The 144,179-nt window shown below is 41.3% G+C and overlaps 4 protein-coding genes across 12 annotated transcripts; 3 read left to right on the top strand and 1 right to left on the bottom strand.

The window, feature by feature from the left end:
- The first annotated feature begins 26,075 nt into the window (after nucleotides 1-26,075).
- Nucleotides 26,076-56,962, top strand: SNX16 (sorting nexin 16). 4 transcript variants are annotated; one of them, XM_061606948.1, is made up of 8 exons: nucleotides 26,076-26,176; nucleotides 34,056-34,508; nucleotides 35,530-35,616; nucleotides 37,931-38,079; nucleotides 47,272-47,341; nucleotides 53,341-53,477; nucleotides 54,762-54,881; nucleotides 55,450-56,962. In XM_061606948.1, exons 2-8 carry the CDS (start codon nucleotides 34,137-34,139, stop codon nucleotides 55,556-55,558), a joined length of 1,044 nt encoding a protein of 347 aa, XP_061462932.1. In that variant the 5' UTR covers nucleotides 26,076-26,176; nucleotides 34,056-34,136; the 3' UTR covers nucleotides 55,559-56,962. The 4 variants fall into 4 exon arrangements, with proteins under 4 accessions (XP_061462932.1, XP_061462815.1, XP_061462901.1 ...); XM_061606831.1 differs by having other exon boundaries at nucleotides 26,076-26,311; XM_061606917.1 differs by having other exon boundaries at nucleotides 26,076-26,369.
- Nucleotides 56,963-77,291: 20,329 nt separating this feature from the next.
- On the bottom strand, nucleotides 77,292-100,642 carry CHMP4C (charged multivesicular body protein 4C). Its single transcript, XM_061602294.1, has 5 exons — nucleotides 100,158-100,642; nucleotides 86,094-86,271; nucleotides 84,483-84,591; nucleotides 83,021-83,129; nucleotides 77,292-80,972 (listed from the first exon to the last, which is right to left on the bottom strand). The coding sequence occupies exons 1-5, from the start codon at nucleotides 100,360-100,362 to the stop codon at nucleotides 80,908-80,910; spliced, it is 666 nt and encodes a 221-aa protein (XP_061458278.1). The 5' UTR covers nucleotides 100,363-100,642; the 3' UTR covers nucleotides 77,292-80,907.
- Nucleotides 100,643-105,444: 4,802 nt separating this feature from the next.
- On the top strand, nucleotides 105,445-120,392 carry ZFAND1 (zinc finger AN1-type containing 1). 2 transcript variants are annotated; one of them, XM_061602272.1, is made up of 8 exons: nucleotides 105,445-105,630; nucleotides 109,099-109,141; nucleotides 110,523-110,562; nucleotides 115,720-115,844; nucleotides 115,931-116,022; nucleotides 117,737-117,858; nucleotides 118,908-119,063; nucleotides 119,166-120,392. In XM_061602272.1, the coding sequence occupies exons 1-8, from the start codon at nucleotides 105,465-105,467 to the stop codon at nucleotides 119,334-119,336; spliced, it is 915 nt and encodes a 304-aa protein (XP_061458256.1). In that variant the 5' UTR covers nucleotides 105,445-105,464; the 3' UTR covers nucleotides 119,337-120,392. The 2 variants fall into 2 exon arrangements, with proteins under 2 accessions (XP_061458256.1, XP_061458265.1); XM_061602281.1 differs by lacking the exon at nucleotides 105,445-105,630 and adding an exon at nucleotides 112,383-112,629 and having other exon boundaries at nucleotides 109,098-109,141.
- A 2,625-nt stretch (nucleotides 120,393-123,017) lies between these two features.
- Nucleotides 123,018-141,858, top strand: IMPA1 (inositol monophosphatase 1). 5 transcript variants are annotated; one of them, XM_061602266.1, is made up of 10 exons: nucleotides 123,018-123,118; nucleotides 127,274-127,307; nucleotides 129,595-129,663; nucleotides 130,355-130,488; nucleotides 132,089-132,193; nucleotides 133,348-133,393; nucleotides 133,527-133,635; nucleotides 138,839-138,947; nucleotides 140,809-140,960; nucleotides 141,726-141,858. In XM_061602266.1, exons 1-10 carry the CDS (start codon nucleotides 123,060-123,062, stop codon nucleotides 141,842-141,844), a joined length of 936 nt encoding a protein of 311 aa, XP_061458250.1. In that variant the 5' UTR covers nucleotides 123,018-123,059; the 3' UTR covers nucleotides 141,845-141,858. The 5 variants fall into 5 exon arrangements, with proteins under 5 accessions (XP_061458250.1, XP_061458253.1, XP_061458252.1 ...); XM_061602268.1 differs by lacking the exon at nucleotides 123,018-123,118 and adding an exon at nucleotides 123,541-123,764; XM_061602269.1 differs by lacking the exon at nucleotides 127,274-127,307 and having other exon boundaries at nucleotides 123,028-123,118.
- Nucleotides 141,859-144,179: the final 2,321 nt, after the last annotated feature.

The following is a 144,179-nucleotide window of genomic DNA, read 5'->3' as shown; positions in this document are numbered from 1 at the left end:
AGAAGGTCTAAAACAGACCAGAGGTGTAAAGGACAACGCGTGTGTTTGGCCCCAGCTTCAGTGCCTAACTTCTGCCCTGTACGGGCTTTGCAAGCATTTTTGAGAGATAGGGGGCCCAGTGCAGGATATTTATTCACCCATGCAAACCAGGAACCCCTTTCCATTTACCAGTTTTGGGTTTTAACGAAAAGGGCTTTACAGGGGATTGGCCACAACCCTGCACAGTTTGGTACACATTCCTTTAGAATTGGAGCTGCTTCTACAGCAGCAGGTTTTGGTTTTCCCCAAGCACAGATACAGGCTGTTGGGCGTTGGTCTTCTGGCGCTTTTAAGGGCTATATTCGCCCTTTCTAGAAGGATGGGGACTGCGGAAGCTTAACAATTGCATTTATGTTGACAGGTTGCTGGTCAGGAACGGGGCAGACACGCATCTTAATTTGTGGCCACAGCATGGTGTTCTGGGCAGCTCGAAGGGCAGTGAACTCGAGCACCCGCTCACAGTTGGGCCTGAGCAGATGGGCGGCGATACAGTGGCTTGGCCGGCAAGGAATGCGTTGGGAGGGGCTCCTACCTGCACTATTCCAGCAACATGCAACGCAGATTACTCCGCAGGTACTGGTCATCCACCTCGGTGGGAATGACCTTGTCTTGATGAAGGGTAAGGCCCTCATCTTTCAAGCATGTGCTGACATACAGCTTATTAGGCAATGGTGGCCTGGCGTACGTCTGATATGGTCAGACATGCTCCCTCGGAGGGAGTGGCATGGGGTATGGGATCCACGGGCTATAGATCGGGCGCGGAAGACGGTCCACCGACGGATTCGCTTGGCCCTTCTTCCACGTGGTGGGTTAACCATCCCACATCCACGCATTCGGCACTGGCAGGGTAAACTTTACAGGGCAGACAGCGTTCACCTGTCTGACACAGGTAACGATATATTTCTTGGGGACCTGCAGGGGTGTCTGCGAGAGGTGCTCCTTGGCAGTGGGGCAAAGGGGGACTAAATAGAGATTTGTCCCCCTTTTGTGACGGGAAGGTGTGGGAAGGGGAGTAGTTAAGGACAGCTGGGTGGCTCCCTTAGGCACTTTTGGAGGTGATTGGCGGTTCCGGAGGCCTATCCAGCAAGGCTTTGCAGCTCGAGGACAGGATATGGGCTGCCTCTGGGGCTAACTTATCTCATCTACCCAAGGGTTATACAACCCCGGGTGGGGATGACGTGGGAAGGCCCCCCTACTCACCTACAAGGTGTGGCAGGGGTAAGGGGTAAGCAGATGGGCTTGCCCTTGCCTCAGCAGGGACTGGTCGCCCAAGAGCTGTATGGCAAGCTACTTGCTTAGAGATAGTCCCGCACCTAGATTTTCCCTCGGCAGGTCACTTTAAATTGGGTTTGTATGTTGTAATTTAATAAAGTGGCCCTTGTTCAACCCAAGCTGAAGTGTCAGTGTCTTATTTCACCCTTCAACTGCAAATGCTGGCGCAGCTGCACTACATTCAAAGCTAAAACCTGAGTTTCAGTAACAGTGCCTCAACAGAGAAGGCTGAGTCCATTAACTTTAAATCTTTCCATTTTTACCCTCTGTTCCATCTCTTCCAGCTAGAGGCTGACTGCCTGGCTATAAAAGACATGGCTTCAACAATGCCTTGATTTGTACTACTTTGTGAAAAATAAAAATGCTGCTACAGTGCATGGTTGGTTTTTCACATCCAGGAAAGATTTACCTAAAACGGTGTCTCCCCCCATGCAACTGATTGCCATGCAGATGTGCATCCCTCATTTTATTGCGAGTCAATAAACACTAGCCATAAAAAGGTAAATTTGTAATTGATAGCAGACACTGCAAGTGATGGTGCATAATTTGTATTGATGGATGTGGGACATAATTTATATGGTACTGGAAAAATCTTCTACAAAAAGCAGCAGTAGTTTGATTAATGATTCAATGCTGACTTTGCAAGCATCAGGTTGTTAAATGTATTTCTGTATTTTTAAAAATAATTTTTTAAAAGGTGGAATACACTAAAGCCCTGCTGGTTTGACAGGCACAACGGGATGGAAACTACCTCCATTAAAACAAACCCTAGAGAACAAAGAAATATAAGATGAGTCAAATGTATTTGAATACTCTTTTTATATATATTAACTATAACAATGCTCCATCTGCAACATCTGGCACAGTAGTCAAAACACAGCAGATTTCCTGTCTGGCATGCATGGAATGGATCCAGTCGCTGTCTCCATTCCTGAATCGCCAGCTGTCCTCAAGCATTCAGAAGAAAGTGTGAGTGCTCAGACTGGGTAGTGATACAGCTAGGTAAATTTAGATCCTGGATTTCATGGTCTTATGGGGTAACCTTCAGATGACCTTGTGTATTACTTCAATTGTGAGACACACAATTAACAGTTTTCCCCGTGCTGCCATTTCACGCTTTACCTTAGATGAACAAAAAAAAAAGTTTGTCAACCCTGATCTTTTTAAAAAAATACTCTGAATATTTAAAAACTAATTTACATTTTAGCGCCATCATGACTACAGGAATGAAATGGAGGTTGCTTCTGCTGCTCTGATGCTAAACACCTTTACTTCAGAATGAGAACTATTTTTGCTGTAGAAAACCATAATATATTTTAAAAGAAAAAATAATAAAATGAGCATCTGCAACCATGTACATACTGCCAGCTGCCCTGACTATTAATTTTTTTTAAATAAAATAATAAAGAAATGAAGATGATGATGATGAGTTAGCCCTGGTGAGTCCCAGAATGCCCACCCCAGCCTAGGTGCTGATGCTGAGACTGTTTGCTGTTTCCTCCATCATCTGCCTGGTCATTTGGGCCCCTCTCTGGGGTGCGAGGCCCTAGACCTTAGCCCTGAAGTTCAGCCCTAATTGCACTACTACTAACCTCACCTGCTCCTCTCCCAGTGTTGCATTTTAGACTGAAGGGGGACTCTATGCAGGTTTAGTTGAAAGCAGTTAGAATCCTTCCTATGAACCTGCATAATCAGAGTTCCCAATCAAAGGGAGGATTCTGATCATATTCAGCTGAACGTGGTTGGAAATCTCCCTGCAGACCTTTGCGCTAAGCATGTGAGGATTGGAAGAGGAGGGGGGATGCAGTGTACCTGCATTCTCTACCAGCATTGATTCCTCAGGCATGTCTTTGAACATCTGAGAACATAACATAAAAAGAGCATAAAAATAACATAACATAAAAATGGCCCATCTCATCCAGCATCCTGTTCACAGTGGCCAACCAGTTGCCCATGAGAAGCCTGCAAGCAGGAGCTGAGTGCAAACAGCACTCTCCCGGCCTGCAGTTTCCAGAAACTGGTATTCGCAAGCAACTAGGGAAGCAGAGCATAGCCATCATGGCTGGTAGCCAATGATAGCCTTATCCTCCATGAATTTGTCTAATCCTCTTTTAAAACCATCCAAGTTTGTGGCCATCACTGCCTCTTGGGGGAGCAAATTCCATAGCTTCACTATGAAGTAAAAAAGGGGTGAATATGATAAAAGAAACACTGACTGTTACTGTTTTTCCCTGAAAGAATGCCCTCCTTGCCAGTGAAAGCATCAGGTAAGCCTACAGTAACGTCCAAAATTAAGAGGGGGGGAAAGGTTATGACAAACTGCTTTGAAATGGCAAGGAGAGATTTCAAGTAAACAACTTGGAGCCAGGGCCCCTGAACCCCTCCTCTGCAAGTCTCTGGCAATCTGTCTCCCAGGCCATTTTCTCTTCATCAAGCTTATTTCTGGCCTCAGGACCCACAAGGAGAAAAGTGGCTGAGGGGAATGGGCTGTGGAAGAAATGCAACAAGCAGAAAAAGGTTTCCAGCATCCCCTGCTTTTTTGCTTGGAATCATTCATCCACCCTTCCATGTTACACCTGTTTGGCACAAACCATTCTCTAATTCAGTGGTTCCCAACCTTTATGAGTACAGGACCCCCTTTATATGCTCAAAAATGTCATGACCCACCCACGCACCCCACACACACACTAACTGTAAGTTTAGCCTCTGTTAAGTGAAAAAATGGTGGGTGGCCAAATAACATCTGCAAATACCCCTTTCCACGAAAAGCTCCCTGCAGACAGGGAGGTGTTGCCTTCTTTTCTTAATGCAAAGGATCATCAAATTGATATCCCTCTCCCCCCTCCATCTGAAGATGTACAGTCCTGTCTCCCAGCACCAGTGTATTACAGTGTTGTACTAAGATCCAGGTTCAAATCCCCATCTAGCCATTAAGCCGACTGGGTGACCTTAGGCCAGACACAGTCTCTCAGCCTGACCTCACAGGGTTGGTGTAAGGATAAAATGGAAGGGGGGGACTATGTTTACCACCTTGAGCAGCTTGGAGGGAAAGTGGGATATAAATGCAGTAATAATTAAATAAATTCATTTCAGCTAAAGTATGTGGACCCTAACCTCAGCCAACCTGCTGAGCTTTTAGAACAACAACAACAATAGCAGCAATGTGGTAGTGGTGGGGATGCTAGATTATGAAGACAAAAGGGTGGATAGATTGAGTAGGGGACTTTTTGGCCTTGGAATGATCATCACAACTGATGACTTGGTTAGCGTACACTTGGGGAATGAGAGTGGAGCAGAAGACAGATCAGTGTGCACTCACACACCTGCCCCTCCTGCAAGCATCTGCAGGCATGCATGCATTTGGGCATGTGAGAGGCGGAAGCCCTCAACTGCCACAGCATTTTGGAGAGATTGGGTGGGCAGAATGTAGGTAGAAGAAAGGGGGGATGTTGGCACACACACTTAGCCTCAGAGATGGGGGGCAAGCAAGTCCTGAGCTTCCTCACTGCTCCTTGGCTCCATCTGGGCCGAAGTCAAGATCTAGGCCACCTCACAAATAAGAACAATTTTTAAAAGGAGATGGCAATAAATCAGGAGCCAAGAAAGGCAGGCAGGCAGGCTGGCTGGCTGCCAGGAAGGAAGAGGGAAAGTAGCCTTTCTTCTTTTTGCTTCATGAAAAGTCTTCTCCTCTCATTCTGAGTAAAGGTGTCATCAGTAGTGGCAGTCCAAGGAGATGGGAGTCAGTGATAGTAATCCCCTCTTCTTCCTGGTAGCACCTCCCTCAACCTCCTTTGGCATCTGCCACATGTTGTATAGGCAGATACCTGCCTTCAGCACACCTGAAAGATGCTCTGGGGCGGCTTCCCAGGAGGATTGCTCCGCCTGTGACTGCCTCTGAGACGAGCTCCCGTCTCAGAGGAAGCTTTTTCAGTTTTAAAACCAGTCAGAAGAGTTTTTTGACTGGAAAAAATTTTCTCCCAGGCAAGGGAGAAACGTAGAGATCATCCACAGAAGCTTCGTTGTTTTTGTTGGGGACTGGAATTCATTAGGATCGCCTATGAAAAAAGGTGTAGCCAGCAGCGTCGGACGGAGCCAGGGATTACAAGCAAGCTCAAACTGACTAAGCAAGATCTTTTTTTTTCTTCAAAGAAAAATGGATTTTAACAGGCAAGCATTCTTCTGTCTACTCTTATCATTTTGTTATCGTTACAGCAAAAGAGATTTGTTAAAGAATCAGCAACAAAGAAACCCTGGGTGAGTTATAACTTTCTCTTTTATACACGGAATTAAGGAGGAAGAAAATCGAAATAGCCTATCTTTGTTTTTATTGCAAAAAGCTGGCATGGAATTGAGCATTATAAAGATACAAACGGATGAGGGGCATCTAATCTGAAGAGGAAAATCTGATTTATATGACATTTGAATATTATATGTCTGGGACTATTTTTTCTGGTCTTTTGACGAATCTGCTTATTCTTTATGCCACTAATTATTTGGATGCTGTGAACTAAATTTGTTTTGCACTTTTGGACACATAAGAGATAAGGCAGTTTGTGCTGTCTAGAGGGTGATGTCAACAGGCTTGGAAGATTAACTCCTTTGTCACTGGAAAAAGAAATAAACTGTTCTTTGCTTGGGAATAGTGGCTATATTGGAAATTGAAGGGGTTTTGTTCTTTTGGTTTTAAGAATGACAATCAAGAAGGTGGCTGAGACCCTGGATGTACAGGAAGGGGTTCTCTCTCTAGATATGTTTCAGAAAATAATGAATGAGATTAAGCTAACGAAACAAGAACTGAGACAGAGCAGACAAGAGATGAAAATTGAATTTGGCAAAATGAGACAGGAGCTGAAAGAAATTCAGGATTCTATGAGAAAGGAGGTAGATGAGACCAAAGATATAACTGGACAAACAAAAGAAGATGAAAGAAAAATTAAAGGGAAGGTTCAAGCCCTGGAGATTGGAATAGATTTATCAAATATGGACTTGGAAAAAGATTTGGATTTTATGGCTGTGATGGATCCTAGAGACAAATATTACTGTTTGGAATTCAGCGCTGTCCCTGGAGGAATTGGTGAAGAGATTAGAGATAAAGATATCAACGGTTCGAAAAAATTCCTGGATTGGAAGGATTTGATGGAACTTGAAATAGAGAAAGTTTACAGAATTAATTCCAGATATGTGACAATGGAAAAACTCTCAAGAGATGTGCTAGTGCATTCTGTAAAAAAGAGGAACAGAGATACAACTTTACAACAACATTTCAGTAATACATTCAGAATTGATGGCAAGGAAATATTTGTGATGAAGGAAATTCCTATCAGACTCTTATTATATGACTATGACAGCAAGATTATTGGGTGTGCAAAGATGGAAGATGGAATCAACACTGATAATGGAAGAAGAGCTATTGAAATTACTGGACTTAGCAGACTTGAAGAGATGGATCAATTGACATGTCTATTTGGAGAAAAATTGATGGATATATATCTCAAGGATTGGAAACTTCTCTTTGACTTTTTGTGGAAAGAATAAAATGATATGATGTTAATGAGATTTGATACTAATTAAGATAACCACTGGAGGAAGGTGATTTTATAATCTATTAAGAGACAGGTTTGTTATATATTATAGACCTATAGCTGATCTATGATAAATCGGAAGTCAATAGTTTTTATTGTATTAGTTATTAATTTGTTCTTTTTCTTTTTGTTTTGTTTTGTTTTTGAAAATTTGAATAAAAATTAATGTTAAAAAAAACCATTTCTGGTCACACTATAACCACCAGTTGTACTGTTTATGGCAGACTGTATGCCGCTGCTATCCATCAAAAGAAGCTTGTTATGTGCTCAAAATAAAATACACAAATTCTACAGTGGCAGAAGAGGGAAAAAAAAGATGCTCTGGTGCTTCAGCAAAAGTCCTCCCCTCTTGTTTGGAACAAGGGGGAGGTGTCATCTGCAGCGGCAGTGGGGAACAGACAGCGTCCAGGGAATGAAGATTTTTTTAAAAAAAAATCATTTATTTACTGTTTGTGGCCCCTCTGGATTACTTCACAGCCCCCCCGGGGGTCACGGCCCCCAGGTTGGGAACTACTGCTCTTATTGCCTCAAGTTTCCCAAAGCAGGGGTGGAGAACCTCCAGCCCGCAGGCCAAATTTGGCCTAATATGGCCCCGAAGGCCATTTTCTCCAAATCATACACGCTTGCCCCATGCCTGATGTCATATGTGACATCACGTGTGGGGCAGGTATAGACATGGCTGGATCAGCAGCACAGCCAAATTCTCCATGTGGAACTTGATCACGGAGCTAATCACTGCAGAAAGCAGGGTTGAAGTCACCACTCATCAGCCTTGTGACCGCAACTGATCAACAGGCCCTAATGGAAGGACTGGCCCTGACCCTCTTACAATTCAAGACAAATGCCTTGCCATCCACCTTCTGACGTGATGGCTGAAGGATTCTATTAATATTGCCCAATCACACCATTTCCCTGGGCTTCACTGGCTGACCAGAGATTGGTGCCTCTCTATTCCCATCCAGGCACCCCATGACATTTTGCCGCTTCAGACATTCTTCACGAGTAGCTTCAGATCGGGGATCATTTTGTTCAATGCTTTTTGCCATGTCCTTCTCAATGCACCACTATAGCTGGAAATTAACTGAATATTCTATTGGGCATTTCAACAAATGACTGAATACTCCTAAAAAGAAAGAAAAAAGAAAAGAAAATGCATGAATTCACAATTGTTCAGAGATCAGACACAAGGGACTGTCAATTCTTGTGTTATCTCTAATTTGATATGTGATTATAATTTGGATTTCAGCTTGCTAGGCAAATTCAGAGAGAAAAGGAGACAGCTGTTAACCTAAAGATTCATACACAGAAGTATTGAAAGAACGTGTCTTTTCTCATACATCCCCTGCAGCCGTGGGAAGAACTTTGCGACAACTTGGGAGTCAAGAGGCTTCCACACATTTTGCTCTTGTTGCTTATGGCCAAACAGGGCAAGGGAAAGTATTGATCAGGAGTGTGTCTGTGTGTCTGTGTCTACATAACAACAACTGGCAACTGTGGGAAGGAGCAAAAATTGGATCAGGACTATAAAACTAGGGGAGGAATTTTAACCCTTCTCCACTCCACTATTTCTTTCTGAAGAATGTTATTTGCACCACAGAGGGTAATATACATGTACCAACTAAGCACTGAAGGAAGTGTTCATTAACTTGCTATTATTTTACTTTACTGATTCTCAAGAAGCAGCAAGGTGAGATATAAATTCTCCTAATAATAAATAACATCTTCAGCCCCACTTAAAAATATATTATAGAAAACCTGGATACTGCTCATGTGCTTACACCTAAGTAATGATGAGCTACCATAGAAGATGAAGGCAAGGCTATCTACGCCTTATTTCTCACTCCCACTCCTCCAATGGATGAGGTCCTCGTTGCTCATCTGCTGTGCCCACTGGCCTGGGTGTGCTGTTGTTTAATGCCAGATCAGTACACAGTAAGGCCATACTCATCCATGATTTGATCATGGATGAAGGTTCTGATTTGGTGTGTATTACCGAGACCTGGGTGAGTGAGCTGGGAGGAGTGGATCTGACCCAGCTTTGCCCACCTGGTACCAGTACAAGCTTCAGAGACAGTGCAGTACCAGTACAGGCTTCAGAGACAGGGGAAGGGGTTGCTGTGGTCTACAGAACTTCCACCTCTGTCACCAGGAAACCACTGTCTGACCTGGTGTCAGGCCAAGGAAACAGTAAAATAGAGTTGTTGCTGGTGTACTATTCACCCTGCTGCCCAGCAACTTCTCTGACTGAGCTGGTGGAGGCCATCTTGGCTGTGGTATTGGAGAAGGCCATTCAATACTCATGCTGAGGCTGCCTCTAGTGTTCTGGCTTGGGACTTCATGGCCTCCATTATGGCCATGGGGCTGTCTCAAGTTGTCACCAGTTTGACAAATAGGACAGGGCACACCCTCAACTTGTTTTTTGCTCCAGATGGAGGAAGGGGTATTCTGGAGACGGGGGTGGACATCACCCCATTGTCATGCGCAGACCACTGCTTGCTCTAATCTTCTCCTGCAGGAGTGGTGAATAGATTAAGATTGTCCACCCCCGGACTCTAATGGAATCCACTGGATTCCTTAATGTCCTGGGGAAGTTCCCAGTAGATAGAGCAGGTGACCCTGTTGAAGCCCTTGTCATGCTGTGGAACCATGAGACGTGTTGGGCTCTTAACATGGTTGCCCCTGAATGTCCTCTCAGGCATTGTGGAGCCCAGTTTGCACCTTGGCACACCAGTGAACTAAGGCCAATGAAACAGGCTGGACGACAGTTGGAGCACAAGTGGTGAAAGACACGCTGTGAGGCTGACTAGGCACAAGTAGAACATCATAACCATGCCTACTGTGTGACGGTGAGAGTGGCAAAGAAGGCCCACTTATCTGCCACCATTGCATCCTCAAGTAACTGTCCAGTTGAGCTTTTCCATATTGTCAGGGTCTGCTGACATCAACTCCAGGAAATGGAGTTTTAGACCCTTTGGAGGCTTTTCGGCCTCCTGGCAGTTGTGCTGTGTAATACCATCTTGTCCCTCATGCTGTTTAACATCTATATGCTAGGAATGGTCATCAAGAGATTTGGGGTGAGGTGTCAGCAGTATGCCAGCTCTATTTCTTTGTAACATCTGAATCAGGAGAGCCCGTGAAAGCCCTGGATCAGTGCCTGGACTCGGTGGTGGGCTGGAAGGGGGGCAATAAACTGAGTCTGAATCCTAGCAAAATGAAAGTGCTGTGGGTTGGTTGTTCCCAAATTCAGGTCACTGGTCAGTTGCCTGCTTTGAATGGGGTTGTACTCCCTTTGAAAGAACAGGTTTATGGTCTGAAGGGTTCTCCTGAATATTTGTCTCTAGAGGCCCACATGACCTCAGTGGCCAGGAGTACCTTTTACCAGCTTCAGCTGGTAAGACAGCTGCAGCTGTTTCTGGACTGGGATAGCCTGGCCACTCTTACCCATGCACTGGTAACCTCCAGGCTGGATTACTGTAATGCATTCTATATGGGCTGCCCTTGAGGTTGGTCTGGAAACTGCAGCTGGTGCAAAATGCAGTAGCGCAACTGCTCACTGGGACAGGATATCACTAACATGTCATCTCGCTGCTGAAAGAATTGCACTGGCGGCTCATTAGCTATGGGCCAAGTTCAAGGTTATGGTTTTGGTGTACAAAGCCCTATACAGCTTGGGACCAGGATATCTGAAAGATTGTCTTACCCCTTACATACCCAGTTGATTACTGTTATCTGCAGGTGAGGGCCTCCTACAAGATGAGGTCTGTTCCACACAACATAGGAAGTGGACCTTTAGTGAAGTGGCACCTACCCTTTGGAATTCCCTCTCCTTAAATATTAGACAGGCACCATCTCTGTTATCTTTTCAGCACCTACTGAATACCTTCCACTTTCAACAAGCCTTTAAGTAGAGACCTTATCCCAGTCTGCGTCTGTGCTGGTATTGCTTTTAAAGATGTTTTAAACCCCTTTTTAAAATATGTTTTTAAAAGATGTTTTCTTTTGATATATTTTAAAGTCTGTTTTTAAGATGTTTTAGAGTATTTTCAGTGTTTTGTTTATTGCCCTGGACCCCGACTGGGAGAAACGGCAGGATATTAATTAATTAATAATACAAAACAACTTTGCATGACTTCTCAACCACAAACTCCCTGTTTATGGGTCTGCTGCCCCTGGTACTTGTTATTTCTACATCCGAGAGCTAGTAAACCAATTAAACATCAATTACTTCCATTATGCTACCCTATAATCATCCAGTTAGTGAAACACACCTCAGAACTGTGGGCTCATTTATACTTCTCAAAGCTATGCTCAGTATAAGGAGAGGGTGCAGCAAGAAAACAGTAGAAAACAACAGCAGCATAGCCAATTTAAATAAAACGTGGAACAAGGAGCAGAGCAGAATTAACGTCTATGAGGAAATTTGCCTATATTTAAGCATGCTTAGACATATTATTTCCATACGAATTTAAGGTTTTGTTTTTCTTAAGACATAGATAGGATCCCTCTCTATGCCTCTCAATATATTTGCATGAATCGTTTGCAAAATCAAGCCCTTGTTAACAGCTTTTTTTTTTTTTATAGGAGTCTTTTTAAAAAACACCTCATGGAGAGTTCTAAAATAGACCCCAGACTAAGTACGTGAAATCCATCATTATCCTGCGAGTGGTATATATTAATGTATGGAAGCCCCTTCTGCCAAATCAGATAGTTGATCCTTCGAGCCCAATACTGTATGATTGGCCCAATATCTATCTAAGGACACAGGCCGAAGGCCCCAGCCCTGTCGCCCAAGGTCATTTTACTGAACATGGGACCTTCTGCATGCTACATAAGTGTTCTTCTATGTGCCATTACCTTGATTCTTTGATGCATGGTGAAGTATAATTAATCAATGTGCGTAGGGTGTTTTTTTTTATGGAACCTGGATGCAACAGACTTAGGAATGAACACATAACTAAAGTGGCACAGATTGGAAATAGCCTGATTTCTCCACCTCTCCCTGTACTGCTTGCTTCTGCTTGCAGCTGGAGGCTTATACTTTTGAACACTCTTCACTGCAAAAAATTTTTTAAAATCTATCCACATAGGAAACTAGATTTCTGGGAGAAGTATTCAAGCCTAGCCTCTACACCAACATGCTAATTTTCTCTATAGTTTGAGAGTGTTGAAGAAGCTGAGAGCAATGCCAAGAGCCTGGACCAAGAGGCTAGACTCCTAGCAGGGGCACCCACGGTGGAGTGGTCAAAGCTGAGACGCCAGACTAAGATGCATCCAAACTCAGAGGAAGGCAATGGTAAACAACCTCTGAATACCTCTTACCATGAAAACTCTATGAACAGAGTATCCAAAATGCAACACGAGAGAGTGCTGGAAGATGAGACCCCCAGGTCAGAAGGCACTCAACAAGCTACTGGGAAAGAACAAAGGACAAGTACGAGCAGTGCTGTGACTAATGACGCAGCTGGGTCAAAGCCAAAAGGAAGCCCAGAGGCTGATGCGCACAAATACGAAAGGAGAGTCCGGAGTTGTACGACGCACACAATAGGAACATGGAATGTGAGAAGCATGAACCAGGGAAAGTTAGAAATTGTCAAGCAAGAAATGGAACACATCAACATTACAATACTTGGTGTGAGCGAACTAAAATGGACGGGAATGGGACATTTTCAGTCAGGCAACTACACAATATTTTATCCAGGAAATGAGAAATTAAGAAGAAATGGGTTTGCTTTAATAGAAGTGTTGTAGCAAAAGCAATTATGAGCTACAACGCGAGTGATATCAATGAGATTAAACGGGAAACCTATTAACATAACCATCATCCAAGTCTAAGCTCCAACGGCAAATGCAGAAGAAGAGGAACTGGAGAGATTTTATGCAGAAGTACAGGAAGAAATTGATCACACATCAAAACAAGATGTGCTGATAATCATGGGGGACTGGAATGGAAAAGTAGGGAACAGAGAAGAACTAGGAACTGTGGGAAAATGGGGCTTAGGAGAAAGAAATGAAGCAAGAGAAAGACTTATTGAATTCTGTGAAGCCAATAATCTGTTTCTTGCGAACATATTTTTTGAGCAACCAAAACAACAACTGTACACATTGACATCACCAAATGGTCAATATAGGAATCGAATTGATTATATAATTGGTAGCAGAAGATAAAGAAGTTCCATACTTACTGCAAAAACAAGACCAGGTGCAGACTATGATACAGATCACATACTGGTCGTATCGAAAATCAGAGTAAAGCTAAAGAAGAACAAAGCAATCATAATGCCAACATACAATTTAAATAACATCCCAGAATAATATAAAGATCAAATAAGGAACAGGTTTGAGGCTTTAAACTTAGTTGACAGAGAACCAGCAGAACTATGGACTGAAGTCAGAGACATTATCAGGGAAGAATGCAAAAAGGCAATACCTCTAGTTAAAAAGAGAGAAAGACCTCAATGGATGACTGAAGAAACTCTTAAAATGGTTAAAGAGAGAAGGAAAGCAAAAGCAAGAGGAGATAGAAACACGGTCAGAACCCTAAATGCAACAATACAGCGACTAGTACGTAGCGACAAAGAGAACTATTACAATAGTTATTGCATTGAAACAGAAGAGGACAACAAAAAGGGAAGAACAAGAGCTCTATTCCAAAAGATCAGAAAAAGGAAAGGGAAATTTAAACCAAGGGTAGGGATGTTGAATAATCAACAGGGAAACACACTGACTGACTGAGATGAAATAAAAGGAAGATGGAAGCAATACACTGAAGAACTCTATAAAAAAAAGATGCCAGGATGACAGATTCATTCATGGAGGAACCATATGATGAAGAATCAGAAATTTTAGAATGTGAAATGAAAGCTGCTCTTAAATACTTGGAAGAAACAAATCACCAGGAACAGATGTCATACCAACATAGTTGCTACAAGCTACTGAGACTGAATCTGTCCAAATTTTGACAAAAATTTGTTAAGAAATATGGAAAACTAAACAATGGCCTACAGACTGGAAGAGTTCAATATACATCCCGATTCCAAAGAAAGGGGATCCCAGGGAATGCAGTCATTATCAAACTATTGCCTTAATATCCCATGCAAGTAAAGTAATGCTCAAGATTCTACAACAAAGGCTCCTACCATATATGGAGTGAGAAATGCCAGAAGTCCAAGCTGGATTTAGAAAGGGAAGAGGCACCAGAGATCATAACGCAAACAGACCTTGGATAATGGAACGGAGCAAGGGATCTCAGAAGAAAATCGCTCTGTGCTTTATAGATTACTCCAAAGCCTTTGACTGTGTAGATCATGAAAAACTGTAGAATGCTTTAAAAGAAATGCAAGTGCCACAGCATCTGATTGCCTGATGCGCAACCCATAGCCTGAACAAAAGGCTACTTTAAGGACAGAATATGGAGAAACCGATTGGTTCCCCATCGGAAAGGGTGTGAGACGGGTGTATTTTATCACCCTATTTGTTTAATCTATATGCAGAACATATCATATGGAAAGCAGGATTGAACCAAGATGAAGGTGTGAAAATTGGAGGGAGAAATATCAACAATTTAAGATATGCAGACCATACCATACTACTAGCAGAAACTAGTAATGATCTGAAACGAATTCCGATGAAAGTTAAAGAGGAAAACACAAAAGCAGGACTACAGCTGAACGACAAAAAGACTAAAATAATGACAAGAGAAGATTTATGTAACTTTAAAGTTGACAATGACATTGAACTTGTCAAGGATTATCAATACCTCGGCACAGTCATTAACCAAAATAGAGACAATAGTCTTGAAATCAGAATAAGGCTAGGACTGGGGAGGGCAGCTATGTGAGAACTAGAAAAGATCCTCAAATGCAAAGATGTATCACTGAACACTAAAGTCAGGATCATTCAGACCATAGTATTCCCAATCTCTGTGTATGGAAGTGAGAGTTGGACAGTGAAAAAAGCAGATAAGAGAAAAATCAACTCATTTGAAATGTGGTGTTGGAGGAGAGCTTTGCGGATACCATGGACTGAGAAAAAGACAAATAATTGGGTGTTAGAACAAATTAAACCAGAACTCTCACTAGAAGCTAAAATGATGAAACTAAGGTTGTCATACTTTGGACACATAATGAAAAGACATGATTCACTAGAAAAGACCATAATGCTGGGAAAAGCAAAAGGACACATCTGAAACTATTACAACAGTCATTCTTGGTAAATGGTCATATGTCACAAATTTTAGAGCAGCACTACCCAATCTGGTGTCCTCCAGATGTTGTATGACTCCAACTCCCATTGGCTCCAGCCTGCATGGCCAATGGTCAGGGATGATAGGAGTTGCACCAGGATGGCAAAGACTGTTTAGATAACAGCTACTTCAACTCATCTGGGATGGCTCAGAATGGCTGATGACAATAGCATTCATTCATCTCGAAATAAGGAGTAGAATATATCTTTTTATAAGAAGACAAGCCATAGGTAAGCAAATGAGAATGGGAGGAGGTCCATGAGAAATGATTAAGAACTTGAAGATGTAGAAAACAGTAATTATATTAAGGAAAGACAAAATGGAAATGGACTGCCTTCCAGTCGATTCTGACTTATGGCAGCCCTATGAATAGGGTTTTCATGGTAAGTGGTATTCAGAGGTGGTTTACCATTGCCTTCCTCTGAGACTGAGAGGCAGTGACTGGCCCAAGGTCACACAGTGAGCTTCATGGCTATGTGGGGATTCAAACCCTGGTCTCCTAGGTCGTAGTCCATCACACTAACCACTACGCCACACTGGCTCTCTAAGGAAAGACAAAAAAAGACACAAAGCAAGCTCATAATGAATTCTGGGTAACTTATACCAACTTCATTCACAAAATAACTTGGATAATTTCTATAAATATAGAAAGCATGTTGAGTTAAAACCCTATCACTTGGGTCAAAGGGTTATTTAAGGAATAAGGAGATATGTATCATTTCAATGTCCAAGGTCAGAACCCTCTCTGAAGACTGTTGGATAATTCAAGGTCAAAACAGTATTTAAAGGTTTGTTTCTTAGTTCATGCTGAGTAAATAACAACTGGTTACATTTTGTGCTAAGAAATGCACAATAATCTGAATATTTCCATGTCATGATAGGGATAGTCCTAAAAATTGATGCATCGGTGTTATGATTAAATGATAGTGAAAGCTAAATAGAATTTGTTAAATGAGAATTCATAAATGTATCTTATCTTAAAGAAGTGTGTGTCTCCTTGCTTATGTCGCTTAGGAAACGTTAGGGTCAATAATTTAGTAAGTTGATGTAAGTCTCCATTGTCTGTCTGAATCTCATGAACCAATGAAATAATTCAGATGGCGAGCCTAATTTATGGGACAACTGAGTTATTATCTTCATGTGATAGGATTCTACAAAACAATATAAAAACAATCTGAAGTTTGAACGTATCAGCTTCTTGAAGTTCTCTTGTTTGTACCCACTGTCTGGTAGTATGTTATACAAGTACTATTAAGACCTAGACTTAGAAAATGCTCTCCTATAAGAACTATTGAACTTTATAACAAGAAATGTTTAATAACTACTACTAGGTTATGGGTGGTATTCAACTAACATCTTGTGATAGAGTTAGCACTGTTGAATGAGATTCCCCCCTCCGCACACACACCCTGTGCCAACCTCAGTTGTGCTCTGGAACCCACAGAATGGATTTAGGGGATGTGCAGAAGGAGGAGAGGGGGAAATAATTCTGTTGCACAAGAAGAAATCCTTGCGCTGATGGAATGATTGCCTTAGCACTACATATATATATAAACATATACAACCCTGTATGTTTGATATTTTGATACTTATGTGTTATTATAAGGATATGTTTATTAATAAAAAAAGAAAATGAACTTAAAGATTCTCCTCTTCCTTATTCAAAACCAAAATTGAGCCCACGACTAAAACAATTTTAGGCATATCCTTTGTTATCAGCTGTAGGTGGTAAATTCCTAAAGACTCAAAGGCTTCCTAAAAACTGGCACTATAAACTGATAACACTGGCAAGGTCTACATTCGTAAGATGTCTCTAACCACTGGCTCTCCTGCTAGCTGACGAGTGGCTGGTTTCTGATGAATTCTGCTAATCAGTTCATTCCAGAGGAACTAATCTAAACTGGTTCCCTTGAAAAAAGGGGGGAAATACTCTGATCTTATGCATTTGATAGTGCTAGGTTTTCTCTTCCTCGTGTAATTAGATGCCATCTCAATATAGCCAACAGTAGGCAATCTTGACCTGAAGACGATGGTGAAATTGGAATTTTACGGATAAGCTCAGAAAAAAGTTTTCTTCTAGACTTTGATAATGTAAAACAATATGGAATGCTTGCAATGATGCCTATTTTCATGCCCACACAGAAACATCCCATTTCCCATGTTGTCCAAATCTTACTTGGATATTGTAAAAGAACAGGTATCTGTTGTACAGTGGCCAGCTCCCACCACTCTTCAGTTTTCTTCGCTTCATATGGCCTAAACATAATGGAATATTGCCAGTCAAATAAATGCAGAATTACAGTTTAAATGGCAACAGTCTGACTTCATGCATGATAGATGTTTGAGAGAGGCAGCATAAATAATTCCTTTTCCTTTCCTTCTGACACGGAGCTCATCAAATCCAGTCCATGCTGCATGCTGAATAATGAAGGTTTTCTTGTCTTTGGATGCTCTCATCGTGCATCAAATTATTATGTATCAAAGGAACGACTTCTGCCTCAAAAATGATGCTAAAGGTTATGAGTTAGGGGGGACAGAACGAAAACATCTGCAGAAATGAGTCAACAGGGATTTTTCATCAGCTCCTTTCAAACGACTGAAATAGTCCAGTGAGAAATAAAGAACTGATATATGCGTAGCAGAGTATAATGGCTAGGACACAAGTTTTGTAAAAAAATATCTGGTGGGAAATTAACTAGAAGTCAACCACAAAAAAGGGTAGATCACTAGCAGGCAAAAGAAGGAACTTTGGGTGCTACAAAATAGAGTTTATTGTGAGTCCAGCACATTTCAGAAAAATCCCTTTATCATGAGCACATTTTGGCACCATCTCTCACACACCAGGGATCCTTAGGAGTTGATCCTTTTTTTTTTGCCAGGAAATTGAACAGTCTATGCTTTTACTTTACACTCCTCACCTGTTGAAATTAGCTAGGTTTCGATATATGGGTTGCAGAGTCTTAGCAGCAATCAACTGAAAGATGGAAAGATATGTCAATTTCAGTTCTCTCCATTTCTCATTTTTCCAGTCTTAAATTTAGTTCTCCACATTTCTGCTGCAATTTGCAGATTTTTAAAAAATCTCCTGAAAATTCTCCAGCCTTTTAGTGTGAATTTCTTCTAATGTACACATTTTTGCAAGCAATTTCTTATCATATAATGCCTTCGTGTATGTTATTTTCACTCATATATTCATTTTATGTACTTTTCCCTAACAGATGCATTTTTGTAAACATTGTTTGGTTGGTGAACTATGTTGCAAGATTCAAATAAGTGTAAATTTCAAAGGATGGTTGTGTTTTGGTTCTCATATTGTTTCAGAAAGTGCGACTTTGATAGATTCTTCTTGAAGTGTGAACTAAATTGAATTTCTCACCCATCCCCAGAGCTGGAAAGATTGTAAAAAGATTTTAAAAACAATAAATTACAGTTAAAATTACATGGCCCAAAAAAGTAGTAATTACCGTTACAATTACTTTGTGTGATTACAATTACTTTGTATGAGCTTTGCGCATACCATGGACTGTGAAAAAGACAAATAATTGGGTGTTAGAACAAATTAAACCAGAACTGTCACTAGAAGCGAAAATGATGAAACTGAGTTTATCATACTTTGGACACATCATGAGAAGACATGATTCACTAGAAAAGACAATAATGCTGGGAAAAACAGAAGGGAGTAGAAAAAGAGGAAGGCCAAACAAGAGATGGATTGATTCCATCAAGGAAGCCACAGACCTGAACTTACAAGATCTGAACAGGGTGGTTCATGGCAGATGCTTTTGGAGGTCACTGATTCATAGGGTCGCCATAAGTTGTAATTGACTTGAAGGCATATAACAACAACAACAACAACCCATTACAATTACAATTGCTCTGAAAGTAACTGATTACTTTACTTTTTCTCAAAAGTAATCACTACATTTCAGTTACTTTTAAAAAAATGCCTACAAGGTGCTGGCCTTGGCTGCTGTACATCTAAGTAGCCTAAAACAACATTAAAAATAAACACACACATACAGAGGTAGTAGAATAATTATTTTTATCCATAAGATAGCAATGATGGTCTCTCCACTGGTAAGGGAGGTGGGGAGGGAGGCAAAGGCCACTACTCAGATTTTTGCACATAAAACCAAGTGCAACCCCCTCCCCCAGCCAACAAGCATAATCTCTCTTACTTAACCACCTCCCGGACCCTGCCCTGCCACATTTTCCCCTGAGATGCAAAAAAGTTAAAATACTGCAAATGCAGCACAGTAGCCAGACAGGGTGGTGGAGACCACTTTGTGTGCCAAGTGCAGAGTATTCTCTCTCTCTCTCTCTCTCTCTCTCTCACACACACACACACACGCACACACACACACACACACACACACGAGTCATCTTTCACCTCCACAGTTCTTTATCTCCATTCTGCTGCTGCCTCCTTCTCCTTCTGTATCCATGTTCTTGCCCTCCGGCTCCTTTTCCCCTCCACTCCATTCTTCACCACCACCATCCATTTTTTAAAACAATTGTTTTCTCCACTCCACCCCGTCTCACTCTCCACCTCCTCCCTCGTCGCCTCCTACCCACCCACAGAGCATGAGGGAAGAGCCACACTGCACAGAAGCCCAGTTTGAGGCACATGATTTTCATCCACAGATCAGAGCAGAAGACTTCCCCTGCTTCCCCCACCCCCAAGTAATGCCCAAAAGTAATGCTGGAAACATTAACATTACTCCACAAAAGAATAAAATTACTCCTAGTTCTATTACAATCAAAATGTAAAGGAATTACCCACTCGTTCCTCAAAAAAAGTAATGAATTACAAGTAATCCACTACTTGTGATGGATTACTTCCAAGGTCTGCCCATCCCTACAATCAGCTGCCTCTTGTTTTACTTCCTATCATCTTTTCCACTACTGTTAGCCACTCAAGAAATATTAAGAGGCAGCAGTAAATTGTTATATGAAAGTCCTTGTGTGGTATGCATCATACTCTTAAATGCTAATATGTTCATTGATTTCAATGAGTCTAATCGGAGTATAATTTAGTTGGATACCGCCCCTTATGTGTTTGCCCTACTTTTACTTGCTATACCTTTGAACAAGCAATCCACATCCTCTTAGGTTTTTGACAAGCACTTCTCCGTTAGTGATTCATAAAATCCTGGTTCTTCTCTGGTGCATCCTGTCTAATCTTATTTGCCTCTTCTGTCTGAATTCATTCCAGGATCTCCGCAGTCATATACAGGCCACCTTCTTATGTTTCCCCAGGCTTTGTGCAAAGCAATAATCTTTGCTATGCTTTTATTACAGTTGACAGACAACAGTATTTTTTTAAAAAAGCTGCCATTCAGATTAAAAAATGAAAGAATTCAGTGCATCTGTCGACTAACAAAAAAGACACTTATGACAAGCAGCAGGGAATTTAAACATTTCTAACATTAAAGCTGGTGACACAACTCTGTGTGGTAGAATGATGTAAGGAAAGACTGAGGTTGGAGAAGAATGAATATGAATTTATAAATTAAGGGGAAATGTAACAAATTATAAAAAACGGGGGAATTCAGCCAATGATTCACTGCCAAGAGAAGTAAAAGCTTGCAGCTGTAATATCGTTACATTTCCCCTTAATTCATAAATACATATTCATTCCTTTCCAACATCATTCTTATCTTTTCTTTCATCGTTTTACCACACAGAATTGTTGTAATGATAAAATGGGTGGGTGGGGTTAAATCAGCCAATGACTGTTGATGTGATACCACTGTTGCTGCCCTGGGCATTTCCTCTTAATTCATAAAATATTCATTCCTCTCCAATCTCAGTCTTATCTTTCCTTTTATCATTTTACCAGAGTTGTTGTAACCATAAAATGGGGGGAGAGATTACTCTGTCTTGCTTCCCCTGCATGTTGAGAGTTAGTCAGCCTACCCTACAGGGTTGTGGTATACTGTGCATAAAATGGAACATTGTGAAGATAAAATGAAGGAGGGTTGGCAGCTAGCTGCAGCGATTTGCTCTCTTCCTCTCTCCTACTGTTCAAAAATCAGTCAATAAGCATCCAGCCATCTGTCCCCACCCAGACACACACACATACAGCCCCAAAAAGACACATGAACATCAAACATGTTTTTCTCTGACTCTCTGAGGAAAAAACAATCAAAAAGCCAAAGCATACGTACAGAAAAGGACCCAGGCATACAGAATCAATAGCAAGATACCAGCTGGTGACAGATTTACTGTGGGGAAAATAAATATTCAGGTTTTTTAATGCATGTGAATTAATGTAATAAGAACTTATATGCATATTTTGGATGAAAATGAAATAAACAATTTATTGAAATACACACTTTTTAGTACTAAAATTGTAGCCATTGGCAGAAATAATATGAAAATGAAATTAACAGATTAGTTTTCAAAATAAGGCTTTCTCGTGGCCAAAAATTGAGCTATATGCTCACATTCAGGATATATACACATAACAAATGGCTTTTTTGCTTACACTTTTTGGGTTTATAATGTTGAGGGATGAAGTTAACACAGAAAACCATATTTTTCAGCTGTGTTAAGGGCTGCAGTCCCAACCAAACCATATCTAATCAGAAGCAAGTCCTATTGAATGGGGCCGGTTTACTCCAAGGTTAAGTGCATGTCATATTGCAGACTTACTGACAGAAGTCTTCTAGGTTACTTTTTCAATTCAGGATGTCTCTTCACTGTATCCACCACATTAAAAAATACGCCACCACCCCGCTTCGCATTCCAATATCATTTGTTTGGGAACTAGATTTTGTTATGCATTTTCATATTACTTTTATCTAAGGGATTATTTAAACAGCATATGAATTTGGCAATTTAAAGAGACAGAGACAAGGGAACATTCTTGAAGCATTTTTTTTAAGCAGACATATCTGACAGACACTTCCGCTGACTGTAGAAATTACTGCTGTGTGAGTTTAAAAGGGTGGGGAGCCACATGAAGAAATGAATGTTAATGGCTACCACTGCTGTGAGTTAATAGAACAAAAAAAGGGGAAGGCAGGTTAAGAATGAAACAATGGATGTTAATGGCTACTGTGACCACCTCATTGACACATTTCAGCAGTTTAGAGCAAAGCTATTTACGTTAACAACAACATCAATTTCGCCACAGATTTTTTTTTTTTAAATCCAGCACCAATGACAACCGCAAATATTTATAATGAGGCAAAACCGGTCTGAAAAGATAGCGGACATGCGGATTACATCTTAATTTGGTACCAGGTCCAAATTTAGCAGAATTCTCCCACATTCCTAATCCCAGCAATTGGTATCCAGTGACATCCGACTTGTATCCAATGAGTTCTATTTAGCCATCATGCCTAGTAGCTATTGATAAACCTATCCTCTGAGATTCCATCTAATCTAAGGATGGGGTAACCTGTGGTTTTGCAGATATTGGGGGACTACAGTTCTCATCAGCCCCAGACAGCATGGTCAATGGTCTGGGAAGATGAGAGTTGTAGTCCAACCACAGCAGGAGAGCCACAGATTCCCTAACCCTGGCTTAATCTTATTTAATTAATGCCACAATTTCTGTCAGTGAATTCCACATAAATTAGTTATCATTTTGTGCAGAAGTACTTTTTCTTATCAATCCTGATGTTGCAGTTTGCCTTTGACAGATAAGTTCTCACACACTAGCTAAGCAAACTGTAAGTGACGTATGTTGACCAGGATGTGTGAGAATCACTCACAAAGACATTCATCAGTTTGTTTTTTCTTTCTGAGTTGCAGAGGTATTGTACAGATATTAAACTGAATCAACATGAAAGAGATTTCCTGAAGTATTATTTTACATAATGCAACAAGTAAAACAAATACACAGCACAAGAGCAAAGTAGGATTTTAGCTAGCCAAGATGATTTTAAGAAGCAAGTCTTAAATCTAGTACCTTGCCTATAGCTATGATGTAAAACAGCTGTACCAGAGAAGAGTCATGTCAGGCACAGCAGATTTTTCTTCTGCATTCTCTGAAGTGAAAGCTCTCTTTTTATACTCTTTTTCTCATGATCAAACAAAAATGATTAAGGAATTTACCTGGACAGGATTCCAGCAGTGGATTATATAATTTTCAGGTTATAGTCCAATAAAAATATTTATTTCCTTTACTTTGAAATTCAGTGTCTCTGTTTTAATTTTATGATGAATCTCTTTGAAATGCTGAAGTTTTTCTTTCCACTGTTAAACCAGTATCTTTGCTGACTTCCTTCTTATCTATGCCATTGTTCTTTTTGCCTCACACCCCCTTAAGCGGGGTTGAGGAAGGACAGAAAGAGGTAGATTGACTGCCACTTCCAACGTCTTGCTGGCCCATGCCTGCCGGGGCAGGAGACAGGGAGAACTTATTTTTGCATTACTCTTTTTTAAATAGTCACATTGGTTCCAGTGAGGTGGGGTAGGAGAATGAGTTACTCCTACTCCAGGCTGGCATACAGCAGGGCTCCGATCCTGTGACCTCTCTGAAGAACAAAGGGGTCTTGGATCCAGAGGAGAGATGTCTACCATGGCATTAGGTGTTGCCTCTTTTTTCCTTCCGATTAAAAGAAAAAAGCAAAGTAGCACAGGAATGCCAGCCTTTATTTTATTTATATATATTTTTGTGGGCAAAAGAAGTGAAGAGCTGGAGGTGGAGGAATCAGATTTTGGTAAGTAAGTTCACTTGATGAACGCCGCTGAGATGGGACCTTGCAAACTCAGTTGATAACTCAAGTATTACTCATAATAATTGCAAAATGAATTTTGTCACCACAAGGTGGCTCCATTTTGCCTTCCAGTGAAGCAAGCTCTATTTTAATTTTCCAGTCCTTCCATGTTTACATTTACAGCTCTAGCAAAATATTTTCTCAGTGTAGCTCAGTTATAAACGAAACTGCTTTCACAGAAACTCTGCCATAAATAAAATTAGTGAGGAATAAAACCAAAGCAGGCAAAGATATACCATTATGTGCTAGGCCAACTTGATTGCAGTGAATGAGTGCCAGGAACCTGACAGAAGAATATTAAGGTCTAGGGTTCTTACGGTGCAACCCTTTTATGTCTGGATGAAAGTGTTACATCTTATTTTAGTGGTTGCCAACTTTGGGGGGCCTGTGGGCACATTTGCAAACCAGAGAAACTGTCATGGGCATAACAAAAAAACTGCAACCTATTCTACAGGCTACAACAAAATGCTTATTTCAAGCCTCATTTCACCTTATGGGTGAATGTGCGACCCCAGGCTGATATGGTTTATTTATTTATTTAATAAATTTTAGACCACTTTTTAAGGCAAGAATGCCTCTCAGAGCCATTCACAACCATATACAATACAAAACCATAACACCCAATGATAAAATAAACATCTAAAATAAACAAACTGAATCTTAAGATTATACAGAGGTACTGCCAATTAGGAATCCTAGAGGACTGGGAGAGGTAATAAAGTCTGATCTAGATGATTCCCAGGTAAGAGTGTATATAGGACTGTAGACACAAAAGTATGGGCAGTTCCCTGAAAAGGCAATTCATTTCAAGGGTGGATTCTGAAACCACATCTCGTGGTGGGAGAAGTGGCAGGAGGTAGGAAAGAAAACAGTTTGGCAGTCTTAATTTTGGAGACGCCAGAGATTGAGAGAGTGCTGTGAATTGTCTGAAGGTTAAGTATCCTGAGGTAGTGCATCTCCCTCTGTGGGAACCTGAGGCATGTATATTGCTTAATAAAGAAAATATTACAAAGGCATGGGAAACCTTCAGAACTCTACTCTCTCATCCAAAGGAAGTTCAAGATGCAACCCTATACGCATTTACCTGGGAGAATTCAGCTGGGCTTACTATCAGGTCCAATCAGTGTATAGGATTGCAGTGATAGGCTGCAACCCTAAGCACACTCACTTCAAAGTAAACATGTTTAGGATCAGGCTGCAAACCCCAGTATCTTTGCCACTGAAAGTGGTGAGCGTGCACTAGTATTAAATAAATCAGTTTCTTTTCTAGCCCTACACACCATATATTTAAAGTTTTGTTGTTATGTGCCTTCAAGTCAATTACAACTTATGGCGACTGAGCCAGTGTGGTGTAGTGATTAAGTAAGGTGTTGGACTACAACCTGGGAGACCAGGGTTTGAATCCCCAGATAGCCATGAAGCTCACTGGGTGACCTTGGGTCAGTCACTGCCTCTCAGTCTCATGAAAACCCTATTCACAGGGTCACCATAAGTCGGAATTGACTTGAAGGCAGTACATTTACATTACATTTTATGAATCAGCAACCTCCAATAGCATCTGTCATGAACCACCCTGTTCAAATCCTGTAAGTTGAGGTCTGTGGCTTCCTTTATGGAGTCAGTCCATCTCTTACATTTAAAGTACACACCCAAAAATCTTGAGAACTGTAGTTTACCCCTCACAAAGCTACAATTCAGAGCTACAATTATCAGCACCTTAACAAACTACAGTTCCCAGGATTTTTTGGAGGGGTGCTTTTAATTTTTTTAAAGTTTTTTTTCTTTTGAGTTTAAAAACAAGCATGATGGTGGAATCCTATATATGCCTACTCAGAAATAAGCACCGTTGGGTTCAATGGAATTCACGCCCAGGTAAAGGTGTTTAGGACTGAGGTCAGGAAATATTAAGTAACTATAATGGGGGTTGATGGCGAGAAGGAAAAGATGGACACGCGACGACGGCATGGACTGGAGCACAGCAGCCATGCAGCATGGCACACGAGCTGTAAAGCCGGTTCTGCTTCCCCTGATAACATCACCGCATTATGCTAACCAAGGCTGCACAGAGAGTGCTTCTGCCACCTTTCGTGAAGCAGCAGTTTGCAGGCGCGTGCAGTGACCTAACGCGCGCGGACAAGCCAAGCAGTTGCTGGCAAAACCCACAGAACTACAAATCCCAGCAGGCAATGCAGCCCGAGTGGCGGAAGGAAGAGGAATGGTTTCAGTTGCTAAATCCTAGTCAGAATACGCCTAGTCAGGGGCTACGTTTAGCTGCTCTGCTGGTTCGGACTTGTATTGTCAGAGAGACGGTGAGTTTGCGAGGAAGCAGGTCTGGCCGTAATGCATCTCGGGAGCTGTAGTCGAGACGGGCTGGCAAACCGTGGCGGCGGAGGCGGCTCATACTTGGGACTTGCAGGGACGAGGCTACCTTTCTCAGACAACAGGTAGGCGCTGCCGCCGTACGCTTTCTCTCCCTCTCGCCGCGAGTGCCTCCCCTGACAGGTACTGGCTTCGCCTCCTGGTTTGCCTTCCGTCGGTTTGTAGAAACAGAAGTAGGTGGTCAGACAAACAGGCGCGGGGTGAGGAAATGCCCAGACCAAGAAGCGAGAAGGGCGGTGGTGAGCAGAGGTGGGCTCCTGGTGGTCGCTGGCCCCGAGTCCTTGGTCTCGGATGAGTGGGGGGCGCGTGTTAGGGCCGTACGTCGGGAATGAGGGCAGGCTTCGGAGAGGACTGGGAGACGGTCTTGTGTGGGAATGTGGTCCCATCCTCTTTGCTTCTCTTTGCTAATCGCTTCACAATCTCTCCTCCTTCACCTACTGCAAGTTTCCAGACTAATCCTCCCTGCCAACGCAGAATCGGCTTCTGCACCCCAGGAATAAAATAATCGCTGCATCCAAAACAAACAACAGCAAAAAGAGTTTGGTGACACCTTACAAGACTAATACATTTATTGGGGCATACGCTTTTGTGGTCTCTAGCACAATGGGGAGGAGAGCTTGTCTGGGAGTCCAGAGTCTGTGAGTTCAAATCCCCGCTTGTGTCTCCTGGGTGTCAAGGGCCGGCTCAAGATCACCCCCACTGGGAGTGGCTCAGGGGTTACATGCCGTGCCACCTGTGCAGCCGTGGGCAAGCTGCATAGTCCCAAAGAGCCCAGTTGCCCCCCAGCTGGTAGTTGCCGACAAGGAAGGGGCTGGCTTGTGCAGCTGTAGCAAGCTGAGCAGGCCCTAGCCAGCTGGGGAGGACTAGCTTCAGAGGGAGGCAATAGTAAACCCTCTGAATACCGCTTACCATGAAAACTCTATTGATAGGGTTGACATAAGTCGGGATCAACTTGAAGGCAGTCCATTTCCATTTTCCAGAGCCTCATCAAATGCATGAAATGTTATCTGAGACTGGTAGGTGTATATACATATGTACACGGGAAGATGGTACAAAATTGTATAAGCAGTGAAAGTATTGTTTTTACTTATTGTTTATATCCTGCCCTTCACGAGGTTCAGAAAGATAACAAGTAAAAAGCCATGACATGCAGGAGGTTCAGTTGTGACAAGACTGTTATTGCTTGAATTTCATTGCCCTTTAACCCTACTGAGAGCCAGTGTGGTGTAGTGGTTAAGGTGTTGGATTACAAACTGGGAGACCAGGGTTTGAATCCCCACACAGCCATGAAGCTCACTGGGTGACCTTGGGCCAGTCACTGCCTGTCAGCCTCATGAAAACTCTATTCATAGGGTCGCCATAAGTCAGAATTGACTTGAAGGCAGTACATTTACATTTTCAACCCTACTATTTATATGGGTTTTTTCTGTATGATTGTGTGTATATTTATCTTTGCTAGTCTAGGTTAACATGTCATGCATCTGATGAAATGGGTTTTAGCACATGAAAGCTAATGCCATTGTTTATAATAATAATAATAATAAAATTTAATTTATGTGTCGCCTATCTGGCCGATGGCCACTCTAGGCGACGTACATGTAAACAGTTAAAACACAATGGGATAAAATACATTAATACAATATATAAACAATACAGCAGCAACAACACTAGTGCAGGGTAAGAGGCATTTCAGTCATAGAAGTTAACCCTCCCCGGAAATCCCAAAGGCCTGTTGAAAGAGCCAGGTCTTTAAGGCTTTACGAAATACATTTAGGGAAGAGGCGTGCCATAGATCTTGTGGGAGGGAGTTCCAGAGGGTGGGGGCCACTACTGAGAATGCCCTCTCTCTAGTTCCCGCCAATCTAGCTGTTTTTGTCGGCGGGATTGAGAGAAGGCCCTGTGTGGCCGATCTTGTCGGGCGGCATAATTGGTGACGTTGAAGGCGCTCCTTTAGATAAACTGGGCCGAGACCATATAGGGATTTAAAGGTTAATACCAACACCTTGAATTGGGCCCGGAAGACAACTGGAAGCCAGTGTAGATCGAACAACACTGGTGTGATGTGATCCCGGCGGCGACTATTCGTAAGTAGTCGAGCCGCCGTGTTTTGTATAAGTTGTAGTTTCCGGACCGTTATTTATTTATCTATTAGTTTTATTTGTTTTCCATCATTAGTTTCATTGATAACCAGGTGGGATTACATCATAACATACCATGAAACAGTGCAGTTGATTAAAATGCCAACTAAAATGCAACGGATAATACTATAAAATCTTACAATGGGCCATTGCTAAATGGCTAATGAAGAATTCACTAAACTCTTCACAAAAACCTGAGTAAAACTACATTTTAAACCCGTACACTACGTTCAAGATCAAAGGCCCTCCTCCGGGTGCCTACTCCCAAGGGAAACTCGGAGAATGGCAACAAGGGAGAGGGCCTTCTCAGTGGTGGCCCACAAATTATGGAATGATCTTCTTGACGAGGTGCGTCTGGCGCCAACACTTATCTTTTCGGCGCCAGGTCAAGACTTTCCTCTTTTCCCTGGCATTTTAGCAAGTGTTTTATATTGTTTTAAATTTTTAAATTGTGTTTTAAATTGTTTTTTAAAAGATGTATTTAATATTGTATTTGTTTTTAGTTACTGTAAACCGCCCAGAGAGCTTTGGCTATGGGGCGGTATACAAGTATAATAAATAAATAAATAAATAAATAGTTTTTAAGGAGTGCCAAAATGAAAACAATGATAGCACCTGCCTTTTCCCAAGGGGGAGAGAATTCCACAACTGAGGTGCCACCATGGAGAAGGCACACAGTCATGTCATGCCACAGGGCTTGCCTAGTGGCAGAACCGCAAGGGGGGGCTTCTCCTGTAGATGTCAGTGCACAGACAGTCTAATGTTGAGAGAGGCACTCCTTCAAATAATTGCTTCTCAAGTCATTAGCACTTAAGTTGAGGTTAACACTTTGTATTGGGCTTAGTAGTAAGGTAGTAAAGTAGTAACGATAAGGAGATTGCAGAGAAGCTAAATGAATTCTTTGCATCTGTCTTCACAGTGGAAGATATAGGGCAGATCCCTGAACCTGAACTAACATTTGCAGGAAGGGATTCTGAGGAACTAAGACAAATAGTGGTAACGAGAGAGGGAGTTCTAGGTTTAATGGACAATATAAAAACTGACAAATCACCAGGCCCGGATGGCATCCACCCGAGAGTTCTCAAAGAACTCAAATATGAAATTGCTGATCTGCTAACTAAAATATGTAACTTGTCCCTCGTGTCATCCTCCGTGCCTGAGGACTGGAAAGTGGCAAATGTAACGCCAATATTCAAAAAGGGATCCAGAGGAGATCCCGGAAATTACAGGCTGTGATGTTCCTCTATTAGTGTATATATGGTAAGTGCTGTTTGTATAGGAGATGCATGGTAAGTGGAGTGAAAGAGGAGGGGGAGTGAATGGGCAGTAGAATGCTAGATGATTGGCTGAATGTTTAAAATGGCTGACAGTATAAATGGAAGGATGACAGTGGAATCTGGGAGAGGTGATGAAAGTGAGTGGGTTGTTTTGGTGGGTTTTAGAGAGTTGTTTGTCAGGAGAGCGTGGAGAAGGAGGGGGGTGGAGTTCGGATTAGTATTAGATAAAACCATATGCTTATGTGCCTTATGAAGTAATCTTGTTAATCTTGTTATTCTTGTGATAGAAGTGTATAAAATTATGCATGGCATTGAGAAAGTGGATAGAGAAAAGTTCTTCTCCCTCTCTCATAATACTAGAACTCGTGGACATTCAAAGAAGCTGAATGTTGGAAGATTCAGGACAGACAAAAGGAAGTACTTCTTTACTCAGCGCATAGTTAAACTATGGAATTTGCTCCCACAGGATGCAGTAATGGCCACTAGCTTGGATGGCTTTAAAAGAAGATTAGACAAATTCATGGAGGACAGGGCTATCAATGGCTACTAACCGTGATGGCTGTGCTCTGCCACCCTAGTCAGAGGCAGCATGCTTCTGAAAACCAGTTGCCAGAAGCCTCAGGAGGGGAGAGTGTTCTTGCACTCGGGTCCTACTTGCGGGCTTCCCCCAGGCACCTGTTGGCCACTGTGAGAACAGGATGCTGGAGTAGATGGGCCACTGGCCTGATCCAGCAGGCTCTTCTTATGTTCTTATGTTCTTAGTAGCATATAAGTAGCCAATGCAAAGTCTTCAAAAGTGCTGTAATATGCTGTTGCCTGGCTGAACCTCTTAAGGTCCTAGCAGTGGAATTTTGCACTAGCTGCATCTTCTGAACCATCTTTAACGGAAATCCCATGTACAGCACATTACAGTAAACTAACCAGGAGATCACCAGAAAGTGGATTAGTGTGGCTAGACTGTCGCAGACCACGAATGGCTGTAGGTTTCAAACCAGCCAGAGTTGGAAATAATCACTCCAAACCACTGAGGTGACCTGGGCCTCCATCAACAAGCAGTACTCCTAAACTGTGTACCCACTTCTTCAAGGGAAGTGCAACCCCATCTGGAGGACACCATCTGCCAGTTCTGGGAAACGAAAACTACCAATTCACAGCATCTCCTTTTGTCAGGATTCAGCTTCAGATTTTTTTGGGCCCACATGCAGCCCATTGCTGCCTCCAAACAGTGCAAATCTGTCTGGAGTGTAAATTTGTATATTACTGTGCAGAAATAAGTCCCACTGTGTTCATTGTGGCTTAACCACGGGCAAATCGATGTGGGATTGTAGCCTTAGTCTTTTATGGTACCACTGGACGTGTATCGTGCTCTCTCTCTCTCTCTCTCTCTCTCTCTCTCTCTCTCTCTCTCTCTCTCTCCTCTCTCTCTCTCTCCATCTCTCTCCCTCCCTCCCTCCCCCCCCCTCTCTCTGACGTGTAAAGAAATAATACGTCTCCTCTGGATCTGATAGTTAGCCGTTCTTCAACTTTTCCAAGTTTCTCCTCTTTCCGAACCTCCTCCTTTCTTTCTTTTTCTCCTTCTCTTTCTTTTTTCATATTGTGATACTATGGTATGATATCATGAATCATGTGAAGACTTGTCAATCTTTTTCTAGAACAATTGTGAACACTTACATATTTTTATTTGTAAGCATGTTGGCAAACATTGGTGAAATCTTATTTTATTGATTTCTTTTTATTTATCAAATGTCTTCCCGCCTTTCATTGTAAAACAATTCTAGGGTGGGTTACAACATGTCCACTGCATAAAATGCATCAACAGCAAGTTTTCCAAAAGAAATTAAAAATCCAATCCCAATGCACAGATCTCTCTCTGTCTCTCTCTCTCTCCCCCCCCAGCTCCTCTTATTTTAGCACACTTCAAAAGGCATGAAGGAAAAGAAATATTTTCAGCTAGTGCCAAAAACTGCCTGTCTGTCTGTGCCAGCCTAAGCTCTTTCATCTCTACTTTCTGTTTTCTAGTGTGTGTGTTTTTTAAGCTGTGAGTGTTTTAAGATGCCCTTAAATTATGAGAATTCCAGTTTTCACTTTTTGTTCATTCTACAATGGGCAATTTGTTATAATTAAGATTGCCTTTCTAAGGCTATATAGATTGGCTGGGTTACAGTGTCATTTAGCTAACAACCTGGGGGGTCCTTCTGTCCTGCTCTTGAAAAATGTGCTCAAGATCCATGCAGCAGTTTCCTTGACAATATGGGATAGCCTCTACATGCTTTTCTACTTTTCTGCAGAAATTAATATGAGAGTAAATGTCTGTTACAAATATAGGTGGAACTTGGTGGTGGTTAATAGGAAAGGGTGGCGTTGTACTTCTCTGCAGCGGAGTCTCTGCAGTTTACTGAGAAGGAGAGGGTGAGGGGATGGGGACATGAGCCCTGTGGAGATGCACAGGCAGAGCCACTGTGATGCTCTCACCAATGCACCCACATGGTGCCAATGTCCTCACTCCCCCCCAGTAAGCAGCAGTGACTCTGCTGCAGGGAGGTCCAGGTGTGTGGTACCACCCTTTCCTGCTGGCCACTACTGAGTTCCATCTAGCAGCCATTTATTGTCATATTAATTTCTGCACTAAAGTGACAGTGGAAAGAGAAAAGGGTAGTTGACAGATGATGGTTAAAAGAGAACTGGGTTAAAATAGTGAAGAAAATTACTTCCTGCAGTTATGTCAATGCAGTCCTTGAACTGGGAAAAATATAAAAGTGACCTCCAAGTGGTTTGTGAACCCCTGCTACAGTTGGATTACAAGTGTTTCCAGTTTTAAGAGGGAAGTTTTTGGTGATAGCAAATGTGTGCTGTTTAATAGCATTTGATGATTCAGAGATGCTGGAATCCAGTCTCTGCGGTATCGTTGTTATTATTTTATTTATTATTATTATTATTTATTAAATTTATATACCGCCCGACTAGCGATAGCTCTCTGGGCGGTGAACATAAAATAGTATAAAAATACAATGAATAACAAAATAATATTAAAATACAATCAACAATACAATAAACATTATTAAAATTAGATCAATGTAACTTAAAATGCTTCAGAGAATAGGAAGGTTTTGACCTGGCGCCGGAAGGAAAGCAGAGTTGTCATCAGGTAATCACTTTGGAGAACAACATCAATGTGGTTGCTTATTTTCTTTGTATATCCTAACAATGCTGTTTGGCTGTACAACTTTTGGTTTTTCAAGAAAGGATTAAGTATAAGATGTGGATAAAATTAAACTGATACTGATATTCTTTTAAAAACTCAGGTGAAGTTATTTTCTCTTTGTGCTGGATGGAATGACTCTTGCAGTGAAATATGTGGTAGAACTATATTAAACTTTAATACATCAAAGAGCCAACTCATTGAAAATGAACACACTTCCTCCTTACTTAACATCTTATCAAAATGACTATTCTGGCTGCTGTTGCTTTCTGTATATGCTAGTTCAAAAGATGCTAGAGTCTTCCAAGTAGTAATGTTTCATTCACAGTAGGGTTACTTTGATACCTAGGTTTTACAACACTGTAAAATATGCATATAAAGAACTATTTTACTTTTTCTTAAATTCTGTTATCTTTTGTCAATTCTGTCTCTAACATCAAAACTGCTGCTATGCTTATGAGTAGTGAGGACAATGTTCACATCTTTCCTTTTGTCTTTCTAATATATAAATTACAGTAGGGCCTCACTCATACCGCAGGTTACATTCTGAACCCCCACTGTAAAGCGGAACTCATTGAATAGAATGGCGCTATGCCCAAAAACCGCCGTAAAAGCAGAACAAGCGCCGCATGAGTGGGGCCTTAGTCTAATTGCGTCCAATTGAGACTGTTGCATTAGCGAAGCGCCTTAAAGCGAAGCGCCGTAAAGTGGCGCCCTACTGTACAACTAAAATCTATTCATTCGTGTTTATATTTCTCTATTTTAGTGATGATTTTTACCATGTTGGAATACTGCTTTATGTTGCACTATTTAATGTTCCCCTTACTATTATTAACCTAGGGTTTGTACATCAGAACAAATGATAGGAGATGAGAGATAATGGCAACATGAGGACAGCAATGGGGATTGAAATAATTTGACAGGGATGAAGCAGAAGATGCTGTCATGGTTAAGGATGATTTTGACCCAGTCCTGTCTGCTACATGTGATGTGAGAACATACTGAAGCATTTTATAAGGCTTTATGATATATAGCAATGCTGAATTATATTCTGGTTTTGTAGAAATCTTATCCGGCTTGCATTTATATGTGAAATCATTCCATGCTTTATTGTTGCCTACTAGGAATCTCTGTTTTAACATTATGGGAATGTCTAAATGGGTTTGTTTAAAAGTCTACTTTCTCCTATTTCCAGATAACTGAAGAGAAAGTGAATGAGAGCTTCTTAAATTCTACAGTTAAGAAGTATAAACTCTCTTAAGGTTGTTAATGAAGGATGGCTACTCCATATGTTCCTGTTCCAATACCTATAGGAAGTTCTACTAGTTTTACCACAAATAGAAACCAAAGAAGATCATCTCTTGGGAGCATTTCAACATGTTCAAATTCTTCAAAAGTGCAACTAGAGGACTCTTCTAACGGCAGTTTTAAAAAGATGAGTGTCCCTGATGCAATTGGTGCCACTTCATCTCCTTGTAATAGCCCACTTGTTAGGACTAAATTTATAGGTACAAGCACATCTATGGAATACTGCACACAACCTTCAGAAGATACTGAACAAAATATGGACTCCGGGAGCTGGGAAGATCGGCCTGCTACACCAACAATACTAGGTTATGAGGTGATGGAAGAGAGGGCCAAATTCACTGTAAGTTGTGCTTTTTTTCCTTCATGAATTTTGACTAGTACCCCATTGTTTAAAGAGTCACAGAATCCTTACAAATACTAATCTAGCTTTGCAGTAAGTACTATAAACCAGTATGGGATTCATTGACTTCTTTTAATGGCTTTTGATTTCCTGCTATACAAAGCTGTCCACACTTGTAGAAAAATTGCTGATTTCAGTACTGTTGAGCTTCTAAAAATTATAAATGCTTTCAGTTCTGCAAATGATAGTCTTGCTCAGCTTTATACACATGGGTAACTTCACCTTGGCTGGAATTACATAAAGTAGCGTTAATTACTTTTGACAGTCAGGAGCTGGATTCCAACAATTGAGGACATGTAAGACTGTGTGTTTGAAGTGGTTGTTCTGGATAAGTAACACTTTTTTAAGTGCAGGCAAGGAATTCTGGTAATCTAAGCTGCAATTTTATACTCGCTTATCTGGAAGTAAGACCCATTGAACTCAATGGGATACTTCCAGATAGACATGTATCAGGTTACACTGTTAGTCACAAGGGAAGTAGAAAAGACACATATTCTGTAGCTTAGATACTAAATCGATATTGCCCAATGAATTCTCCTTTTCATTTGAATAATCATAAATTAATATTGCAAATTATTGCCATGCACCATAATGTTTCAATGGAAATTGCTTGCATATTCACATTACGATAAATAAATTAAATTTTTAATCCTAACTATATTTACTGGGAAGCATGAACATTCAAATCAGCGGGATGATTCTGATTAAGTATGCTATGTTTGTGACAATAGTTTTAAAATAGAAAATCTGAGTTCCATGAATTGTTTTTTTCCTGAGAGTAGTAAAATAATACCAGTCCTAGATCTGTAAGAAGTGTTGGTTCATTTTTCAAACTTTGATAACTATTCTTTCAGAAAGGGAACAAGTGTTATTTCCACTTTCCAATAATTACAGTGTAGTATGAGTAGACTGAACTGCTCACACGACTTTTTGAAACTGCTTTAATAATTTTTTGTTACAGGTTTACAAAATCCTTGTAAAGAAAAATCCAGAGGAAAACTGGGTAGTTTTCAGAAGGTATACGGACTTCTCAAGGCTTAATGATAAGGTATACACTTTGACAGGCCAAGATCTCCAGCTATTAAAGTATCAGATTAGCTTTTTTGTTTCCATCCTTCATAAATTACACTGGAAAGTTAGAATGAGAAAAGCACTAAAAATTATGTTACCGTAGAATTGGTATAACAGATGCTGTTGGAGGTCATTGATTCATAGGGTCACCATAAGTCATAATCAACTTGAAGGCATATAACAACAAGAACTGGTAAGTCACTGGGTGACTGTGGACCAGTCAGTGTTTCTGTACCTAACCTACCTCATAGGGCTGTTGTGAGGATTACATTGGGAGTGGAAGAATACCTTCCTTACTTGCCAGAAATACTACATGTAAGCGATTTTCTAAAAATGTGTCCTCTATAGTATGGTTGGAAGAACTTCCTCATTTTTCTGTTAATCAGTTTTAACCAGATTAATACTAGAGAAGGCTGTAAAATGTATGGTAAACTGGAACCAAAGCATTGCTCAAACTGCTGAACAAACTGTAACTGTGTTTTAGAATGTTTCTAAAATACTTTTCTTTTTGTTGCTGTTAAATTGTTTTGTAATATGTGCTGCCCGGGGCTCCTTCGGGAGGAAGGATGGTATATAAATTTAATAATAAATAAAATAAAAATAATATTGAATTACTAGTCGCACGATAGCTGCTTAAAAGCTTACCAAGTTGCAGCTATACCCTTCTGTAGAGGTAGTCACATGGCAAAACCAACACTATTGTGCCTTCTGCTTCTATAAATTTCTGAACAATTGCAGAAGTAATGCTAGGTTCATAACATGAGGTTACAGGTAACTTTTTATTTATTATTGATTTATTTAGAAAAAATATGAATTGCTTAAAAATGTACATAAAACAATGTAAAATATAAAACAGACAAAATCAGCAGTTTAGAAAACAAACTAAATTTTGTCTGGATAGATTTGTTGCAATAAGAAAGGTTTCAGCAGGCATCTTAATGAGGCTTTTAAGAGTTTATTATGTAGCAAGTAGCTGTTTGTTTTTTTAAATCTGAGTATATTCTGTTTAGGAGCAAAAGTTATTCAGACTTTTATACACATTGTGCAGGTGTGACATTAACACAAATCTTTTTCAGTTTCCTAAATAGCATAGCTCGGTAGTCTAGTCAGCATTGCCTCTAGATGTCTTTATGGCCAAAACAGCATTGTTACTAGATGTCTTTATGGCCAAAGTCTACTATTGGTATCCTTCTACAGTAGGGCCCTGCTTTGTTGGGCTATGTTGCTTCCGAAAGAATAAAACGGAATGAAAGGGTTAACCATTGCATCAGCCACACAGCTGGACATAATGAGCCCTAATCAGCCCAAGGGCAATAAAGCATGGAAACAGGAAACAGTAAGTAGTGGGGGGGGGGGTTGTTGGAGTCGGAGAGGTGTCGAAGTAAGTGTATGGCATATGTGTGTACCATTATGTCACCGAGAACGTTGTGCAACTAAATAAAGCTCTTCCCAAAAACCTGCGCCTGTGTATCTGTGGATTCTCGCTGGAATAAGGCGGAAAAAGAACAGACCGGGACTCTGTATGGGAAACATCCGGGAACTCTAGCACACTACAAAGCCAACATGGTTATACAGCGGGTTAAGGACCAGGCCCCCGCTGTAAAGCGGAAATCACCGTAAAGCAGAACCCATTGACTTTAATAGGTTGCATCGCGCCAAAATGCCACAAAACGGCAAAATCGGCTTTAAAACGGGGAATTTCCCCTGATTGAAAGTCGCCATATCAGCAGAACGCCGGAAAGCAGGGCCCTACTGTATGTAAAGGGTGGAGGGAGTGTGTACTTGATAGAACAAGAAGTAAGATGCAGCCATTGCGCAATTCCTGTGCTTGCTAATGCAAATATGTAGGAATATGTATATACATAGAATACTCTTAAAATGAAGCAGTGGGTGTGGCAAAGCAAAGGGATTGTGTTCTGGGAAATTATTTGCAGATATGTTGTTTAAGTGCCCAGGTCTCCTCCTTAAGAACTGGGCTGCTGCAGAGCCTCCTGTTGAAGTGGCATGTAATCTGTCCAATTGAACTGTGAGAAGCAGTACTTTTAAATAGTATCTGGAAAGCCATTCAGAAACCACACCAAGTGCATCTTGGTTTTACATATTGTGTAGGAGTTCAGGACTTAACATCTGCAATGCTACACTTCAAACCAGCTTGACATGGAACCCATTGGACATGAATCTGAGGCAAAGGGAGAGCAACCCGAAAACAAGCTTAGTGCTGTATTATCTCTATCTGTACAGAAAATGTCGTTCCTTCCTTATTATCATGACTTCCTTGGTTACTTTTTCAGCTCAAAGATATGTTTCCTGGTTTTCGATTGGCACTTCCACCCAAGCGCTGGTTCAAGGATAATTACAATCCTGATTTTCTGGAAGATAGACAGCTGGGGCTCCAAGCATTCTTACAGAACTTAGTAGCTCACAAAGACATTGCCAACTGGTAAGTTGTTCTCTCCCTCATCTATCTTTTGCATTATCGTAACATTGTAACAAAAGAGTAAGTCCCTGTTTAGGTATTGCAGTATTTTGTTAATACAGTAGTTGGTTTGAGCTCTCCTGTCCATCATTCTGAGTTGCATTCCTACTTTTCCAGAATCTGACTATGAATAACTGAATTTGTTTCTGTGAGTAAAGAATGCTGTAGCTAGACTGTTGGTGGGGACAGACTACCACCAGCATATAAGTCCAATGCTTAAAAGCTTGCATGGGTTGCTCATGTGCTACTGGGCCAGGTTCAAGGTTCTTGTATTAATTTACAAGGTACTGTACTTAACAACTTGGGTCCAGGATACCTTAAGGACCACCTAATTCCTTATATCCCTGCCTGATCATTGAAGTCTTTGGAGTCGCTGTTAATGGTCCCCTATGGCTCAAGTGCGCGGCTTGTATCCAGGAGCCATATGTTCAGTATTGTGGGCCCAGTTCTGTGGCACTTCCTCCCAGCTGAGATCAGATAGGTCCTCTCCCTGGTAAACCTCTGGCATCCAATGAGCACCTTTTTATTTCACGAGGCATTTGATTAGTTTGTTGTGCATTTGTTTAATTGATACTGCTTATTTTAAGGGTATTAATGGGCTTTCAATTTTCTAGTTTTATATAGTATTATGTCTTGTTTGCCATCACAGTGTGATGTACAGGAATTTCATTGTACCCCAAAGGGTGGTTTTAAAATCTTTAAATAAATACATGAAAATAAATACTGTTTGTTTTTTGGCAGTGTGTACTCTACGTTACAAACCTTTGGATTTGAATGGAATTCCTTTCATCCTGCCTATATTTGTTATATATTTTCTAAGACTGGTCATCTTGAGGATATCGTTGTATGAATGCTTTAGAGCTTGGCATTTCAGTCTAACTCATGTAGCGGGTTTTTTTACTTTTAGTAGAACCTCTTGTATTACACAATCCTGAACTACGTATGTTCCAAGGAGTTTGCTTTTTGGCAGTACGTTGAATTTTAAATGCAAACCCTGAAGCTGCAGTGTTCTGGTTCAATATGTTTGTTTTGTTAACGGTAGCTGGTTACGGATGGCTAATTGTAGTAGAGTCCTGAGTGCCTTGACAGGCTTAGAAGATGCAAGTAACAGGAATTTCTCAATGGATCAGAAATCGGTCAGAGAACATACATCTTTGCCACTCTTGTTATATGCTTCAGTACAGGAGTGGCCAAGCTGTTGCCCTCCAGTTGTTGTTGAGCTATTACTCCCATCCAGCTAGTATGGCTAATGGTTAGTGATGAGGAGAGTGGAGGTTCAGCATAATCTCAAGAGCCACAGGTTAGTCATCTTTGCTTCATACAGCAACTGAAAAACTAGTGACAGAGGAAGTGGTGTTCCCTTGGCAAGTACTTTTATTTGCTATCAGCTGCTATATATGAACTTCTTGACCTTTTGCTTCTAGAAATTTGTGCCATCTGATAGCATGTTTGAGATCTGTCACTGAAACTTAGTTGCTGCGCTAGTAACTCTAAGTAACAACTGTACAGAACTCTTCCAGAATATGTTGGAGAACACAGTTCAGCTAAGGGCTTGTACTACATAGTGTTGATGAGATGCTGTTTGTGTGACTTTTTTTAAAAAAAGTTCTGAAACTTCCTGTGACGCAATGAATAAACTAATTTTTTTATCACTTTTAACTTCTGAGGAAGAAATTAATGTTGAAATCAATAGTTGACTTGCACTGTTAATGAAGTTGTATATGTAGCTTTCTAAATCTCTCAATAAAACGTGTGCTGCTTATACCAGGATAAATATTCTCATTAATGATTTCTTTCTGGCATGCAGAGCAGTGACACTTATTCAAGACCGTGTGAGCCACTTCTTTCGACCCTATGTCAAATGGGATTTCATTAGTGAAATTCTTCACTTTATATTGTATCTTAATAATACATTGATTATTTCCCCATTAATTGCTTTCATTTGAGATTTTGTTAGTACCCTGTCTTTCTTTTTTTTTTAAAAAAAATCTTGGATGGAAGGACCTCATGCTGCATGTTACTAAATATATTTGCTACATCTTTGCAGTGCAATCTATGCATGCCTACTCAGAAGTAAATCCCATTTAGCTCAGTTCACTGTGAACGTATTGATCTTATACTATCACCTTATTAGCAATAACATCAGTTGAAAAAATAAGCATTAATGCCATAGATGTGAGTACATTAAAACTGTACATAATATTTCTGGACTTCCGGGAAGGGTGACTTCGCTTGTGCCTGCTTTTGGGACGGGCTCCCGCCTCAAAAGAAGCTTATTCAGATATAAATCAGTCAGAACATTTTTTTTTTTTGACTGATGAAATTTCTCCCGGGCAGGGAGAAACGTAGAGATCAACCTCAAAGCCTGTTTTTGTTGGGAGGACTGGATTTCATTAATTTATGAGATAAGGTCCAGCCAACAATGCCGGACGGACTTTCTAACAAGCTCTATCTGCTTAAGCGATACGTTTATCTTTTCTTCAAAGAGAGAACGGACTAACAGGCAAGCACCCTTCTTTCTATTATTTTTTTTACTTGGTTTAAATTGTTGCAGCAAAAGGAGATTTGTCAGATTGATCGGCTTTGGACAACTTCTGGGTGAGATATAGCTCTTCTCTGTTATTCACGAAATTAACAGCTTATCTCTGTTTCTGTCGCAAAAAGCTGTCCTGGAAGTGCATTCTAAAGATAATAAACAGAAGAGGGATTTCTATTCCTGATTTCTATTCTGAGGAATATTATATTGTCTGGGACTATTCTTTTTTTGGTCTATTTTATTTTGACGAATCTGCTTCTTCACGACGCCACTAACTGTTTTGATGCTGGGAACTAAATTTGTTTTGCATTCTTGCACAAGAGAGATAAGGCAGGTTGCTCTGTTTATACTGTGATGTCATCAAGCCTGGAATATTAACCCAATTGTTGCTGAAATAAGAAGTGGTTCTTCTTTATTTTTGTTTTGCTTTGTTTTCGTGGTTTTAAAAATGGCAATCAAGAAAGTGGCTGAGAATCTGGAAGTAATTATGTTTCAGAAAATAATGGATGAGATTGAGATAACGAAACAAACCCTGCGACAGGGTAGTAAGGAGCTGAAAATTGAACTGAGCAAAATGACGCAGGAGTTTAAAGAAATAGGGGACCCTGTGAGAGAGGAGAATGAGATCAGAGATGAGAAAAGAAAAAATAAAGGGAAGATACAAGCCCTGGAGATTGGAACAAATGTGGAATTGGAAAAAGATCTGGAGTTTATGGATTTTAGAAATAAAATCTACTGTTTGGAATTTAACGTTATCTCTGAAGAAATTAATGAAGATATTAGAGATAAAGTTATCAATGGCTTGGATAATCTTCTGGACTGGAATGATGTGATGGAGCTTGATATAGAGAAAATCTATGGAATTAATTGCAGCCATGTGACAATGGAAAAACTCTTAAGAGATGAGCCAGTGCATTTTGTAAAAAAGAAGAACACAGATATGACTTTACAACAGTATTTCAGCAACTTATTCAGAATGGATGGCAAGAAAATATTTGGGATAGAGGAAATTCCCATCAGACTCTTATTATATGACTATGGCTACAACAGCAAGATTATTATGGAATACTGATAATGGAAGATTGGACACTGAAATTACTGGACTTAACAGGACTATTGAAGATGGAAGATGGAACTAATAGGGATAATGGAATAATGGCTATTGAAATTATTGGACCTAACAGATTCTGATGAGATGGATTAATCGAAATGTTTATTTGGACTATGGTTATGACAATAAGATTATTATAATTATTAACGAGATGGATTAATTGACATGTTTATTTGGAGAAAAATTGATAGATATATTTCTTAAAGAATTGAAACCTCTCTTTGACTTTTTGTGGAAAGAATAAAGTAATGTTTATGAGATTTGATGATTAATTAAGATAACTACTGGAGGAAAGTGATTTTATAATATGATTTAAGAGACAGGATTGTTATATATTGTAGACCTATAACTGATTTGATATGGCTTGTCATATCACTGGCTTGTCATTTATGAAAAAGTCAACATTTTATTTTATTTTATTTTATTGTTTAATCATTTTTGTTTTGTTTTGTTTTTTGTCTTTGAATGTTTTATGATTTTGTTTTCTATGTTTTATGAAAATTTGAATAAAAATTATTGTAAAAAAAAAAAAACTGTACATAATATTTCTGACTAAGGGAGGAATCCAACTCGCCCTTCTAATAGGCTGGGGTGAGTTGGATGTCCGGCAGTGCCAGGAGGCTCCTGGCTGTGTTGGTTTCCACCGGGCTCTGCCAGTAGCAGCCCTCCACCACAGCAGAGACATGGTTCTGCCAGGAGCCTCCCAGCCGGGGGTCCTTCCTGGTGGATGGCGGTCCAGCAGAAGCTGGTGGAAGGCCCGAAAATGGGGCATTCTGAATACATGGTGGGGAAGGAGCCATGGGGTGAGACCTTTCTTGCATTCAGACCCCTCCCCGGAGTCCCAACCCCTGCTTGAACTCCACTGGCCAAACTCTTTTTAATCCCATTCAGGTCTAAGGGGAGCACTTACTCCCTGGGAGACCTGTTGGCCAGAGCCAGTGCTTTCCAGCCAGCCCGTGTGCAATGATTCTGACAGAGCCAGCGTTCAGCTGGGCCAGCGGCTCCCTAGCGGGGGGAGGATCCCACAGAGCTTTCTACTGGCTCCTCTGTCAGTTGCCCATCAGTTGGATTGCTCCCTAAAGTATCATCCTCATCAGAATGATCTTTTCTTCATAGATAGATAAGTTCACCAATAAATATCAAAAACAAACATTGCAGAAATCATGTACTGAAGGCATAAATAGACTTGGCTCAGGGAAGACTATTCCCTTTTATCTGTTTATGAATATACATTTTTGCATATTGTGGAATCTGGAGAAAGGTGTTAAACCTGTAAAACAGATGCTTGGATTATTTATTCTTCTGACAGGCTTGGGCCACAGTCACTTGTGGCTCCACCCTATCCTGGAGCAAATTCTAAAAATGAGATTCAGTGCTCTGCTGTTCATGACTTACCATAGAGTAAAAAAGTGTGTGTATGTGTGTTTTCTACTACTGTAGTTGCAACTTTCTGTAGAAGAAGCATGCTTTCTGCTTTTGTCATTTTGCCCAATTTAGTACAAATGGAGCTAGAGTAGTAATGCTTAGTTCTGCGTCAGAACCTTTGCATGTTCAAAAACTGCAAGTTAAAAATAAATTTCCCTTCCCTGTGTGCAACCGTTATGGTTTGAAATGAGGAGATGAAGCCAGTACTGCTGCCCCCTTCCCTGAAGTCCTCCAGTGAAGTCCTAAATGTGTTTGTCAACAAAAAAAAAACATTTGCATCACAATCCTAATAATATAAACATCTTATGGGAGCATAAGAAAAGCCTTGCTTTAGCCTAGATCTAACCAGGTATCCAGCATCCTCTTTTCAACAGCTGCCAACCAGCTGATTCTAAAAAGCTCTCAAGTATGGCATGAAGGCAGCAATCTTCTTCTGCTGTTTGTCCCCAACATCTGGTATTTGGAGAGGTGTGTTGCCTTTGGCCAAGAGAATTACATTTATAAAACTATATTTTTAGCTTATTCTCAACTGTGTGTGTAATATACTTAACAAAACAATACACTTGAATCCTCCCTTTTTTCCCTAATGAATGAAGAACTTTGTTTCTTGGGTACATAGTAAACAAGGCTATAAAAAAACAATTGATATTTATATATCTTTTAATAAGTGCTTGGATGCAATGGCAACACATTTTATCATTCTTCCATGTAAAAGCTTTATAGCATTGGTCACAAGATGAACATTTTGTAGTTTAATACTATCAGAATTGTCCTTAAACTCAGTAGTTGAGTCTAAATGTGTTACAGAACAAGTGAAATGGATTTAAAGAGGACAAATGGTGAGCAACAATGCTTTCATATAATAAGCTGTTCTGAGATGGCCATTTGCAACCTCATTCCACATCTTTTCAAAACAGCAGTTCAACCATGAAAAGAAGGCCTACTGTAAATAAAACTGTTTGGAAAGGGTCATTTGGTGTAACTATCAAATGAAGCAAAGAAGCATTGTTTCTGTTTTTTTTGATATGGTTCATTTGGCTGCATAAATTTTATGAGTGGGGAAACACCATATTCTCTCACACACACTGACAAATCTGGAATCCTACAGATTCGATGATAGAATAATTTGCGGCAACATTTCTTTGTGTTTAATAATATAAAGTTCTGTTAGGTCTAACTCACGTAGACCGTTGCTCTGGAACTTTTCAGCAGACTAGTGTCCTGGGTTCAAAAAAGGAGAATTTACTTGGCATATAGAAACTGGCAAAATTGTGTGAAGAGTTTCCTCATGCAATTTATTTGCCATGTGAAGTTCTCTCCATTTCTATTGTCTTTCAAGCAGTAGGCATGATGGTTTACATGTTTGATTGGAGTCTTAGTTTAATATTTTCAGAAGCAATACTTCCACACAATTGACTTGTACAACTTCTAGTCCAGGGGTGGCAACACTCCAGATGTTGCTGAACTACAATTCCCATCATCCCCAGCAAGCACAGCCCATAGGCAGGGATGATGAGAGTTGTAGTTCAGCAACATCTGGAGTGCCAAAGGTTCATCATCCCTGTTCTAGTCAAAAGTGTGTTGAACAAGAGAGACTTGGCATTCAGAACATTGACAATTAAGAAGTAGTTCTGTGGACTTGAGAAAAATCTAACTCATCTTCCAGCGTATAGTAGTGTTAAGTTATTCTTGGTAAATTTATAAAAGCTTCTCTACCTTCTTCCCCTTATTGACCCCAGAGGCACAGGTGGATAGTTGAGTTTGGTGTACAGGTAGAGCAATGTTCTGGGCAGAGGCTTATGGACAATTATTATTAATATTCATTTAGAGCAAGTGTTGGGAACCTTTGGCCCTCCAGATGTTGCTGAACTAAAACTCCCTTCTTCCCTGGTCATTGGCCATTCTTGCTGGGGCTGAGGGGAGTTGCAGTTCAAGAGCATCTGGAGGGCCAAAGGTTCCCCACACCTGAGTTAGATCATGGGTAGGATCCCATTGGATATTCATAAAGCAACTTATATCTTCTTACTTTTCCTTTTGAAGAGCAAGATGTTTTAAATTTGAGCTGCTTTTGACATCCCCCTAGGTTTCAAAAGCAGTTTGTTATGTAGTGTAGTGAAATCTGCTATTTGGGAAAGACTTGCTGAATTCAAAGCCTCCATTGGGATATGAGATTAGTTAGCAGTTTTTTAACCCTGGTTGTTGTCATTTTGTATTTCATTCCAGTATAAAACAAATCTGAAGAGTTTTAATCATTTTTTATATCTAGTATCAACTAAACATTTTTTTAAAAAAACTTTACACTGACTGTCTTGTTTCAAACAACTTCACACTTTCGTTGGAAAATATCCATAACTGGGGAAAGTAAAATTGTATGGAAAACATTTATTTATGCCAGGTAACTAAAATATACAGTGCCTTGCAAAAGTAATCAGATGCCTGACCAATGCTCTCATATTACTGAATTACAAATGCTACATTGTAATTTTGTTCTGTATGATATTTTATTTTGAAACACTGAAACTCAAAATCAGTTATTGTAAGGTGACATTGGTTTTTTGTTGGGAAATGTTAGTAAGAAACATAAAAACTGAAACATGCTGCTTGCATAAGTATTCAACCCCTGTGCTATGGAAGCTCCCAGTTTACCCAGATGAAAGAAATTGCCCTATCGTGGACACAGTTACCTTACCGTTGGCCTCCATCTGTGAACCATTGAAGTTGCTGTCACATTGTCAGGATTAAAACCCAACTGTCGAAGGATCATTGGTCAAGCTGTGGATCTGAAAGAAAATGAAAACCAAAGAGCATTCTACAGAAGTGAGAGATAATGCAATACAAATGCATAGATTAGGAAAAGGGTACAAAATAATATCCAAGTAATATCCCAGTGAGCACAGTTGGATCAATAATCAGGAAGTGGAAACTTCATCACACCACCCAGGCACTGCCAATAAAAGGCCTTCCCTCAAAACTCAGCTCTCAAACAAGGAGACTTGTGAGAGAAGCCAGCAATCACTTTGAAGGAGCTACAGAGTTCAGTGGCTGGGAGTGGAGTAGTGGTGCACCAGTCCACCATATCGAGAGCTCTGCATAACACTAGCCTGTATGGAAGGGTGGCAAGAAAGAAGCCGTTACTCAAAAAGTACCATCTGAAAGCACATTTGGAGTTTGCCAGAAAGCATGAGTGCCCCAGCTGTGATGTGGGAAAAGGTTTTGTGATCAGATGAGTCCAAGATAGAGCTTTTTGGCCAAAACTCAAAGCACTATGTGTGGCGCAAACCTAACATTGCCCATGCCTCAAGACACACCATCTCTACAGTGAAGTATGGTTGTGACAGCATCATGCTGTGGAGATGCTTCTTATCAGCAAGGACTGGGCATCTTGTTAAAATTGAAGGAAGAATGGATGGACCAAAATACAGGGAAATACTGCAAGAGAACCTGCTTCAATCCACTAAAAAACTGAAGCTTGGGAGGAAATTCACTTTTCAGCAGGACAGCAATCCTAAGCACAAGGCCAAAGAAACACTGGAGCGGCTCAAGAACAAAAAGGTGAATGTCCTACAGTGGCCCAGTCAAAGTCCTGATCTCAATCCCATTGAGAAACTGTGGCACTCTTTGAAAATTGCAGTCCACACGCCGCATCCAACCAACCTGAACGACCTGGAGTGAATCTGCGAAAAAGAATGGGCCAAAATCCCTCCGACACTGTAGAAAGCTGGTACATACCTACCCCAAAAGACTTAAAGTTGTTACTGCAGCAAAAGGTGGCTCTACCAAATATTAATGTGTGGGGGTTGAATACTTATGCAAGCAACATGTTTCAGTTTTTTATGTTTCTTACAAACATTTCCCAACATAAAACCAATATCGCCTTACAATAATTGATTTTGAGTTTTAGTGTTTCAAAATAAAATACCATGCAGAGCAAATTTACAATGTACCATTTGTAATTCAGTAATATGAGAACATTGGTCAGGGGTCTGATTTGCTCTTTGTCAGAGAAGCATTGCATTTTGTATGATTTCTCACTAACTTTGGTAGTTCTGTTTCAAAACCAACTTCTTTCTTTCTTATTTCAAAGTCTTGCAGTGAGGGAGTTTCTTTGTTTGGATGATCCACCAGGACCATTTGATAGCCTCGAAGAGAGTAGGGTAAGTATAATGCAGTAATTTTATTAGAAAAAAATACTCTTAACTGCACTGTTACCTATGAGATTTGTCACGTGGTGCCTTTATAACAGGATAGACATCTATTCTCTTTCAGCTAGTAGAAAAAAAATTTACCATAGCCATAAAATATACATGTCTGCCACACAGAAAAGGGCATCAAATTAATAATGTATGGACTGTACATTAACACAACAAGCCACCCAATTGCAGGATGATAGAGCCAGCAATGAAGCAGAGATCACTAAAGACTAAGAAGATTGGGGGCGGGGGGGGAATACAGTAGTATGAAATAATTCCACAATTTCTTTTGAATATGTTCATTTAGTTTTTCTAAATCTCCAAGTGTTCAATATCGTATATTCTGCCTTGCATAGAATTCTTGATGACTCAGATTTGATGCATTGTCTAAAACCTACCCCTGGCATGTGATCCTTTTGCTTTATCTGTACTGCTCTTACTCTGTCTTCTTAATTTCATAGAATAGTAGAGTTGGAAGGGGCCTATAAGGCCATCAAGTCCAACCCCCTGCTCAATGCAGGAATCCAAATCAAAGCATTCCCGACAGATGGCTGCCCAACTGCCTCCTGAATGCTTCCAGTGTCGGAGAGCCCACTACCTCTCTAGGTAATTGGTTCCATTGTCGTATGGCTCTAACAGTTAGGAAGTTTTTCCTGATGTTCAGTCGAAATCTGGCTTCCTGCCACTTGAGCCCATTATTCCGTGTCCTGCACTCTGGGACGATCAAGAAGAGATCCCGGCCCTCCTCTGTGTGGCAACCTTTCATGTACTTGAAGAGTGCTATCATATCTCCCCTCAGTCTTCTCTTCTCCAGGCTAAGCATGCTCATTTCTTTCAGTCTCTCCTCACTGGGCTTTGTTTCCAGTCCTCTGATCATAATTTAGTGTTTTCTTTCACTGGCTTGTCATTTATGAAAAAATATTTGGTCACATATTTTAATATGTGTATTTCCATGGTTTATCTGTTATGCTGCTTGGTCTTATTGCTATATCATCATTCTGCCTAACATAGGATATTTTATCTAGATTGTAACCTATTCTTGTCTACTTTGGGCATCTGATTTTACAAATTGTGCAGAACTCGTTTAACTGGCTTTCTGAACTTAAAAGTGTCATATTAGAAATATAAGACTTGCTGAATACATGCAGAATAACAATATGGCTTCTTTGGATCACTTCCAACAGATAAGCCAAGCAACAGGCTGGTTCATAATGCATGATGTTAATATGTCCAATTCAAAGACTTGGTTAAATTACTGTAAATTAGACATTTTGAATATAGCTGGCAATTAATTTCCAGATACTAAATACACTTCACCTACGGATTTAAAGAACAAATTTAAAACTGTTATAACTTAAAAGTATAAAGTATGGTGTTATTTATGTTCTTTATTTCCTATTAATTTTGGCTATAGCAAATTATGGATGCTTTCAGAATTGTTCCACAGTTAAGGTTTTGGGAGCATTATGTTTGTACCAGCTCCTTGTGAATGCATGATTAATTGAATGTGCAACAATACCAAATGAGGATCACTGCCAAATTACATAGGTTCTTTTGCTGGTCAAATTAGTGATAAATTATGAAATGTAAACTCATTGTTAACTGAAGGCTGTCTCTTAAAGAGAAAGAATTATAAGCCCTTACTCCATGCTCTCTAAATTTCCTGCACAAAATGTTTTTGCTTGCATAATACTTCACAGTAAGTAAAGGGGGTCTTACAGCTACAGAACTTCTTATGTACATAAAAAATAGAAGAAGTGGAGGAGGGAAATATATTCATTGCTAGTAGATGGGATCTCAATAGTATAGCTGTGTGCCCTACAAAACTCTGTTTGACCGGCTGACCAGTCAAAGTATGGGTTAAACATACCCTGATCTCTTTGCTGAAATGCAATCTTGGGATCTAGAACACGGCAAAAAAAACCCCTTTTAAAATCTGGTGCCTTGGGGAGGGGGGCTTCACAACAATTGCAATGTTTGTTTATGATTGAGAAAATTGCTGGTTGACCTTCAGAGCTTTGGGGTGGGGGGGATTTATAGAATACTGTGGTGTGGCAGCAAGGCTACATTAGTGGCAGCAAGGCTACATTTTATTTATTTATTTATTTATTTTATTACATTTTTAGACCGCCCTATAGCAATAAGCTCCCAGGGCGGTGTACAGCATAATAAAACAGGTTAAAATACAAGTAAATATATTAAATACAATGTAAATACAATACACAATAAAACATAATTAAAAATTTTCAATTTTAAATTCAAATTTTAAAATTTTTAAAATGCCTGGGCGAAGAGGTAGGTCTTTACCTGGCGCCAAAAAGATAACAAAGAAGGCGCCAGGCGTATCTCATCAGGGAGGGCATTCCATAGTTCGGGGGCCACCACTGAGAAGGCCCTAGCTCTAGTTATCGTTCTCCGTGCCTCCCTATGCGTTGGGACACGGAGAAGGGCCTTCGACGTCGAGCGCAGCGATCGGGTAGGTACAGAGCGGGAGAGGCGTTCCGCCAGGTATTGCGGTCCAATGCCGTTAAGGGCTTTATAGGTAAGAACCAACACTTTGAATCTGGCCCGGAAACATATTGGTAGCCAGTGCAGCTGGGCCAGGACAGGTGTTATATGATCAAATTTTTTTGTCCCAGTAAGAACTCTGGCCGCAGCATTCTGCACCAGCTGAAGTTTCCGAACCGTCTTCAGAGGTAACCCTACGTAGAGTGCATTACAGTAGTCCAATCTAGAGGTTACCAGAGCATGGATAACTGTGGCAAGGTTCTCCCTATCCAGATAGGGTCGTAGTTGGGCTACCAGCCGAAGCTGGTAGAACGCATTCCGTGCCACCGAGGCTACTTGAGCCTCCAGTGACAGGAGCGGATCTAATAAGACCCCCAAACTACGGACCTGCTCCTTTAGGGGGAGTGTAACCCCATCTAGGGCAGGTCGGACATCAACCATCTGGGCAGAGAGCCCCCCCACCAACAGCATCTCAGTCTTGTCAGGATTGAGTCTCAGTTTATTAGCTCTCATCCAGTCCATTATCGCGGCCAGGCAGTGGTTTAGTACATTAACAGCCTCACCTGAAGAAGATGAAAAGGAGAAGTAGAGCTGCGTATCATCAGCATATTGCTGGAAATGCACTCCAAATCTCCTAATGACCTCGCCCAGCGGCTTCATATAGATATTAAAGAGCATGGGGGACAGAACTGAACCCTGTGGGACCCCATATTGGAGTATCCAGGGACTCGAGTAATGCTCCCCAAGCACCAACTTCTGGAGACGATTCTTGAGGTAGGAGCACAGCCACCGCCAAGCAGTGCCTCCAACTCCTAAGTCCGCAAGACGTCCCAGAAGGATACCATGGTCGATGGTATCAAAAGCCGCTGAGAGATCAAGGAGAACCAACAGAGTTACACTCCCTCTGTCTTTCTCCCGACAGAGGTCATCATACAGGGCGACCAAGGCAGTTTCTGTACCAAACCCCGGCCGAAAGCCCGATTGACATGGATCCAGATAATCAGTTTCATCCAAGAGAGCCTGGAGCTGGTGAGCGACCACATGCTCTAAAACCTTGCCCAGGAACGGAACATTTGCTACCGGTCTATAGTTGTCAAGATTTTCAGGGTCCAAGGAGGGTTTCTTTAGGAGCGGTCTCACCACCGCCTGTTTCAGGCAGGGTGGTACCACTCCCTCTCGTAAAGAGGCATTGATCACCTCCTTGGCCCATCCGGCTGTTCCGTTCCTGCTAGCTTTTATTAGCCATGAGGGGCAAGGATCCAGAGCAGAAGTGGTCGCCCGCACCTGTCCAAGCACCTTGTCCACGTCCTCGAGCTGAACCAACTGAAATTCATCCAATAAAACAGGACAGGACTGTGCTCCGGACACCTCATTAGGCTCAACTGCTACAATATTGGAGTCAAGGTCCCGGCGGATGTTTGTGATCTTATCTTGGAAGTGTCTCGCAAACTCATTACAGCGGGCTATTGATGGTATTATTGCGTTCTGAGGACCAGAGTGTAAAAGTCCCCGAACAACCTTATAAAGTTCCGCTGGGCGGTTAGAAGATGACTGAATGGAGGCAGCAAAGTACTGCTTCTTCGCTGCCCTCACCGCCTTCACATAGAGCTTGGTAGAGATCTTCACAAGTGCAAGACCACAGCCGTCGGGAGTTCGTCTCCATTTGCACTCAAGCCGTCTCCTTTCTTGCTTCATCACTCTTAGCTTCGGGGTAAACCACGGAGCCAATTGAGCTCTGCAGAGGAGAGGGCGCACCGGGGCGATCGTGTTAACTGCCCGGGTCATTTCCGTATTCCACAGATTGACCAGGGTTTCGACAGGAGCGTCAGTTTTATCAGCCGGAAAACTCCCCAGAGCCTTCTGAAAACCTTCAGGATTCATTAGTCTCCGGGGGCGGACCATCTTAATTGGTCCTCCACCCTTGCAGAGGGGAGAAAACATTGTGAGCCTACACCTCAATAGGCGATGATCTGTCCATGACAGAGGAATAGATGTAAAATCCCTCACTCCCAGATCACCATCCCCTGCTCCAGTAGCAAAAATTAAGTCTAGAGTGTGCCCCAAAATATGCGTAGGGCCAGTAACAAATTGAGACAGCCCCATGGCTGTCATGGAGGCCATGAAGTCCTGAGCCGCCCCAGACAAAGCGGTCTCGGCATGAATGTTGAGATCCCCCAATACCATAAATTTGGGGGATCGCAACACCAAACCCGAGACCACCTCCATCAGCTCAGTTAGGGAGGCTGCTGGGCAGCAGGGTGGACGGTACACCAACAGTATTCCCAGTCTGTCTCGCTGACCCAACGTAATATGGAGACACTCCAGACCATTAGCTACCTGGATAGGGTGCCTAATGAGAGGGATGGAACTTCTATAGACCACAGCGATTCCCCCTCCCCGACCCTCGGATCTACCCAGATGCTGAACCGAGTACCCAGGTGGGCACAGCTGGGAGAGATTAATGCCTCCCAGATCGCTCACCCATGTCTCAGTAATAAACGCCAGATCGGCCGCCTCATCCACAATTAAATCATGGATGAGGGAAGCTTTATTATTTACCGATCTGGCATTAAGAAGCAGCAACTGGAGATCCGAGAGTTGGCTGATAGAACTACCAGCAATCCTGTGGATGTGGGGAGGACCGGAACACGGTACAGCCACCAATTGTCTGGGCCGAGTTCCCCTCAACCGGCATGTCCTCCTCACAACGCCATACCTCCCATTACCCGTCACTACGCTAACAGGGGCCCCCTCTGGTCCCCCCTCCCAATACCCTATCCTCCCGCCCAGGCACATAATAAAATAAAATAAAAATAAATGTAGCAAGAGATTAAGGATGTAATCTCAGGTAATTAGAGTGAGTCCCACCTATGCTCTTTTATCAAGCGTTAACAGAAAAAGACCCCAAAATGACGCCACTTTCAATCTAAAATTTGTTCTTTTGTGGAGATGCGTTTCATGGCAGTTATGCTGCTGCTGCTGTAAGATTTTGCAACAGAAGCAACGTTTTTCAGTTCATGGCACAGTAGCTCCCATGTGTTTTCCTAGTTCTGTACAACTAATTCATGGTTGTTTTTATGTGCCAGGGAAATGGTAAAGTTGCTACAGAATGCATGTATACCCAACTATGGTGGGTGGTCATGCAGATATTCTCAGCTGCATGTGGAGGTCACAGCTTGCCATTCTGAAAATAGTTTGAAATATGGGATGAGACAATCCCTGTGTGAGCCATCTTGTTGTATGCCATGAGGCTTTTTGTCTCACACAAAAAAGTGTGGCAGCTTGGGACTTCATTCCTGCCACAGAAAAATGTTCAGTGTAAGAAAGCCTGGATTTAATTATCAGCTTTATGATAATTAAAAATTACAGTAGGGAAGCCATACACAAGAGAAGAATGTCATCAGAATCAAGTCTTTACATTTCTCACACAAAACTATTGTTAATTTTTTTCTTAGGCTTTCTGCGAGACACTAGAAGAAACAAACTACCGTCTGCAAAAGGAACTTGCTGAAAAACAAAAAGAGATGGAAGCTCTGAAAAAATTATTAAATGAAAAAGAAGTGTATATAGATGCCATGGAGAAAAGAATTCAGTAGGTGGAAAGAAAATGCTTGAAACTAGACTGCAGTTCTTTTAAAAAAATCATCCCTAAAACACTGAGCACTTATTCATGCATTTATGAAAGCTTACCTTTCTATTGCAACTCCACCCTCACAATTCTCTCCTGAAAGCCAGGAGACAACTCTGGTGTAGCCTCTTTCATAATTTTGAAGAACTGAAGTTTAAAAAGGAAACGGAAAGTCCTGTTGTGTGCAGAGAAGCACCTGAATATGTGTGTGACACTTTTTGACCCCAGCTGTAGAGGCTGATGCAGGCCAAGTATAGCATGTCCACAATCTTATTTTTGAGAGGTGCAAGGGGAGGAGCAGCAGCATAATTTGCCATTTCCAAATAGCAATTTCACAGAAAGAGAATGTTAAGTAATTACTAAGAGTGGGGCCTCTTTCTGTTTTACTGTAGACATGAGCTTTAAATCTGGTGAAATGAATGAAATTGTTAACTTTATAAAATACCAGCAGCCTTGTACCCAGGATGGCTCGAGAATTCTAAGAAACCAAAAAATCAGTGCAGTTCTGAGAGTTTCAGTCTGCCATCTTTTCAAAATGGCATTGCATCCAAACTTATTTGCTCCTTCATCTCAGAAACCATCATGGAACATTCAGTTACGATATCTTAAGAGGTGTCCAAATGTATCTCAGACAAACGGCTTTCCAAAAAACATAGTGGTAGAACACCCTGTTTTATTTTGTAATCTGGTTTCTAATATTTTCATTTTTCAGTGTCTAATATGATCAGACTTCCAGTGCATATTGGATAAATAGTATGTTGAAGCATTTTTAAGAATTTGATACAATTGTAATGAAAATTATTTGCTGATTTGTATTTCAGTATCAAAGGTTGTGTCTTAAAGTTAATAGAGGAATGAAAATATAATTATGTCTAGAAAGTCTTCTAAGGAAGTTCTGCTCAGGTGCTTTTTCATTAATTTGAAGCTTCAATATATTGTGTTGGATTGAAACTAATGTTCAGTGGGAGCTCCAATTCTGTTGGAAGAACCAATTATGTTGGAAGAAGCAGCACGGGGGGCAATTTCCACTGATTCCTCCTTCCCTCTGAGCCCCTGGAAGCTCTGCTCCACCAAAGGGCAAAGAGACCCTCCCACAAACCCACATGAGAAGCAGCACAGGGAGAAGGGAGAATCAGCAAAAATGGTTTGTCCCCTTGTTTCTGTAAATGGATAGAGCTGTTCTATTTGTGAACATGGCACTCTTCATCCAACCTATTGTATCCTAAGTATATCTTGACTTTATTACAGGGTTTTAAACTTAGGAAAAGTGAAGTCTCGTAAGTTGTCAGGACAAGAGAGTGAGTGCAGTGGAGAAGTGGAATCATCTGCTATAGAGGCAGATCAAGGAACTCTGGAAGAAGACAATCGGTAAATTAAATAAGTTTTATTTTAAATTTATTCTCTGAAATGCAGTTCACTTGCAGTCTTAAGTGATGTACTGCTGTGAAAGGTCCATTCATTATAGATGGTACAAACTGCAATCCAAAAATATTATGTATATGCTCTTGTGTTGTCCTATAGTTTTCTCCCCTTCAGAAGGTCCTTGCGCCAAATTGAGCTTAAAAGGAGAATAGTTGAGGGTGATACCTCTTCAGCAGGAGATCTGCTAAAGAAGTTACACGTAGATAAACCTGGTTGAACATGATCCACCTTAACCTAAATGTGGTGTAAGTCTCTTAGAGACCTTTGAGTAACAAGCAACTAAAAAGTCTAAAAATAATAATAGATGACTAATAAATGTGACTAATAAATGAGATAAAGCACAAGTCCAGAAACCTGAAAATAGGCCTGTCAGATTTGGGGGGTAAGTGTCTTTCTTTATATACTTGTAGTAAAGGGATTAACTCTTCAAATGTTGTGATGATCAGAATCTTGAGATAGAAACGAAATCATCCAGTAGACTTTGCATGACAAATATATTGATCTGTCCCTACAGTTCTGAAAAAAAGAATCGGGAAACATCTTGGAACAGTTCATTGGCTGAAAGCTATGTGCCAGAAATTGAAGTTGCTGAGATAGCATATACTGCTGATGAAGAGATGTAAATGCTGCCACCTGCTTTTACAGTAGTGTAAACAAGTCAATGTGTTGAACACATTGAAGAAAAGTATATAGTAGCTGTAAAGCAGAAGTTGAGAAGGCACAACTTGAATTTTTACATAAACCAATCCAGAGAAACTTTTGGCATAGGAAGGATATCAGTGCTGCTTTGACTCAGACATTACCTAGCTTTTAGAGAGAGATATATTAATACAGTATATGAAAAGCTCTGGTTAAGGTCAGGTCAAGTTATTCATAGAAGGGTAAGTGATGTATATAATTATATGTACTTCTGTGTAAACCATAAGTGTCACATATGTAGGTACCAATCGTGGCATGTTGTATTATCACACGCTTCCTGTTAATATCGCATATTTTGTATGAGCGGCTTTTTGGTATCTGGATTTTCAGATTTTTATATAGGCGTAACTTTTGCTCTGGAAAATATAAGTCTGCCATCTGGCCTTAGAAAAAATATGATTTGTTGTGGTTTTTAAAGTCATAGATGTAAATAAGTAATATGTAAATTTTAATGCAATAAACTAGGAAAGCTTGCAGTACCGGAATTAAATATTTCAGAAATGGAAGTGGGATTGGTTTATATGAGGCAGAAAAAATATCAATGAAGTAAACTGTAGACTTCAGACACACTGTGGATATTCACCTTCACTTGAAAACAATTTAAAAGCTGATTTAACGTTTAACTGTTTTTCTTTAAATCCCATGACATCTTTGCCACACAGCCACATAATCACTAAATAAAAACTTTGCCTTATATAAAGAACACTACCTCTTACTTTTGTTACTAATGTCTAAGCACGTTGTTTAAAATATGTATACTATAAATAGATGTGTATGTTATAAATATGTGTTTAAGCCATATTTCTTTTGCACAGTTAAATAATTGGATTAAATGTAATTGCAGTATGTGTGTGTATTTTAGAATATTGTACAACCAGGAATGTGCTATAAGCTTCAAAACACCCTTGTTTTAAATGTATCAAACCCAAAAATGCACTTTAAAACAAACATAAAATCTTGTGCCAAGTTCATTGGCTATGTTTTTGTTGTTGTTGTTGGACCTCTGGACTGAGGAAAGGTGTGATTGGTTTGCACTGTAGTGCCTTTTTGTATTTTGCTTGTTACAGAGGTTATAATAGTGTGTGTTTGCTCTATGGAATCTTCAGAAACGTTCTGCTCAGCAGTTTGCTGAAAGTGCCTTGTTTTGTCTGCTCTTCAACTGGGAAGAATGCCGCTTTTGTTTCTCTGTGCCACCCACTTCTTTGTTTACCCACAGTCTCATGTGTTGGCAATTTCAATGGTTGCTTTGTATTTTAGGGTGTAAGGGCAAACATTTCTGTAGAACTGTATAAAGCCATCTGGGACAAATAAACCTTTGAACATGACAACATCTTTTCGGGTCTTCTGTTGAAAAACAGTGCTTGGTTTAACAGTCTAGAGTACAACTAACTTGCTCATCGACTTTTAAAATCTCCATTCCATGGGAGAAGGTCTATAGCTCAGTGGCAGAATATCTGCTTTGCGTTCAGAAGGCTCCAGGTTCAATCCCTGGCATCTCCAAGTAGAGCTGGGAGAGAACCCTGCCAGACACCTTGGAGAGCCACTGCCACTCAGTGGAGACAGTACTGAGCAGATGGGCCTATGGTCTGATTCAGTATAAGGCAGCTTCCTATGTTCCTGTGTCATGGTGTGTGGAAGTTTAGTATTTGCTTAAAATATTAACATATTTTATCAATTTTATTACAATCTTTATCTCTATGTTATTAAAACATCTCAAAGGAGATTTTTATATATTACCCCTGGCAGTTGTACTGTTCCCATTACAACCTGATTTGAAAACACAGCAAACAGCTAGGCACCATTCCAGTCACTTGTTTATTTCTGCACTCACCAGTGTGAATGTGGGGAGTATGCAATAAAAACTAGTTAGGTTGGAAAGTTCTTTTTGCCTTGCCCATCAACCAATCTCTGATTACTCTGAGAGTCATAAAACCCCATGCCGTGTGGCCTACCTTCTCATGGTGAAATGTCTGTCTTCCACCTTCTCTTCCTCCACTGCCACCTACCCCCATAACAGGCCTATCTTCCCAGCAATGAGACTTTGCTTCTCACTGCTTGGATATTATTAATCTGCCTTTCTGGAAATGAATGATGACCTAACTTTGTGTGTGTGTGTGTGTGTGTGTGTGGAGGCTAACAGTCTTGCTATAGAATTGCGTCACTGATCAATACTAATCCATCAACTAGTAGCTGAAAATTACTGAGATGTGAGGCAGTTCATCACCAACACTCAGTACAACTAAGAGTTTGTAATTCTATCTTAAAGCCTACTTTGTGTATTTGTTTCTTAAGATGGGATGAACATAGTATACCAAAACCATATTGTTTTGTTTTGAAAATATTTTAGAAATCCAGGCAAAATTACTCTTGTCTGGGACCCAAAGCACCATGCAGCTAGGTTCCCACAGAGGCAGCTTGAACTTCAATAGCAGAATCCCAGAACAAACTGTTTTTGAACTGAAGGGACTTTCAAAAGCAGTTTGTGTTATGGCATGGTGTATCCTGTGTCCCCCCTTCCCCCCCAAAAAGTCCAATTTCTGTTGGTATGCCCAAGCCTTGGGCAAGTTTAAAATGGCTCATTCAATCCTGGCCTTAGGCTACCGTCCAATACCCACTTTCTTGAAGTAATCCCCATTAAACTCAATGGGACTTACTTTTGAATAGACATAGGGGATTGCGCTGCTTATTTTGGAACACTTTACTTTGTTAGTTTTATGACAGCCATTAAATCTAATTATAAACAAAATTGCAGATCACTTTGGAACACATTCTAGCATGAGTTGAATTTGTTCATATTAAATAATTCAAGCAAGGTGAACTCAAAAAAAATAGCTCAGTATGGTGAAAGTGGGCACAGTCTATAATTTTATTTAAGATAATTTATATCCTGCCTTTCCACTAAAATACAGTGGTCAAGGCAGCTAACATTCAAAAATACACTAAATTACGAGTTATAAAATCAAAAAAATAATGAATGTAGCAGATAATGAAAAACAAAAACTATATAGTTATATAGTAGTATAGTAATAAAGCCCCCCCCTCAAACATTCTGGTCAAACTTGAATTGGCCTGTGTTGGTATGCAGGGTATTGCATCCTGTTCAAACTTCCCCTTCTCTTACACACGCTCTTCCCTTCTAATTACCTTTGCACTAGCACTGTTCCTGCCCATTTACATCTGGACCTTATAATATTACTGACACTAGATTAGGGCTACTAGGAGTATAGTGGTAAGTAATAAAATAGGGGATGGGATTATAATAAGGCAGCCCGCCTAATACCTTGGGTGTGGATTTGCATTACTTATTAGGTTTGAAAGCATTACTTATTGTACATATTGCAGATTAAATGTGTGTTTTCAAGCTTCCCTTATTAGATACATATCTGGATTTCACTGTACAGTATTATATTATTATTGAATACTTTGCTAATTGAATACTTTACTAATTGAAGTTTCTTTTGACTGAACTATATACAAAATATAATTTGTATTGAAATACTATAAATTACCTCATTGTATTTAAAATTATGCATAATTCTTCACACTATCCGAAGTTATGTATATATGTATGTATCTAAATTGAACAGCCATGCTATAGCCAGCATGGATTTTTTACATTCCGCCATGTTAAATTGAAAATACTCCCATGCCATTCTGCTGCTTCCCATAAGCTCATTTCAAAACAAAATCTTACAAAACTTATAGTACTGAACTCAGAAATGCTTGCTTAACAACCCTCTTTCATGGCGCTACACAAAACAGTCAGAGAGAATCCAGACTTTAAAGTCTGAAACATGAGCAAATAAATCCAGACCACTGTTGGACTTTTTTCTGCCAGTGGTCTCATAGGTGGTCAGTGTTGAAATTAATTAAAAATCAACCATGTTCACAGAGTACCTGTAATCTTATTATTGACCTTGCCCTACACTCTGACCTTCATCTTCTGCAGTTTAACAGTTTAAAAATATGCATGGCTGATTTTTAATTAATTTAAGAAAATTAACATTGGGGTTTATAATAGCGCAGGCATGCTCAGTAAGAACCAACTGTCAGTGTTTTAAAAGCCAGACTAACAGCTGGTTGGCTTGGTTAAACGGGGCCACACACACACCAGACATTTATTCCACTTTAAATAGTCATGGCTTCCCCCAAAGAATCCTGGGGAAAATGAAGGGTGCTGAGAGCTGATAGGAGAGTCCTGTTCCCCTGACAGAGCTACAGTGGGCAGAGTGGTTTAACAGTCAAGCCCACTTCTGAGGCTTGTAGCTGTGTGAAGGGAATGGGACGTCTTCTAGCAACTCAACACCCTTCACAAATTAGACTTCCCAGGATTCTTTGGGACAAGCCATGTCTGTTTAAACTGGAATAAATGTCTAGTGTGGATGTGGCCAGGGACAACTTTTGGTTTAAATTTGGGTGGGAGACTAAATGTGTCTGCTGTAGAATAAAAAGGTGGGGGAAACCCTGAAAAATAATGATACTATTCATAATATTTTCCTTTTGGAAAGCAAAAGACTTTCCCTCTGCTCAGTGCCCACGTAACCTGTCTCCTCCCCTCCCCCCTCTCGCCTCCCTCTCTACTCCTACCCTTCCTCCCCTACTTCTACCCTTCCTGCCCCTCACCCAGGTCAGTTTCACCTATCCTAAGCATGATTCCACAGGAGTAAATCCCACTGAACTCAAAAAACATTCCAATGATCAAACCTGCTCTCCCTTCTCCCCTGCTTCCATCCCCCACCTTCCATCCTTCTTTGGAAGCCATATTCAATTGTAAGATTCATCCATTTGATAAGTAAGAGACAGAGGGTAAAAGTGGAAGATCCTGCCATAAACTGGCACCATTTTACCACTTGTGTTGACTCAAGGGTGTGTAGGAAATGGAAAAGATCTGTAACGCTGCCTCACTATGGATCAGCAAACTCCTCCCAACCTCCTTTCTTGCGGCTGAAGGGGCAGGAGGGGGGGGAGTATGAAGAGGGAGCAGTGTGTGACTGAACATAGTGTTTTGGTAGCACCATTTTGGATTAACTGGAAGGAATGTATTCTAAAAGGAATGTAACTTATAGTAACTTTCAGGAGCTGTTAAGAATCGCAAGAGAACAAAAACCCTGAAGGAGTCTTAACTAGAAAACAAGGAAATCAATTGTGCATTACCTTGGCAAGCATACATTAAATAATCCCTTTATTTGCTTCCCAGAATAATTACCCAGTTAGGAAATATTCATAAAACACTGCTGCTTTGTTGGACCTTGTTTCATGTCCTGGTTTGTACTATTATCAATAGTTTTAAACAGAGACCTTTCTATGTATACCGACATTCAGGATAATTTAGGTCTGAAATTTAAAACTAGAAACATTTGTGTGTGGCTTTAAGCAGGTCATTTATCTTTTTCCTAGCTCTGATTCATATCTAAAACATTAGCCATCGTATAATTATTCTTCTGTCTTTTTGAATAACTTATTCAAGACCACTTTATGCAATTTACACCAAAGAGTAATGTAGAACCTGAAAGCCTGTTGCTATGATATGAGCCCAGAGTCCCCTTCCTCAGATGCAACTGTCTTTTGAAATTTTCTTGCTGCTTAACATTCATGGTGGTAAAAAGACATGCTCATTTTGGAACAAGTGAACCCTAGTAGGTCTGCAGTCATTAAAGTGAGTTGAGGAAGTTAGGATGTTTTTTTCTGTTTGAATGATATACAGTGCATGTTTGGGATAGGGCTGTAGCTCAAGACAGAGCATCTCCTTTCCATGCAGAAGGTCCCAGCTTCCGTTCCAGCATCTCCAGGTAGGACTGGGAGAGAGTCCTGTGTGAAATCCAGGAAAGCCTCTGCCAGTCAGTGTGAACAACAATGAGCGAGGTGGACCAAGCCAGCTTCCTATGTTCCTATGGCTGCAGTCCCCTCACCTCCCTCCAGCAACCAGAGTCATGAAAATAGCTGCTACCTTACATTGTGCGGCTAGTACACACTAATCTTCATGCTGCTGGGCACTATCTCCCATAACTATGTAGAGGAATTTGAGAGTGTAAACTAGTTCTGAGGTTAGTTACTCCATGAACACTTTATTAATAAATTTGGAAACACTTGGGATGGCTGAAGAATAAAAGAGGTAGATTTTCTTCTGCTGCATTTTCTTTTGGACGGGCAATTTTTTAATTAGTGTAATAACTGAAAGTGAAACTAAGGGCAATTATTTGAGATTGATGTAGAAAGAAAGTATGTGTGTGTTGTAAAGAACCATTTATTCTGTAGTCTACTGGCCAGCAATCACTTATTTCCTGGTGTTGACATTTTCCTTCCCGTTATCTTCAAAGAGTCTGAAATGTATGTGTTGAAGTACAGGAATAACTTTCTGCTTGTGTATAAGCCAAGAAAACAACATCTGGCTTGATTTTAACCTTCAATAGACTTTCAGTTTGGCATGCAAAATTGCAGCTTCTACATATAACAAGATTAAATGGTCAAGTCACCATGGTCACAAGGTTGCCATGGGCAAAAAAAAAAAAGTTGCCATGACTATGGTGGTTGGTCAATCTTACTAATATTTAGAAGCTGTGTTTTCCATCTGGAATTTAACATTATGGAACACATGTGGCTGCCTCAGAAAATAGTATTCCCAAGTCTAGTTCTTGCTGGCAATATAGGTGAAACTCACCACTGATTGAGTCAGAGAATTTCTCTGCTCCCGTTCCCCATACAGTAATTGATCCATTGGAACGCATTATGGCTTTGCAAGATCATAAGATTATTTTCATTAGACATTATGGAGGAGAACTAAATCCTAAAATGCTGGCCATGTTTGCACTTCACTTTAAACTATAGTTAAATAAAACTATAGTTTAGAGGTGAATGCGCAGCATGCTCATGTATGCTGATGAAATCACAGGTGCATCATTCTTCTCCCACTCCTGCTGTTGCCAGGAGCTAAGGCACTGTCTGACTTAGTATTATATAGGAACCAGGGCTTCTGGATTTTTCCTCCTCAAACAAGCCATGAGCTGTAACTCTAGAGCAAACATTCAGGAGAAACTATCCATGAGCCTGGATTTGGATATAACACTCAGGAAGGTCATGCCTTACCTCCTGGCAGTGCAATAGTGTCGGGAATTGGGGAAGGAGGAGTGAAGCACCTATGATTTCAGCAGCATGCATTGGCATGCTGCATATTCATATTTAAACCATAGTTTTAGTTTTAACTATAGCTTAAACTTGAAATTGATGTGTGAACAAGGCTGCTGTCTTCCATGCTGATTCTTTGTTGGCCATAACATCTAGTTCCCACACTACAATGTATTCTGCCAGCGTAGATATGCAGGTCTCATATGAGGGGATACAGAAGGAGGGGTGGAACTGCAAGGGGTTATGAAGGTAATCAGATAATTTATCCTAAGCATTTACAGTATATGAATGGCTGTATTATTGCTGATGCTAAAGCTGAAGGCTGATGGAAAAGCGAAAAGCTGAATGCACTGATAGGATTTCTGTCAATAAGAGTGGTCTTAGATTTATTTGAAACTAGATATTCATAAATTATGTGCTCATGATGCAGTTTCAAACTCTTCTACTGCCTTTCAGCTGAAAACACAAAATAGTAACTGGTTGAATTCTATTTTAAAAAACAAACTTTATTGATAATTAAATATAAATTACACAATGAAGTTACATATTGGAAAACTTAGTTAAAAGGGGGGGAGTTAATATTTCTATATGCAGTTTTACAAATTTAGCCTCATATTAATAAATATTCCATAGTCACAAATCCACTATTATAAAATATTAAACTTATAAATTATTAAGTTTTGACCACCAGAACGAGGAGGACAATTTTCTTTCTTTTGTATTCTAAAAATATAAATGTATTCCACTCCATAAAACTTCTAATTCTAGTTTTATATATTGGGTCACCACATTCCAATTCCTTATAACCTCCCTATATTTTTCTTGTTATTTAGACACTGCAGTTAATTTCATTCTATTCAATTGTTCCCAAATCTTCCTTAGTACATAATTGGTTGAATTCTAATCTATCCAAAGACAATGGGAATGTGGGCATGCCACCACTCCATTCATAATACTCCCACCAATCTTTTGGAAAAGCAATCCTTGGCCCTTTGATGTAGGGAGAAGGGGGGGCTTAGGAGGCCATCAATCCTCAGCCACCTCCCATAATGGTCCACTTTAGCCCCACTGCTAATGGGGCACCCCGACAAAGCATCCATGTCAATGGAGTTTTCCCTGGGTATACTTAAGGGGGAGGTTTGTCCTCTGGTGACCCAAGGCCTATCGCACTTGGCGAGTGGCACTTCATGCCTCTCTTTATAGCCCTGGAGTTCCTGAGACCTTCCAAATGTTGCTAAACTCCTAGCTCCCATCAGTCCCAGTAAGCATGGCCAGAGATTATGGGAATTGTAGTTCAGCAACATCTGGAGGGCCAAAGTTTCCCCACACATGATATAGGTCCTCAGCTGCCTGAATGCTGCTTGTAGGACTGCGGCCAAAGTGGCTTCTGTAAGTAACAAATTAAGGTCAGGTAGCAAATGATGGGAAAGATCTAACCTGGTGTAAGGCAGTAACAAAAACTAGATAAAACACAGCAAGTGGTGTTGTGGCTCTTAATGAAAATGTTTCCATGCATGAACCATAATTTAGAACTTGGCCTTTAAATAAGTGCCATTTATTCCAAAACCCGGGTAAGATGTCCCATGACGCAAGACTTTACAGATCTCCAGTGGTGTCTGGTATGTTTTGCTAATGCATTAATTGCAGCCAAGTTTAGGAAGAGCTGCTGGGTGTTTTAAAATCTAACTTTTATTTGTTGCCAGCAGTATAGTAGCTGCTGTGCAAAGCCCCCAAGAGACAGTCTGTTGCCACAAGGCTTGGAACCCAAGTTAGACAGGACACAGTTTGATAAAGGAACAGAGTGGGCTCAGTGGGAGAAAAGGGACCTCTATGGTGGTTGTGTGTAATAAACCACTTGTCTGAAGTAGTGGAATAACGGAGATCTCAGGCACTGGAAACAGCAACACAGGTGACATGAAGACGATGGGGGAACGTGAACATGTTTTTGTGTTGGGAGATTACACATGCACTGAGAAGACAGTGAAGAGGAGGGAAGAAAGGGAAGCTTTAAAGAAGAGCTTGGAACTGGAAAGCAGCGTAGACTGTAAAAAGGGCAAGTGGAACTAGTCACATAATGTTGCAGCAGTGTAGAATGCTACTGTCCAGGATGCTTGCAACCCAGCCACATCCTGTGCCTGGAATACTCCGTTCCAGGAGTAGCCAAGGTGGTACCCTCCAGATGTTGTTGGACCAACTTCCATCATTCCTGACCTTTGGTCATACTGGTTGGGAATGATGGGAATTGTAGTCCAACATTTGGAGGGCACCACCTTGGCTACTCCTGTCCATTCTATCCACCCCTTTCATTTTCTCTTTTCCAGCTAACACTCAACATTCTGTGGCAACTGAGCATTGTTGGTCCTCACTGTGCTGCCATGGGTTGCCCCTTTAGCTTTTCCTTTAAATAAGAATGTTTTTATGGTCCACAAAAACGTTCAGCTCCTCAGTTTCCTCTGTGCTTGTCCCCGCGCCCCATTTCATGGTCCGTTTCCCTCCCCTCAAGAGTTAGAATGTGGCTTGTGTTGTGAGCAGATAACCTGGCTGAGCAGCCCTCACACACCTGTGTTTGATCTCTGCTCCTGGCCCCCTCTCCTCTCCCCCTCTACGAGTGCATGCATGTGCAGTTCTAATTGTTCCTGGTTTCATGGGGGGGGGGGCATGGCTCATTTTGGTTTGTGGTTTCCAGATTTATTTTTACTTTTGCCAGTCTCAGACTTCTCCCAAGCATAGAGAAGCTGCTTTATTGTGTGTTGTGGTATTTTGTCCATATAATGATTGACATCCACCCTGAACTTTTAATAGGAATAATAGTGCTAACATCTGCTACTTTTTCAGGCTCGTAACTGTGGCTGTGAACATACTCCTGTTGGTTCTGCAACCAGTGCACTCCCACTGCTGTATCTATCCTGTTGCTTCTTAGAAAATGCTGCATTTTAATGCATTTTCCCCAAAAAGGCTTCAATCCAAATTTAGGAAAAGAATGACCTAACTGCATTTTAAGCTGCTAATGTGTACACACACCCTATAAGGCCTTTCAAGTTCAATAAGACTGCCCAGGAACTGTGCCTAGGATTGTAGCCTTCAAGTCTTGCTTGTTTGGGAAGCACAGGTTCCCTCTACTATTAGAGCCAGTGTGGTGCAATAGTGTAAGTAACTTAGACTAAGACCCAGGTTCCTGCTTAGTTGTGAACCTTGCTGGGTTACCCTGGACCAGTCTCTCTCAACATATACTGTATTGTATTTTATTCCTTGCTGTGAACCGCCCAGAGAGCCATAGGCTAGGGGCGGTATAGAAATGGAATGAAATAAATAAATAAATAAACATACGTTACCTTAATACCACCTTAAATACATTTATTTTTCAAAACAAAGAGACCAAGACTGGCTATGTCTTCTTTGTATAACCATTTGAGTTATGGAGGTTGGAGACTTCCTAACTTATACTATACAGTGTTCCATCTTTGCCAAATGGGGTTTATAATAATGAGGGCAAAAAAGGCTTGGATAAATTTAGAACAAATGTTAACCCCCAGCAAATCATGGTTAACTCCATTTTTACCCATCTGCAACCCTTTTTTAAAAAGCATTACAAACCTCTTCACAAAAGCTACCTTTACAATATGGAGCAATTGGCAATCCAAACTATCTCCCATATTTCTCCACTAACTCCTCTTCAGGCATAGCCAAGCTTCGGAGACGAATCTTTAAAAAGGTACATTGCCAGTTGGGAAGAGAGTGGATATTTTCACCTAAGACACTTCTATCCCCAAGGGCAGTCAATATCTATCCAGCAACTCAAACTGGACATTCCCATATGGGGGCTAGGATAGTTGCACACTTACCAATTGGAACATATTTTGTGGGAACCCGTGTAAAATCACATGCTACAAGACCCACTACATCCTTTGAAAGGATCATACTGGATAAAGGTTTGAGTAGAAAAGGTCTGGTTTCTATGATATATAAAGTATTAGTAGAAATACACTCAGGAGGTCTCTTAGGTCTCAAGAATCAGTGGGGAAAGGATCTGGCTTTCAATTTGACCCAACAGATTGGATAGCTCTCTGTACTTTTAAAGAAATCATGGTGAAAATATTTCACATATGGTATCTTATACCAGTTCGTCTTTCCCATATATTCTCAACTATATCACCATCTTGTTGGAAGGGCTGTACCCAAAAAGGAACATATTTCCACCTTTGGTGGACGTGCCCAAAGATTAACCTATTTTGGAGTACAATCCATACTAAATTTAACAAAATTATTAAAGAAAATATTCATATGAGTCCAGAATTGTTTTTACTTTAAGGGTGAAAACAAATAGCTTGAACTCCAAAAGCCTTATTTCCAAATTATTATTAGCAGCAAGAATATCAGTGTTACAACATTGGAAACTTCTGGATGATTTGGACACATGTGCTTGGTACAGGAACATCTGGACAATTGCGATTCTGGAAAAGTTCATGCTACATCTCTGGTTCCTACAAAGCAAAGCCAGAAGATTTCATGGCCATGTGGTAGTCATTTATAAACTGTACATCTCAACATGGTTTACATGATCATCTTTCAAAAACAGCCAGTACTATTTGGTTGTCATAAACAATTTTCCCAGAATATTTATTTAGTATATTTACCTGGTCCCTCGTTTGATTTTCATTTCTATTGGTACTTACCTGTATGATCCCAATGTATATTTGTTGTTCTTGTCAGTGGAGAGTCCATGGCTCTTGGGTGGGAGGGTCAGAAGGGGTTTGTTTGTTGGTTGATTTCTTGTAATTTGTGAAATAAGCAATAAAAGTTTTTAAAAACTTACCTTACTTTAAGAATAAAATGGGCATAACCATGTATACTACCTTGTCTCAAGAACTGCTAGCCCCAAAACCTGGGGACAAGAGTCTTGTTGGTGTAATAGCGGCAAAATTACCAGGGTAAAAACCAACCCATAAGTTCAACCAACTTGGGTCAGGAGACTCTCCAAATTGTACTCCAGATGTCCTTGAGATTCAATAAAATCAAGAGCTAAGTCAGGCTCTCTGTCCCTTGAGCCCCAAGCCTCAAAAGTTTCACAGTAGCACTTCAGCTAATTGGCAAGGAACTGGTTTAAGTACCAAACTGTCATCCAAGAAAACACTCCAAAATATAATTGTTTAAAAATAGCAGCATAAAAGAAGAATCAGTATACCAGTAATAAATATAATTATAAAAGACTATTAAGAGTACAGAAATGCATTTAGGGAATTATAAGACAAAAAATAACAAAGCTAACTTCCTAGCTCTAAATACAAACCCAAAAGAGCAATAAGAGCTGGTTTAACAGAAACCAGCACATAGCACTGGGTGTCCACAGGTGTCAAGATCTAAGATGTGAGGCTTAGGAGTAAAAGTACTTTTAGGAAGAGGGCTAATAACAGCAAACTAACTCTGCTAGCCAATCAGAGGGCTACCTGGCTTTCATTTTCATGTATGTGAAATCTCACCACAGAGACATTCAGTCCAATTAGCTGAGCCTCCATAGTGGCCTTGAAGCATAACTTGTACCAGATAACACAGATAAAAGAATGAGATCATTTCTAATTAATGGGAAAGAAACTGTTTCACCCAGGCCATACACTCTACCCAGACATCTGAGCAAAGGAACATTTTTTCTGAACCAAAGAAAGCTGTTGACATCTTGCTCCTTGGGAGGAGGAGGAGATCAACGTGTAATAAAATAATTTCAGTGATAAGTGCAAAAGAATTGTTTATGAGTATGTGGTCAGATGCAGATTTTTCCCAAAAAGACCAGTATGGTAGTGGTACTGCTGCATTCTAGACTCAGTGTGTTGTACCTCATTGGCATCCTGTTTATTTAGTTGTTTCTGGGGGAGAGGCACATGATTTAGAAAATTTAGCTAATATTAAGCAAGTTTAAATCCCATTGATTTTGGTGGGAGAGTTAAGTATGTGGTTCCTTAGAATCGGGCTTAAAGGTGCTTATCTTTGTCAGGATTGTGCTGCTTGCTATTTGAGCTATAACTGAATAAAGTATACTAGGGTGGCTCTGCCCTCCTACTTGCCCACCCTCCTCTACTGGAATAAACCAAAGGCTTGTCTAATCCAGCATCCTGTTTTCACAGTGGCCAACCAGATGCCTATCTAAATCTCACAAGCAGGACATGCAGGCAGAACATTTTGTTTATTTCTACTCTGTTGTTATGTGCCTTCAAGTTGATTACGACTTATGGCAACCCTATGAATCAGCGACCTTCAAGAGCATCTGTCCTGAACCACCCTGTTCAGATCCTGTAAGTTCAGGTCTGTGGCTTCCTTTATGGAATCAGTCCATCTCTTGTTTGGCCTTCCTCTTTTTCTACTCCCTTCTGTTTTTCCCAGCATTATTGTCTTTTCTAGTGAATCATGTCTTCTCATTATGTGTCCAAAGTAGGATAACCTCAGTTTCATCATTTTAGCTTCTAGTGGCAGTTCTGATTTAATTTGTTCTAACATCCTATTATTTGTCTTTTTCGCAGTCCATGGTATGCGGAGCATACACAATTCTTCCCCTCACTCAATTTATCCTCACAACAACCTGGTGATGTAGGTCAGTTATCCCACTCTCGCTGTTCCCCCTCCCCCCCAACAGCAGTGAGATCCTGCCTTGGACTGGTTTTGCTTTTAGTCACTGCACTGGGAAAGCAGGCAGAAGCATAGAGCTGAAGATACAGACAAGACTCTCTATTATAGCCAGGAAGGTGGGGTGGTGGTGGTGCTATTGTGTTCAGGTCCTGCTTGCTAGCTTCCCATTGGCATCTGGTTAGCCACTGTGAAAACAGGATGCTGGACTAGATGGGCCTCTGGCCTGATCCAGCAGGCTCTTCTTATGTCCTGTTGCTACCCAATTCCTACTCATGTATGCCGCAAACCTCTGCTGCCTGTAGTATGTAGGTAGGCCATTTATCTGCAACAAGGATAGTGAAGTATTCACCAAGAAGTGGCCAAGTTTGCTGACAATACTAAATTGTTCAGGGTTGTTAAAACAAAAAGGGATTGCGAAGAGCTCAAAAAGACCTCTCCAAACTGAGTGAATGGGTGAAAAAATGGCAAATGCAATTCAATATAAATAAGTGTAAAATTATGCATATTGGAGCAAAAAATCTGAATTTCACATATACGCTCATGGGGTCTGAACTGGCGGTGACCGACCAGGAGAGAGACCTCGGGGTTGTGGTGGACAGCACGATGAAAATGTCGACCCAGTGTGCGGCAGCTGTGAAAAAGGCAAATTCCATGCTAGCGATAATTAGGAAAGGTATTGAAAATGAAACAGCCGATATCATAATGCCGTTGTATAAATCTATGGTGCGGCTGCATTTGGAATACTGTGTACAGTTCTGGTCGCCTCATCTCAAAAAGGATATAATAGAGTTGGAAAAGGTTCAGAAGAGGGCAACCAGAATGATCAAGGGGATGGAGCGACTCCCTTACGAGGAAAGGTTGCAGCATTTGGGGCTTTTTAGTTTAGAGAAAAGGCGGGACAGAGGAGACATGATAGAAGTGTATAAAATTATGCATGGCATTGAGAAAGTGGATAGAGAAAAGTTCTCCCTCTCTCATAATACTAGAACTCGTGGACATTCAAAGAAGCTGAATGTTGGAAGATTCAGGACAGACAAAGGAAGTACTTCTTTACTCAGCGCATAGTTAAACTATGGAATTTGCTCCCACAAGATGCAGTAATGGCCACCAGCTTGGATGGCTTTAAAAGAAGATTAGACAAATTCATGGAGGACAGGGCTATCAATGGCTACTAGCCGTGATGGCTGTGCTCTGCCACCCTAGTCAGAGGCAACATGCTTCTGAAAACCAGTTGCCAGAAGCCTCAGGAGGGGAGAGTGTTCTTGCACTCGGGTCCTGCTTGCGGGCTTCCCCCAGGCACCTGGTTGGCCACTGTGAGAACAGGATGCTGGACTAGATGGGCCACTGGCCTGATCCAGCAGGCTCTTCTTTTGTTCTTATGTTCTTAAGTACAGATAAGCATCATGTATGCACCATACATTTGATGGGAAAGTGTTTCCTAATGATAAAAAAACCCTAATTCATTACTTTTTAATTAACGTGAACCAAGAAATCAGTATAGTATTGTTATGAGCATGGGGGGGAGGGGCTGGAATGGATGATTTCTGTGGGTCACCTTTCCAGCCTCTGATTTGGAACCCTATGCCTGGGAGGCTGGCTCTGCTAGCCAGATGAATCTCTTTTGTTAATCAAATAGAGTGGCCAGGTAGTTAATGGGCCTGTTAATTGCCCCGGCAACGGGTGAAAGGGGCTGGGAAGATCCTTTTGTCATTTTAAACTCTACTGGAGGAGAGTCTCCCCCCCACTCCTGGGCAGGGAGAAGTGTGTTTGGAGTTGGCAGTGTGTGTTCTAGAGAACTAGGGCGGCAGGCATGCGCAGAGGCTGGCTCCCTGCATCGTGGCGATAGGATGCCCCTGCACCTAACCTAGATGGAAAAGCTGTATATTAGACTGCTGATGCCTTGAACCCCTCCATCCTAAGCTCAGGTTGGAATGTGTGTACATAAATAAACCGTATTTCATAAAGACACCGCAGTCTCCGCTGATCTTCTTCCCAAAGGAAACCAAACCCTGGATGGGCGCAGGGACCCCCCTGAAATCTCACCGCTCGGAGATTGGGGGAGGCGCGCAACACTGGTGTTAGCAGTGGGATTGAGTTTCCTAGAAGAAGCCTTGGGAGCAAGGTGTGCCTGAGTCAAGATGGAGGGGAGAACAGCATTTCTCCTGGAACAGATGAAATTGATGTTCCAGCTGGACCAGCAGCAAAGGCAGAAAGAACGCCAGGAGGACCAGCAGCAAAGGCAACAGGAGCGGCAGGAGCATTGGAAACGAATGGGAGAGATATATGAAAGCATCTTTGGAGAGAAAAAGGAGACCCCATGTGAGGAGGTGAGAGCCCTGCCTGATCAGCCACTACAAGGGGTCGAGGGTGACCCAGAAGTCCAGCTGCAGAGCACCCAGATGGAGGTGGCTAAAGAGATCCAGAAAGTGGATGGGCAGCTAGAGGGAGTGGACTGTAAGGAGTTGCAGTCAGTAGTGGAGGAAGAAGTTTTGATTGTCCAGGAGCCTGCCAGGGGGGGAAACAGCAGAGAGCTGGAAGTGAAGCCCCAAGATTTGAAGGAGGACAGGCTGGAAAAAGAAGAGGAAGATGCCTTCGAAGAAAGTAAAACAGAGGCTGGAGAAGAGATGCTGCTGATAGATTTCTCTGCTCCCTGTGTGCCATCTGTGGAAGAGAAAGTGCAGGAGGAAGAAAAAGCTTCAGACAAAGGTGAACTAGAGGCTGGAGAGGAGCTGCCAGCGCCTGGAGAAATGGCTGTGAAAGAAAAGGTGCAGCAGGAGAAACCTGAGAAGGGAGTTCAAGTCCAAGAGAAGCTCCCAGCGCCTGGAGAGATGGGTGAGATAAAATCCCCAAGTGACTTTGTCCCTTGGGTGCCCCATAATGGTCTTGTGGGGTGGGATGCAGCTCCTATGATGGGTGCAGTCCTTGGGCGAATTCCAGCAGTGAGAGGCACCCAGTACCCAGTGAGTTTGGAGGGTAAGAGACACTGGAAGGGTTTCCTGCCTCTGTTTGGGCCCATGTTTCATACTGGAGATTGTGAGGGAGGACACAGATTTCTTTCTGCCAGCCTGGGTGGACTAGGCCAGCTAATCTTTAAGAAGATCCCCCCGGATAAAGACTTGTGGCAGAACTCTGATTTGGCGTTTGGGGCAGGAGACCAAGTGGACTGGCTTGAAGACTTTTCCCAGAGCAGAGAGTGGCAAGAACATGGCTACAGCCTGCCATGTGCTGGGGAGGAAACAAATCTGTTCCTGGAAAGGAGTCCCAACCCCCTGCAGGCAGCAGCAGGGATCAGCTTGGTCTGGGAACGCCATGAAGCCCCAAGACAAAGGGCCATGTTGGCAACCGCATGGCTTCGGGGTGGGGGTTGTGCTTATGGGACTGTGTAATGCTGTTGATTTGTGCCTTACTGCATGCTGGTGGGGATATGAGCTGTTTAATGGGTTTTTTTAGGAATCATGCTGATAGGTTTTTTTTGTGTGTAATAAGATTTTAATGTTTAGGATTTGTTATTCTGTGACTTGGATTGTGGGTGTATGTACAACTGTTTGGGAGAGCAAGGAGTAAATGTACATGTGGTTGAGGGCATGCTTAAACATGTCAGGAACTCAGGCAACTGCCCAGTTATGAGGACTGGGTAAGCTGTTGGATGTAGAACTGTGACTGGGAGCTCCAAGAAAGAAGAGGAAGCCCAAAGAGAGAGTAATTAATGGAAAAAGGTGCTGTAAGGGAATGGACTGTTTTTGTACTTGTATGGAAATGAGACTGTAATATGACTATGCTTTTAATGACGTATATTGCAATGTCTTGCTAACCGGTATCTGTTATTTCTTTGTAGGAAAAGTTGTTATTCTGTTGTTGTTTTTGCAGGTCTGGGACAGACCTCTTTCAGAGAAGGGTGTAGTGTTATGAGCAGGGGGGGGGGGCTGGAATGGATTTCAGAGCTTGGAAAAGTTACTTTTTTGAACTACAACTCCCATCAGCCCCAGCCAGCACATACTGGCTGGGGCTGATGGGAGTTGTAGTTCAAAAAAGTAACTTTTCCAAGCTCTGGCTTATTTCTGTGGGTCACCTTTCCAGCCTCTGATTTGGAATCCTATGCCTGGGAGGCTGGCTCTGCTAGCCAGATGAATCTCCTTTGTTAATCAAATAGAGTGGCCAGGTAGTTAATGGGCCTGTTAATTGCCCCGGCAACTGGTGAAAGGGGCTGGGAAGATCCTTTTGTCATTTTAAACTCTACTGGAGGAGAGTCTCCCCCCCCACTCCTGGGCAGGGAGAAGTGTGTTTGGAGTTGGCAGTGTGTGTTCTAGAGAACTAGGGCGGCAGGCATGCACAGAGGCTGGCTCCCTGCATTGTGGCGATAGGATGCCCCTGCACCTAGATGGAAAAGCTGGATATTAGACTGCTGATGCCTTGAACCCCTCCATCCTAAGCTCAGGTTGGAATGTGTGTACATAAATAAACCATATTTCATAAAGACACCGCAGTCTACGCTGATCTTCTTCCCAAAGGAAACCAAACCCTGGATGGGCGCAGGGACCCCCCTGAAATCTCACCGCTCGGAGATTGGGGGAGGCACGCAACAGTATAGTTGTCTGAGTGTTAGACTAGAACCTGAGAGACTTGGGTCCAGATCCACACTGAGCCATGAATCTCACTGGGTGGACCAGTCAGTCTCAATCTAAGTCACATCCCAGGCCTGTTCTGAGGATAAAGGACGTGGGGGATAAGCATGTATGCTTCCTTGAGCTTGTTGGAAGATAGGTGGGATATAACTGTAGTAAATAAAAATGAAACTCTGTCCAACTGTTTGACAAAGTTTCAAATATATTGGCACTAGTCTAACAGGAGGTTATCTTAGGCCCTTTGCCACATGGCCTTGAACTAATGAGGGTTGGGGAAAATTGTGCCTTTATTCAGTGGTTCCCAACCTGGGGGTCATGACCAGTAAAGAAATGAATTACTTATTAAATTTTTTTTTAATAAGTCTTCACTCCCTGGATGCTGTCTGCTCTCCATTGCTGCTGCAGATGACACCTCCCACTTGCTCCAAACAAGAGGGGAGGAGTTTGCTGAAGCACCAGAGCATCTTTCAGGCACACCGAGGGCAGGCATCTGCCTATACCACATATACTGCCACTGCTGATGATGCCCTTTCTCAGAATGAGAGGAGAGGGCTTTTCATGAAGCAAAAAGAAGCAAGGCTGCAAGGAAAGGCTGCTTTCCCCCTTCCTTCCTGGCAGCCACCCTGCCTGCCTGCCTTGACTCCTGCTTCGTTGCTACCTTCTTTTAAAAATTATTATTTGCGAGGCTGCCCACATCTTGCCTTCAGCTCTGATGGAGCCAAGGAACAGTGAGGAAACTCGTGACTTGCTTACCCCCCATCTCTGAGGCTAAGTGAGTGTGTCAGTGTCCCTCCTTTCTTCCACCTACATTCCTCCACCCCCCAACCTCTCTCTCCAAGGTGCTGCAGCAGTTGAGGGCTTCCCCCTCCCACGTGCCCAAATGCATGCATGCCTGCAGATGCTTGCAGGAGGGGCAGGTGTGTGAGTGCGCTCTGATCTGTCTTCTGCTCCACTCTAATTCCCCAAGTGCATGCTAACCAAGTCATCAGTTCTGATGATCATCCCAAGGCCTCAAAGCACTAACTCCCCTCCTCAACTTATCCACCCTTTTGTCTTCACAATCTAACCTCCCCCACCACTACCATTGTTGCTTCTTGATGATCATGAACATGGTGATGATTTTTTAAAATGCTCAGCAGGTTGGCTGAGACTGGGGTCCACAAACTGCAGCTGAAATTATTTAATTATTATTGTATTTATATCTCACCTTTCCTCCAAGTTGCTCATGGTGGTGCACATAGTCCCCCCCCCTTTCCATTTTATCCTTACACCAACCCTGTGAGATAGGTCAGGCTGAGAGACCGTGTCTGGCCCAAGGTCACCCAGTGGGCTTCACGGCTGGGTGGGGACTTGAATCTGGCTCTTAGTCAAGCACTGTAACCCACTGGTGTGGGAGACAGGTCTATACATCTTCAGACTGTGTGGGGAGGGGGATCCCAATTTGATTTGACCTTTGCATTAAGAAAAAAAGCAACACCTCCCTGTCTGCAGGGAGCTTTATATAGAAAGGGATATTTGGAAATATGATTTTGCCATGCAGCATTTTTTCAATTAACAGAGACTAAAATTACAATTGGGGCGTGGAGTCACAAAAATTTTTGAGCTTACAAAGGGTGTCCCCATACTCATAAAGGTTGGGAACCACTGCACTAAATCCAGCATTATATGAAATGAAAACTAACAGGATTTCTTGCATTAAAAGATCATGTTTTTCAGCAGCAAGCCAATTGGTCATTCCCCTTGACCAATCAATTTCTATGTGTAAGAGATAGCAATGTTTACATATCCTCAAACTAAAGTTGTGCCGATTTCCTCAAATAAGGAAGCATAGCAGAAGAGAGCAGATCAACCTTGCTGAAGTCAGAGCTCCACCTACAGGCCAGCAAAATACTTCTCATCTTGTACAGCTGCTAAAAACAGACCTTTCCATACATATATGTCATGCATACTATTCTTGGTTCTAAGTATATTAGCATGATATAGGTGACTTTATAGTAATTGCTTCAATCTAGCATTTCTTTACAGAAATTCCTTATTACTTCCAATAAAATGAGGGCAGCTCCCCTCCACAAAGCTTCATATGCACTTTGGAACACAGCAAGGGCTCTCTTTGCAGAAATAGATTTAGGACTAGATTGCTGGACCAGGATTTCCACTGAACTCATTGAAGATCTGTCTAGCAATTCTGTAGATTTACATACTAATGCATACATGCTTAGAAGGAAGTCCTACTGAGTTTACACCCAAGTAGGATCTCAGACTTTGAGTCTACCTAACGAAAAAGAACACCTGATCTACTAAGAAAAAATATGATGCAATTTCTAGTTGCTATGACTTCAACCTCAGCTTGCTTTGCTTGCATCTATAAGACAATATTAAAATGCAACTTTTAGCCAGTTTTCTGTTTGAAAGGTTTTTTAAAAAAGAAATAGAAGAAAAATGTTGGAGGTTTAGAGAGAGGAGGGCATAACAAAAGGTGCCTTGACTAGATTCTATACAAATTGCAGAAAAATAATTTGCATTTTAATTAATTTACATGAGAAAAAAATCATTGTAAGGGGAAGGGATCTCAACATCTCATCCTGTCTGTATCTAACATCTATATAAATATGCTTGTTTTAGCAGATACTGGTTAGGGTTCAAAACAGGTGCACATGCACGCACACACACACGAACTTTCAGCTTCACCTTCTGGGTGCAGCCCTTCTAGGCTCACACACACACACACAAATGGGAGCAGATTTCAGAATCTACTTGTGTTATGAGAACCCTGAGATCCACCAACTGGAGCCAGATACAAAAAACTTACATTTACATGGTGACTCCGAGCAGCTGCTGAGCACAGGGATTTGTTTGGAGTATCAGAACACACAAAATCCACTCCTGATTATCCAAGCTGTTTTCATTTAAGCAGTCAAATGTGCTATTATAGAATAATTTATCGTTGGAAATTCTTGCCAGTCTACTGCAAATCACCCAGAGTTTGATCAGTAGATCTACCTTCTGCCCAACACTGATCTAGAGAGACTGCCCCTAGAATAAATAACTTCTATATCTCTCCATACCTGCAGAAAGACTATACATGTGTATACTTTCCTGTCTAGATCCCTAAAGATTGACTAATACTTTTCTTGGGTGGGGGAAAATAAAGCTCAAGAGCTAAACATGTTTAAAAGTGTTTTATAGACGCTGTAGAAGTGTCATTCCATTAAGCATAGTTTATAGCTGCAACACATTAAAAATACTACATGCAAAACTTTTAATACTATTTTATTACATAATGCATATATCAGAGTCCAAAAAACCATCATTTTATGTGCATAACACTCTTTACATGCCACACATCATGCTGCTTGAATCACCTGTGCCAGAACTGGACATTAATCATCAGTCCTAATGATGTGGAATCTTCTGTATGATTTATAAATTGTCTTCAGGAATTGATTACTCACTTCTTATCAATGCTATGATGTAAGAGCATGCTCTTTCAAGAATTCCAAGGTCATCCTGAACCATTCATCATCCTGCACTAATGCAATTAGCTTCATCCATAAAGCAAAATTTTCTGCAGGACTGCTAGTCTGTGGTAACTCCTAGAACAGATTTACAGTGAAAGATTTCCCCTTCCCTCAATGGAGCCTTACTCCCTAGTAACTCTGATTAGGAGTGCAACGTTAGCGAACTTTTTTTCTGGAGCTGGAGTCTTTAGGTTATCTTTTTTTCTGGCTTTTTTGTTCCTCGGATCTCAGTCACTGCACTTGTGTAAAAGAAATGTGTTCTGAGATAATGGGATTTTGACAAGCACTCGATGAGTTTGAAAGGTGGTGCATATTAGTATTATTCCATAGCCTTTAGATAACATATGTGAATCTTCTACCACTTACAGGTTTGGTTCAGTTATGGCAGAGCTGCAGTCCTATGCACAACTTTTCTGGGGATAAGCCCCGGTAAACCCAGTGGTACGTACGTTTCAGTAGAGATGCATCTACAGAATTGCAATGTGAAAAAGTAGTTTACAGATCTCATTAGTATTATGCTATATTTAGGTCACTGGAAGAAATGAAGTACTTTTGCCTACAGACTCATTTTGAATTGGACAGTGAGCCAACAAGTTGGCTACAGGCTTGGAGCTCCTGAAACAGGTTAAAATTACCCCTGAAGCAGATTAAAATTGCATGGTCTGTAGGGGAGTTGAATGTGGAGGATCTTCAGCTGAGCCGGCTGGGTCCTGTCTCAGCTGGCCTACAATGGTGTAAGTCTCTCAGCCCGGCTCAGCCAAGAATGGTGCAAGTGGAGCGCGTAAAGCCCAAAAAAGGATTGTGTCAGGGGAGGGGCCAAGGCGAAGGGACTTAGGCCACCATCCAACTCGTGTTTGGAGTGTTCCTGCAGGTCCCAGGCAAAAGTTATACCAGGAAAAAGGTCAGTCGAAGAAAATAATTGCAATAGAAGTCAATGGAGTTGACTTACTCCCCAGTAGGAGTATTTGGGAGAGCAGGCTTTTACTTTCTGGTCCCTGTGTGCAGTTCCTGGCTGAGCCAGCATTCAACCAACCCAGAGGCTCCTGAATGGCAACTGGATGCGGCGGAACTTTGTGCCAACTTCTCTTGCTCCAGCACCACTTACAATGGCTTCCCAAGTTGGATTGCTCTGCCCAGGACCAGTTTGTTTCCATAGGTATCTGTGCACTTATTGAAGCTGCCTGTTGTCTTATCTATTTGAGGTGCTATTACCATTTCTATGCACTTACATGTTCTAGCCCATATAAGAATTATTACTAAATTTCAGGGGGGGAGGGGGGAGTCACCTTTCCCACTGAAACTTTTATACAATTAAGCATCAACCCACAGAGTTAAGAATGTTAATGTACCCAAACCCCACCAATGATGACCCAACTTATACAGCTAATAAACGAGATCAATTCACATCCTTTAAAAATCCCATGTGCGATTAGGTTACTGTAGTTTACAATAAGGATGGGGAAGCTGTAGCCCACCAGATGCTGCTGGACTCCTATCATCCCTCTCCATTGGCTGCTCTGGCTGGAGCTGATGGGAGGTGAAGTCCAAAAACATTTGGGAGGGCCACAGGTTTCCCACCCCTGCTTTACAGCAAGACAGGAAAAACACTGAGTCAGATGCAAATGCAGAAAATTATTTTCAAACAATATATTTTATTTACACCTCCAATAACCAGTCAACTGAAATTTCTCTGCATTTATCCAGTTCTGTTTCCCCAAGTCAAAAAATGGCCACATTTGACACATGGTACTTAAAGTCATATAAATTATTCCAATGAAAGTATTTCTTTCAGACACAAAAAAAGAAATAGAAAGGAAGGAGGACATTTCAAAAGTCACAACTTTAAAAACCTATTAAGATTATCCATTTGATAATAGGCATGACAATAGAAAACCGCAATATGAAAGGTCCAGCATTAAAGAAAGCTAAGAGGTACAGAAGATTCTGAACTAGTCTCTGGCCCCAATCTAGCGTGAAGTTAGCCCGTTGATTTAGTGGATTTGAACCTCCATCTTAAAAAGGTTTGATAAAATCAATTTTGTTGGCTACTCACTGAATCAAAAAACTCCCAAACCATTCTAAACTGGGCTTTTACACATACACACCTTTGTCAGTTAAAATGACTAAGTCTGAGTTGATCCAATGTGTTTGAAAAGTCAGCAGAATTTTGCAACTTTCAGTCAGCCAAGTAGTATCCAACACTTTAGACTCCACATGAGTTATATGCCTGCACATGAGTTATGTGCCTATACAAGGCCCAGGTTTTCTTTCTATGTACACTGATGAAGTGGGCTTTTGACAAAGTAAGTGCATTAGTCTTTAGGGTGCCACATGAGCTTTGTTTTTTCCATATAGGACCCTGAGTGAACAAGTAGCAACATGATAGAAGAAACTATCTAAAACAAAGAAACTGAACAGTACAAAACTGTGGCAGGATTTAAACATTTTCGCTATGTATTATAGGTAGAACCTGCCAATTTCAGTGTCTTCCAATTGTTAGTTTTTCCAGTCTTAAACCAAGTTCTTCAGATTTCCAGACTGGTTTGTGATTTCCCCCCTCAACATTTTAGTGCACATTTCTCCTACTATACGCATTTTTTGTTGTTGGAAAACTGCATTGAATTCAGAGAAGTTTGCAATGCAGTCAAAACTGCATTGCAAAATTAAAAATTTAAAGGACAACTGCATTTCGGTTTGTGCATTCTTGGGGGTGTGTGAATTAAAATGCAACCAAATCAAATTTCTCCACCATCTCTACATGGACCACATATTCCACCCGCTCCAATCTTGTTTGAAAACCACTAACCTAGCCTAGTGCTCTGTATTAGAACCATGGTTGCTTACACCATCCTCTGCAGCAAACAGGATTTATAACCTGCACAAGCTGTAATCAAAAGCCCATATGGACAGAAGAGAAACGCAATAGCCTGGGGGAGTTGCATATATCAGCTCTCAGCCATTCTTGCTTCTACAGAACTGAACCCATTTTTTAAAGTTTAGGCAATATACATTCCTAATATACATTCCTAATATTCCACCCACACACAGCTTTAGAAGTCAGAGAATAATACTGTGTAGTAACAGACTACCACAGTCAATTTACACTTGAAATATAAAAAGATCACCTGGATTCTTCTGTATGAAAAAAGGAATTCAGATGAGGCTACATCTGAAGGAGAAGAGCATTTTAGCAACAGGTCCTGAATAATCCTGGCTCTTTTAAAATATATATAATGTGTGTGCATACACACATATGTACACGCACACACACACACACACACAAATCCCACCAGGGACCAGTGTTGGTCTGCATCAAACACTGCCACATTCTGTATAACACAAACACTGTCGCATAAACTTCTTCTATGGTGTACTCCGTAAACTTGCGAACCGGTGTTAAGAAGCCCATGCTGCAAGCTGCTGCATATCATCCTCCTCCTCCACCCTCTTCTTTGAAGATCCTGTGACAAAGAGATGAGTAATAACTATTCAGCATAAAGAAACAGCAAGGTACAAACACAATGACTCAATGGGACATCTTGGCCATGACCATAATCCAAGATCCAGCTATATCGCTTGAAAGACAGACTCACTGTGGCCATGGGGGACTTCCAGAGAAGGCACACATAGATGGTCCAAGTTTGTCAATCCTCAGCCATCCCCCACCTTTCTTTTCCAAGAAATAAAACCAAACTCACTTGGGAAACACCCAGTGCTTGAGAGGGAAGGGGGTAGAGGGGGGATCTTTTGTTTTGACAGACAGGTATAGCTTTTAAATCATAGTGAATTATTTTCCCAGTGCAACGCAAAGTCACTTGGGGAAAGGAGGCTGAAATAAGCACATGCATACTCCTCCTCCTCCAAAGTCCGTTGTGAGAGCAGGGCATAGCGGCAGAGTTAGGCTGTTTGGGGGGCCTGCTTCTTTCATAATCATTCTTTTTCTAACAAACAATTGCAAATCATAGCCCTCACTTTTTTCTTCACAGAGGGTGCATCCACAAACAGGACAGGCAATGAGGAAAAAGAACACCAGTAACTTTTCTAGTATTTTTACAACAAAGGTAAAATCACTGAGAATAAAAACCCCTGAACCTATTCTGTCTAAACTCTGTCAGGTTTCCTCCTTCATGCCCCCAGTTTTCAGACTGATTGTTCCCCTACTCCATCCCACCAAAAATAGAGGAGGGAACATGATTTCTATTTCCCACAAAATATAGTAAAGTCTACCCTTGCAGGAGGGTAGTACCCATCTTTCTGAAATGTGGCAGACTGCATTCCCTTAGAAGGGATGACCATGCTTGCAATTTGCACCCAGTTCTGGCTGAAAATAAAAAGTTAGAAACTTTTTTTATTTTTATTTTTTTTTAAAGATGATGTGCATGAAAACACCTAAATGGGTCTGCCTGAAATTTAGCAGGCATAATCTACTTTGGAGGGTCTCCTTTGCCTACAAATTTCATCCTCTTATGTGAAAAGGAAAAACGTGACAGTAGGGCCCCACTTTTCAGCGTTCTGCTACTACAGCGCCAGCGGGGCAATCAGCTGGAAGGGGAGCTGGAGCTCGCTGCTCTCCAGCTGATCTCGCCAGAGGAGGGGAAGATCAGCTGTAGAGTGCTACAGCTGATCTCTTCTGGCAAAATCAGACTCCTGCGCTCGATCTGATCGTGCCGGAGGAGGGGAAGATCAGCTGTAGAGCTCTACAGCTGATCTCCTCCTCCGGCGCCATCAGCGGGTTAGGTTCCAGACCCCCACGCTACAGCTGATCCACTTTTCGGCGGTTTTCACTTTTCGGCAGGGGTCTGGAACCTAACCTGCCGTATGAGTGGGACCCTACTGTATAGCCATGTTTAGATTCCCCATTATAGTCAATGGGGGCAAAACAGCTTCAGAATTAATAGATCAGCTTTGGACCCAAATAACAAATTGAAACAGAATGGCAAATCAGATCCAAAAAAGATCAGGCTGCTTCCAAAATCTACAGATACAAAGTGAATCTTGTGGTTGCTGTCCACTTCTAAAATATATTGTTCAAATATAGCAATGTTACAGTTTGAAATGCAAATGTGGAAGGTGTTCTAAATGGCAACTTGTTTATGCGAAAATGGCTCACTATGCAGATCCAGAGATTTTCAGACACGCTAGTGTAAACCTCAGACAGAAAATATGCACGCTGAACTGCTTCACCCAAACAATCACGCAGAGCAGCCTCCTACGGATGCAGTGCTAGATTGCTTTTCCCTGGGCCACTTTTGAGTAACTACCCACCACTGATCTTCAAATTATCTAGGTTCTTAACAGGATTCTTTTGTAATTACAAGAAGTTAAGCAAAGAGTGCTACGGCTGTGGAACTGCAAGCACTTATGACACAACTTCGCTGGTCAACAGTTAAAAGAGAGAGACAAAAGCAACCAAACTGAATTACATATATATAGTTATTTCTCCCTTCCTTTCACCTATTTCTATACCGTATATTAATAAGAAACAGTTTAAGATGAGACAACGGTTTACCAGGATGGGAAGGCAGTGGTGTAGCTGGTACACTTGGTAGTCGGACATTTGTCATTTTATTATTGAGTTCTTCTTGCTCTAGTTCCTCCAATTCTGCCAACAGCTCATCCTGAAAGTTACAAAAAATGGGTAGGTACTGTTTTAAGAAACAGAGTCCATTTTATCAAGAGAACCTCTAATTACAGCAGCCTGCAAACAGCCACTCACCAGTGACAAGCTGAATCTGCTCCTGGCAACCAGGCAGAGAATCTTTATTATATCAGAAAATGTTTGGTTTAAAAAAAAAAAAAAAAAAGGTTTTCAGCATGGCAGAAACGATTTACATAGATCAGGGTGGGGAACCATGGGCCTAATTTGGCCTGCCAGGCCTCCTCATTTGGCCTGCAATGCTGTTTTCCCCAAACCATGCCCATCTGCCCCACACCAGATGTCCAACGTTCTCGCACATCAGTCATGGCTTCCCCCCAAATCCTGGAAACTGTAGTTTACTAAGGGTACTGAGAGTTGTTAGGAGACCCCTATGCCCCTCACAAATCTATAGTTTCCAGAGTTCCCTGGGAAGAGGTATTGATTGTTAAACCACTTGGACAAACGTATAATTGTCTGTGAAGGGAATAGGGGTCTCCTAATAACTCTCAGCACCCTTAACAAACTATTACTTCTCAGGATTCTTTGGGGAAAAGTATGACTTTTTAAAGTGGTATAATAGTGCTTTAAATATATAATGTGGATGTGGCCTCAGAGTAGACCCTCTGAAATCAATAGACTTAAGTATGTCTTAGTTAGATGCAACCTATTAACTACTGACACATGCACTCTGACTAACTCAAAAAAGCAAATTACAACATTTCATCCATTTTAGCATCCTATACATATTAACAGCAAACATTATCTGAACGTGGATCTTTGTTTAACCAAAAATGGCATCATCCATGCCCAAACAGGAGGCATCCCCAGGCTTGGAGCAACCCTAAGTTTGCAGATATACAAAAAATCTTTAGAAAAGAAACCCTAAAGAGAGGGGGGCGGGAAACAGCCCAATGAGGACTGACTGTGGTCAGTGAATATAGAATGTTGACCAATTAAGGGAGGGCAGGAGAAATACAATGGAGTATCCTGGAAACTGGCATAGCTAACAGGCAGAAACCCTGAACACTCTACATGGCAACATTTTGTTGCAGGCCCCACATGGTATATGAAAAGACCAGTAAATTTCATTGGGATGGGACATACATTGTAAAATGGCACATCACACATAGCTCTGAAAATTGTCTTCAGGGAAGTCCTAAATCTAATTTTCCACCATTTAAACAGTTGCCTCCCCAGTCAGCCGAGAAGTGAAGTGCCTTTAAAAACAGGCGTTAAGTGCTTGGAAACGAGCTTGACAAAATTTGATCAAGCATAAAAATAAGCAGTGATATTTAGTCTGCATCTACTCCATGCCCTTAATTTAATCACCAACCTCATCAAAGTCATCACCGACTTTCCTGGTAAGAGCTTCTGTGATTTCCTGAGCAATATCTTGCTGTTCAGTGATATCTTGCATCATGTCATCAATTTTGTCCAAGTCCCTGTAGAAACAAAAATGTTCCATTCATTTATTTATTAAACCTGTATACCACGTTTCGACATATAAGAATACTGGGGTGGAACAAAAATAAAAATCATCAAGTGCGATCGAACACCAACAGCCAGCAGAATAAAAAGCAGCAGTTAAAAACAAGTCAAAAAGTTCTCAGATGCTAAACAAGATGAGGAGTAAGTTTTTCAGCTGGTGCCTAAGAGACATTGGATGGGATCCAGACATGTGCTCATCAGAGTTCTATTCACTGTGGCCCCATCCAACCTATTCTTAGGCAAAAGGCAAACCCCTCTGGTAAGAAAATGCCATAAAAGGGTGGCACAACAGAGGGCCCTCTCCCTAGGCACCATCACCAGTTTCAGCACATGGGCAGGTTGAGGTGACGATGTTCCTTCATGTACCCAGATTACTAGCCATGTAGGGCTTCAAAGCTAAGCCCTAGGGCTTCAAAGCTAAGCCCTAGGGCTTCAAAGCTAAGCCCTAGGGCTTCAAAGCTAAGCCCTAGGGCTTCAAAGCTAAGCCCTAGGGCTTCAAAGCTAAGCCCTAGGGCTTCAAAGCTAAGCCCTAGGGCTTCAAAGCTAAGCCCTAGGGCTTCAAAGCTAAGCCCTAGGGCTTCAAAGCTAAGCCCTAGGGCTTCAAAGCTAAGCCCTAGGGCTTCAAAGCTAAGCCCTAGGGCTTCAAAGCTAAGCCCTAGGGCTTCAAAGCTAAGCCCTAGGGCTTCAAAGCTAAGCCCTAGGGCTTCAAAGCTAAGCCCTAGGGCTTCAATGTGGGGTTGGAAGCAGACCAGTAGCTAGTGGAGCTTTCAAAGCATAACTGAGATATATTTCCAACTACCAGTTCTGAACTTACAAGATCTGAACAAGGTGGTTCATGACAGATGCTCTTGGAGGTCGCCGATTCATAGGGTCGCCATAAGTCGTAGTCGACTTGGAGGCACATAACAACAACAACCAGTTCCAGTTGGTATGCTAGCAGCTATAGCTTCTACTAACCAACCACAGTTTTGGCGCAGTCTCCAAAGGCAGTCCCCATGCAATACAATGGAGTAGTCTAACGTGTAGGTTATCACAACATAAACTGTCTCACTTATTTTGGTTTTTATTTTGCTTTAGCATCGTGTCCCCCGACGCACAGAGAAATTAGTCATAACCTAAAATGAAACGGAAGGGACTCCATATTGCTCAACAGTAGAATCTCAGTACAGTTGAATGAAAAGTATATATTAAGGAGGTCCTCTGTTTGAATAACATGGACCAGAGCGAGCTGCAGTCCAGATCATGTTAATTTGACTGCCCCATGGCCTGCAAAAATACCACAGGAACCAAAAATATCACACACAAACCCTAATGACTATACCCATGGCTGCAAATAAATCTTACCACAATATTAGAGGATGTAACCAAAACAGTAGCATAAACAAACAAAAACCCAATTGTGGCCTTAATGAGGAGGGATATTTTCTATGGAGTATTGGCAATCTTTTCCACTTACATGTTTTCATGTACTTTTTTCATAGCTTGGGCAGCATAGCCCATGTTCTTGAACACTTCTGTGTTAGTATAAGAATTTTCAAGTGCTTCACGTTGGAATTCAATGGTTGAAAGTGTCCCATCAATTTGGGTCAACTGTTTCTCATATCTCTTTTTCCTCTTCAGTGCCTGCAATGCAGCTGTTGGTGTAACAAGGACAGGTTAGCCAATGGCCATCTCATAATGGGGGGGGGGAGGATCTGTGGGCCTCTGGCCATGCTGGCCAGGGCTCATGGGAACTGGAGTCCAGCAATATATGGAAAGCCAAAGGTTCTCCCCCCGATCGTAAAACAATAGAAATGGAACTGCTTCACTACTTCACACCAAGTAAGGCAGAGTACCGGATAACAAGAAAGGAAAGTAGGAAGGAGAAAAAGTTGGAAGGTAAAATAAAGAGGGCTTAGGAATCCATCAGGCCACACACAGGGCCTCTCCTCAGTATATAAGAGACAACTGAACTTGTTTGGGAAAAATGAGTCAAGAAGTTCTATAGAATAAACTATTGTCATGACAAATGCAAGGTATCAATGTTATTCCGTATCTTACTTACTAGATATTTATTTATTTATTTTATTTATTAAATTTATATACCGCCCCACAGCCGAAGCTCTCTGGGCGGTTTACAACAGACAAAACCAATAAACATACAATTAAAAACCACATATCATCAATTAAAAAGTTAATTATACAAAAGTTAAGACATAATTAAACACATATTAAATGCATATTAAATACTAAAATGCAGATATAAAAAGAACACACACACCGGGGAGTCTCTTGTATTGCATAGCCATGGTCCACAGAAAGACGCAAGTAACTCCACATCACCATTAGGGCTTTTTGACTGTTTTTCAAAAAAATTACCCCCAGCCCCTTGCACCATATATTGAAATCTGTCTCTATAGGAGTTTGGGGAGGGATCCACTGGATACACACAGGTTTTTGTGGATTGTGGCTATTTGTGTTGTTTACTTTGTGAATGGGTTGAAAAATAGCTTTGATTAGATCAGACATTAGGGTCTCTACACGAGGGCACAGTTTAAGGATTGCAGAGACTATGCAGCTCCTTCCAGTGTTCTTCCTCATACAAGAGCTCCCCAGCAAGTCCTTTTGTGAAGGATGCAATAGCCACATCAAAGTGCAAGCACAGTGGTAGGAATTTGTTCATCAACTACGGCAGAGCTAGATAGCAGAAACCCTGTTTGGTCATTACATGAACTCTAGGATTGTGTGTACAGATTCTGCCCTTACCAGAGTCTGCCCCAGATATTGCAATTCTGTATTTCTGGCATTGCTTCCAAAGTGGAACTTGGCAGTACTAATCTGTTTTTGTATTGGACTCCATGGAAATATGGTAAAAAAAATTAAAGCTGTTTAAAGTTTTTCTTTTTATTATTTGCAAAATTGCACATTTGAAAATCAACAGGGACACTGAAAGAGGCTACAGCCCAGACAAAACAGTTTGGGAGGGGAGGGGAATGGTAAACCAGAACTGAACACCATTTTGTCCCTAGGATTTTCAGCCTTTTGCCTCCAAACCGGTATTTTCCTGGTTGTAATAAAAACACAGGAAGCTGTCCTATATCGAGTCATACAATTGATCCATCTAGCTCAATACCGTCATCACTCACAATATAATACTACAACTCTGTTGCTGTACTTGTGAAAGAGATTGGTGGAGAGAGAAACAGCCTTCCTTCATTTTCTTAATGAGATCCAATGACAAAGAAATCCTTGGAAATTTCACTTGTGTTAATCTCAAATGAAGCTGTTGAGCAGTTGGTGTGCGTAAGAAGAAGATACAGAGAACTCTTGAGGATCACAGTGGCCAAAATGTGAGAATTCTAAACTTCAAGAACTACCCAGTCTTGTTAAACTGGTTGGACAACTGCAGCATGGCTTGAGATCATGTCAGAAACGTCCTTAAATATTTAAACAACTACTGCCATTACAAATCCACTTTTTAGAAAGGCAGAGGCCACTCTATTCAGCTATATCCAGATGAATAAATACAACCATGTTTTTCCTGAAATAAAGACATACAACTACAGATGAAGGTCTTAAGGTCATCTCATGAACTGCCCTCCAGATGTTGCCGGACTACATTTCCCATCATTCTTTTACCGCCAGCAGTCCTGATGGGAGTTGGTATTCCAGCAACATCTGGAGGACCAAAGGCTTCCCATCCCTACCACTAGGCATTTAAACAACTAGTAACGTTAGACATCTAAGATTCAGAAAGGCAGAGGCCACTGCCTCCAGCTTTATCCCAAACCATCTGGTCAGATAAATATATACAACCTTTCTGCTGTTACACAATATTCTCATCAGCCTCACCAAGCTTAGCATCTTATTATTTGGTTAATGATTGAATTGTCATTAAATCAGAAATCTTTACAATTGCAGAAACTGTAGCAGCTGGTGACTCCATGTCAGTGGAATCCGCCCTGGGTTTTAGTACGAACTTTGAGGGAGCTTTCAGCACCTTGGGGACAGCTCCTTAAGAGTTTGGACTAAAACCTGGAGCAGATTCCACTGCCCCACTGACATGGAGCTACCAACCATCACTGCTCAGAAATATATCCCAACAAACAAAAAATACATTATATTTCATTAGTGATTGATTGTCGGAACACCCCGGATTAATTAAAGGAAAATAAGAAAGATTGACACAGGACTTCTGATTACAGTGGTATGACAACTGACTCATAACCTGGACAATTGGATTCAGAGTCTCTTTCAGTCTGGTTTGACAGCAGTGGATAAGATGGACTGTGAGTCTGACTTAGGTTATCAGTACAATCATTGATTTATATGTTGTTTGGTAAATGTACAGTTGTTGTTCATTGCACAATCAATATGCCTTAACCTCAAGGTTTTACTTCATGGGAGATTTAACTTACTTTACAGACAAGATATTCTGAGAGACTGGAAAAAGAAGGTTCCCACTCCAAAGATTTCAGAAAAAGAAGAGAGAGCCAGATAAGGTTCAAAGAGCAATCTGAGGAAAGAAGCACATCACAGTTCACAACACTATAAATATGTATTTATTTCTTAAATATCTTTTAGAGTGACAATTTCAAAAATTGCAATAAGAGGAAAAACATCAAGGTTTTTACAGAGTTCTATGAAGCACTAATTACAGAAGTATTCATTTTGTATAATAGTTATATTCTGAAATAAAAGGAAAACTTTCATGAATTGACATCAAGCAAGTGTAGAGCCTACTAAGTAGCAGACACTAAATGGTATTCTTCAAATTAAGATCTAGAAGTAAAAGGAAATTCATGGATTTCTCCATCAAATATTTAGTGTATAAGCCACAATTACTTCCATAATGCACCAAGATCATAACATAATAGCGGGCAAGATTCCAGAGAGGTCTGTATCAATTTTCCCACTAACTGCAGCAGACGTACACACACACACAAACTCAAAGTCCCCCAACCCACTGGAGCAGGTGTAGGGGTGTTTTTGGGGTGGGGTGGTACAAGGAACTGCAATGCGAAAGCGGAAGCCTCTTCATGGTTCTCTAGATTCTACACAATATCGACAGACTCATACCGCATTCATTTTCTTTGCATTTTTTTTAAAGTAACCAATCAGAATATTCTGTCGATTAAGTTTACACTTTACACATGCTGGCGAGAACTACTTAGTTTTGGGATGGGCCATAGCTCAGTGATAGAGCATCTGCTTTGCCTGCAAAAGATCCCAGATTCAGTCCTTGGCATCTCCAAGTAAGCTGGGAAAGACTCTCGTCTGAAACCCTCAAGAGTAGCTGCCAGTCGGTGTAGACAGTGCTGAGCTAGATGGACCAATGCTCTGATTCAGTACATGGCAGCTTCCCTACATGAAAGTCTACTCCTGACACAGCCCACCTTATCTCACACAAAATATCATGATTTATGGTATAAGTTGAGGGAAGCCAGTATTGACATTTGTAGCTGCTAAAATAAAGAGGTCTCTCCCTCTGTAAAGATTATACCTTTTGCAGATCCGGTAAGTGTTTGTAGGCACGTCTCACAGAGCTTCCTTCACATTTTAAGTGTTAACATTTGATTTCTTTGAACTACAGTAGATTTGCTCCACTGCCTACATATATGACAAATATTTAGCCTTAGAGCTCTTAACTCATATGACACGACTAGGAGGTGCCCATTTCATGGACTGCTGCTCAGTCAGTTCTGGAAGTGATGAATGGCTCAAAGATATTCATATCATGGGAACTGATCACAGCTCAAGAGTTGTAGCTCAGAGACAACTCCAAGGGACTTTCTCTTATTTTCAGTTAACATCTGATTAGAAATTTGGCAGAAATGTTTCCCAACGAAAGTTGTTATATTATACAGGGCAATCTATTCCATTACGAGAATAGTAGAAGCAAATCTGAGCCACTTCTCAACAAGGTTTTTCTTATAAAAAATGTTTTATAAAATTCTCTGGAATATCTGGGACAAATATTACAAAACACTTCTTTCATATCACTGGGACTCACTCTGTATAAGGAGGAGCATTCCTGTCTATTTTAGTTTCTCTATTTATTTATTTATTTATTATTGGATTTGTATCCCACCCCTCCTCCCAGCAGGAGCCCAGGGCAGCAAACAAAAGCACTAAAAACACTTTAAAACGTCATAAAAACAAACTTTAAAATACATTAAAACAAAACATCTTTAAAAACATTTTTTAGAAAGCTTCAAAGACATCTTAAAAAAGAAAAGTTAAAAACAGTTTTTTAAAAAAACTTCCACACTTCCACATCAGTTTGTGCCTTTTTTAAAAGTCCTAATGAAAATTCACCAGCATTTTAGTACCAATTTCTCTAGTATATGCATGTTTCACATTTTTGCAAAGCAATTTTCCCTAATATAATGCATTATATATATTATTTTCACTCATATGTACATTTGTATACACTTTCCCCTAATATATACATTTTGTACACATTAATTGCCTGGAGAATTGCACTGCAAAACTCAGAAAAGTGTGAATTTCAAATTCCAGTCTGCATATTGTTTCAGAAAGTGTGAATTAGACAGGTTTGCCTTTCAATGGAAACTGAATTGAATTTCTCCTCCACCCCGACTCTTATGACCTCCAGATAATGATTGACATGACTGCTACTGTTGGAAAGCAATGCATGTATATTAACTAAACTCAAGTGATATAAAACTGTTTGAATACACCAGTACTAGCATGAAGCATTCTGCCACAAACCACTATGGCTAAAAAAAAAAATCAGTAAGACAACACAGCTTCCAGACACAGCACTTTACATTGTTCAAATCAGTAGAGGAGTAGCGTGTCTGAAGGTCTCATGAACAGTCTCCCCCACAACCATGGTCCCCATGCAAGCCTTACCCCCACCCAACTGGCATTTAGACTTTTACACACTACAGGAAATCCTACTGACAGATCTCCTGCCTTAATTCCATTGTGAGCCTGATATACTAATGAGTCAAATATTGGGGAGAACCCATTGTGCATTTTATAGTAAAGAATTAGTTAATTATGTCCTCTTGTTGCATTTTTATAGTTTGCAAATAAAGCTTACAAGCCACTTCCTAGAAGAGTAGAACAAAGTGGTATTTGGGATATTTTCTCACACAACACTCTGATGCAAGTCAGCCTCAGTATAATGTTCTTGTGAACATGTTGCTAGACTTGTTCTACAGTAACATGAAACTTTTGCATCATTGCCTGGCTCATGCAGCATTGCCCAACTTTAAGTAACAACTCAGTCAGGGCAACTAAGCCAAACACTTGGAATGCTGATCATCACCGTCATGACACATGCAAAACAACACTTCCATACATTTTAAGTGTTTATTACCAGCCACCCTAGGCTTGTTATTATTCCATTTGTTGATGTTATGTGCCTTCAAGTCGATTACGACTTATGGCGACCCTATGAATCAGTGACCTCCAAGAGCATCTGTCATTATTATTCCACATTTTCTAAGAATTTACCAACAAATTTCTATGCATCTTCCAACAATAGTGTTACTATGTTTTCTGACCACTTAAAATAATATTTGCTGCCTAGAAAAACACATTCTCAGAAAATAGATTCATTGCTCTGTATGTGATTATTTGGATGTCATGGACATCTACTGACATTATGTGTGATATAGTCAGTAATTAAGTGACAACAGTCCTTCTATGCCTGTACCATTCTGCAGAATTTTATTTATTAGGATTATTTTATTAAGAACATTTATATCCTGCTTTATAGTCGAAGAGGCTCTCAGAGCAGCTGACAAAAGATTTGCTCAATGCAACCACATGCAAAGGGTGACATCCAATTGTGGTGCCTTGCTTATGCAATGGACTTTGGCTTGTACAGGTAGGACTTACCCTGCAGTCCACCCCCAAAACTGCTCTAGACACTAGGGGAACCCTCTGGAGAAGGTTGGAGACACTGGGCACTGCAGGGGGAGGGAGGGGTAGAGATCTTGTTGTGTCTGATGTGGGATCTTGCTCCAAAGTATTTGTGCATCTAATCAGAAATAGCAGGCTTGTTCAGGCAGTCTTTTCTGCTCTCATTCTTGGTCTTCCCCACAGATCCACTGAGAATCTCAGGAGTAAGAGGGACTGAGCTCCATGTGGCATGGGGCTACAGTGCCAAGTTTAATTTTTAAAAAACAAATTTGAAGGATTTATCCTGCCCTGTTATACAACTCCAAGAAGGGCATGCTAACCTAACAGTGCATTTTTATTTTTATGAAGTATAAACAGCCACAAGGATCCTCACCAGGCCCTGCCATTTTCTTTAGGGCTTTTCTTTCCCTGCCCCCACTGCCCCCACAATTCCATTATTTGGAGGCTATATAGTTTCCAGTGCAAAAGGGCACAACTAGGCATATTTAAATATAGACACAGAGTGGGGCAAACAGTATCACAGCTATCTTCTTCCTACAGCACAAATGGGGAACCTCAGGCCCAGGAGCCAAATGCAGGCCTCTCTAACTGGCTCTTGGGAACCGTAATAATGCCTCTCACTTTCTAGATTAAGGCTAGAAAGTTGGGTGTGATGAAGTGTAGAAGCTAGCTGACTCTACAAAGGTAAAATTCACATTCATTTTTCCCTCTGGCCCTACCCACCACTGATATGTGGCCCCAGGAAGGTTACTCAGAAAGGTCCCCCACCTCTGCCCTATAGCAAGAGTATCCCCGTGTTGCTCCTGCTATGACATGTGGAAGCATATCATGGTGTTCTTGAAAAAGGTGCTTGTGGAAGTATCACACAAAGGCTATCGGTCAAGGTTTGATAGATTTTGTGGAAAGCTATAGAGAAAGCACACACATATTAAATAGCTCTGTTCATTATTCAAGTGACTGCCCGGGAAGGGACAATGTCTGGAGATGATCTGTAATGTCTGCATGATCCATGCTAGGGATCATTAGGAAAGGTGTTGAAAATAAAACTGCTGATATCATAATGCCATTGTATAAATCTATGGTGTGGACACATTTGGAATACTGTACAGTTCTGGTTGCCTCACCTCAAAAAGGATATTGTAGAGTTGGAAAAGGTTCAGAAATAGGTAACCAGAATGATCAAGGGGAGTGTAGAGAAAAGGCAAGTAAAAGGTGACATGATAGAAGTGTATAAAATTATGCATGTCATGGAAAAAGTGGAAAGAGAAGACTTCCGGGAAGGGTGACTTAGCCTGTGCCTGCTTTTGAGACGGGCTCCTGCCTCAAAAGAAGCTTATTCAGATATATCAGTCAGTTTTTTTTTTTTTTTTGACTGATTAAACTTCTCCCGGGTAGGGAGAAACGAAGAGATTAACCTCAAAGCCTATTTTTGTTGGGACGACCAGATCTCATTAATTTATGGGACGAGGTCCAGCCGACGAAGGTGGGACGGATTTTCAACAACAAGCTCTATCTGATAAAGCGAACGTTCATCTTATCTTCTAAGAGAGAACGCACTAACAGGCAAGCACCCTTCTTTCTATATTTTTCTTTTACTTGACTTAAATTGTTGCTGTTTAAAAGAGATTTGCCAGATTGATCGGTTTTTGACATCTCACTGGGGAGCCATAACTTCTCTCTGCTACTCACTAATTAATAGCTTATCTCTGTTTTTGTTGCAAAAAGCTGTCCTGGATTTGCATTCTAAAGATATACACAGAAGAGGGATTTCTATTCCAGATTTTTATTTTGAAGAATATTATATTGTCTGAGACTACTCTCTTTTTGGTCTATTTTATTTTGACGAATCTGTTTCCTGACGACCGCCATTAATTGTTTCGATCCTGGGAACTGCATTTTGTTTACTTAAGCATGGAGAGATAAGGCTGTCTGCTCTGTTTATACTGTGATGTCACCAAGTTTGGAGTATTAACCCAATTGTTGCTGAAATAAGAAGTGGTTTTCCTATATTTTTCTTTTAAAATGGCAATTAAGAAAGTGGCTGAGAATCTGGAAATAACTATGTTTCAGAAAATAATGGATGAGATTGAGATAACGAAACAAAACCTGCGACAGGGTTGTAAGGAGCTGAAAATTGAATTGAGTAAAATGAAGCAGGAGATTAAAGATATAGGGGTCCCTGTGAGAGAGGTGACCCTGGAAGGGGTCCCTGTGAGAGAGGAGACCCCGGAGATTGGAACAAACGTGGAACAGGAAAAAGATTTGGAGTCTATGGACTTTAGAAACAAAATCTATTGTTTGGAGACACAGGAGATTAAAGACATAGGGGTCCTTGTGAGAGAGGAGACCCTGGAGACTGGAACAGGGGTCCCTGTGAGAGAGGAGACCCTGGAGACTGGAACAGGGGTCCCTGTGAGAGAGGAGATCCCGGAGATTGGAACAAACGTGGAACAGGAACAAGATTTGGAGTCTATGGACTTTAGAAATAAAATCTATTGTTTGGAACTCAATGTTATCTCTGAAGAAATTAATGAAGATTCTAGAGATAAAGTTATCAATGGCATGGATAATCTTCTGGACTGGAATGATGTGATGGAGCCCAATATAGAGAAAATCTATGGAATTAACTGCAGCCATGTGACAATGGAAAAACTTTCAAGAGATGACCCAGTGTATTTTGAAAAAAAGAACAGAGATATGATTTTACAGCAGTATTTCAGCAACCTATTCAGAATGGATGGCAAGAAAATATTTGGGATAGAGGTAATTCCCATCAGACTCTTACTATATGACTATGGCTTTGACAGCAAGATTATTATGGAATACTGATAATGGAAGATTGGATACTGAAATTACTGGACTTAACAAGACTACTGAAGATGGAAGATGGAAAATGGAACTAATAGGGATAATAGAACAATGGCTACTGAAATTACTGAACCTAACAGATTCTGATGTGATGGATTAATTGAAATGTTTATTTTGACTATGGTTATGACAATAAGATTATCATAATTAGTAATGAGATGGATTAATCGATATGCTTATCTGGAAAAAAAAATTGATAGATATATTTCTTAAAGAATTGAAACCTCTCTTTGACTTTTTGTGGAAAGAATAAAGTAATGTTTATGAGATTTGATGATTAAGTAAGATAACTACTGGAGGAAAGTGATTTTATAATATGACTTAAGAGACAGGATTGTTATATATTATAGACTTATAACTGATTTGATCTTTGACAAATGGGAAGTCAATATTTTACTCTTTATTTTTTATTTTTGTTTTTTTTTTCTTTTTTTCTTTTTGTTTAACTATTTTTGATTTTGTTTTTTGTCTTTGAATGTTTTATGATTTCGTCTTGTATGTTTTATGAAAATCTGAATAAAAATTATTGAAAAAAAAAAAGTGGAAAGAGAAAAGGTTTTCTCCTCATATAACACTAGAACTGGACATAAAGCTGAAAGTTGGAAGATTCAAGACAGATAAAAGAAAGTACTTCTTCATGCATGTGGAATTCACTCTCACAAGAGGCAGTGATGGCCACCAACTTAGATGGTTTTTAAATAATATTAGACAAATTAATGGAGGATAAGGCCATCAGCGGTTACAAGCCATGATGGCTGTACTCTACCACCCCAGTCAGATGCAGAATGCTTCTGAAAACCAGTTGCTGGTAGCCGCAGAAGGGGAGAGTGCTCTTCGACTTGTGGGCTTCCCATGTGAAACTAGTTGGCCACTGTGAGAACAGGATGCTGGACTAGATGGGCCACTGGCCTCATCCAGCAGGCTCTTCTTATGTTCTTATGAGGACGACAACAACAGAACTGCAGGTGCCAACATTGCTCCTTTTTCTGGCTCCTTTTTCGTAAGTACAACAAAAGTTTCCTTATCTACTGCTTGCACATCAAAGCAGACTTCCTCTACCCACTTCCTAGCAAAAAATCCACTTGTGAAATCTCTGCAGATTTATAAGGCTTGTTTCACAGAACACACAAATGTATACTGAAACATAACTCTGATATCAAAGAAAGAATGGCATCACTGACGGTTAAGAAAATGCAGTGTGTTGGGGGATTGTTGTGATCATTGTTAATATGGCTTTTTGATTATATAATGAAAAACATTGTATGTTTTCAGTGTTGCTTATATGTTGCTTGAATCCCATTCAATCAACCCTCCTTTCCTTTGCAATTCTACCATGATATTGTACCCACTCAAACTACAGTACGCCCACAAGCTGCTCTCATTTCTTGGAGGCTGCAATACCATATATATGTACCTATTGTATATATGGAATATTTTTGAGTATATACTGTATACATATATATACAGGATTGCATTGTTACACTGATCTGAAAGAGGTTTGAGAAACAAGGCATTCTGATGGAATATATAAGCCACACACATCAACAGGCTAACAATTTCACCCAGCAAGTAAGCATGGAAGCTGATGTTCCAAGCTACCCATAGAATTTACTTGTATCAAAGCGGGTACAAGAGGTTGCACCACCTGAGATGGGTGGCAGCCCTCCTCTGTCCTCTTCTCCCTCCCCCATTGCCACTGCTAACCCCCGTTCCTCCTCTCCCCCTGCTGCCACTGTCACCGCTACCACCACCCACCACTCTTCCTCCTTTTCCCACTCATCTACATTCCTTCTATTTTTTGATTCTTTGTTTTGCTTCCACATTAGCCACAACAGTACTGTCGATCTCTCTGCCTCGCTCTGAGAAGAGGCCAAGGGCGTCCCTCCTCAGAGAGAGGAAGGCCAGGAGTGCACATCTAGGCAGATTTGGTTGAGGTGGCCAGGAGAGCACATGCGCCACTGTTGCTTTGCTGCGACAAGTATAAATTCTAGTTAAACTTGGTTAAAAGTTTAAACCCGTTTGGCCCTTCCTCAGAGCAAGGTGGGAATGAGCAACCACCCCCTGAGACAATTGTCTCAGCTTGCCTCATAAAAGCACCAGCCTTGATTTGTGTGCAACTCTAGCATCAGCTTGTGAAGGCAAAGTCCAAGGGTTAAACTACATGTTATAGTAAGATTGTGTTTTTAAGAGCGTGCAGAGAACAGGACACTTTCTGTCTTCCCTGAACACCATGGTCTCAGTCCAGATCAGGAAGGTGGGCAGGGACACAACTGTTTATCCTAGCCACCATGCTTAATAGAATGTATAGCTTGCCCTTATGTGTACAGCTAATAAACAAACCCACAACTACCATGCCATGTTTTGTCTTCCTTCCCAACAACTCTGACTTCCTCCTGAATCCACCTAACGTTAATCCAGTGCACAACATCTTATGTGCCTGGAGCCTAAGCAGTGAACATATATAACCATGTAACGTATGAAACTGCCTTATATAGACCGACCACTGGCCCATCTAGCTTAGTATTGTCTACACTGATTGGCAGGGGCTCACAGAGTGGAGTCTTTCCCAGCTCAAACTGGAGATCCCAGGCGTTCAACTCAGAACCTTCAGCACAAAGCACACATGCTCTCCCAAGCTACAGTCCTTCTTCCAAACAGTGTTTAACTACTCATTAGTGCTAACACAATATAATCTGATTTCAATGCATTACTGCAGGTATAAAAAGACAACAAATATTTGGAAGTACTTCCCACATGCCAGTTTCTGATGAAGCCATGCTTATTTAGAAGTAAAACCCCATGAAGTTCAATGGGGCTTACTCCTAAGAAATTGTGTCTAGGACTGCCAACACTTCCATTATACTGAAGAGGAGCACTGTCACAAAGCAGAAACCATTCTTACAATGTACTGTTATATAAATTTAGCACACACCTTCATGACTTCATACAGCTATTTTTATTGGCTAGCTAGGGTGGGTCTATGAATGCAAGGAAAAAACACACTGAAATTACCACATGCAGTTCTAATTCTAGTGTAGATTCTAACCCAAACAATGAAGACCAGTAACAAATCTAAGAAAATTCTTCATTTGGGCATAGTTACTTATACCATACAATGATCTTCAGTTAGGTTTTAAAACAATACTAGTAAATTTTATGCGTCAGCTAAAAAAAAGGGGAGCCTAATTGTTCAATTCTTTACAATTACAATATTATACACAAGACAAAAAAGTCACAAACATAAACAAGATTTCATATATTTAAGACTATTCGTGGTGTAGGAATATTTTTAGACTCTTAAAAGAAACATGCTTACACAATGGTCACAAATGAGTCCTAGAGTCACCTGAATCTTAGCCTCCAACCCATTTATATATATTGTGATGTGCAGAGCCACTCAAAAGATGTTTACTCAGAAGGAAGTCTTACCAGACTTAATGGGATTGATTCTCTAGTAAATACATTCAGGATTGTAGCCTAAATGTAGGGCTAACAATCCACATTAGGCACAATAGCAAAATCTAGAAGGGGGATGGTCCCTACCAAAGGGTTTATAGCTCCAAGATGCTTCTGGACACAAAGCCATCTTTCAAACTACCTGCTTCTGAAGACCTTTTAAAACTAAGTGAAAGTGTCATTCTTGTGGTATTAAACTAACAAAGCTCAAAGTAACAGACTTCCCAGCGGGTATAAAGTTCACTGTGTTATACAAAGTGATTAGGAAAGAAGCAGCTGTATATAGGGACATACAGAGACAGTTTAGGAGAGTCATTCTTGTGGAACTAAGTTCTCTTTCTGGGGAATGTGTGTGATGCAGCACAGGTAGTTTTTCTAGTGAACAAGGACACTTTTGGGGGAATGGAAAAGGAAAGTACTTTTGTAGAGGAAAGAATGTACAGCATGTGTACCTCTTGCTTCAAACAGTCACATGGTACGATCACAAAGTGGGAGGGGAAGGAGCTTGTTCTGGAATACAAACAATGGTAACCAGGGCCAATGGCAATTATGCCTTCTGAGTCAAAACCCAACATTTATTTAATAGGCACTCCCCACCTTTCAGGGCGAAATAACAATTCTCCAAGGCAGCTTCCAAAAATTTAAAACAATAATTTAAATACCATTATAGAATTCCAAAAACCACATAAGAAACAGGAGCAGCTAAACAACCAGCACACATATAAATAAATCAGAAAAAGTTACAAGGCAGATACAAATGGAGGATTCGATCACACATTATAATTTAGAGCATCTTCCCCAAGCTGGTCCTTTCAGTTGTTTTGGACCACCATCAGCCCTAGCCAGCTTGACAGTGGTCAGGGATGATAGGAATTGTAGTTCAGAACAAATGGAGGAAACCTTCAGCAGACCTTCAGGTGACAAGCCACTAACAAAACTAAACCACAACAATAATCCGAGAGAAAAGCAGTATACTTCAGTTCCAAGCTGAAACTGTCTCCCACATAATTCATCTTGCAGCACATTACTGTCCACCTCCTGTCCCTTCACTTCACACACAACAGAATCAATAATTCCATTTCTAAGGAGTTGAAGACAAAAGTCCACACCCCTCAATCTATAGCATTTACTGCTAAAGCAGAGATCAGTCAATGGGAAGAGGGCTGTGCTCTGCACATGCTCAGATGCATCGTCTGTGCCCTAAGATCGCGTTTCCGGGTTAACACTGACACCGACCGAAGTCATATCTGGGGTCAGCCCGTCAGTTCCAGGAGCGAACCTTACTTCAGCTTAAGGCCCGATCTCATATAAAACTCACCTCGCTTGTCTCTGGTGCCGTGCTTCTTAGCCAACGCCAGCTCCTTTTCTATCCTCGCTTCCAGGTACTCCTGTTTCTTGGTCAGCATCTCCTCCGTCTCCCGCAACCTGGCCAAAGCCTCCTGGGGAGTAGGGCCCCCTTTGCCTTTCCCCTTGGAGTGGCCGGAGCCTCCTCCGCCCTTGAAAAACTTGTGGATCTTGCTCATCTTGGCCCCGACAAGGGTCAGCCGTCTTCCAGGGATCAGCTCTGCGACGCCGTCAAGACGGGCTCGCCTGGGCGCGTCCCGTAGCCCCCCTCCCTAAGCTCTTCCCTCCGGCTTAACAAGAAGCCAAGAGCAGCGGCAAGTGCTACAGATCCTAGTAACAGGAAGGGAAGGAAGCTGCTGCTGCTCCCGAGACTGACGGCGGAGCCACGTGACCAACACGCACCTGCGACAGGTGCTTCCACCTGGGGGAATGTGCCCTGACCTGGCTAGTGACAGCCGCGGTCGTCTTTTCTAAAACGGGAGGGCTGGTCTCAGCCCTGGATTAACCATTAAACAAAATAAGCACGTGCTTAGGGCGCCAAGGCAAGGGGGGCACCACAGAGTTTTCCCCCCTAGCTGTCATGCCCTTAACTCTCAACTCTTTCACTGCCACACTCGACTTTAGTCGAATTTTTTGTAATTCTCATCTGCCGTGTTTGACTTTAATCTGAATGGTTAAAAAAAAGTTTTCTTTGGCATGGTGGTGACGAAAGTTTGAAAGTTTGAAGGTGTCACCTACAGTTCAGTATGTTTGACTGTCTTACCAACGTTTTTCTGCATGAATTTCAGTGTTTTTCTAATCATTATAAATATATATGATCCATATTCTTTTGTGGCTTTTTAAATTTTTGCTTCTGTATTTTCAAACCGCAAGATGAAACGTGTTCAATTAAGTGGTGCACAAAAGAGAAAACTCATATGTGCACCATAAGTTCAGTGCAACAAAAACTGTAAAAACCAAATTCAGTCATGCTGTACTTTATAAAATAATTTTAGAAGACAAAATGGAGTGTGCGTTTCCAAATGTAGACATTGCCTTGCGTATATTTTTAACATTAATGGTCACAAATTGCACAGCTCAGCGTTCATTTTCTCAACTCAAGCATATTAAAAATCCCAACGGAACTACTATGCGACAAGACAGGCTGGATGCCTTGTCTCTGCTAAGTATAGAAGCAGATTTGTTACACCAGATTAGTTTTGAGGACTTGATCAAAGACTTTGCAATTAAAAAATTTAGAAGAAAACTTTTTAAAGTATAAATAAAGTTATAAGTAGGCAACAATGTCAATAAGCATTATTTTGCATCTTTTGATCCATGTATGCTGAAATGCTATGTATCTTCAAGGTTAGAAAGCAATGGAATAAAAGATGTTTTGTTTCGTACAAATAATGATATTTCTCCATTAGAATATCTTTTTTAAAAATTGTCCACCAATATTGATTGCTGTAGAAAGAGGATTTTCAAAATTGAAAAGTATGCTCTCGAGATCACGTAATTTCAGTAGAGATAATAACAGATGTTATTTTGCCTTACAATCTTTGGGAGGGTGATTAAAAATAATTTTCAATAAATTTTTGTATTTGCATTTTTTCCCTTATAACATTTTTTTAAAGAAATGCATAAAACAGTGTTGAAAATTTGCATTTTTTCTGTTGCCCTAGTTATAAGTAAATAATTTGCTTATATTGCTTACTGCTATTTAGTGTTAAATAAAACTTTTAAAAACCAGTTTTTATTTAATATAGTTGTGGGTCTGGCCTGGAAGAAAACTGAATTTTCAATCTCTTATTTCACCTTCAGCACTTATTGAGTCTTAATGTCTTGTCAGTTAAGCAATGGAAGGGTCGAGGGGGGCACCATTGTTGGGCTGTGCTTAGGGCATCAGTTGGCCTTAATCTGGCCCTGGCTGGTCTCCCTAGCGGGAAGATCCATCCTTTAAAATAAGCCCTGCCCCTTCAAGCAAGCCGAGCTGTTGGTTTTCAACATACATATACTCTGATAGAGAGCGATTTCTGTACCATGGACTGTGAAAAAGACCAATAACTGGGTGTTAGAACAAATTAAAGCAGAACTATCACTAGAAGCTAAAATGATGAAACTGAAGTTATACATATTGAGAAGACATGATTCACCAGCAAAGACAATAATGCTGGGAAAAAAAGAAGGGAGTAGAAAAAGAGGAAGGCCAAACAAGAGATGGATTCGTTCCATAAAGAAAGCCACAGACCTGAACTTACAAGATCTGAACAGGGTGGTTCACGACAGATACTATTGGAGGTCGCTGATTCATAGGGTCGCCATAAGTCATAATCGACTTGAAGGCACATAACAACAAACACTTTGTGAAGCTGAAACAACACAGAGTCTTGTGGCACCTAAATGTTAACACTTTTATTATGGCATAAGCTTTCGTGGGCTGCAGTCCCTCAGAAGCTGGCCAATGTTACTCCCATTTTATAGTTGAAGCTAAAATGTGTCCCACGTAACCCCCAGAACTGTTGCATTAGGAAGGATCAGATTTCAAGACATGGAGGCAGAAGTCCAACGTGATGGCTTAGCATGACTTGATACTAAAAATATGGTTTACACAACCCTTGTTTCATTTATTGATATAGTGGGCCCGTCCAGAGTTATTTATTTATTGCATTTGTATACCGCCCCATAGCTGAAGTTCTCTTCCTATTAGAGGTACAGTAGGGGCCCGCTTACTGGCACTCCGCTTACCGGCATTCCGCTAATGCGGCGGCTTTCCTCCCCTCTTTAAAAGCCCATTTTGCAGCATTTTGCAGCATTTTCATGCAACACGCCCCATTAAAGTAAATGGGGTTCCGCCTTACAGCGATTTCCACTTTACGGCGGGGGTCCGGAACGGAACCCGCCATATAAGCAGGGCCCTACTGTAACTGAAAATAAATTTAAATAGCCGTCACCACAAAGGGAAACCACAGCATAGTGAACTAAACATTCATGCCCGATACCTTGCTTTAATCATAATGCTTATCACAGGCATGACTACCTAACAGGATGATGTAATGATGATGTATTTAACCCGCAGCCTGTCACGTGTACATAAGAACATAAGAACATAAGAAGAGCCTGCTGGATCAGGCCAGTGGCCCATCTAGTCCAGCATCCTGTTCTCACAGTGGCCAACCAGGTGCCTGGGGGAAGCCCGCAAGCAGGACCCGAGTGCAAGAACACTCTCCCCTCCTGACGCTTCCGGCAACTGGTTTTCAGAAGCATGCTGCCTCTGACTAGGGTGGCACAGCACAGCCATCACGGCTAGTAGCCATTGATAGCCCTGTCCTCCATGAATTTGTCTAATCTTCCTTTAAAGCCATCCAAGCTGGTGGCCATGACTGCATCTTGTGGGAGCAAATTCCATAGTTTAACTATGCGCTGAGTAAAGAAGTACTTCCTTTTGTCTGTCCTGAATCTTCCAACATTCAGCTTCTTTGAATGTCCACGAGTTCTAGTATTATGAGAGAGGGAGAAGAACTTTTCTCTATCCACTTTCTCAATGCCATGCATAATTTGATACACTTCTATCATGTCTCCTCTGACCCGCCTTTTCTCTAAACTAAAAAGCCCCAAATGCTGCAACCTTTCCTCATAAAGGAGTCGCTCCATCCCCTTGATCATTCTGGTTGCCCTCTTCTGAACCTTTTCCAACTCTATAATATCCTTTTTGAGATGAGGCGACCAGAACTGTACACAGTATTCCAAATGCGGCCGCACCATAGATTTATACAACGGCATTATGATATTGGCTGTCTTATTTTCAATACCTTTCCTAATTATCGCTAGCATGGAATTTGCCTTTTTCACAGCTGCCACACACTGGGTCGACATTTTCATTGTGCTGTCCACTACAACCCCGAGGTCTCTCTCCTGGTCTGTCACCGCCAGTTCAGACCCCATGAGCGTATATGTGAAATTAAGATTTTTTGCTCTAATATGCATAATTTTACACTTGTTTATATTGAATTGCATTTGCCATTTTTCTGCCCATTCACTCAGTTTGGAGAGATCTTTTTGGAGCTCTTCACAATCCCTTTTTGTTTTAACAACCGTGAACAATTTAGTGTCATCAGCAAACTTGGCCACTTCACTGCTCACTCCTAATTCTAGGTCATTAATGAACAAGTTGAAAAGTACAGGTCCCAATACCGATCCTTGAGGGACTCCACTTTCTACAGCCCTCCATTGGGAGAACTGTCCGTTTATTCCTACTCTCTGCTTTCTGCTTCTTAACCAATTCCTTATCCACAAGAGGACCTCTCCTCTTATTCCATGACTGCTAAGCTTCCTCAGAAGTCTTTGGTGAGGTACCTTGTCAAACGCTTTTTGAAAGTCTAAGTACACTATGTCCACTGGATCACCTCTATCTATATGCTTGTTGACACTCTCAAAGAATTCTAATAGGTTACTGAGACAGGACTTTCCCTTGCAGGAGCCATGCTGGCTCTGCTTCAGCAAGGCTTGTTCTTCTATGTGCTTAGTTAATCTAGCTTTAATAATACTTTCTACCAGTTTTCCAGGGACAGAAGTTAAGCTAACTGGCCTGTAATTTCCAGGATCCCCTCTGGATCCCTTTTTGAAGATTGGCGTTACATTTGCCACTTTCCAGTCCTCAGGCACGGAGAAGGACCCGAGGGACAAGTTACATATTTTAGTTAGCAGATCAGCAATTTCACATTTGAGTTCTTTGAGAACTCTTGGGTGGATGCCATCCGGGCCCGGTGTAGAATTAAAAGACTGGAGAGAAGCCTTGGTAATTAAGGTGTCATTTTAAAAATTAATGGCAAAAAAAAAATCCATCTGATATTCTTACTGGTCTTGAGAGCAATTATTAACCCCATCTGAATCATTGTATGTAATTGGAGTGATTGGTATGTACAACGTGAAGTATGTTTACTCAGCAGTAAATCCTTCAAATTTCAGTGGGATTTAGGATGCAACCTGTACCCACTTGCCTGGAATTAAACCTCATTGTAATCAAAGTTCTCTGGCTCTTTTAAAAAACTTAAAAATAAGTTAGAACACACAAATCTTAAAAAACTTTTATGATTGCAAACCTATGCATGTTTACCTGGGAGAATGTCCAATGGAAATCAGAAGAACTTACTTGAAGTAAACGGGCTACACACAAAACACACACCAAAAACAGAAACAGGGCAGACACAACGTGGCAGCAGGAGAGAGACAGGATCAGCGATGCTCTTAACGCAGATCTTGACCCACCTAATTCCTATGCACCTCAAGCTCCACCTCTTCAATGACGCCCAAAGGCAGCCTTTGGAACGCGGCCGCTCAGCTGGAGGAGCCGATTTTAGCCTCGTTAGCCACGGAAATATGGGGCCGGCGCGCGCATGCGCTGTACGTGAACATGGCAGAATTGGAGATTGGACAGCGCTGCGAGGTAGACCACTGTGGACAACTTGGTAAGAACCCTTGAGCGACAGGCACAGGCGGTGAGATCCTCTATAGGGCAGGCTGATCTATATGAGAGAAGGCAACGGTTGACACCAGCGGGGGGGAAAGGGCGACGGGGAGAGTCTTGCGCTTCTCGGCCAGGCGGTCACAGATTCATGGGAACTATAGGGACACTTCTGGGTCCCGGTTAAACTCGGGGCAACTAGGAACAGGACGAGGCACCACCATGGAGATTTGAGAGTAGAGCGGCCTCATTCTCCTACCCCTCATAGCAGCAGCGTCCGGAAGTGTAGAGTAATATCTTTTTCTTCAACTTCTGTGCCTCTATGGGTTATACTCCCGCCAGTGGGAAGGAAGGCTGCGAGGAAGAGATTGACAATCGTCAAATTAAGGGCCTTGTGCCCGTGGGTAGTGCCTACCACCCGTGGTTTGGTAGCCGGTGGCTTTTAGCTAGGACTCTATTACCACTGAAGACAAAAAGGCGCATATAACGTGTGTCTGCTTTACTTAAAAAGAAAATGATATGTTAGAGTTCATGCGGTGGGGTGGGAGAGGTGACATATGCACCATGCACAGTGGTGGTTGGTTCCTATTGAGACTGGTAGGGCAAAAGGCAGACAGGCCAACAATAGGTGGAGCCAGAGCTAATGACTGGCAGAGCCAACTAATTCTAGTTTTGTTCTCCTCCTCCTCTTCCTCTGTGCTGGGTTCTACAAGGGGCAACGCTGGGCCCAAGAAGAAGGAAAGTGACAGCCAGTGCCACCCCATGGACTGGGTGCGGTTATGAAGGCAGGCAGCTGAGGATGGGCTGTGCCCCTTTAGCCCTAATGGTCCAGCCCCCACTGACATTTAAAGCAGTATCATTCCACTTTAAACAGTCATGGCTTCTCTCAAAGAATTCTGGGAAGTGTAGTTTGTTAAGACAGTTAGAAGATCCCTATTCCTGACTTCCGGGAAGGGTGACTTCGCTTGTGCCTGCTTTTGAGACGGGCTCCCGCCTCAAAAGAAGCTTATTCAGATATAAATCAGTCAGAACATTTTTTTTTGACTGATGAAATTTCTCCCGGGCAGGGAGAAACGTAGAGATCAACCTCAAAAGCCTGTTTTTGTTGGGAGGACTGGATTTCATTAATTTATGAGAAAAGGTCCAGCCAGCAATGCCGGACGGACTTCCGAACAAGCTCTATCTGATTAATGCGATACGTTTATCTTTTCTTCAAAGAGAAAACGGACTAACAGGCATGCACCCTTCTTTCTATTATTTTTTTTACTTGGTTTAAATTGTTGCAGCAAAAAGAGATTTGTCAAATGAATCAGCTTTAAAGAACTTCTGGGTGAGCTATAACTCTTCTCTGTTATTCACGAAATTAACAGCTTATCTCTGTTTCTATTGCAAAAAGCTGTCCTGGAAGTGCATTCTAAAGATATAAACAGAAGAGGGATTTCTATTCCGAGGAACATTATATTGTCTGGGACTATTCTCTTTTTGGTCTATTTTATTTTGACGAATCTGCTTCTTCACGACGCCACTAACTGTTTTGATGCTGGGAACTAAATTTGTTTTGTGTTCTTGAACATAGAGAGATAAGGCAGGCTGCTCTGTTTATACTGTGATGTCATCAAGCCTGGAATATGAACCCAATTGTTGCTGAAATAAGAAGTGGTTCTTCTTTATTTTTGTTTTGTTTTGTTTTCGTGGTTTTAAAAATGGCAATCAAGAAAGTGGCTGAGAATCTGGAAGTAATTATGTTTCAGAAAATAATGGATGAGATTGAGATAACGAAACGAACCCTGCGACAGGGCAGTAAGGAGCTGAAAATTGAACTGAGCAAAATGACGCAGGAGCTTAAAGAAATAGGGGATCCTGTGAGAGAGGAGAATGAGATCAGAGATGAGAAAAGAAAAAATAAAGGGAAGATACAAGCCCTGGAGATTGGAACAAATGTGGAATTGGAAAAAGATTGGAGTTTATGGATATTAGAAATAAAATCTACTGTTTGGAATTTAACATTATCTCTGAAGAAATTAATGAAGATATTAGAGATAAAGTTATCAATGGCTTGGATAATCTTCTGGACTGGAATGACGTGATGGAGCTTGATATAGAGAAAATCTATGGAATTAACTGCAGCCATGTGACAATGGAAAAACTCTCAAGAGATGAGCCAGTGCATTTTGTAAAAAAGAAGAACACAGATATGACTTTACAACAATATTTCAGCAACTTATTCAGAATGGATGGCAAGAAAATATTTGGGATAGAGGAAATTCCCATCAGACTCTTATTATATGACTATGGCTATGACAGCAAGATTATTATGGAATACTGATAATGGAAGATTGGACACTGAAATTACTGGACTTAACAGGACTATTGAAGATGGAAGATGGAATTAATATGGATAATGGAATAATGGCTATTGAAATTATTGGACCTAACAGATTCTGATGAGATGGATTAATCGATATGTTTATTTGGACTATGGTTATGACAATAAGATTATTATAATTATTAACGAGATGGATTAATCCACATGTTTATTTGGAGAAAAATTGATAGATATATTTCTTAAAGAATTGAAACCTCTCTTTGACTTTTTGTGGAAAGAATAAAGTAATGTTTATGAGATTTGATGATTAATTAAGATAACTACTGGAGGAAAGTGATTTTATAATATAATTTAAGAGACAGGATTGTTATATATTGTAGACCTACAACTGATTTGATCTGCGACAAATGGGAAGTCAACATTTTATTTTTTTGTTTAATCATTTTTGTTTTGTTTTTTGTCTTTGAATGTTTTATGATTTTGTTTTGTATGTTTTATGAAAATTTGAATAAAAATTATTGTAAAAAAAAAAAAAGAAGATCCTTATTCCTCTGACTGAGCTACAGTTCTTAGCAGGGCTGTGGAGTCGGTACGCCAGACCTTCGACTCCGACTCCTCTTTTTTTCTACTGTCTGACTCCGACTCTGACTCCTTCATAAATGGCAAATGTATATTAACTAGTAATAACACATTTACTGTAGTAAAATGGTAGCACAAGGCATTTCATCACCACCACGTGAATCCAGAGCTTGGAAAAGTTACTTTTTTGAACTACAACTCCCACGAGCCCAACCCCTGGGGCTGATGGGAGTTGTAGTTTTAAAAAGTAACTTTTCCAAGCTCTAGATTCACGTGGTGGTAATGCAATGCCTTGTGCTACCATTTTACTACAGTAAATTTGTTATTACTAGTTAATATACATTTGCCATTTATGAAGGAGTCAGAGTCGGTACATTTCTACCGACTCCACCCAAAATTGCTTCCGACTCCACAGCCCTGGTTCTCAGAGTGGTAACAACCAAGCTCTCTTCTCAAGGAACAATACAATACAAAATACAATAAAGATCCACATTTAAAACATCATAATTAACAGCAAAACAATGATATGAACAGCTAAAATGACTATGGATCATATTTTCATTTCAGATTTTCTCCCTTTTGTCTGTGATGGCTGCTTTGGAGTCTTTTGGTAAGAAGCAATTTATGGTGCAGTCCTCACCCTGTCCCCCCAGATACACTGTATCCTAACCTTGTCCTGACCTCAGGTGGGGCTGACCTAGTTCCCCATCCCCTGGCTGAGTTGTCTTTAACCCAGCATAAATGACTTTATTATTGTTATTATGTGCCTTCAAGTCGATTACGACTTATGGCGACCCTATGAATCAGTGATCTCCAAGAGCATCTGTCATGAACCACCCTGTTCAGATCTTATAAGTTCAGGTATGTGGCTTCCTTTATGGAATCAATCCATCTCTTGTTTTACCCCAGCATATTTATTTATGATGGTTAAGGAATACCCCTGCTGGCTTAAGTTAAACTGGCAGCAGCTATGTCAGTGTAAAGGGCAGAAAAGGGATATGTCAAGGATGGAGAGTAGGCGTGTTAGGGCAGGGGGAGAGGGATACACGTAGTTACACAGCATCTTACCTCCCTTTGTTCACTGGTCCTTCCCATGGAGCACAGTGTAACTTATCCAGAAATGCAGGGGTAACAAAATTACCCCATGGAGTTAATGGGAGGGGAGAAAGTGACAGTTTACACTGGCCCACACAACTTGGTCCTGCCCCACTTCTGGCCAGAGACAGTTAGGATGCACCTTAATTTACACAGGAGATAATGCTGGCTTATCTGCCTCCTGCTCTACACTTATTTTATAGCACCCTCCTTTTTCGTGGTGCTTAACAGAAACAGAAACTAACTAAATAAATAAGAGCTTAAATATATCTTGACCAAGAATAGGGAACTTGTCGTCCTCCAGATATTGTTGGACTCCCAAACTCCATCAACCCCACCAAGATGAACATTGGTCAGGACTGATGGGAGTTGTACTACAATAATGTCTAGAGGGCCACAGGTTCCCCATCCCTGATTTAAGCAGTTGGATGAAAGGGTGGGACAAAATTGTACAGTATGGCCCCACTCATACGACGGGTTACGTTCTGGACCCCCGCTGAAAAGCGAAAACCCCTGAAAAGCGGAACTCATTGAATAGAATGGTGCACAACGCCCAAAAACTGCAGTAAAAGCGGAACAAGCACCGTATGAGCGAGGCTTTAGTCTAATTGCATCTAATTGAGACTGCCGCATTAGCGAAGCGCCATAAAGCGAAGCGCTGTAAAGCGGGGCCCTACTGTACCTAACAAATAAGTGGAGAGAAGGGATGAATGGGAATGTTAAGGGAAATGACGGATCAGTATGAACAAATATTTAACGTATTGTATTCGCTCAGCTCAATTTAAACTGGACAATTTAAACAAAAAATTGTCATGTCTTTTTCCCCATGGTAAGCATATGTTCTCATGTTAATTCATGCACTAATGACATGGTCTTTATTATTGTATAATGGCTAGTCTTCAGCACAGAAGTCGAGCTGCTCATGGTTGTTCTGAGGTAAGTTGATAATTTTATTATTATTATTTATTTTATTTGTTGGTCGCCTCATATCTAATGAGGTGACTAACAGATTTTAAAACGTACAGTATAACACAAATTTAAAAACATACAATATAAAAACTTAAAAACCCAAATGAAAAAAACTAACTATGGCTGCAATCCAGTACAGATCTACTCAGAAGTAAGCTCCATGGGGTTCTGTGGCAGTAACTCCCAGGTAAGTGTGTATTGGATTGCAGCCTAAGACAGCACACCTCAAGGGTCAAAGACCTGAGTGAAAAGGAAAGTCTTTATCTGGTACCTAAAGATGGATAAAGAAGGCAGCAGGTGTCTTGGGAGAGCATTACACAGCTGGGGGACTGTGACGCCCTTCCCTGGTTCTCCCTGTCAGGTTCCCACCTGCTTGTGGCTACTGCCTTTCACTAGGCACCACCACGGATACCACCAGTCCGGACCGTCCTTTATATGGTTTCTCACTCCGCTCTAGCACAGATCTCACTAGATCCCCCTGCTAGGCAGCACCACCAGTCACATCCTATAACCAATACTTCCAGAGACTTTGCCTGAGTCTCTCTCTAGCTGGTTACTTTTGTGACTGCGTGCTTATGCTGTTCCCAACCCCCTTGTATCTTTATAGATAACGCATACAACTCTGGGTTGCTCTGGATACTTGAATTGTTATTAATCCTCCCTTCACCGCTGCCACCATTAGATACTGTTTCTGTTCAGCCTTGGTAATTACCTTGCCCTCCCTTCTGGTATGTATATCCCCCAGCCAAGGATCAGGCCTTTGGTAAACCAAATAAGTATTTATTAAATATCAGAAATAACAAGATTAGTTTTAGAATGTTTCACAAGCGTATGGTTTCATCTATTCCTGTTTTGTACTTGACTTATTATTAATCAGAACTCCAACTCCCTCTTTCTCCACACTCCTGACCTCCACCCTCAAACACCTCTTTCTCCACACTCCCAACATCCACCACCAAACACCTTCTTCTCCACCCTACTAACATCCATCCACCAAACACCTTCTTCTCCACCCTACTAACATCCACCCAGATTCAACTGTCATTCTTCCATTTATACTCCCAGCCACTCAAACGCTCAGCCAATCATCCAGCATTCTACTGCTCATGTACTCCCCCCTCCTCTTTCACTCCACTTACCATATGTCTTCTATATAAACAGCACTTACCATATTTACCCTACAAGCAGGAACATCACAGGGACCACCACTGAAAAGGCCCATTCTCATGTTGCCACCCTCCAAGCCTCCTGTGGAGGGGCACATGGAGAAGGGCCTCTGATGATGAATGCTGGGTCGAGGTTGGTTCATATGGGGAGAGGTGGTTCTTGAGATTTTGAGGTCCTGAGCCACATAAGGCTTCTACAGGTCAAAACCAGCACTTTGAAATGAGCCCAGAAACTAATTGGTAGTCTTTCGGTGAATGGCAAAAGTGACGGTGACACTGTCCAGGGCTGGATTCTTTAGCCATGCTAATGTAGCTAAACAGGAAATCCAACTTGTAACAACACATCTACCGTACAGGTTCATGTCATTTTTATGGAAATAAATGAAATGTGCAAGCTCTACAGTTAGTGTCAGTGAGAACATCATTATCAGATCTCATTAAACTAAAAAACTGTCATTCTCCCTTGCGGCCTCCTCCTTCCACCTAGAAACCTCCTTTGCATGTTCCGGTAGAGCAAGAAGAACAGTCTCTGATCTAGCACATTTTGACTTCTTGGTTTGTACTGTAGTAGTGCCAGTTGTACAGAACGCGATTGTGTGGCCACTTGGTTTGTAATTGCAGGTTCTCCATGGTCTCTTCAGCTACAAAAGGTTCAACTAGTGCAACATTTCAAACTGTATCTTCATCCAGTGCTCCTTCACATAATAAGTGGTCCTCTTGAATAGCATCCCCAGGTTCATTGATCATCGTTGGTGGTTGTGATCCAGTTGTTGTTGTTATGTGCCTTCAAGTCGATTACGACTTATGGCTACCCTATGAATCAGCGACCTCCAAGAGCATCTGTCATGAACCACCCTGTTCAGATCTTGTAAGTTCAGGTCTGTGGCTTCCTTTATGGAATCAATCCATCTCTTGTTTGGTAGTCTCCAATGTAGTCAAGCACATTAATAGTCTCTGGAGCAGACTGGTGCAGCATGAATTCCTCGTGCAGGTCGTTCTATAGCTCTGGAGCAGTTAGCTTGAACTGAGACTGTTGTTGCTGGTCTTTTTATGGTTCTGGAAGCACCAGAAGCTGAAGCACATGTTGAAGGTTGTTCATCCTCTGCTGTGCTTCTACTGGTGCCCTTTAATTTCATTAAGGGATCTTGTTGCACCAACCTTGAACTTGGTTAATTTGTCATTAATTTGTAGTATGCAACACCTCTTGAATATTTTAGCTAACAGTGACGTACAGTTCCCTTAACTTCCTTCTGAATAATTTTGCAAGCTATGTTTTGTAAGTTTTCATATAGCGATTCAGATGGTCATATAGCTTTTTGCCAAATGATACATGCAAGTGCACCCCTTTTTTCAATCAACACAATGGAATCTATGTATGGGAACATGTGGAAACATTCAGTGTGAACTTGGTTGTTTGCAGATATAGCCTGAAGTAATTTCTTCCATGTGCAAAATCTGTAAGATCGAGCTATAGCCCTTCCACAAAGGGTTGGTATTGCATGACCAAACCTATGCCTTCCAATTCTTGCACACTCCACCATAATAGCTTAAAGATATAGTTTGCAGCAAACCATAGTTTGCCATTTGATCCTAGCCAACAAGAATTGCAAACTGGGATTAAGCTGTGGTTTACATTCCTAATTTGGCTTTAGTCATCCTGATGGATGAACTTTATCAGAAGAGGAACAGAGGAAGTGTTTCTCTTCTCATTCTGCTTGATTTTACCATTGACCATGATATCCTCCTGGATCGTCTCTGGGAACTGGGTATTGGGGGCACTGCTCTACAGTACTTCTGGTCTTATCTCCAGTGACAGTTCCAAAAGAAACCATTGGATGAGTGTTTCTCAGTCCCCTGGCTGTTGGGTTGTGGGGTGCTGCATGGCTGTGTATTATCTCCAGTGCTATTTAACATCTGTATTAAGCCATTGGGAGTGGTCATTAGGCGATTTGGAGCAAATTCAGTTCATCAAATTCAAATGACAGGATTTCTTCACAATGCTCGACACTATTCCTCTGTAACATCTGAATCTAGAATGGCTGTGCAGGCCCTGGATGAATGCTGGATACAGTGGTGGACTGGATGAGGGCTAATAAACTGAGTATGTTTCCTGGCAAAGCAGAGGCTCTGTGGGTGAGCGATTCCCTGGTTTGGGAAGCTGGTTAGTTGCCTGCCTGAAGGAGCATGTGCATTGTCTGAAGGTGCTCCTAGATCCAGCTCTGTGGCTGGTAAGATGGCTGTAGCCATTCCTGGATCAAGATAGCTTGACCTCTGTTGTCCATGCATTAGTAATCTCAGGGTTGGATTACTAGAATATGCTCTATGTGGGGCTGTCATTGAGGTTGGTCTAGAGGATGGAGTTAATGCAGAACATGGTAGCAGAGTTGCGGGGTGGGGGGACTATTGCCAGCATAAAACTCCTTGTCTGTGGGATCTGCACTGGCTACCAATCTGCTACTGTGCCAAATTCGAAGTTCTGGTACTGCCATATACGGTCCAATATAGGTTGGGGCTAGATTATTTAAGATACCACCATACCCTTACATACCCAGTAGGTCACTGCATTCTTCAAGAAAGTCTCTTTCTGAAGTCTTCAAAATATCAGAAGTCTGACTTAGAACACGGCTTTCAGAACGGCTGACCCTGTTTGGTAGAACAGCATCCCTGTTGAGGTATGGCAGGCACCCACTATTGGTCGTTTCTGGGAAATGATTGAAGACATTTTTGTTTGAACAACCTTTTCCAGCTGGATAATTTTTAAAAAACATGTTTTAGGTCTCTGCCATTAGACCTCCATCATAGGGCCAGGAGAGGCAGAGTTTTTTCTGCACATCCTGGGCTCCTCCATCACCATTCCTACTTGCAGCAACTACACAAAGGAGCTCAGGCTGAAGCTGAAAGGGCTCCTTCAGCCAGCACTGCCTGCATGTTTGGATGAGCACATGTTCCGCTAGTACAGGGCCCAGGACAGTATTGAGCTGGTTGCAACAATTTCTTTGCTGCTTGGTCTGTTTTTAAACCTATTTTTTGTTTTAATTGTATTCTTGTAAATTTCCTTGAGACTTATGTGAATGCCTTGGTTTAGCATGTCATCCAAACCTGGGCTTGTGGTTTAGCTCTCCCAGACAAACCACAAGCCATAAACCACAGGTCAAAAATTGGTTACAGCCAGTCTAGTGTAGTGGTTAGAGTGTTGGGCTAGGACCTGAGAGACCTGGGTTCAAATCCCCATTCAGCCATGAAGCACACTGAGTGACATTGGACCAGTCACTGTCTCGCAGCTCAACCTACCTCACAGGGTTGTTGGGATTAAATTAGGAGGGGGAGAACCATGTACGCCCCTTTGAGCTCCTTGGAGGAAAAATGGGATATAAAAGCAATAATAAATAAAGTCCAGAGAGCTAAACTGCAAGCCTGGGTTTGGATGGTATGCCAAGTCATGGCTTAGCGCAATGCAGCATAACAGTAGAACACCCTGGATAGGCAAAGTGGCAGCAATCTCCTCCTCCAGAGCCTGCACACTTACTTGGCTTAGCATGACATGCAAACCAGGCCAACCTCTGATTTTCTGTGTCTTTTTATCCCTACTTTGCTTAGATAATACTTATTTACTTTTTTTGCTTAAAGCTATTTTTTTTGTGGTATCCTTTTTCCTGTTTAAATGTTACTGATAAACAAGTTGCTGTATTACTTTCCTGTGATTTCAGTATGCATGAGAACTTGTTTTAAATTATTGAATTCCATTAAGAGTAGCTTTTCCAATCTCTTTTCTCTTGGCATTTTGACGACAGTGGTTTTATATTGAGAACATATATTATCCTCTATTTTCACGATGAGCGGGCTACTAAATAGATGTGATGTGTGAGTGAGAAAATGCCAGATTTAAATCCCATGTAATGTATGGACTGTAGGATGTATATCGCTAAGTAACATGAATTTTCTTTTAACATTATCTTAGGCAAATCTAAAAAGTGAAGTGAAACCAGATCACCACAAATCTTTCTTGTGCACATATAAAGGCTGTGATGGAAGAGAACTTGTACCTGTGTTGTGCCCGTACTGTGAAAAGCAGTTTTGCTTACGGTGAGCAAATGAATTAATCTAACCAACCAAACTCATCATTAGCTTGGAGACTGCCTACTGAGTGTTTCTGCATCTACTGTTTTCAGGCACCGCCATCAGGTAGACCATGAATGTGAGAAATTGGAAATCCCAAAACCTCGCATGGCTGTTACCCAGCAGCTTGTTAAAGAAATTGTAGGTAGGTACAGTAAGACTTTTTTTAAATACCATTTTCGGCAGTAGAATGTTTATGGCTAGATGTAGAATAGAGAGTACTTACATATCCCCGGTCACCTCTGCGTTAGGAGGAAATGTTCGAAGTTAAAGCTTTGAAATACTGCTAACGTTACAACATGGACTATATTACTTCAGACTGTAGGTAGGAGAAATCACGTGTTTAAATGTTCTGTGAAACAATGCCCTGAACACAGAAAATTAGCACATTTGGGAGAAAGATTATAGTGTACTGTGTCTTCTCTATTATTTGCTATTTTTCTGTGTGCAGGGATATTTTCATTTGTGTATGGGGGAGTATTTAAATATACAATTCTCCACCTGCAGTCTGAAGGACATGAACTTCATCACATTATTCTCTTGATTGTGTAGTTTGAGTGTGAGTTGACATCCAGAGGTGTGGGTTGAGCAGATCATCACTGCAGCTGCCCAATGCCATACATTTATTGTTTGCTTTCTGATATTCTGTTTTATATGTTTTGTTATGTACATCGCTCAGAGTGGCTGGTAAATCCAGCCAGATGGGCGATTAATAAATCGAATAAAATAAAATAATAAAATAATACTTCCCTGCTCCCACCTTGGGAACGTCTCGGGGTAACAGAGAGCTTTGAATCCAGCTAACCCAACACCTACTCCAAAATGTGTCTCTTTTGCTTTTACTGCCATTGGAACACTGACCGTAGTGGCTTCTACACCCACAGTAGAACGGCTTCTTAGGGCAGGCTTCTTTTCCCCACTTACCTTCTTCTCCATGCATGAAGAGGGAGATCTCCTCTATCCTGTGGTCTCTGGGGTGCTCTCCTCAGGACCCTAGGAATATTCCCTTCATAACTTTCTGAAACAGAGAATGAGGGAGGCCATGTTCTGATATTTCAGTTGTGTTCTGAAAGTAAGGCTGGATCCCCAACTTCCATCTCCTTGCCACCACTCCTATATCATGTAGCGCGCTTGTTCTATTCTGTATACTTAAGTTATCTCTGGATTTAATTCCCATGAGACGCAAGTGGAAAACCTATGCAGGAATAAACCATTGTACGACATTTTCCTAATAACATATTGCATCCTCTTAATGACAAAATACTGTTGTGTGAGTGCTAACCAAATCTATGAAGTACCACTTGCATTCCCACAAGTACTGTAATTTAATAGCAATTGTTTAAAAAGGTAAAGGTGTCCCCGCACTTGTAGTGCGAGTCATTTCCAACTCTTAGGGTGACGTCTTGCGACGTTTACTAGGCAGACCGTATATATGGCGTGGGATTGCCAGTTCCTTCCCCGGCCTTTCTTTACCCCCCAGCATATGCTGGGTACTCATTTTACCGACCACGGATGGATGGAAGGCTGAGTGGACCTCGACCCCTTTTACCGGAGATTCAACTTCCTCCTTTCGTTGGAATCGAACTCCGGCCATGAGCAGAGCTTCGGATGCGTTACCGCCGCTTACCACTCTGCGCCATGGTTTCTTTCAAACCTGAGCTCCCCCTCTACTTTTAGATATTGGTACTGCCCATTCTCAATTACACATGTAGACTAGCAACCAACATATCCTACTTGGAGATCAGAGAAAAGTTTTTATCCTATGTATCAGTGCAAAAGAAGGCTGCATTCTTCCAGTACACCAGTTTTGAAAAGGGACTGGTAATATTTACTAAAATGAGTGCATGCATAAATCTTAGGTTCTAAGAACGAAGCCACAGTGGATAAAAGATGCAGAGGAGCCAAGAACAGTGAAACAGCAGCAAAGGTGGCCCTAATGAAACTGAAAATGCATGCATGTGGGGATAAGTCCTTGCCACAGGTAAGTCACACTCTTTTATCTTCATGTATCATACACATTTGTGACACTGCCATATTTAGTTAAATAAAAGTAATTTCTGTATTTATGCTGTTGCATTTATTCTCCCTTAGAACAGAAAAATACATTCTTATCAGGGTTTCCTAATGTTGGGTGTGTGTGTGAACCTCCTGCCTTCTGAAGATGGAATGCAAGTGAGAGAGAGCGAAGCCTACACTCTCCTTGTAGAGCAGGGATGGGGAGCCTGTGGTCCTCCCGACATGGCTAGATGCCAACTCCCCATCATAATACTCTTTATTATACTCCTCAAGTAGTATATTTTATGGCATTCATGTTGACATCCCAGTGTTTCTGGAGGCTTTTTTTGGGGGGGGGGGTCCTTGAAGCATCTTGAAACTAAAGCTATAATGAGAGAAAACGTTTTTGTTGTATGAAAAAGTAAATCACGTATGTTGGACAAGGAAGAGAGTTAACTTTAAAAATGAAAATAATTGGAGGGCTTGAAGGAAACGGCATTCCTGATCAGTAAAATCCCCTTCCCACAGCCTCATTTATCTTTGAAACTAAAGCAGCTTTATATGTTAAATTCTGTACAAATGTAGCATATGCTCTGGGGTGGAAACCCCTGAAATGGGGGGGGGGGATGTGTGGATTCTAGCTTGCTGCCGTTTATTTAGCGCATTTGTATCCTGCTTTTCAATTGAAGTCCTCAAAGCTCACAATATAAATAAAATCCAACAAATATATTAAAAGCCACACACTTAAAATAAAAAGATATGAGATTAATGATACCATCCCAGCTGGAGCAGGAGTAGGCACTTGGCATTTCCTTTGCCCTCCTCTCTTCTGGAAACTTTCTCACAGACAGGATGTCCTGTGTCTGTGGGTGTGGTACTTCATCTGTTTTCCAGCAAGAGCGGGCACATAGTAAGTGTTTTTCACCCATTCTCCCTGGTTTATTTGACCCTGATTCTTCATTAGAGTTCCTTTCTGAGGAGTATGTGACAAAATACCCATTTCTAAAACCTCATAAATGCTTTTTTCTGTCTCAGACAGAGAGAATCTACTTTCAAGTGTTTTTACCTAAAGAGAGCAAGGAGAAAAGCCAGCCCATGTTCTTTAGTAGTAACTGGAGCATCGGCAGAGTGACAGATTTTGCAGCTTCCCTGGCAAACCTAAAAAATGATAACAACAAAACTACGGCTAAGGTAAGTCAATTGAAGCAACTCTTTTTTAATTATTCCAATCCTTTTATTTTATTTATAAAGCTATGAATTAACCACAGGATATTTTCCCTTCTGGAATTTCAGAAATTACGACTCTGCCACCCAGTGTCTGGAGAAGCTTTGCCTTTGGACCACACTTTAGCATCTTGGATAAACAGCAAAGAATCCCTGCTAAGTAATGGTGGAAATGTGATCTTGGAATACCTTGATAATGAAGTCCACTTTTTAGAAAATGCAACTTCATATCTAGAGTAATTATGGAAAACATTCTACGTGTAACTGTCAGACTGAATATAAGACTATACTTTTGGTCTGTTGATAGTTTCATCATGTGTTCTTTTTATTACCTTTAAAGAAAAATTAACATATGTCAGAATTTATTCTGTTTCAAAGTAGGCCAAGGAATTACTCATAAATGTATGTTTCTCAATTGATGGCTCTCAGAACAATATGTAAACTAGGGCTGTGCAAGCCCCCCCCCCCAACGATCCAGTTCGGGGCCTGATACAGCCCAGGTTAAGATTTATCCAAAGCCAATCTGGAAATCTGAATCTTGTATTCTCATTCACTTGCATTAGGGTTGCTTTGGTTTCCTTTTTGCTTTTTTCACATAGGTGCAAGAAATTTGGAGGCATTGATAGTCCCTCAAGAAGGTATTAATCCTGTCACATATCAGACAGGTAGTTCCGGGGCTTTTTATCCTGGTTGTAAGTTTGCTTTTAAAAAAAATAATAAAGATTGTACTGCAGTGTTGTATGTAATATTACATTGTAACATGCTTGTGCACTGACTGTGTATAATGTGCTCACAAGACTTAAACACGCACAAGAAGCTACTAATAAATACAGACACAAAAAACAACACAGATGTAAGTAAAATGCAAAGCTAGTCTAAAAAAGGACTAAAATGAAGGGTGGGGAAAGAATTATTATATGGTTGTATAAGGATGAAAGTGGGATTGATTGGGAAAGGATGGGAAACATGTATAAGACTGGACAGCATACTGTGAAGGAAACAAAACACAAGCTGAGTAAATGCCACCAGTCTCTTTTTGAGAGACAGAACTTGCAAGAGTGAAGGCAGTGTGAGCTTGCTCCTTTTTAAGATTTCACTATCCTACACCCCCAGCACTGTGATTAGAGAGTGCTGGGTGAGCTTTTAGCCCTGGATTAGAAGCTAGAGCGCTCAGTGAGCAAAGTATAGCTCCCCTCCCGCTGTAATCCTTTGTAATTAAGTGTTCTGTAATTGAATATCCAGTGCTGCTACACTGAAAATAATGGACACTTTGCAACTGATGCTTGGGCATACATTTTCTGATGCTGTAATGAAAAACTTATTTGAACACAGACTTAATGTATCTGTTTAGAAAAGATGCATATTTGGGAAAAATATACATCAAAAGAAGATGAGATATTATGGTACTTAGATTTTAATTTAATATTTTAACTACTGACCTGGGCATTATTACACGATTAAACCATCATTTTAAAAATGATGGAAACCATAAACTATTTTTAATAGTTTGTTCATTAAAATTCATTTGATAATTCAGTTGGAGAGATTTTAGGAAGTTGCAGTTTCCCCTCTCTGCACAATTATTAAGGTGCAGAAGAATCCTTTTCTCTGATCCCCTTAAATTAAAACCTATCCTATGGTAACAACGTGACACCACTTTTAAAACATCTGCACTGGCTGCCCATTTGCTACCAAGCGAGGTTCAAGGTCCTTGTGTTAATTTACAAAGCCCTAAACAACTTAGATCTAGGGTATCTTAGGGACCACCTGAACCCTCATATCCCAGCTCAATCACTGGGATCTTCTGCAGGAGTGGCTCTGGTTCACCCAAGTTGGCGAGGCTCATTGAACATCAATGCGAAATCGAGCCTTCAGTGTCATCGGCCCAGTTCTCTAGAATGCTCTGCCAACAGAGTTTTAGCAGGCACCTTATGTTTTAACTTTTAAGCCCCTGCTGAAAACCTTTGTTTCACCGCACTTATGCAGGCAATTAAGAACATGCTTTTTCTGCAACAATTGACCTTTGTTTTTATTATTTTTTTAAAAAAATCTGGTTGTTGTTTTAAACATGTGAACCACTTTGTTTTTAACAAAATACCGGTATACAAATATTTTTATAAATAAAAAATAAGGCTGTCGCCCACCTGTATCTGGGAGCAAATCTCATTGAACTTAGTGGACTTTCGCCTGCCCCACTGGATTGCATGGTAAATGTATTTAGCATGCAAGAACTGAACTTGGAAGCTGAGGGGGGCAAATGTACGTTTTTTAAGTGCAGGAAACGTCTCTTTTCCTCCAAGTATTTTTATTTATTTATTTATTTGATTTTTATCCCGCCCTTCCTCCTACTAGGAGCACAGGACAGCAAAATATTGGTCCATCAAGCTCAGTATTTTCTACACTGGTTGGCAGAAACTCTCCACGGTTTTGGACAGGGGTCTCTGTCCAATGGTATATGATTTGTCCTGGCCCAGAGCAGTTTTGGGGTCGTGTACCCCCAGTTACTTATTTTTTCCTGTATGTTTTTGTCTGCTTTGATTTTGGATACATGCCCTCTCATGTGCCCTGTGCCCAGCAGAAGCTCTGGGCCAGGCGGGACGCAGTGGCATCTCGTAGGGGACACCCTCCCCTTTCCTGGGGTATATGATTTGTCCTGGCCCAGAGCAGTTTGGGGGGGTGTACCCCCAGTTACTTATTTTTTCCTCTATGTTTTTGTCTGCTTTGGTTTTGGATAGATGCCCTTCCATGTACCCTGCGCCCAGCAGAAGCTCTGGGTTGGATGGGACGCAGTGGCATCTCGTAGGGGACACCCTTCCCTTTCCTGGGGTATATGATTTGTCCTGGCCCGGAGCAGATTTTGGGGTGTGTACCCCAGATACTTATTTTTTCCTGTATGTTTTTGTCCAGTTTGATTTTGCATAGATGCCCTCGTGAGTGCCTGGTGCCCAGCAGAAGCTCTGGGCCGGATGGGACAGTGGCATCTTGTAGGGGACACCCTCCCCTTTCCTGGGGTATATGATTTGTCCTGGCCCAGAGCAGTTTTGGGGGCATGTACCCCCAGTTACTTATTTTTTCCTGTATGTTTTTGTCTGCTTTGGTTTTGGATAGATGCCCTCCCATGTGCACTGCGCCCAGAAGAAGCTCTGGGCCAGGCAGTGGCATCTCGTAGAGGACACCCTCCCCTTTCCTGTGGTATATGATTTGTCCTGGCCCAGAGCAGATTTTGGGGTGTGTACCCCCAGTTACTTATTTTTTATGATTTTATGACATCATTATGTATTTATGATATCAGAATCCTGATGATTTTGATTGTATAAATTTATTGTCAGTCTTGACAGGGAGAGTCTCCTGATTACAGCAATATATCATACAGGGTACCCCATTATTTATTTTGGGGTTCAGGGACATGTTAAATTTGGTTTGATGTTGCTGTAGCTGTCAACTTTTCTTCTTTGTTAGTGATTGAAATTTCACACAAATAAGGAACTGGGAACTAGGAACCAACTTCAGCGTCGTAATTATACAGCTGAAATGAAGAAAGCTTCGAAAAACGAGGAGTGGATTTTATGCTACTTAAATTTGTACTATATGTAATTTGCGGCAGGTTTCGGTTCCTGGATCTCAAGATTCTAGTTAAAAGCAAAGAAAATGCCGCACGTGTCAATTCCGCCCACCGACCACTGTAAACAGCTATTCCGCCCGCAACAAACGCCTTTGTCTTTGGCTGTACTGTATTCCATATCCAACTGAAAATCTTTTCTCCAGCACCGCCTGAAAACGTTTTCTATACATTTTCTATAAATTCTCGCCCCGCCCTCTAAAAACTTCAGAACGCACGAGAACCAATAGGATGCGCTGATTTGTGTAGCGCGAGCCAGCCCGGAGTCATAAATTCCAGCGCAGGCGCGGTAGTAGAACCACGAGGGTTTAGTGTTTACGGCGCCTGCGCAGTGGGTTCCGTTGATGTCCTGTGTTAGACTCACAACCCGAGGTTACTTTCAGACAGTGAGTCCCGAGCTTTGGTGAGGCTGTTCCTTCATACACTTCTCTTTCATATATTATGATCTACCTCCAGGACAGCCATTGTTTCTTGTTATCACTCTCAACTATTTTTTTTTAGTTTTTTAAAACAAGTTCTCATACGAGAATACACTCTGCACATGCTCCTGTGCCCGTTCTTATGATTGTTGTACATATTCGAGACAGAACCGTGGCTCAAATTAAGTCCCTAAAAAACTGAAATACCCTCGTTGATTTGACAAGGATCGGGCTGGCAGGCAGCCTACCGGCTCCGCGCCTTCCAGCGCCCTTTGGGGGTCTCTCACCTCAGGCGGGAGGCTGCCCGGCGCCTGGCTGGCCGCCCTATGCCTGAAATGGGAGAGCTTCCAAGGCGCGGATCTGAGCAGCTGATCGCCGGTCTCAGCGGCTCTGAAGGTTGCCCGGACAACGGTGGGATGTAGCTCAGCCCCTTCCTTCCGCTTTTAGCCGCGCCCCTTAGAAAATAGCGGGGGCTGCCCAAGTAGGAGCCAGGCAAGCAAGGGAGTTTATAGGTGGGAGGTGGAACGGTGAGCATTTTTTCATCAAGATTTTCGCGCCCCGGCTTTATAGATTTCCGTTGAAAAGTTTGATCTAGGAACTTAACATTAGCAGCTCTTTTACATCCTGACGGTAAGCCTGGGGCCTGGTGGGGGGTTTCCTTCATGCCCTTTAATCATTCCTGGTCCAGGCCCCCTGTTGCTTCCTCTTATTACTCTCAGTTATTTCAACTCTTTTTCTCCCTTTCTACGAAGAAAATGAATCCTTTTTTAAAAAAGATGTTTTGTTTTAATATGTTCTAAAGTCTTTTGTTTGTAAGATGTTTTAGAGTGTTTTTAGTGTTTTTGTTTGCTGCCCTGGGCTCCTGGGAAGAGGGGCAGGCTATAAGTTTAATTAATAAATCATCCTTCCCACCACCATCCACCCCTTCTTACTATTGCTATATATATTGTAGGAGTGAGCCCTGGCTGAAATTAAGCCAGGAATCCATCTCTAAACTGAAAATTTGTTGGTTTGAAAGCAGCTAAGTGTAACCTTTCTCCCTCCTCAGGCATTCCTGTTAAACACGTAATTCACAGGGATGATAATAATAATATGAGACTCTACTATAATACAGCATTTTTATATAGTGCTGAATTAAAGAGGAGGCTTTTAAATGAATGTAAAAGCTACATGGAAGCCCTGGATATGGCAAAGCCCTTACATTATGTAAGAGTACTTCCTTGCCTTAGAGCAGAAATTGGCTTTATGTAGTGGTGATGTGGATTGTGTTGCTTGTTGTGTTAGCCAGTGTTATAGAATGGGTACCCTTGATTTTCACAGCCATGTTCTGCACAGTGCTCGCTATTGCTATGAACATGCTAAGCTGAACAGAGACAGCCACATTTTCCAAAAGCAAAATGTTGCTCTTTAACTGCTAAAAAAGTAAAACATCCCCACAGCATATTTGCTGGAACTTTAACAGAGATACATTAACTGCAAACTTGTAATATTATAAACTGTCTGGAAGAGTGAAAGGTTTGCAAAACATATTGCTTCTGAACACAGATATTATTCTTAGTCATCATAAGTCATAACTGTTCACAGGTTTGTTCTCCATCAATTTAATGACTTTTTATACATGCATACATATATTGCATACAGTGTCATTGATGTACATTATGAAATGATGTAGTAAAAAAGTCAGATACATGCTCAAGGAGCATACAACCTGTACTTTCTAATAAGGTATAAGTGACCTTCCCAGTACAACATTCACATGTGTCACTTCTTTGTCTTTATAAACATCACCCTGTTGCCTTTTCATATCTGAAGGTATCTGAACACAATACAATTACTGCAAGCCAGTGCCATTTTCAGGCATCTGTGACAAGGGCATATCTCTTGTTACATATATGCAGAAGCACATACTTGATTAGCATCTGCCGAGCATCGTGCAGGTTGGCAACATACAGGAAATGATGTGGTTGCTGTGTAGCCCATATTGCAAAAGTAGGCATTGCATTGGAGTGAAAAAAAGCACATTTACCAGTATTATTTTCTCCATCATGAAGAAATGTATAGAGATCAAGAGAATCTGATAGCATGGCAATTAAGTCATTCTTTAGAGAAAAGGAAACAAGCTCCTTATCTGAGCTGCCATCCGAATGATACTTATATCTCCTATGTATTAGTATTCAGATGTTGGTTGTGTTCACTGCTTTTCAACTGTGCAAGACTTCTGTAAAATAAGGAGACAACAGAAATAAAGCCATATTCAGCCGAAGTTGCTCACATTGCACCAGGAGGGACTTAAAAAACAAAAGCATCTATGTATAGCCTTAGCCTTCCCACTGAAATTGTTATGTTCAGAGATCCCATGGGCAACTGGTTGGCCGCTGTGAGAACAGGATGCTAGACTAGATGGGCCACTGGCCTGATCCAGCAGGGTTATCTTACATTCTTATGATAATTATTTTCCAAAATAGAGGCTGGAACAGTATTTCAGATTCCTAGCAGCCAAATCCTGAAGAGAATGGCTTGGATCCTGAATTTTCCTTCTTTAAACAGAAGAACTCAAAGCCAGCAGTGGCTCCCACTGGCAAAAAGGGGATGGAGGGAGTTTACCCCCTTCTCCCAGCAGGCCTCCAGTGACCCTCCCATGCAATTCTGAAGGGTCCCCCCCAAACCTCTGGAGCAGATTTTTGGGTGGCATAGAGGAATGCAAGGAGGAATTAGTGAAAAATGCTTCAGTGAGAGCATCCTGTGACACTTAGGATCCTGAAATAATGACGCTCTTGGATCGAACAGCATCAACATTTTAGAAGTCACTAGGAATTTTCCACTTCTTCTGACAAAAAATAAAAGTTGCCTTTCAGCTTATTCTTAATTCTTGGCCTATATTCTGAACCTCTCTTTACTATTCTGTAACTATAACTGTTGCTAATAGTAATTTCAAGCTACAGATCTTTTTCATTACTATTAAAAGATGGGCCTTTTTAATTTGGTTTGCTGCTTATAGTAGCTTGCAGCCGTAGCAAATGGATCCCTTGTTTCCTAGCACTATTCCTTGCCAACTCTGGTCTCTCTTCTGAAAAGCTGTGGAATAAGAATGAACCACTAATTATACAGTGGAGGTTTAGTTCAAAGCTTTAACTAGCTCAGAGTGGTAATGTAATGTAGTATGCTATAATATCTGAAAATGGGATGTTTCAATATTGAAAATCTTTTCTGTTTGCAGTACTTACATTTTAATAGGTTGCACTCTGATCTCAACGATACATGTAGCCCATTTCAAACTATGCTTCCTTAAATGTACAGAGGGACATATGACGTTGGTTTACATCATGTCAAAATTATTTGTCCCTCTAGTCCAGTATTATCTGCTCTGTCCGGCAGTGACTGTCCAGTATCTCAAGGCCTTTCCCATCATTTAACACCAGAACCATCTGATAACTGAGCATGTGGTTGCACCATTCACCTTTGGTCCCTTTCAGAAGTATGTTCTGCTCCAGTGGAACTTTTGTTATGGTAGATCTACATTAGATTGCAGCCTTTCTTAGATATGTCATAGAGATCTCATTGGGATTTTTAATTTCCAAATTCTAACCACTGTTTAGGTCAGTAGTGGGGAGCCTCTGGCCCACAGGTCTATCAGGCTCACCACCCCTCTTGTTATGGCCCACTAGGCTACTTTGGGCAATCCACATCTATCTGTTACGTGCCTGACATCATATGACATCAGGTGCAGGAAAGTTCAAACTGCAGAGAAAGAATCAGAAGCATGCTCAAGCTCGAGTGCGCACCAATTTTCTTTTTGCAGCTTCAGCTTGAAGTTTTCCATGCATTATGACATACGTTGTCATATGATTGACAGATGGGCAGCCCTGCCCACTTGTCAAGGAGGCCCACGGAAGGCGGGCCCCTTTCTGATCCTGCCCTCAGGCCAAAGGTTGTTCTCCACCCCTGGTTCAGATGGAACAGTGGAAACCTGAGCACACTTATTAAGGATTAAGTCCCATTGAACTAAGTAAGCATGCTTAGGAGACAATTCTGCATGTTATGGAACTAATTTACTGTGTTCTGCTGTCTTGCTCAGTAATGGGAAATTTGGCCGAGTTCATTTTCCGATTTAATGCGAATCATTTTTTATAATTGCATAGGCAGTGGAGTGGCTTCACAGACCTACACACAGAGGTATTTCTCCTAAGCTACCATTGAACCAATTCATACTTTTACTGTTGGTTTATTTACGCATTATTTCCAATCTTTTGAGTCAACATGCATAGGAATGAACGCCAGTGAGTTCAGTGGAGCTTACTCCAAAGAAAGTATATGTAAGACTGCAGCCTTGATATCAAACTTTTGAAACAAAACAATAATAAGAAGCTAGACATCAAAGACATCAGTCAGGGAAAGTAGTATTTTCTGTAATTAGCTTTCTTTGTACCAGGAGTTGAATGCTAACTTTCAGTTGCTTTTTCATCTCAGCATGTGTATAGAAACTCAGTAATGTTACTTTCCTTGATGCCACAGTTTGGTTAAAAGGGGGCTGTCTTCAAACCTCCTTATATAGGAAGCTAACTGACTGTTACAGACACGTTTGTATTACCACCCCAACAAAATCAGAAGATCTATTGTATACAATCATGCTTTATGATAACAGTCACATTTACTCAAATCCAACTGATCCTGACAACCAATTGAACAATTTGAAACAATTTTGCTGGAGTGGTACTTGAGAATTGTTGATTTCCAGATTTCAACAGTCAGGTCAAAACTATTTCAACACAATACAACAGAGCACTCCTATTATTACCTACTACTCATGGTTGAGTCTGCTACAAAGCATCATAGAGAACCACAACCTATTGTGAAGAATGATTCAGATGTAGAAGAAGCCACAGGAACCCACTGCTAGCATATAGACCACCACCTAACCTGAAGCTCCCACTATTGTCTTGCCTAATTTACAAGGCACAAGACCTTGTAAAAAGACCTAAGGTGTCACCCGTATCCTCTAATCAACATAAGCAACACACCATGTGGACCCTGTGGCACCATCTGTCATATTCATAGCATTTATTCCTGCATGTCTACTAACATGGTGTACTTTTTTCTTCTATGATGTTTATTTTCTTCTAACTCTATATATCTGATTTGTGACCAGGGCTGTGGAGTCGGTACGCCAAACCTTTGACTCTGACTCCTCTATTTTTCTACTGTCCGACTCCAACTCCTTCATATATGGCAAATGTATATTAACTAGTAATAACAAATTTACTGTAGTAAAATGGTAGCACAAGGCATTTCATCACCACCATGTGAATCATTTCTATCTAGATTGATAGAACATAAAATACATTTATTTGATTAAAATATCTGAACAAGAAAACTTTCCTAAATTCCTATGAAAAATTTTATTTTGAAGTCGGAGTCGGTACATTTCTACCGACTGCATCCAAAATTGCTTCCAATTCCACAGCCCTGTTTGTGACTATTTTTAACAAACTTCTATTATTGAATTAAAAGCAATACAAGGTCCATTCAGACTTATACAATCATAATACCAATCAAGAACATTCCTATTTCATTCTAATTTGTATATAATTTCTAGTCCATATAGTACATGGTATGGGTGAGTAATCCTACAAAATTGAAGGCAATAATCCACCAGCTATTCATATCAGCCAGGCTAGGTAGGGATCAAAAATTCTAAGCTGGGGAAGTAACCAGGAAGAGTGACTACAAGTTCCAACAATATTCTATCAGACAATCATTTCTCAGAAATAGCTAGGAGTCGGAGAATTTGTGACTGTTTTTCTCTGTCTTAAAGAAAGGCCTGCTTGTCCACTATAAACTGCTTGTGGGCACTGATGCATTAAATCAACAAGTGAGATATCATTTTAATCTCCCTGGAGACTCTGTTGCAGACCTCATAGCTACTATTTTTAGGAAGATAAAATCATGTGGATGCATAAAATGTAAGAGAGTTGACCAAGATTTCCTAAGAATGTTTGACAGTATAGACTGAGGCTTAACAGAGACTATGTACTATAACTTACACTATAGCTGTCCCTTTAAAAACTTTCGAGAGTTTCTACGTGATCAGCGCTCAGCTGACTTTTCCACCTTACTTTTCCTGAATTTCATCTCAGCATCTGATAAAGTAGGTACCTACAGAGCTTATGTCATTGTACCATAAAGAAACTTCTAAAAACTTAGTCTCAACATACCATCGAACATATTTTTCTCTTGGAGGTCGCTGATTCATAGGGTCGCCATAAGTTGTAATCGACTTGAAGGCACATAACAACACAACAAATAGCAGACTAAAACAGCTATCATGTTATATCAGTAAAAAATAGAATAAACTAATAGTAATCCAAAAACTGATTTAGCAAATATCACATTTTTATCATCAGTGTTGTATTGTATGATCTTTTAATTTGTATAAATTGGTGAAATATGTTCTGTTACCTAGAGACAGATGGCTGATCCTTGGCAAGAATGCATGGATTATGCGGTTATTTTAGCAAGAAAAGCTGGAGGGGTACGTATTACTTTGAATACTTGCAAGCATATTATTCTTTATTCTGAAAAAATTGTGTGTCTTGCTTGTTTGCCTAGTACCTAAGTGTGGTATAAAGAGACAAGGAATGTGCAGAACAAATCAAGAGACCAAATCCATTTTAAAATATAAAAATAAACGCAAGTTTAGAAAGACACAATCAGCTTTGTAAGGACGTCCAAAAACTATGTACTTGCCTGCCTGCCCACAAATACTTGTCATTTTTGGCACATGAACACAACCTGAAAGGGAGTGGAAGAAGAGTTCTCTTCCATTGCCTGGAGACAATGATCACAAATGATAGTTTGTGTTCAAGTGTAAGTACAATGGCTGCTTCCAGATGAGCCATTTACTGCAGAATTGCCATTCTCCATTCACTTGCATTGACAGGTCATCCATATGCATGGATGGTCCATAACATTGTTAAGTAGTCTTTGGAGAGGGTGTTGCTCTAATGTGCTATGTGACGTTGTTAGGAGAGGATGGGTGTAATCTAATACAACACTGCATCTCATTTTTGGTGCATCAGCACCAGATCATGCCTGAACTTCTGCCTGTTCCAAGGGAGGAAAAGTTTTTGCTTCAGTTATGTTAATGGTTTTAAAAGTATGCTTAATTTTCAAATGGTGTTATCTTGTTTTTAAAAAAATCATGTAAACCATGTTCTTTACAGGTAATCCGGGAAGCACTAACAAAGGACATAGCTGTCATGATTAAAAGCTCTCCAGCAGATCTGGTGACTGTCACTGATCAAAAAGTGGAAAATATGATTATTTCTTCTATAAAGGAAAAATATCCATCTCACAGGTACAGCATATTTTAGAACTTCATTTTTTATCAGTGGTGAAAGTAAAGGGGTATAATGTATGAAACCTTTTGATCCTGATGGCTCGAAATAAGCACAGAAGAACCAGCAAACTTATATCGTTGCTTTCTGTACGTTTAAAGTGGCGTTTGTCCTCCATAATCGCATTTCAACTGTAGTTAGGTATGAAGGGGAGAAGTGGGACTAACATGTCCCCTAAGACCTCTAGGCAATCACTTAAGATGCTTCCTCCAGTCATGGCAAAATGGTGGGATGAAGCAAGGATGATGATAGAAGACAAAGGAATGACAGGCTACGTAAATAAGAGGATGTGAGTCAGAGTTAGCATGGTGTTGTGGTTGCTGTTTGGTTAGGGACACCCCATTTGCCCTGGGTGCAGGCAAGGATTGGTCACTTGCAGATGAACATACTGTAACCTCAGTTACTGCAGGTAAGTAAGAATCTTCATAGCAAAATGGTAGGCTTTGCAATTACGCATATGTGGGAAACAGGTTTTGTTCCAACTGCTGTGTATGAAGAAAGTGAGAGGATGTCTGCTGTCTGTAGAGACAGGGAGCAAAAAAGTAGAAGGAAGGGCACATTATCTCCAACTACCTATGTATGGCTGTGACAATTGCATAGATCTCTGACATGTGTTATCTATGTCAAACACTTTATAAATGTTGTGCAACACGTTGTACAACATGAGAAAGGGGGGTGCTGCTCTTGGGAGATAGTCAGTCAAGGTGCTGCTGGGAATAGCCAGGCGATGTGAAGACGAGGAAAGTCTGTGGCATGGGATAGCAATACACACACAGTAACCTTGTTCCTTAGACAAAAAAGCAAGCCTCATCCAGATGTTTTAATAGGGGTCAGGACTTAGCATCTGACCTACTCTGACAAATCAAGCTGATCACCTTGTACCGCACTGCCCCTGCTGCCAGCACTGCCCCTGCTGCCAGCACTGCCCCTGCTGCCAGCACTGCCCCTGCTGCCAGCACTGCCCCTGCTGCCAGCACTGCCCCTGCTGCCAGCACTGCCCCTGCTGCCAGCACTGCCCCTGCTGCCAGCACTGCCCCTGCTGCCAGCACTGCCCCTGCTGCCAGCACTGCCCCTGCTGCCAGCACAGCCCTACCATGCCATCCATTGCTACTTATAGAAGAAAGTACTGCACACAACACACCGTTGCTTTGTGAAATTCACTCCTATAAGATATGGTCTTGGCCTCCAGCTTCAATGAGTTCAAAAGGAGATCAGAAAAATTCAGGAAAGATAGTGGTTACCTTTGTTGTCTCTATAGAACTCCATGTGCAGAGGCAGGATGCCACTGAATACCAGTTGCTGGGGACAATGGTGGGGAATGCTTTTCCATTCATGTCTTCCTTGTGGGCTTTCCAGAGGCATCAGGAAGATTACATCCTGCCCAATCCAGGGTGTTGGACTAAATGGAGCTATATTTCCAGTGCATAAATTGACTAGTACTACGGAAATCAGGATGTGCCAGAAATGGCTTCCTGGACAAGTGATGTTTTTTGGTTAAGATCTGTATGTGTAAGGTGTAAATACTATTTGTGTTTTTTAAATTATATATATTCCCTCTAGTTTTATTGGAGAAGAATCTGTTGCAGCAGGTGCAGGAAGTACCTTGACAGATAATCCCACTTGGATTATTGACCCTATTGATGGAACTACTAACTTTGTGCACAGGTATGCTTTTGCATCTTTCTCAGTGGGAGGTGTTCAATTAAATAATGGTGCTAGCCCAGCTGGACTTCCTCCCCCACTCCTACCCCTGCATGCACCCAACACTGTCCTCAGATCTGCTCCGGGGGGTTGCGGGAAAACCCAGAACAGATTTAGGGGGTGCGTGTGGGGAGGACGTTCCATTGCGCAAGAAGAAATCTTTGTGCTCACAGAACCAGTGACTTGGCACTACATTGAATGTAGTCCTTAGAGTCTCAGTGGGCATGTTTGGGTGTCACAGGAAAATGTTGTTAATGGTTTGGCATGTATCAGCAGTGGTTGGCAGGGCAGCATTGCATGCTTGTTTTTCCAATGACAAGCATTGCTGCTGCTTACTGAGATGGGGAGGAGCAAGGCTCAGCACACTGTGTAGGTGGGGCGTGGCAGCAGGAACATCGGATTGGCTCTGTGCCCGCACCATGCTGAGCTCCCTGCACCTTGTCCCTGTCCCTCTCATAAGTAGTAGTGACACTCAGCATTGGGAAGCCAGGTGTGCCACATCATCTTGTCTGCACCACCCCACTAACCGCTGCTACCATGCATGAATCAATCACACCCGCATCACTCCTCCCCTATAGCACTGGGAAAAAATAAACCATAATCCCAGGGTCAGCATTATGACTGAAACAGGAATCACAGTTGGTTTAGCTCCAATCCATAACCAAGGTTTGTTCTTGACTTACTGATTATGGGTTTTTGAAGCGAAACAAATTGCAATCCCTGGTTTGGAAGGCATAACATTAAGCCAGGGATCATGGTTTGTTTCTCCCCTGTGCTCAAGGGGAAGAGTGAAGCAGGTGCAATTGACTGGTGCACAGTGAACCATTTACTGCGCCTTACTGTGACAGCCAAATACTGCCTATTAATATTGGGGAAACAATATTTGAATGTCTTTCCTCCACCCCTCCCCTGGAATCAGAGTAAGATCTTTGAACTGTGTTGTGGGAGGATCAGCTTAGACCTTGTTTTCCAGCTTGTACTTAGTTAGCAATAGCTAGTTAAAACTTTGCCTGAGTTCTCTAATTTACAGTTATAGGTGTACTGCCTAACTTTTCCAATCATTAACCTTATTCCTTTGAGCTTACAAATGCAATATGCCTATCTGTTTGGTTTTCAAGGTTTCCATTTGTGGCTGTTTCAGTTGGCTTTGTTGTAAAGAAAAAGGTACGTTTTCATTTCATTTTAACATCCAGTAGAAAAGTAAAATGTTTCCATTCCATGCTAAGCACAGAATGGAAACTTCTGTATTTTTTACTACTTTGAAAAAACTAGAAGCGTTGCATTTTTCTGGTTGCAGATGGAATTTGGAGTTGTGTACAGCTGTGTAGAAGACAAAATGTACACTGGCAGGAAAGGAAAAGGAGCATTTTGCAACGGACAAAAGCTCCAAGTGTCACAACAACAAGGTATGGCTTCTTTTGTATTAATGTAGTATGACTATACAAAATTGGGGAGGGGAAGTAATGGATTGAGAATTACAGACACCTACATTTGGATTAAATATATTTAGCATATATTAGAATAGAGTTAATGATTTCACCCACAAACAGCAGGATTCTTTTCTCACAAAACTACAGTTGTCTGTACCATATTCTTCCTACTCAGGAGTTTCAAAGGGTGTGTATGGATGTACCTTAAGACAGGGTGGTTCATGGATTTTTATCTTGGGGAACAAGCTTGATTTCCATTAGCCTCTGTACTGCATTTGACACATGCCCTAAACAGTAAAGTGAAGCAATCTTAACTCTAGAAAGCTGGTGTAACTTGCACTGTTGTAAGTTACTCCTATTCCAAACTCTGTTCAGGAGGAATTTGGAGGAATTTGACTTAAACCATCCTTTTTTGCCAGCTACGTTCTACTGGGTTGCTAGGCTATGTGACTGAGCTGAAAGGGATTTGGAATATGTGCAAGTCTCTCCTTGTTTCATCCTGCTCTTGGAACACCTCTTTTTGGGGACTGCAAGTTCCACCAATTGAGCCAGCATACTCCCATCTCAGCTGGGTTGAGGGACTTATACCAGCATATCCCCAACTGAGCTGGGATGAGAGAGTTGCGCGACATAGACCCTACTCAGCTGGGACAGCCCAAGATCCACCTATTCTAAACTTAATCATCCCGGCAGAACTTGGGTTTGGATTGCACTGTTGGTGACCTAGCCAACCCTGTTGGATTCAGACTCTGACTTGCTGGTGTGTTTTTCCCCATTATGTTTAATGTGGAATCTCAGTTTAGACTGTTTCATACCTCAGCTTACAGATTATACAGCCCTCTGGATCTGTACACAAGCATAATTAAGCATGACTACTCAAGCCAAGACATGGTTGTAGCAATTAGACACACCCGTTGAGACCTTTTAAATAGGTTTGGGACAGACTTTCCTTTCGTGTGGGGAAGGTTGCTCTGAACAGGACTGCATGAGCAAGCACTCCTATGAACAGATTGAAAAGTTGGTGCTGTCTGTTCGCCCCTGTGCATCTGTCGGTGTGTTTTTGGTGACAGTGACACGTCAGATCCTCCTCTGGCACCGCCTCTCGTTGAGCCTCTGATTCCTCAGCATTGGAAGGAGGCACAAGTGGCAGCTTGGGCAACAAGGCAGGGCTGAGGGGAGGTACAAGGGCCAGCTCATTGTCAGACGGCCCTTATTCAGTTGTAACTGGAACTAAGGGGGCGGAGCTGTCCAAACTAGTAAAGCCTTCTCCTGTTCAGCCCCCTCCCATTGCAGTCCACTGGGCTCCTTCCCAAGATCCCATTCCTCTTCCTCCTCCTCCTCCTCCTGATAACTCTGCCAGGAGTCCTCCATGGGGCCCATGACAGTTAGTCAGTCTGGCAACAACCTATGTGAAATATGGCAGACAGTCCTTCCCCCTTCTTTTTTTCTTTCTCTCTGTGTCTGTATTGTTCATTCAATTAAATGTTCAGTTGTGGGTGGGAGGATTGCCTTGTCTTAAAAAAAAGTTTGTTCCATGGAGAGGAGATGGTTTGCAACCAACAGTGCAGAGCACAGGCGGCTTCTCCTGCAAACAGGAAGCCCAGATTTTCTGGAACTCTTATCTTGGAGAGTAGATCATTCATGTGAACAAACTGTGATGAGTGCTTTTCTACCCTGGCTTCACTGCTCATTTATTTACATCTGTAGGCACTCAGACATAATTTTCAGGTCAGAAGACCAGAGAGATTCTTTTGGAGCATAATTAATCCTGCTTCCTCAAGTAAGTTTGATGCAGTAGGGTTGGCCCATGGTCAGGGCCTGTTGCATCAGTCTTGCACTCATTTTTTTAATTTTATTAGAGCTCATAGGTTCACTGAAAGGCATTGTTAATCCAGGTAAATCTGTGGGCGGTAGAGGCCACGTGCCAACATCCCTAGGGTATTACATGCCAAATATTGATTTATTCATTTGCAGATTTGTTAATTGCTTCACAATCAAAGGTTATGGAAGTACAATGCAATAAAATAAAATACAAAAGAATACAAACTGAGTAGATAAAAGGCAATAAAACATTTCTATAGTTGTACAATCATTGTACAAAGGTGTAATGGGTGAAATGATTTGGGTGGAACATTGTATAAGTATTCTTAAATGCATGCATAACCGAGACCTGGGTGGGCGAACAGGGAGGAGTTAGTCTGTCCCAGATCTGCCCACCGGGGTATTCGGTTCAGCATCATGGTAAATCTGAGGGTCGGGGAGGTGGGGTTGCTGTGGTCTATAAGAGTTCCATCTCACTCACCAAGCACCATGTCCATACAACTACTGGCCTGGAGTGTTTGCACCTCGTGTTGGGCCAGAGGGACAGACTGGGAATCCTTTTGGTGTACCGCCCACCTTGCTGCCCAATGGCTTCCCTAACTGAGTTGACGGAAGTGGTCTCGGAGGTATTGTTGAGATCCCCTAGACTATTAGTACTGGGAGATGTCAACATTCATGCCGAGGCTAGTTTGTCTGGGGCGGCTCAGGATTTCATGGACTCCATGACAACCATGGGGCTGTCCCAATATGTTAGTGGCCCAACACATATATCGGGGCATACTCTCGACCTTATCTTTGTTACTGGACATGGGGATAGTGATCTGGACGTGGGGAGTTTTACATCTCTCCCTTTGTCATGGACAGATCACTGCTTGCTGAAGTTTAGACTTTCAGTGACCTTTTCCCTCCGCAAGGGTGGGGGACCTATTAAATTGGTCTGCCCCCGGAGACTAATGAATCCTGAAGGTTTTCAAAGGGCTCTGGTGGTTTTTCTGGCTGACAGGACCGGCGCTCCTGTCGAAGCCCTGGCTAATCTGTGGAACGCGGAGATGGCCCGGGCTGTCGACACGATCGCTCCTGCGCGCCCTCTCCTTTGCAGAGCTCATTCAGCTCCTTGGTATACTCCAGAGTTGAGAGCTATGAAGCAAGATAGGAGGCGGCTTGAGCGGAGATGGAGACGAACTCCCGACGAATGCAATTATATGCTGGTCTGTGCTTCCACCAAGCGGTATGTAGGAGCGGTGAGGGCGGCGAAAAAACAACACTTCGCCGCCACTATTAAGGCATCTCTCTGCCGCCCAGCGGAGCTTTTTAGAGTCGTCCGAGGGCTACTCCATCTAGGCCTGCAGGACACTGTAGATACATCGGTGGCCCGCTGCAATGAGTTTGCTGAGCACTTCCAGCATAAGATCTTACGCATCCGTCGGGACCTAGACTCTCATTTTATAGCAGTTAACCCTAGTGAGGTGTCTGGAGCACAGTCTTACCATGTTTTGTTGGATGAGTTTCAGTCGGTTCAGTTCGAGGACGTGGACAAGGTGCTTGGACAGGTACGTGCAACCACTTCGGTACTAGATCCTTGCCCCCCTTGGCTAATAAAAACTAGCAAGGAGGGAACAGTTGGCTGGGCCAAGGAAGTGATAAATGCCTCCTTGCGAGAGGGAGTGGTCCCCGGTTGTTTGAAAGAGGCAGCAGTGAGACCACTCCTGAAAAAGCCTTCCCTGGACCCAGAGGATTTCAGCAGCTACAGACCAGTGGCAAACGTTCCATTCCTGGGCAAGATCTTGGAGCGAGTGGTTGCCGACCAGCTCCAGGCGCTATTGGATGAAACCAATTATCTAGATCCATTTCAATTGGGTTTCAGGCCTGGTTTTGGCACTGAGACGGCCTTGGTCGCCCTGTTTGATGACCTATGCCGGGAAAGAGACAGAGGGAGTGTAACTCTGTTGATTCTCCTTGATCTCTCAGCGGCTTTTGATACCATCGACCATGGTATCCTTCTGGAGAGGCTTGCGGAGTTGGGAGTTGGAGGCACTGCGTGGCAGTGGTTCCGCTCCTACTTGGCGGGCCGTCTCCAGAAGATAGTGCTAGGGGAACATTGCTCGACACCATGGGCACTCCAATGTGGGGTCCCGCAGGGTTCGGTTTTGTCTCCCATGCTTTTTAACATCTATATGAAGCCGTTGGGTGCGGTCATCAGGAGTTTTGGAGTGCGTTGTCACCAGTACGCTGATGACACGCAGCTCTACTTTTCCTTTTCATCGTCTTCAGGTGAGGCGGTCAATGTGCTGAACCGTTGCCTGGCCGCGACAATGGACTGGATGAGCACTAACAAACTGAGACTCAATCTTGATAAGACTGAGATGCTGTTGGTGGATGGTTTCTCCAATCAGATGGTGGATACATATCCTGTCCTGGATGGGGTTACACTTCCCCTAAAGGAACAGGTTCGTAGTTTGGGAGTCGTTTTAGACTCTTCCCTGTCACTTGAGGCTCATGTAGCCTCGGTGGCATGGAATGCGTTCTACCAACTTTGGTTGGTAGCCCAGCTACGTCCCTACCTGACTAAGGAGGATCTTACATCAGTAGTACATGCTCTGGTAACCTCACGTTTGGATTACTGTAATGCGCTCTACGTAGGGCTACCTCTGAAGACAGTTCGGAAGCTACAGCTGGTGCAAAATGCGGCGGCCAGACTGCTAACAAGAACGAAGCGATCGGACCATATAACACCTGTTCTGGCCCGCTTGCACTGGCTTCCAATACGCTTCCGGGCCAGATTCAAAGTGTTGGTATTAACCTACAAAGCCTTATACGGCGCGGGACCACAATATTTGTCGGAACGCCTCTCCCGTTGTGAACCGGCTCGTACACTACGGTCTGCTACGAAGGCCCTCCTCCGGGTCCCGACCCATAGGGAGGCCCGGAGGGTGGTGACAAGATCAAGGGCCTTCTCAGTGGTGGCCCCCGAACTATGGAATAGTCTCCCTGAGGAGGTGTGCTTGGCGCCGACCCTATCCTTTCGGCGCCAAGTTAAAACCTTTCTCTTCGAGGCATTTTAATTTTTTGTTTAATGATGGTAAAGTTTGTAATTTAATCTTAGTTATGCAGTTTTTAGATTGTGAAATTTGATTTTAGATTGTGATGCTTTTGTATTTTCCTGTATTTTATTGTATTTATGTTCACCGCCCAGAGAGCTATTGCTAGTCTGGCGGTATATAAGTTTTAAAAATAAATAATAAGTTTTAAAAATAAATAAATAAATAAAATATTTGTTGTGTTAGCTTTGAACAACAGCCACCAAATCTAAATTAAAGTAATGAGTGGACTTGTTTCCCTTTCCCCCCCGTCTCTACAGATATAACAAAAGCACTCTTGGTGTCAGAGCTGGGATCCAACCGTGATCCAGAGGTCATAAAAACTGTTCTTTCTAACATGCAAAGACTCCTCAGCATTCCTGTTCATGGGTATGGCATCTTTCATGTTTTCTGTGTTCTTGTTCTTGGCACTCTCCTTGAAAGTACAATACAAGTATTCCTGGGAATTGTCTCAGTTCACCCTTCCATCTGTTCCAAAAACCCAAATGAGGGATCTGTCTGCTAAAAGAATTGCACTGGCTGCCCATTTGCTACCAGGCCAAGTTCAAGGTTCTAGTTTTGGTGTACAAAGCCCTATACAGCTCGGGACCAGGTTACCTGAAAGACCGTCTTACCCCTTATATACCCAGGCTATCACTGCGCTCTGCAGGTGAGGGGCTCCTGCAGATACCATCTTATCAGGAGGTCTGTTCTGCACAACATAGGAAACGAACCTTTAGTGTGGCGGCACCTACTCTGTGAAATTCCCTCCCCTTAAATATTAGAGAGGCGCCATTTCTGTTATCTTTTCGGCACCTATTAAAGATCTTCCTCTTTCAACAAGCCTTTTAAGTTGAGACCTATCCCAGTCTGCGTCTGTGTTGGAATTGCTTTTTAATATGTTCTTAGACCTTTTTTAAAAAATGTTTTTAATCTTAGATGATGTTTTTAAAGCTTTTTTAAAGATGTTTTGTTTTAATGTTTTGCGTTTGGTTTTGTGATGTTTTAGAGTTTTTGGTGCTTTTGTTTGCCGCCCTGGGCTCCTGCCAGGAGGATGGGCGGGATATAAATCATTTAGTAAATAAATAAATAATATACTGGTTGTGGCAGGATTGCATGTTGTCCCATATAGCATTGCCAGAAGACAGCTAACTAAATAAGAAAAGGGACATTCATAGGGCAGTGAACTTGGACTGGAGCCTTCCCTCTCTCCCTTGGTACTGTGTGCCCCCATCTTAAGATAATGTTGGAGCAAGAGCAGAAATAATGAGGGCCAGAAGTTCAGGAAGTGGCAGAGGAGAAGGTGCTTATTGCAGGGAGGTCTCTGTTTCCCACAGTGCAGTACATTACCCACAGTGCAGTACATTACCCACAAAAACATGAGATCCAAATAGCATCAAAGCGGCCACATACTTAATTAATTAAAAACTGTATTGTCAGTTCTTTAAAAAAAAAAGTTTTAATGTGTTTTGAATTTTTTATGAAATAAATGGTAACAAAAACAAGTTATGCACAAAATCCTGAGTGGGATGACCAGGGTAGGCAAGGGAAGTGGGGGAAAGACAGAACATCAATGTTTAGAACGGTTAAGTGAGATTAGCGTAATGTTCTCTGTTGCATGCCTTGGTCAAGAGTTCCACAAGAGGAGGCTGTTCAGAGGCCAAGAAGCAATATTCGAATGTCTCTGTATATGCTTTCCAGATAGCCTGAAAAAATAACCTCTTGGAGCTAATTTTTAAATGTGATCTGTTTGCAGTTAGAGAATGTGTAGGTAAGTCCTAAGTCCACTAGGTGACAGAAGGTGTTGGTCTCTACATGAGACTCTTGGCATTCAATAGTGCTTGGAGAATCCACTTCCTACACTGCCCAATAGTTGGCCTATTGTCAGTTATTCTAAAGTACTTAAGAGTTCACACATAGGAGTTCAATAATTTAGGACAGAAAGGAGGAATTATATGATGCAGCAGTGTGGTCCTATTAAAAGTAATAAAATGCTTTTGTGTTAAATCCAGACTGAAGCTGAATTCCTAACCTCTTTGAGTAGACATGGTTAGGACTGCACTGAAGTTGCACCTAAGTCATGATTTCAATGGGAACTACTAGCAAGTCTCATTGATTTCAACGAGAAACCTAAGTTCAGCTCATTTCGTTTGAATCTCCTTTTTTGCATCCCAAATAACACAGTTGCTATAAATATATGTAAAAGTGTATGGGTTTTATTTGTTGCAATAATATTCATCCTCTGTTTTAGGATTCGAGCAGTTGGGACTGCAGCCATAAACATGTGCCTGGTAGCAACAGGTGGAGCAGATGCCTACTATGAGATGGGGATTCATTGCTGGGATATGGCAGGGGCCGGAATTATCATTACAGAAGCAGGTGGAGTGCTGCTAGATGTCTCAGGTAAAATCAATCAGAAACATAACAAGACCAGTTCAGTTCATTTGTGATATGCAGTTAAATAAAGGTGAGGACCACAGTCTCATGAATGGTAGGTGGGGCTTTAGCATTTGATCGTGTTCCATTCAGTTAGTCATTTTTGTAGGATTTTACCCGCTTCTTTTATCCTGAGAGAGACACCAGATTATTATAGCTGGTATATCAATATATCATATTTGCTTTTCCATGTCACTGTAAACAAAGCATCACTATTCTTGAATGTTGAAGATGTTCTACTTTGAACATACGTAACTCTTTGTACAGCAGTGCAGCCTTGTAAATAAGCCCACAAAAGTTACTAGCCTGCAAGAACGTCTACTAGCCTGCTGAGGCCTAGCAGAGGAAGGGCAGAGAGTTCCATCCCTATTACAGCAGCCTCCTGCATTTCTATGCTGGGTGTGGAAGAGGGGCCATACCTCCTATGGAAGCCCACTTGGTTCCTGTGTAGGGTATGAGCTGATTCAGTGCTTGGGAATCCTAAAACGTCCTTCTAGGCTAAAGTGCTGACTCGTAAGTTGCTGATGCTCTCATTCTGATGCTCTCATTCAAAGTTTTTTTCAGAATTGCCCTCAAAATCTATGTTTCTCATATTGGTTACTTTGGAGCAGTCCTTCAGAGTTTTTAACATGATTTATGCAAAGCTATAAAGTCCTGCTTTATAATATTAGGTCATATCTAAGGCTGTAAACCAATTTTAACCCACTTTTTTGTATTTTTTTCCCCCTCTAGGCGGGCCATTTGATTTGATGTCAAGAAGAATAATTGCTGCTAATAGTCAAGTACTAGCAAAGCGGGTAGCAAAAGAGATTCAGATAATTCCTTATCAAAGGGATGATGAAACAAATTAAATGTCATCATTACACCTTCTGTTATTGGCAATTCTTATCAGCTGCTGTATACTTAAAAATAGCTTTTTATTGAAATACACCCTTTGTACGTGGGCACTGTGGCAGCTGATACAGGCTTGTTGCTGAATCTGAAATTTCAAAGCTTGATGCTTCAGTTCCTCTCAACATTTCTAGGAATGCATTTTGTCTTGTGCAAATGGCACACAAATATTTGGGAAGTGATCTTTCCAAATATTCTTGCTTACGTCTCCTACAAGAAAACATCTGGAATGTGGTGGTTATGCTTCAAAGCCCTTGGGTACAGAGACTCATTCTGGATCAAACTAGATGTGATGTTTACAAATAAGTGGTCCCAACCTCACGATTGTCAATATAGCAAAAGAATGAATGGGACGGGTATAGGCATTTGCAAGGACAGATCAGCTAGCAGGTGGAGCCCAGAGATTCTCCCTCATAGTTTCCTCTAGACTCTTTTTCTCCACCCGTACTCATATCTTGTCATGAAACCGGATGGGGCAGAATTTGCTGGGGAGAATCAGCAAGCACACATCTGCCTACCAAATCTTCCTTGCAAATGCTTCCAGGTTAACATTATGCTGGAAAAACTGCCTACTCTTTCCCTTGCAGACAAGGTCTAACTTGACCACAGAATTTCTGCATTTGCCAACTTCTGGGTTTTTTTTCTACCTGGTGGTGTGTTTCATATAAACCTTCTTGTTAATACTGGCCTGATAAAAACCATCTTTGATTTACAGAAGACATAATGCCAGAGTCCAGCCAAAGTTAAGCATTTTGAAAGCACTGGCTCTGAAATAGTGGAGTAAAATATATTTCAACCTCTTAAACTGAAATCCATGGCACCGAAAAGTGCTTAACTTGATTGTGCTGCAGTTGTTCTTCACAGCATTATCCTAACTCTTTCTTCCTTCACAATAGCTTTTAGAAGACATGATAAAAGGAAATTCTAAGTACAAAACTAAAAACAGGCATGCGCTCTTGCAAATATCAAACTATTGAACCGTTGTAAAATATTTGGCCAAAAATCATGAACACAGCCAACATTACACTGAATATGCTTCACAGGACACTTTTTAAAGGCTTCTTTTGAGCAGCTTATTTCCAGTTCTAGATATTTATTTCTAGATTTATTTTTTTTAAGCTGAAGTTTGATCAACCTTCCTCAAAATGGACTGTAAACAATATCTCCAAGGACAGCAAAAAGTTTTGTGATACATTAAACAGTGCCTAACAAATCTATTATGAGCGTAAGGTTCTGGGGGTCAAATGCATTAGACTTACTGCATTTTCTGGCAAAAGGCTAATACAACTACCCCTTTTTCAAGGAATTATCTGTCAGGCTACATGTGCCAGTCCTATTTACTATAAAATATTTGGTCTTTGCTATCTATTAGAAAGAAAACTATAACTGTAAAGAAGCATTGGGAGATCACTGTCAACATAGCAGTGGCATCCAGAAATATTGACATGAATCAGACATCAAGACTTGTACTTGCACAGCTGGATCTTTGACAGCCAAAATGCTTTCAGTGTAGCACACAGGTCTCCTGATGTAGCCATATCTTTGTTAGAAACAGCTTTGCATTACGATTCATCTCATGATTTTTTTTCCTGATGTACAAATAACATGTTCACAACCCTGGAGAAGAGCTATCAATGTAACATTACAAATGTTAATGCACATATTTACTGGCCCTTGGTGTTCTGCGTTAGATTTTCATTACGTTTGATCTCCCAGTTCATCCATAACTAACAGGTCTTATGGCCTAGTCATGTGAGTAAGACTAGTGTTGAATAATACCCAGTGTGCGTGCACATTCATGTGCGGCTGGGGTACAGACATGAATTTGTTTGATCACGATGTGTGCAGATGTGGCACCCACCCTAATTTCTCTGCTTTGCAAATGTGCCCATGAGTACAGAAAGGTTGGTTGTACATATAATTTATCATCAGCATTTAGGATTTGTTAATGTACAGGCTCTGCATCAATGGTCCCTTTGCACTTCTGCTAAATTCTACAGACATGTCCTGTACTTAACAGCTATCAAAATGTTTCCTTGGCATACCAGGCCAAACATAAATTCTGGGGGTTTGTAGGAAATCTAAGGTAAAAAAAAATGCTGATATTAAGCAAATTTACTTTGTAAAGTGAGAATTGTTTTGAAATGTACGATAGTAATATATTTAAAATAAAAGTTCAGCTTTATTTTTGGATTAAGAATGACCATGATATTGTCCCCCTCCCCATTAAATAGCTCATTTATTACCTTTCATAAATTTACAAGCTCTTCTATACTGAGCAGTATTTTAGTTATG

The sequence above is a fragment of the Rhineura floridana genome, chromosome 1 (genome assembly GCF_030035675.1).
Source record: "Rhineura floridana isolate rRhiFlo1 chromosome 1, rRhiFlo1.hap2, whole genome shotgun sequence".
Classification (NCBI taxonomy): domain Eukaryota; kingdom Metazoa; phylum Chordata; class Lepidosauria; order Squamata; family Rhineuridae; genus Rhineura; species Rhineura floridana.
Note: the sequence above shows the minus strand (reverse complement) of the source record. Positions and strands in the feature narration are given on the sequence as shown.

Excerpts from the sequence above, each read along its gene's own strand:
- SNX16 (XM_061606948.1), top strand. The coding sequence starts at position 34,137 with ATGGCTACTCCATATGTTCCTGTTCCAATACCTATAGGAAGTTCTACT. Across the intron at positions 34,509-35,529 it reads AAGAGAGGGCCAAATTCACT|GTTTACAAAATCCTTGTAAA; the intron begins GTAAGTTGTGCT and ends TTTTTGTTACAG. Across the intron at positions 38,080-47,271 it reads CACAAAGACATTGCCAACTG|TCTTGCAGTGAGGGAGTTTC; the intron begins GTAAGTTGTTCT and ends CTTATTTCAAAG.
- CHMP4C (XM_061602294.1), bottom strand. The coding sequence starts at position 100,362 with ATGAGCAAGATCCACAAGTTTTTCAAGGGCGGAGGAGGCTCCGGCCAC. Across the intron at positions 86,272-100,157 it reads CGGCACCAGAGACAAGCGAG|CTGCATTGCAGGCACTGAAG; the intron begins GTGAGTTTTATA and ends TTACACCAACAG. Across the intron at positions 84,592-86,093 it reads AAAAAAGTACATGAAAACAT|GGACTTGGACAAAATTGATG; the intron begins GTAAGTGGAAAA and ends TTGTTTCTACAG.
- ZFAND1 (XM_061602272.1), top strand. The coding sequence starts at position 105,465 with ATGACGCCCAAAGGCAGCCTTTGGAACGCGGCCGCTCAGCTGGAGGAG. Across the intron at positions 110,563-115,719 it reads CTGCTCATGGTTGTTCTGAG|GCAAATCTAAAAAGTGAAGT; the intron begins GTAAGTTGATAA and ends ACATTATCTTAG. Across the intron at positions 116,023-117,736 it reads GCTTGTTAAAGAAATTGTAG|GTTCTAAGAACGAAGCCACA; the intron begins GTAGGTACAGTA and ends CATAAATCTTAG.
- IMPA1 (XM_061602266.1), top strand. The coding sequence starts at position 123,060 with ATGTCCTGTGTTAGACTCACAACCCGAGGTTACTTTCAGACAGTGAGT. Across the intron at positions 123,119-127,273 it reads ACAGTGAGTCCCGAGCTTTG|GCAGTGGAGTGGCTTCACAG; the intron begins GTGAGGCTGTTC and ends ATAATTGCATAG. Across the intron at positions 129,664-130,354 it reads TAGCAAGAAAAGCTGGAGGG|GTAATCCGGGAAGCACTAAC; the intron begins GTACGTATTACT and ends TGTTCTTTACAG.